The following is a 144179-nucleotide window of genomic DNA, read 5'->3' as shown; positions in this document are numbered from 1 at the left end:
GCACCTCCTCTGTGTCTCAGTGTGCTTTTCTCTTTCCTTCTAGTTGTAGAATTTCCACTCAGCCAGCCTTCCTGTGGTTCTGGATGATGTCCGTTTTGTCTTTTAGTTGTATTTTTGAAGTGGTTGTGCGAGGCAGCAATTTCCAGTGTTTACCTATGCCGCCATCTTGGTTTGTCTCTTGTGTTTTCATTTGCCTCAAGGAATCTTTTGATTTTTTTTTCTTTGATCACATTCATTGCTAATCAGTTCATTATTTAGTAACATGTTATTTAGCCTGCATGTGTTTGTGTGTTTTTCAGATTTTTTTGTTTTCTCTTATAATAGATTTCTAGTTTCATACCATTGTGGTCAGAAAAGATGCTTGATAGGCTTTCAATCTTCTTAAAATGATCCATGTTCCCTTGAAGAGAATGTATATTCTGCTACTTTAGGGTGAAATGTTCTGAAAATTTCAGGTAAGTCCTTCAGGAGTGGTGTGTTATTTAAGACCACTGTTTCCTTAATGATTCTCTGTTTGGAAGATCTATACGTTGTTGTCAATGGGGTGTTAAAATCCCCTACTCTGACGGTATTCTTATTGATCTCTGCCTTTATTTTCACCAATATTCCCTTTCTATATTTAGGTACTCCTATGTTGGGTGCATAAATGTTTACAAGTGTTTCCAGCGGTCTTCTGTCTCACCTGGTGAAAAGGAATTCCTATTGACTTTCAGATAGATGTAATGTGGGCTCCTCTTCCCAACACTGGTGCTCTGAGCTGGAGATGCAGGAGTTGGGCTGAGACCCCTTGCTTCTCAGGGTACCCTCTACAGCTGAGATATTCCTTTGGATCCTCAACCCCCACATGTGGGTGCAGGGCCAGCTCATTTTTCATATCCACCCCTCCTACCAGTCTCGACGTGGCTTCTGTATATCCTTAGTTATAGAACTTCTCCTCAGCCAGACTTTAGATGGTTATATAGGTTGATTGTTCTATAATTTAGTTATAATTTTGATGTGGCCATGGAAGAAGATGAGTGCAGTTTCTACCTACTCTTACATTTTGTGGAATCACTTGCTTCCTAATTTGTTGCATTTATTTTCAGTAATCATAATTGGTAGTGATAGTAATAGGCTAAAGTATTGTACGCAGATTCAGTAAAGTAAAGTAAAAAAATCTATGGTCCTGGATCTGAATTGGCTGATTCCAGATATGGGACAGGAAATGTACCAGAGAAGCATAGACCATCTTGACATACCAGACAGCAAGGTTACGATCAAAGAGTTCTAGAATTTGTCAGAAGGACTGAAGAATAAATTTGAGGGGTTCCCACTGACAAAGATTAGACAACTTAAGAGAATGGCCGACCTTAGGAAGCTCCCTGCCCATGATCTCTAGGGTCTCCTTCTCCTCAGGCCTTCCCCCTCAGCCCCTCCCTGTATTCCTGATAATGCTATTTTGATGATGGGTATTAGCATAATTTACTTATATTTGATTTGTTTTATCTTGTACCTAGATAACACTTAAGATTAATTTAGAAGGTTTTCAAAATTCCTAAATTTCCTATTCAATTTAGGTTTACATTTGTTCTGCTTCTATTTTTTCCTTCTCCCCCTTTACTTATTTTTAATCTTTATTGTTGAAAATATTACAGATGTCCCTTTCCCCCCCATTGACTCCTTCTAGCCCATACCTGCTCTCTGCCCCTGGCCTTTCTCACCCTATTGTCTATGTCCTTGGGTTATGCATACAAGTTCTTTGGTTGATCTCTTTTCACCCACCCACCTACCCCGGCCTTCCCTCTGAGATTCAACAGTCTGTTCCATGCATCTATGTCTCTGGATCTATTTTTGTTCAGCAGTTTATTTGTTCTTTAGATTTCACATTCCTTTCCTCCCTTAAGTTACATGAACATACTGAGCTCTTTCCTGCCCCAGGACCTTCATACATGCTGTTTTACTTCCTGAAAAGACTCTTCTCCTATCCTGGTTTCTTCTAATTTTTCAGCTCTCAGTTCAAATGTAATACCTTCCTTGAGAACCCTGTCAAAGCAGGTTATCCCCTAACCCCATGGTCGGCAAGCTGCGGCTTGCGAGCCACATGTGGCTCTTTGGCCCCTTGAGTGTGGTTCTTCCTAAGCCTTAGGAGTACCCTAATTAAGTTAATAACAATGTACCTACCTATATAGTTTAAGTTTAAAAAATTTGGCTCTCAAAAGAAATTTCAATCATTGTACTATTGATATTTGGCTCTGTTGACTAATGAGTTTGCCGACCACTGCCCTAACCCATCGCTATTAATCTGTATCATATTATACTTACATTTCTGCATGGCATGTAATCACATGTAATATATATTCTAAAATGTTTATAAGTATAAAATTAGACTTACATGTATGTGTTCTATATATCTGTATTTATAAATAATTCTACTGAAATATTTTGTATTTATGTAAGTACTGGAGACCAGGTGCACGAAATTCATGCATGGGTGGGGTCCCTATGCCTGGCGGGCAATCAGGGCTGATCAGGTTCCCCGCCTCCCCACCTCCCTCTGTCCCCCTTCCCTCCCATCCGCTGCCACCCACACCCAGTTCTCCATCCCAGCCCAGGCCCAGCCTTAATTGGGCAATTGGGACCTGCCAGCCAAGGGGAGAGACCAGGATGGAAATGAATACACACTTTGTACATCAGGGCCCATCCTCTCGGCCAGGGATGAGCCCTACTCCTCTGGATACCAGCTGATTCCCCCAAACTCAGCAACCTTCCCTGGAAGATGGCTAGTCTTGCAGTCCTTCCAACTCTGCTAAGGTTCCAGGGTGCCATGTATAGAGCACCTGTTTTTAAGGCTTTTATTTAGCATCTACAAAGGCTATGACTTATTGCTATGATATACTTCTTACAAATTGGAGAATATTTATGAGTATGTTCAGGATTGGATTCCCTCACCTTCTCCCTTCAGTAGGCCTCTGAGAGGTGAGGGCAGGGTTAGGGGACTGCCTCAGACTCAAAGCTTCTCCATCCTTTCTTCTGTACCATGTGTTGAAGGTTATACTTTCTTCCTTGCTATTAATGAATCCCTTCCCCCTCTATTTTTCATTTGCTAAGAAGCAGAAATCAAGTTAGGTATATATTTCTTCCCTGCAATTCTAAACATAAATATATAGAGTAATATATCCATTTTTTTGAGGACAAAAGAATTGCTGAAGAATTTTATATCCAACCAGGTGTTGAGTGGGGAGAATCATCCTCTCCCTTTCCCACATGAAGGAGTGTTTGCTTGAAGACCATCCCTGACACCTCCCCATCTCCTCACTCTGAGTGGGAAGAAACATCTTACTAGTGAGTCTGGAAAGAGATCTGGCCCTGTATGGCAAATCCACTCCTAAAGTCTCTCTTTTTTTTTTTAATATATTTTATTGATTTTTTACAGAGAGGAAGGGAGAGAGATAGAGAGTTAGAAACATCGATGAGAGAGAAACATCGATCAGCTGCCTCCTGCACACTCCCTACTGGGGATGTGCCCGCAACCGAGGTATATGCCCTTCTCCAGAATCGAACCCAGGACCTTTCAGTCCACAGGCCAACACTCTATCCACTGAGCAAAACCGGTTTCAGCTAAAGTCTCTTTCTGATCTGGCCAGATGTGCAGTATGGCCCTTGGGTGTGCTTTCTGTGATGAGCCTAGGGGCTCTGCTCCAGCAAGGCACAGGCCTAAGATATGGAACCATTTGATTTAGAGGGGACATATTAGGACACTAGTGTGGCTGAAAATTCAAATCACATCCCTCAGCTTATCATAAAGCTAAATTAAAAACAAAACAGAAGTCTGTCCAAAAAACTCCTGTGTCTTATTTCTCAATTGTTTCAGAACTTGGCCTTCTGAAATTCCTGGTTTCTTAAACATATTTCTGGAAATCTCAAATAAATAGGCAAGGACTAATAGACACTATGGAGTTTGATATTTTGTACTTTGAGACGGTATTAGTGCATATAATTAGAAATGCTGTTTTCCTAGTGAAAGAACCATTTATTGGTTATATTATTTTTCTCTACTAATCCTTTTGTGCCTTACAGTCTATTTTGTGTGGTACTAATCTATACTAATAATAGCCTAGGTGGTGTCACATCCTCACATCATCACAAGATGGCTGTCACAAGATGGCCGGCCACGCGCACAGCGGAGGCAGGGCCCAGTGACCACTCTGCACAGTGAGGCCTGGGGGGTCCCATGGCACTGCGCAGAGTGGAGAAGGCTGGTCCCGGCGTCTCCACCGCCTCGTGTGGAGGAAGCAGGTCCTGGCGGAGGAGGCGGGTCATGGCAGGGGAGGCCAGTTGAGGGCAATCAGGCCAGTAGGGGAGCGGTTAGGGGCAATCAGGCAGGCAGGCAGCTGAGCGGTTAGGAGCCAGCGGTCCTGGATTGTGAGAGGAATCCCTGCAGGATCCAGCCTAAACTGGCAGTCGGACATCCCTGGAGAGGTCCCAGATTGGAAAGGGTGCAGGCTGAGCTGGGGAACAACCTCCCTCCCATGAACAAATTTCATGTACTGGGCCTCTAGTCTATATATACAAAAAGCCAGCGACCGAAATGCCATAACGACTGGAATGACCAGTAGCTATGATGACCACTGTGGCCAGCAAACCAGCCTGATTGTGGGTTGTGGCCGGCTGGCCAATCTCCCGTGACCCCCTCCCCCAAGTCGGCTCCACCCCTGATCGGCCTCTGCCACCCCGATCGGGAGGTGGGGCTGGCAGCCAACCTCCTGAAGCCCCTCCCCCTGGCAAGCCCTGCCCCTGATCGGACTCTCCCACCCTGATCGAGGGTGGGGTGGTCAGCCAACCTCCCCCCACGGCCCCTCTCCCTACCTGGCCCCACCCCAGATCGGCCCCACCACCTCGATCAGGGGCAGAGCCGGCTGGCCAATCTCCTGTGGCCCCTCCCCCCGCCGGCCCCACCTCTGATGGGCCCCCACCACCCAGATCAGCCTGCAGCCCCTCCCCACAGCCAGCTCCACCCCAGATTGGCCCCCCCCACTCCAATCAGGGCCAGGGCCAGCTGCCCAACCACTGATGGCTCCTCCCACAGGCCACTGGCCCCCGATCAGACCCCCCAACCCCATTCTGGGGCAGGGCTGGCCAGCCCACCACCCACAGCAACTCCCTATGGCTGACCCCACCCCTGATCAGCCCCCATCACCCTGATTGGCCCACGGTCCCTCCCCCCAACTAGCTCCTCCCCCAATTGCCCCCCCCACCCCAATAGGGAGTGGGGCCCGCTGGCCAATCGCTCGCAGCTCCTCCCCTCAGCCAGCCCAGCCCTGATCAGGCCCCAATCGGGGTGGGTGGCCAACCTCCCACCATCTCCTTTTCCTGACAAGCCCGGCACCAATCTGCCCCAATTGGGTCCAGACAGCTGCACCCCACATGTGCATGAATTTGTGCACTGGGCCTCTAGTATCAAATAAAAAACAGTTTCTCTTAGGCATTTGCCTGATCATTTTTGACATTTAAAAAAAATATAATCATTGTTTGTCTTAACAATTCTGGGAAAATTCTTAGCCATTATCTCTTCAAATTATCTCCTCTTTCCAGTTCTTTATTATCACTTTCGGAAACTCCTATCAAACATTTGTTAGTCTGTCACACTGTAGCCTCTATGTCTCTTTACCTCTTCCACATTTTCTATCCTTTGTCTCTGAATTCTGGAAAATTATTTTGAATCTATCATCAATCTTTCTTGAACTATATCTCATCTATTCTTATCACATCAAATTTAGGTTTTTCATTTTCAATTATTATATTTTTCTTTCTATAATTTTTTTTTACTTTTTAAAGTATACTTGGTTGTTTTTATAGTTTTATATACATATAAAACTATAAATGTATATATAGAATACTAGAGGCCTGTTGCATGAAAAGATTTGTGCAATAGTCCTTCCCTTCCCCTGGCTGCCGGCACCGATTTTCCTCCGGCACCCAGGACCCAGGCCTTTGCTCTGGCCGGAGCCGCCTTCAGTCTTCGCTCCTCCGCTTCGCACCTATATATGCAAATTAGCTGCCATCTTTGTTGGTGGTTAATTTGCATATCTTGCTGATTAGCCAATGGGAGGTGTAGCGAAGGTATGGTCAATTACCATCTTTGTCTATTATTAGATAGGATGGATATGAATATATATATATATATATATATTTGTATATACATATATATTCATCTCTCCTTTTTATTTCTTAAAACATGTTAAACATATGTATTTTATATTACTTGGTATTCTAATATCTGATTCCTTATGGTTCTAATTCTGCTATGTATTGCTTCTGCTGGCTCTTCTTCATGATAATATGTTCTCTTGTGTTTTATGATTTTAATTTTGAATTCATAAGTAGAAATTCTTTGAACCCAGGCTAAATTTGTGTTCCTTCAGAAAGGATTTGTGCTAGCTTCTGCAGGTTACTGGGAGGATTACCTTCCCAGGATCACTTTGTTTTTATTTCAAAGTAATATTTATATATTTGAAACAATATCAAACTTACAGAAAAGTTCCAAGGATTGTACAAAGTACTTTTTCATAGCTATTTGAGAGTAAGTTGTCAAGATGATGATTCATCACTTTCATTTACTCTAGTATTGTCACACACGAGGACATTCTCATAAGTTGAATAAACACAACCATGAAAATCATGAAGTTAACATTAATATATTATCTAATCCTCAGACCCCGTTCAAAGTTTTAGCAGTTGTCCCAATATTGTCTTTTATTAAAAAAGGAGCTAGTATAGAATCAGGTGTTACATTTAGCTATCATACTAATTCTTTAGACTTCTTCAAGCTAGAAGAGTTCCTCAGTTTTTCTAGACTCTTTTGATCTTGACACTTTTAAACATTACTAATTATATAATGCCCCTCAATTTGGGTTTGCCTGATATTTCCCCATGATTCAACTGAGAGGGGGAAAACCCCACAACAAATCAGGAAAGATGCTGGGACTGAGAATGGAACGTGAGCTCAAGAATTCAGGTAGAGAGGCAAACCCTAGATCAAAAGAGTGGTTTTCTTCAGAAATAATAAATATCAATGACAATATTTTAAAAAGCAAATGTTGAGGCTGAGTAGGAGGAAGTTGAAAAAACTCATGCCCTGGGCCTCACCCTTCGCTGTCAAACTTCTTAATAGCAACTCTGCCTCTGCTTCCTCCTCGCCCACTCACTTCTGCCCCCACCATGTCAGAGAAGAAATTCCCTTTTTGAAGGTCACTAATGAATTTTTAATCATCAAATTCCATAGCCTTTTCTCAGTATTCAATCTCTGACCTTCTTGCCAAAACTGATACTATAGACCACTCCCTTCATCATTTTTTCTTAAGCAACTAGATTAAGATGTAATTCACATACTATACAATTCATTCAGATAAAGTATATAATCTAATGGTTTTTAATATATTCACAGAGTTGTGCAATGATCATTACTATTCATTTTAGAATACTTCACTACCCCAACTCCCCCACCTATCCCTCAGCCCTAGTCAACCACTAATCTACTTTCCACCTCTATGAATTTGTCTATTTTGGACATTTTATATAAATGGAATTATATATGTAGTCCTTTGTAACTGGCTTCTTTCACTTAGCATATTTTCAAGGTTCATCCATGCTATAATATGTATCAGTCCTTTATTCCTTTTTATGGTCAAATAATATTCCACTGTATGGACATGCCACATTTGTTTATCCATTCACTAATTAGTTTATCCATTCACTAATATTTAGGTTATTTTCACTCTTGGCTATTGTGAATAATGCCTCTTTCCTTCATCTTAAAACACTTCTTTTGACACCACTGTAAGTCATCTTACTTTAATGGTTTTCTGTTACATTCTGAAAGAAAGAGAAAGAAAGAAAGAAAGAAAGAAAGAAAGAAAGAAAGAAAGAAAGAAAGAAAGAAAGAAAGAAAGAAAGAAAGACCCTAACAGGTTTGACTTAGTGGATAGAGCATCAGCCTGTGGACTGAAAGGTCCCAGGTTTGATTCTGGTCAAGGGCATGTACCTTGGTTGTGGGCACATCCCCAGTAGGAGGTGTGCAGGAGGCAGCTGATCAATGTTTCTCTCTCATCGATATTTCTAACTCTCCATCTCTCTCCCTTCTTCTCTGTAAAACATCAATAAAATATATCTTTTAAAAAAGGAAGGAAGGAAGGAAGAAAGGAAGGAAGAAAGGAAGGAAGGAAGGAAGGAACAAGGAAGGAAGGAAGGAAGGAAGGAAGGAAGGAAGGAAGGAAGGAAGGAAGGAAAGGAGATCAGGCTGATCCTATATAATAAAGAGAAAATATGCTAATTAGACTGGATGGCAGAACAACCTTCCAGAACAACTTTCCTGAATGACCAGTGGGTGGGGGGCGGGGCCACGAGGCAGCCAGGGCTGCGAAGGCCTACTCTTGCATGAATTTCGTGCATCTGGCCTCTAGTATTTAATAATACTCATGATATTGATCTGCTTTTCAGTTTCTATCTCCTATTTCATCCACTAACTAGAGGCAAACCATATCTGGTGATTTCAGCCTTTGGATTTTTAGATGCTTTCTCCTTGATTAATTCCTCTTAAAGTCACTCTTCCCCATCTCTCAAGGACCAAAAAATCCTACTAAACCTTTAAGGTTTATTTCAAATGCCTCTGAAAACTTCCATAATCTCCCTAGACTAAACATTTATGTGCTTTGTTGCTGTCACTTGTATGTCACATAGGTATTTTATATTATAACTATTTATGTTTTCACTATCTTACCAAGTTTAATCTGGAGGGCAGGAACTACATCTTACTTTTGTATATATGTAGCACCTCATAAATCTATTCAAAGTAGGGGTTCAATAAATACTTCTTCCTGAAATTACTAGAGGAGAGCATGTGAATTGACTCAATATTTTGAAAGAATATCTGGATAGTTGGAGGAAAGCTATTTGGGGGTTCTGAATTATCCAGATCTAAGATCACAGTAATCTTTAATTTAAGGCATGACCACAAAGAAGATGATTATTGTCCTTTGAATAATTCCTATTATATTGTATGTGGAGCAATGACTCATTGTTTAAAATATATTGTGACTCAACACTAATTCTAAGGAAATATCTATGTACATGGAACAAATGATGAATGACTTTTAAAAATAGTTGATTCACTAGACTTAGAGGCATCATAGTGTCCCTAACAGTACTAGATTATATAAACAAACCAACATAAACAGAATTATATAACACACTAGAGACCTGATGCATGAAATTCGTGCAGGGGGGCGTGGGGAGGTTGTCCCTCAGCCCAGCCTGCACCCTCTCCAATTGGGGACATTTCTCTCACAATCTGGGACTGATGGCTCTTAACTGCTCACCTGTCTGCCTGCCTGATTGCCTCTAACTGTCTCTGCCTACCAGCCTGAGGCCTCAGGAGAACCAAACCTGCCAACACCTTGATGTTCAACTTCTAGCCCCCAGAACTGTGACAAAATAAGTTTCTGTTGTATGAGCCACCCAGGCTGTGATATTTTTCCATGGCAGCCCTGGCAAACAAATAGAAGTCATTACTTATTTTGTCTAGTTACCATGATGATTAAAGAGAGACAGATTTACTAAGTACCAAACAATGAGAACCCTTCAATCTCGGTTGGAAAATTAGACTGTGAAAGAAAAAAAAATCCAGTTATAAACATATCCACATACATGCACCCACAAGTGTATGCTATTAAACTGACATACCAATTTCATAATTACTTATTGACTACCTATAACAACAATAATAATAAATGTCCAATACTTAAATGGCATTTAGCATTTTGCGGGCAATGTTCTAAGCAGTTTATCTACAATAACTAATTTAATTCTAACAACAAACTCACAACAGAGGAGCTATCATTATCCACATCTCGAAGGTGAAGGGACTAAAGCACAGAGGATAAACAAGTTCTTGAGGTCACAGAAATAATAAAGGGCAGAGTTACAGTCTGAATCCAAATAATTGGCTTCAGAATCTGGGTTGGCATTCGTAGCTGCCCTCCAAGTTCTCACTATAATAGGGAATGACTGAGATGCTGGGGTTCATGCTCACACAGGGCTAGTGAAAACCTCCACATTAAGAATCTTAGCAACTAAGATCTGAACATCCACCCAACCATTTGAGTATAGTCTGTCAGTTTGTCCTTGTATGGATAAAAACAAGTTAAATGATTATAACAGACAAATGCAGTCTGCCTTCAATTACTGCTATGGTGAAGGTACAGCTTAAGTCCACCACACTTTCTGTGAAAAGAATTCTGAATTTGAAAATCAAAATGCCAAGCCTCAAAGCCTGCTTTGCCACTGGGAGTCATTTATCTTTGAGCATGTCACAACCTAAATTCACTAAGTTTTTTCCTAATTATAAAATACAGATAAAATACCACTCTGTGGATTTTATTTTAAGGCTGAGTAAGATAAGGAATGTAAAAGAGCCTGGCAGAGAGAAGTTGCTCAATAAAGTAAGTCTAGAAAAGTTGAATTCAGAATCTTACTAAGATGAATAAAAATGCATAACAGTGCACATAAGAATTTATTGCTAACTACTCTTAGATACATTTAGAGATGAGTCAACTATTTAGCAGGAAGAATAAAGCATAAATGACATGAAGGCAAAATTTTAATTCATCATATATATATGATGAATATATACTAGAGGCCCAGTGCACAAATTCATGCACAGGGACAGAGGGAGTGGGGGGGGGGGTGCCATGGGAGGTTGGCCACCAGCCCCAAGGAGGGAGCTGACCCTTGGCCCCCTTGGGGAAGGGGCCACATCTACCGCCACCCACCCCCGGTTCCCCGTCCCAGCCCAGGGCATGAAGGCCCCGGGGGGGTCAGAAGAGAAGGCAATGGTGGCTGGACTGGGCGCAGAAAAAATGAATGCCAATGCTGACATCGGCGCCCCACCACCATGCAGTTCCCCACCTCCCCCTCTCCTCCTTCCCTTGCCACTGCACCACAACCTCAGTGGCCCCCCCGGGAAGGGAGAGGATGGGAGTGAGACAAACCCTTATGTAGAGGGCTGACTTTCAATAGATCACAGTGAGGGAGCTGCTCTGCTACTTACAAAATCCGACCCAGAAGCAGTTCGTCTACAAATGGTTAAGCATCAGGGCCGATGGGGCTGGCCAGGGGGAGGGGCCGTAGGAGGTTGGCTGTGGGAGCTCACTAACCACCAGGGGACAGCTCCTGCATTGAGTATCTGCCCCCTATGGTCAGTGTGCGTCATAGTGACTGGTCGACCAGTCATTCCAGTTGTTTCAGTCATCTGGTCATAATGGTCGCTTAGGCTTTAATATATATATACATATCCTATATAATAAAAGCCTAATATGCTAAGTGTCTGGTCGTCCTTCGGCCATTCAACCAATCAAAGTGTAATATGCTAATGATATGCTAAGGCCACTCAACCACTCACTATGACGTGCACTGACTACCAGAGGGCAGACGTTCGAACCGATAGGTTAGCTTGCTGCTGGGGTCTGGATGATTAGGACTGAGCAAGATGGGCCAGACACTCCCTGGAGCCCTCCCACAGTCCCTTCTTGGCTGGACAACCTTGCGCATCCCTCCCCGGCCCTGATAGTGCATCGGTGGGGTCCCTTGACCTGGCATGCGCCCTCTCACAATCCAGAACCCCTTGGGGGATGTCGAAGAGCTGGTATGGCCCTGACAGCAGAACAACCGGTCACTATGACATGCACTGACCACCAGGGGGCAGACACTCAATGCAGGAGCTGCCCCCTCATGGTCAGTGCGCTCCCACAGGGGGAGTGTCACTCGGCCAGAAGCCAGACTCATTGCTGGCGAGCACAGCAGGGGTGGTGGGAGCCTCTCCTGCCTCCGCGGGAGTGCTAAGGATGTCCGACTGCAGAGAGCGGCCCTAAGCCAGCAGTTGGACATCCCTTGAGGGCTCCCAGACTGTGAGAAGGTACAGGCCGGGCTGAGGGACGCCCCCCCAAGTGCATGAATCTTGTGCACTGGGTTTCTAATGTGTGCGTGTGTGTGTGTGTATATCCTATCTAATAAAAGAGAAACATGGTAATTAGCCATACCTCCGCTACCCTTCCCATTGGCTAATCAGCAAGATATGCAAATTAACTGCCAGCCAAGATGGCGGTCGGCAGCGAGGCAGCTTGAAGCGAATATGAGGCTTGCTTGCTTCAATGACGGAGGACTCCAACGTTCCCTGCCTGCTGCTGCCAGCCTCTGAGCTTGCAGTTTGAAACATTGTTACAAATATAGAAGCTGAACAAAACCCCAGAAACCTGCTTTCAGCCAGCCGGGATCTCAGAGCTGGAGTTGAAACAGTGTTTCGATTATAGAACCCAAACAAACCAGATACCTGCTTTCAGCAGCGGAGGCCTAAGAGCTGGAGCCAAGCTTCAGAGCTAAAGCTGGCCCAGAATAAAAAAAAGAAAAAGAAAAAAAAGGAGTGGTTGGGAGCTTCAGTCACCCGCCAGCCTGAAAACAGCCCTCGGCCCCTCACCCAGGCTGGCCAGGCACCCCAGTGTGGACACCCACTCTGAAGGGGGTGTGACCAGATGCAAACAGCCATCATCCCCTCACCCAGGCTGGCCAGGCACCCCAGTGGGGACCCCTACCCTGATCCAGGACACCCTTCAGGACAAACCAGCCAGCCCCCACCCGTGCACCAGGCCTCTATCCTATATAGTAAAAGGGTAATATGCCTCCCAGCACCAGGATCAGCGGAGCCGCGAGGCCTCCCGGCACCGGGATCAGCATGACAGGGGGCAGCGCCCAAACCCCCTGATCGCCCTGCGGCTCTGTGTGTGACAGGGGGCAGGGCCACAACCTCCCTATCTGCCCTGCTCTGTTCGTGACAGGGGAAGGCACCCCAACCCCCTGATCAGCCCTGCTCTGTGCCTGATAGGGGGGAGCTCCACAACCCCCTGATTGCCCTGCGGCTCTGTGTGTGACAGGGTGCGGCGCCCCAACCCCCTGATCGGCCCTGCTCTGTGTGTGACGGGGTAGAGCCATAACCTCCCCATCGCTCCTGCCCTGAGTATAAGAGTGGCAGGGCCCCAACCCCCTGATCGGCCCTGCTCTGTGGGTGATAGAGGGTGGTGCCCCAACCCCCCCCCCCCCCACCACGGGCCCTGCTCTGTGTGTGACGGGGTAGAGCCATAACCTCCCGATTGGCCCTGCCCTGAGTGTAACAGGGTACATCGCCCCAACCCCCTGATCCGCCTTGCTCTGTGTGTGACAGTGGGCGGTGCCCCAACTCCCCTATCGGCCCTACTCTGTGAGTGACAGGGGTGAGCTCCTCAACCCCCTGATCTGCCCTGCTCTGTGCGTGACAGGGGGTGGCGCCGCAACCTCCCCATTGACCCTGCCTTGAGTGTGACAGGGGGCGGTGCCCTGGCAATTAACAGAGTTCATTAAGGGAAATTTACATATGAGGCACATCTCGGCCCAACCCCCCAATCGGCCCTACCCTGAGCATGACTGAGGGTGGCATCGCAACGTCCCAATCCGCCCTGCTCTGTGCATGACAGGGGGCGGCTCCCCAACTCCCCAATCAGCCCTGCTCTGAGCCTGACCAGGGGCTGCACCTAGGGATTGGGCCTGCCCTCTGCCACCCGGGAGCAGGCCTAAGCCAGCAGGTCATTATCTCCCGAGGGGTCCCAGACTGCGAGAGGGCACAGGCTGGGCTGAGGGACCCTCCCTCTCCCCCGAGTGCACAAATTTTTGTGCACCGGGCCTCTAGTGTATATATATATATATATATATATATATATATATATATATATATATATATATATATTGGCTGCATTGCTTTCCTAAATAACTTAGACTTTTATCTTCTACCATATATACTGTTCATACACTCAGACCCAGTGAAAAGGCCCAAAACTGAAAATCTACTTATATACATGCAGGGAAGGGAAAGGCTAAAGAAAGAGGCTGGGCACTCCAGTCTGGCAATTAACAGAGTTCATTAAGGGAAATTTACATATGAGGCACATCTCGGGCAGCGGTAAGACAAAATAGATATCCTCTTCACTGGGTGGCAGGTACCGAAGACTATAAAGAACAGGGGAAGGATGGATAGGAGGACTAGTACGTGAGTCGTCCCAGGTAAGGGAAAATGCCTTACATGTTTGTCCAGGGCAGGACAAGGGCCGCTTTAGGAACCAGCATGATATGGGATAAAGGAAAGAGGCAATGGCATATGTCAGATGAAAAGCAGATTATGATCAGTCTCTGAGGGAATTTATGAGGCACAATCTCTGTTCTGGCCTGGGTCCACCTCACGGGTCTGTCAGCATCACATCATGGGACAGTCTCTCCTCCACATTTACTAGGCAACTGGCAAGAGTTAACAAGTCTTGCTCTAAACGGTGAGTGGCATTATAGAGTGAAAGCTATACACCAAATCATTTGTATTGATGAACACATTGTTACTCTAGTATTTACAATCATCTTTGGTGTAGCATAAATAACCTAAGTCTCATTGATTCTGGGAGACTCATAGTGGGGCCAGGGGAAGCCTCAACCCAGTGACAGTATCCAGGTTCTTATCACCGCACAAGAAAGGATTTGAGAGTGAGACAGAGATTCAGCAAAGCACAGCAGATTTATTAAAGTGACAATACATACTCAAGAAGGAGGGGAGTGCAGGCAAACTCAGGAAGTGAGTCACCCTGAGGGGGTCTGGATGGAGGTTTTTATGAAACTATTGGAAAGGGGAGGGAATGAGGGTGGCTCATGGTCTCTGATGTTGGGGTGGGAGGTTGTTGGTGCAGCTCATCTCAGTCCCTTCTCTCTGGGTGGTGGGTTTCTCTTAGAGGGCATAGCAGGCTCAAAATCATGATGTCGGTCAACATGGCTGTCAACTCTGGCTGAGACCAATTTTTTGTTTGTCTCAACTATTTCTTATGCCAGGACATTAGGAGGGGGCAGCAAGGGGACAGGTGTCTAGTCACAAGTTGCATCTGCAGTGCTCTGATCCAGTAGGTGAGCAGTGGGAAGCAGATGTCTGACCACTTCCACAGTGTCCTAACCTAGGAAGGGAGGGAAGGTGTAGAGACCAGGGCCTCTATTCCATAAGCTAACTTTTCTGCATTCTCATGATTATCATTACTATACTCATCTATGTTTAAAAGGCCATAGTCTACCTTCTTAACAGTTGAGATCCTCTTTCCCTCAAACATATCCTTTCATGCCCCCTAAAAAGCCCCAGGACTAAGGTTTCCACTGAATCCTGATATTGATGAGCAAGAGGCAACAGAAACTCTGGGTTATGAGACTGGCACCATGACCTTCATACTTGGAGAGAGGCATGAAGAACACACAGACTTGGAGGGGTGTGCTATTACCATCTAGACGTCATTAGGTGGGGATGGAAGGACCAATGAAATAGATTCTGAAAGCTTAGAATCTGGATTTAAAGGAGTAGAGGAAAGGTCGGGGTAGGAGAGAGTAGGAAAGAATCAGCTCAAGTGTTCTGCTGTTCTTACTGACTCTCACCTCTTGGGTACATAGAAGTAAGAACATTTCTAAACTAAACTAAAATCATACAAGCTTTCTTAAAAAAATGGAAAGGCTTTCTGTCCTACCATTCCTGCTGGCTTGGATAACCTTCATCGCCTCCTATTTTCCTAAGCCACCCTTCCCCCATTATCCTATTTCCATTTTGATGATGATGATGATGAAGAAGAAGAAGAAGAAGAAAAAATTGATTTAAAAATATGAATAATAAAATAACAATAATACATATCTATCAACATTTGAATCTAAAAAAACAAATAAATGAACAAGCAGAATTTATAGATACTGAGAACATTTTGACAGTTCCCAGATGGAAAGGAGGTTGGAGAGGAATGAAAAAGGTGAAGAGATTAAGAAGTACAAATTAGTAGTAACAGAATAGTAATGGGGATGTAGAATATAGCATAGAGAATATAGTCAATACTATTCTAATAACTAAATATGTTGTCAGATGGGTACAAGATATATTGGGATGATCACTTAGTAAATTATGTAATGTCTAATCACTAGGGTGTATACCTGAAACAAATATAATATTTTTTGTCAACAATAATTGAAAAATAAAAATAATTTTAAAATGAAAAAAAAAAAGAAGTTTGGGTTTCACCTAGTGGGCAATGAGATGCTACTACAGAGAAGAGTAGCATGGTTGCCGGAGGTCTTAATCCAGCATCTAGAAGGGTTCAGGAACCTCGAGAAGGTGCTGTGCGTAAATTAAATAAGAGTCCAGAGACAAAACACAATTTTGGAAGGCATTATGGGGAGTCAGATAAGACTTAGCTAAAGGAACTAAGTTCTCCTTGTCTCAGGACCCCTTGCTATTTATTAACACAATTTGTCCTAAGGCAAGGTAGATATACATCAAAGGCCAGGGTTTGTATACAGAAACATTGTCAGATTGGAGAATTACCCACGGCTGTTCAGGCGTTTGGCCAGTGGGAGGCAATAATATGTAGATTGAAATGCCCTGAGCTGTCTGGCAGCAAGCAATAATTTAATGCATCCTTTTCAGGTTTGGGGGAATGCCCTCAGCCATTTCCAGATGATTCAACCCTGCTGACATGCTGGAATTGGCTTCCGGCACATAGTCATATGTAAGATGTTGAAAGAGCATTCCATTGGCAGCATAAAGAATGGTACAAGATCACAAACGGACAAAATTATCACAATAGTCCCGATATGTTAAATTTTTTAAAAAATCAAAAAGGGTGAGATGCCAGAAGCCAATTCCAGCATGCCCGGCCCGCAGACTGGATCCCCAGTTGGGGGTGTGCAGGAGGCAGCCAATTGATGATTCTCATCATTGATGTTTCTCTCTCTCTCCCTCTTCCTCTCTGAAATCAATAAAGAAATATATTTTTAAAAAATCAATGAAATATATTTTTAAAAATAAAATAATAAGATATATGTATATAAGTAAAATATATTTATTAATTTTTATTTGCTAAGGCTTTCCATGTGACTTCAAGTATATTAAATCAGCTAAATTTAAAATATTTCCTTTAAGAAAAGAGAACAAATTCTTTGAATCACTCTGGGCCCTTGGAGTTTTCCAAAAATCATTCATCGGTTATAGCATTGAAATTTAACTTGGAAAGACTATCAAATATATATGATTTAAAGTTTATATACCTTTTATAATTATTTTAAAAGCTATTAATTAAATTTAAATTGGTTTTTGTATTAAAAATTTCGGTTGGGATCATAGAATTAATTCTCTTTTTTAATTAGACTAATAAGCAACATATTTTGAATTCCTAATTTTTTCAGAGAAAACACAAGATTTTATTTTCTTAAAAATAAATTTCTATACTTTAGGCATTTAGTTACCACAACTATATAATTTCTCCCAATTTAATTTGAGCCTTAAACTTTTAGAGCTGGCAAGTCAAATATTTAGCATTTCTCAGATTAATAACACCTTTATATTTTTTTAAGAATAAATTTCAAAAAATATAAAAGATATAATCAATTAACAGCTTTAATTCTGTCCTCTAGATTTCATACGAGGCATACTTAGATTAATATTTTAGCATTTTGTCATTTCAAAATATTTAGATATAAGTTTTTATCATTTGATTTAGAAATCTTCAAAGTTTTAAGTTTCCAGCAGCTCTGGAAAACCAGGTTTGAGGCTGGCAAAACAGGTCTGGCCTAACTTGGTCTATTTTTATGTAAGTTGGCCACATTCTTTTCTTAGAGATTGCTGCCAGCAGGAAACATTGGCTTACCTACTTGACTTCAAAATGACCAACTTTTTTTTATTTAACAGGTCACTGCCCGGGCACCTAGCTGCTTGACTTTAAAACGACCATTTTTTTTTTTCTGCTGGGGGAAGGGAGACTAGCCCCTTCCTCCATTAGAGAGGCACAGCTAGCTTTCCACCTGGGCTATTGGACCTTTATAATTAATATATTATTTATTTATGTTTCAACAATTTTTTGAGATTTAAATCTAATTATAATTATCTTAAGGCATTTTCTTTGGCAACTTTTTGTAACAGAGACAATTTACTGATTTTCTTGGAGGCTTTAATGTTACTTTTTGAATGTAGTCCATGATTATTATTTAAATAAACTACCATTTGCAACAGCATGGATGGAACTGGAGAGCATTATGCTAAGTGAAATAAGCCAGTCAATGAAGGAAAAATACCACATGATCTCACTCATTTCTGGATAATAAAGACCATTATAAACTGATGAACAAAAATAGATACAGAGGCAGAGCTGCCTCAAACAGACTGTCAAACTACAGCAGGAAGGCCGGGGAGGGTGGGAGGGCAGGAGGGGGGTGGGTATGAGATCAACCGAAGGACTTGTATGCATGCATATAAGCATAACCAATGGACATAAGACACTGGGGGGGTAGGGGAGGCCAGGGGATTGTCAAGGGTGGGGGGGAAAAAAGGAGACATATGTAATACTCGTTGTAATACTTTAAGCAATAATAAATAAATAAATAAATAAACAAACAAACAAACAAACTACCTTTTATTATGGAAATACCAATCTTGTTGCTAGAACCAGCTTGTATTTTTCTTTTTGGTTCCTTTCCACCATCTTTTTGAGGAAAAAACAGTCTTTCAAAAGGATCATTTAATGCATCCTTTTCAAGTTTGAGGAAATGCCCTCTACATCATCTGTAAAGAGAGTTAAGTTTAGCTCAAAACATTTTTAAAATCCGAAATCAGACTGTGCGTGCATTTTGTCTTAAGCCAGCTTTCTCTCTCTATGAGTACAGAAATTCCAGATGCACTTCTAAATTTTGTAAAACTTTTAAATTACCAACATGGCAAAGATGAGACTTTTTAAAATAGTATACTTGGGGAGGGGGCGTCCATACAGGATTGCCACATGTTTCCCTTCCCGTACCTCCTGCTTGCTTTGGGAGAAATTCAACAACTGACCTGGCCGTGTTTCTTTTCCCAATTAAAGGCATGCTTAATAGAAAAAGACAGATTTTAAATTTTTTCCTATTTCGCTTTCCAAAGTAATGACTAGCACTTAAGCCGATTTTCGCCAAAATTGGTTTATCCAATGCGTTCTCTGGTAATTTTTAAACAAAGCAGTAAGTACTCTTTCTGCAGGAGAGCTGATAGCTCCGCCCTCTCCAGCCGCTTTTGAATCTCTCCGCACCAGAGGCAGATTCAGTGGCAGGGCTTTATTTTTTATTACAGATTTTTGATTCTCAAAACAAATTAGGTATTTTATGATTTGAACAAGAAACCACATTAAAGATGAATTTTGCCTTTTAACCGAATTCTTCCCCATTATAATCTGACTTAAAAAAAAGTATCACCCATGCACTTATGGACCTGCAGGCTTCCGAAGCTGAGGTGGGCTTTACGCACAGTTAATCTTTCCACCATTAATGGTGCTGTTTTATCCACTCAAGCGAATTCATCTTCTCCAAATTTCCATCCTTGTCTCAAGCGCCATTTAACGCTGGTGGTCTTAATCCAGCATCTTGAAGGGTTCAGGAATCTGGAGAAGGTGCTGTGAATAGATTAAATAAGAGCCCAGAGATGAAACATAATTTTGGAAGGCATTATGGGGAGTCAGATAAGACTTAGCTAAGGGAACTAAGTTCTCCTTGTCTCATGACCCCTTGCTATTTATTAACACAATTTGTCCTAAGGCAAGGTAGATATACATTAAAGGCCAGGGTTTGTATACAGAAGCATTGTCAGATTGGAGAATTACCCATGGCTGTTCAGGTGTTTGGCCAGTAGGAGGCAATAACATGTAGATTGAAATGCCTTGAGCTATCTGGCAGCAAGCAATCATTTAATGCATCCTTTTCAGGTTTGGGAAAATGCGCTCAGCCATTTCCAGATGATTCAGCTCTGCTGACATGCTGGAATTGGCTTCCGGCACATGGTCATATGTAAGATGTTGAAAGAGCATTCCATTGGCAGCATAAAGAATGGTACAAGATCACAAACGGACAAAATTATCACCATAGTCCAGATACCCTCTTCTCCCATCAGTGGCTGAGAGCATTTCTGCTTCCCACATTTCACAGGAACTGATCTGGTATCATTTAACTTTAAGTGAAATTCATTCTCATTCATATAGAACTTGATAGAGGTATGTATACTATTCAAGAGATGCAGAGGACCAGAAGCAAAGCAGTAGAATTGAAGTTGAAAGAAGAGGCAGGATAGGTGGAATGACGGTGAGATAGAAGATACAAAACTTGGTGAAGAAAGGTTTAATACAAAGACCAGTCTGTACCTTACAGGGTATTGTAGCTCCATCAGTGAGAGTGACTTCCTACATCTTTCTTAGCAGCACCTTTGAGCATCTCACAGCCCTTTCCTTTTTATCACTTTGCCTCCTCCTCCTATGGCCCAGAAATTCCTCTCCCATCTTGGAATCCTTTGATTCATGTATAGACTTTCTGAACCTTTTTCTGCTTTGTCTGGTTATTTATAACACTGAATGGCAATAAATTACACATCACACTTGTGTAGGACTTGCTACCATCTAACACACATAATATCCCAGTGTAATAAGGAGGGAGAATAGAAGATAGGATAGAGGTAGAGGTAGAAAGAGGGAGAGAGGAGAGGGAGAGAGAGAGAGAGAGAGAGAGAGAGAGAGAGAGAGAGAGAGAGAGAGAGAGAGAGAGGAGAGAACAGATTTACTTGAGCTCCCCATTCTACTAAATCAATTTCTTCATTTATCATCTAGGTTATTTCCTAGGCACTCCTCTACAGTTATGTGACACTTTGTTTTCTTCTCAAAAATTTGCTCCAGTCTTCCTGCACCATGCTAATCTTGCCTATGTGCCCTCCTGTAATGTAGGCACAGTTCAAATGCTGTCCTGAGTCTCATATTGACATAACCACTTTCTCTTCTGGTCTCCATAGCACTGCACACCTGTTAGAGCATGATGTCACCACTCTGCTCCCTGCTGGCCTGAATGAACATAGAGCTCCTTGATGGGAGATGATGGTTTATACATCTTAATAGTCCTCAGTTTCTGAGTTTCAGTGTTTTGGTTGAATTATGAACATAATTTTGAGAATAGCTTTATAACATCGATAAAGAGTTGGAATTGTTTTCTTTTTGTAGTTAAAAATTATGCAGATATTCTAATATAAAATTTGGCATGTTCTGCTCAAAGTCACTAATCATCCGAGAGATGCAAATCAAAACAACAATGAGGTACCATCTCACACCTGTCAGACTGGCTATCATCAACAAATCAACAAACAACAAGTGCTGGAGAGGATATGGAGAAAAAGGAACACTTGTGCACTGCTGGTGGGAATGCAGACTGGTGCAGCCACTATGGAAGACAGTATGGAGTTTCCTCAAAAAACTAAAAATGGAACTCCCATTTAACCCTGTGATCCCACTTCTAGGAATATATCCCAAGAAACCAGAAACACCAATCAGAAAGGATATATGCACCCATATGTTCATAGCAGCACAATTCACCATAGCTAAGATCTGGAAACAGCCTAAGTGCCCATCAGTAGATGAATGGATTAGAAAACTGTGGTACATCTACACGATGGAATACTATGCTGCTCTAAAAAGGAAGGAACTCTTACCATTTGCAATGGCATGGATGGAACTGGAGAGCATTATGCAGTTATGCCTCCTGCTGGCCAAGTGAAATAAGCCAGTCAATGAAGGAAAATTACCACATGCTCTCATTCATTCATGGATAATAAAGACCATTATAAACTTATTAACAATAATAGATACAGAGGCAGAGCTGCCTCAAACTGATTGTCAAACTGAAGCGGGAAGGCCAGCAGGAGGGAGGGGGGTAAGAGATCAACCGAAGGTCTTGTATGCATGCATATAAGCATAACCAATGGACATAAGACACTGGGGGGTAGGGGAGGCCAGGGGATTGTCAAGGGCGGGGGAAAAAAGAAAGGACACATATGTAATACCCTTTGTAATACTTTAAGCAATAAAACAATTAAAAAAGTAAAATAAAATAAAACCAGTTAAAATATAAAAAAAAAAATTTGGCATGTTCAAATGAAGACATACTCATATTAGCATGAACATTTTCTATTAGGGGAAGTAGAAGCCATTTTCTGTGGCTCAACATAGTCATTATGGGAATAGTCAGGAGTAGATTTGGGTTTCCTGACCTGATCTGGTGCCCTTTCCATATTGAAATAAGGTAAATTAACAAAAAAAATTTTAAGGGATAGGAAAACCCCCCAAAACTCTCACTTAACCTATTAACAATACATGAAAACCACCTAAAAATGAAGCACCAATTAGTATACTGAGTTCCAATTCAAACAATGTTTCTCGAAATACTAGATATGCTTTTTAGAAAAAAACTTAAAAATATGTAGGAGGATTATCACAGTACAATAAACAAAAGTAAGCAGCACACACTGGTCAAGTGTGTCTGAGAAGTCACGTGAAATCAGGATACAAAGAAATATCAAACTTTTTATCTTTAACTTGGCACAACTAATCATTTTAGTTCTTAAAATGACAGCTTGTTTTGTTCATATTCCATTGAACTCTCTTTTTAAAAGATATCTTTTTGTTGGTTTCAGAGAGGAAGGGAGAGGGTGAAAGAGATAGAAACATCAATGATGAAAGAGAATGATTGATCGGCTGCCTCCTGCACGGCCTCTAATGGGGATTGAGCCCACAGTCAGGCATGTGTGGGCATGTGCCCTGAAAAGGAATTGAACCAGCAACCTTTCAGTGCATGAGATGATGCACTAGTTCATAGGCCGATGCTCAACCACTGAGCATCACTGGCCGGGTAAAGCAACACTCTTTTTAAAAATATATTTTTTTTATTGATTTCAGAGAGGAAGGGAGAGGGAGAGAGAGATAGAAACATCAATGATGAGAAAGAATCATTGATCAGTTGCCTCCTACATGCCCCACACTAGGGATCAAGCCCGCAATCTGGCCATGTGCCTTGACCAGGAATTGAACCATGACCTCGTGGTTCATAGGTTGACACTCAACCACTGAGCCACGCAGGCTGGGCTAAAACATCAAATTCTTGAGACCATAGAAAAATGCAACTTTTTGTACCTGGGCCCACCCCCTAACATTTGTGAGATCCAAATGAAGAAGATAAATTGAAGCCCAAATAGCATACATTTGAATATCTTACAGTTTTAAACTAAACTATAAGTTATTAAGTATCATGTTCTATTCTATTCTAAATTAACAAGTAGACTTTCATGATGTCAAAATTTTTAAATATGTAAAGCTACAGTTTTTATTTGACTAAAGGAAAAATATTAAGACTACTGAATTTCATTTATTGTTATGTATATCTTATGTATACATAATAATATAATTACACCTTAACAATGTTCTGTTGATGTGCCAGCAATATTTGAGTAATAAATAAAATAAAGATATGCATTATTCATAAATTATATATTTACTGGACAAAACAGCTTTTGCTTTGATTTTATCATTCTTATGACCAAGATTATAATATAATTTATTGATATTCAGAGTAATGATTTAAAGGTTCTTAAAACTTATATCTAAAGTGTATAAATTTGAATATATTTCATCAGAAATGTGAATTAAGTGAAAATTGAAACTTTAAAGTATTTCTCATAGATATTTTCAAGTTATTTTGTAAAATATTTTATATTATCTATTAAAACCAAAAGGTAAAATAGAAATTAAATTGTGCATCAAAATTATAAATAAAATTATTCCATTTTTAAAAATATAATTACTTTATTAAAAATATTTTTATTGATTTTTAGAGAAAGAGAGAGAAGAGAGAGAAGAGGAAGAGAGAGAGAGAAACATCTATGTGACAGTGAAACATTGATCAGCTGACTCTCACATGCCCCCCCTACCAGGGATGTGCCCCAACAGGGAATCAAAACAGAAACCTTTCACTGCATGGGGTAATGCCCAACCAACTGAGTCACACTGGCCAGGGCTAAAAATATAATTACATCTTAACAAATATTTTTTAATTGTATTTTCTTTTTACAGTTTATGTTCAATATTATTTTGTATTAGTTTCAGGTGTACAATGTAGTGGTTAGACAATATAATTTAAAAAGTGTTCCCCCCAATATTCCCAGTCCCATCTAGCACCATATAGTTGTTACATAGATGCAAATGCTACAATGCTATTAACTATACTAGAGGCCCGGTGCACAGGTTTGTGCACCAGTGGGGTCCCTTGGCCTGGCCTGCAGGGATCGGGCTGAAAGTGGCTCTCCAACATCTCCCATGGGGTCCTGGATTGCAAGAGGGTATAGGCCAGGCCGAGGGACTCCACCAGTGCACAAATCCGTGCACCAGGCCTCTAGTATGCATATAAAATCTTTGGTTAATCTCTTCCTGCCCTTGCCCCTCCCTCCATCCCTCTGAGACTCATCAATCTGTTCTATGTTTCCATGCCTGTGCATTGAGCGTCTGCTTCCTGGTGGTCAGTGTGCATCATAGCTACTGGTCGAATGGTCAAACAGTTGCTTAGGCACTTATGTATATAGACTAGAGGCCTGGTGCACAAAATTCATGCATGGGTAAGGTCCCTAGGCCTGGACAGAGATCAGGGCCAATTGGGGCATTCTGGCTGCCAGCCAGAGCCTCCCTTCAGGCTGCCGGATAGGGCCTTGCTTCCCTGGCTGCTGGCTTCCAGTGGGGGCCTTCCTTTGTTCCGCACCACCCCCTGGTGGTTAGTGCACATCATAGCTCACATGAGGACAATTTGCATATTAGGCTTTTATGTATATAGATTTCCTATGCTGTACTTAACATCACTGTGACTATTTTGAAACTAACAATTTATACTTAATCTTTTGAACTTTTTCACCCAGTCCACCAATAGCCCTCACCTCTGGAAACCATCAGTGTTCTCTGTATCTTTGAATCTTTTTCAATTTTTGTTTGTTTTGTTCTTTAGTTTCCACATTTAAGTGAAATCATATGGTATTTGTCTTTCTCTGCCTGACTTATTTCAGTTAACACTAGAGGCCCAGTGCACAAAATTCATGCACTCGGGGCGGGGGCGGTCCCTCAGCCTGGCCTGTGCCTTCTCGCAGTCCAGGAACCCTCTGGAGATGTCCGACTGAAGGCTTAGGCCCACTCTCCACAGGGAGCATACTTAGCATTGCCTTGGAGGCGGGAGAGGCTCCCGCCATCGCTGCTGCTCTAGCCAGCCGTGAGCCTGGCTTCTGGCTGAGCAGTGCTCCCCCTGTGGGAGTGCACTGACCACTAGGGGGCAGCTCCTGCATTGAGCATCTGCCCACTGGTGGTCAGTGCATGTCATAGTGACCAGTCATTCCGCCATCCCACTGAAACCAGCTCTCTGACATTCCCCTAGGGGTCCCTGGTTGTGAGAGGGTGCAGGCCAGGCTGAGGGACCCCATCGCTGCATGATCGGGACCGGGGAGGGACATGGGAGGTTGGCCAGCTGGGGAGGGATTGCGGCAGCGCTCCAGGGCATGTCTGGCCCGTTTTGCTCAGAGCCAATTGGGTGAACCCCAGCAGCAAGCTAACCTACCGGTCACAGTGTCTGCCCCTTGGTGGTCAGTGCACATCATAGTGGCTGGCTGACCAGTCGACTCTCTGCTACCTGATGGTCAGTGCACATCATAGTGAGCAGTTGAGCGGCCTTAGCATATCATTAGCATGTTATGCTTTGATTGGTTGAATGGCCAACTGGACCACTGGACACTTAGCATATTAGCTTTTATTATATAGGATAACACCCTCTAGGTCTTTATTATGTTGAGGTATGTCTCTTCTATTCCTACTCCTGAAAGTTTTTATCATAAATGGATGCTGGGTTTTATCAAATGCTTTTCCTGCAACTGTTGTTATAATTTTATGGTTTTTATTTTGTTAATGTGGTGTATCATGGTAATTGATTTATGGATATTGTACCAATCTTGCATCCCAAGAATAAATCTCATTGGTCATAATGTATAATTTTTTCTAATGTATTGGTGAATTCAATTTGCTAATATTTTCTTGAGGATTTTTGCATCTATATTCATCAGGAATATTGACTTATAATTTTCTTTTTTGGTAATATCTTTGTATGGTTTTGAAATCAGGAAAATGCTGTCCTCATAAAATAAGCTTGGAACCCTCCCCTTTTTGAATTTTTAAAAATGGTTTGAGAGAATAGGTGTTATTCTGTGAATGTTTGGTAAAATTCACCTGTGAAGCCATCCAGTCAAGGACGTTTGTTTGTTGGGAGTTTTTTAAATTTTTTTTATTGCTGCTTCAATTTTGTTTATTGTAATTGGTCTGTAAAGTTTTTCTATTTCTTCTTGATTCAGTTTTGGAAGATTGTATGTTTCTAAGAATATATTTATTTTTTCCAGATTGTCCAATTTGATGGCATATAATTTTTCATATTTTTTATTATCTTTTGTATGTCTGTGATGTCCTTTGTTACTTCTCTTTCATTTCTAACTTTATTTGGGGTCTCTCTCTCTTTCTTTCTTGGTGATTCTGGTTAACATTTTATCAATCTTCCTTATCTTTACAAAGAATCAGCTCTTGATCTTTTCTAATTTTTTTTACATTATTTCATTTGCCTCTGCTCTGATCTTTACTATTTCCTTTTTTCTCACTTCGGGCTTTGTTTGTTGTTCTTGTTGTATTTCTTTCATTTATTTATTTTAATTTTATTTTTAAATTTAATTTCTTTATTATTTAATGTATTACATAAGTCTTCTTTTCCCTCCATTGACCTCTCCCAAGCTGCCCCCAACCCCCAGAACTTGCCCTCAACCCCCAGCCCTGTCTGTGTCCATTGGTTATGCTCATATGCATGTATACAAGTCCTTTGGTTGATCTCTTACCTCCTCACCTCTCACCTTCTCTCATAGGTTGGACAGTCTAACCAATGCTTCTATGACTCTGGTTCTGTTTTTGTTCATCAGTTTATGTTGTTAGATGTACAGTTAGATAGTTCATTTGAAGTTTTTCTTTTTCTTCTTTAAAATATGTTTTTGTTGATTTCAGAGAGAGGAAGGGAAAGAGAGAGATAGAAACATCAATGAGAGAGAAATACTGATTGGCTGCTTCCTTGAATGCCCCCTACTAGGGATCGAGCCTACAACCTGGGCATGTGCCCTGACCTGGAATTGAACTGGCAACCTTTGGTACACAGGAAGATACCCAACCAGCTGAATCACACCAGCCAGGACAACAGGGCATTTCTTGTTTCTTAAAGTAGGGCTACAATGCTGTGAATTTTCCTTTTAGAACTGCTTTCACTATGCCTCATTGATTTTCAGTTGTGGTTTCATTTTAATTTGTCTCAAGGTATTTTGATTTCTTCCTTGATCTCATTCATTGTTAACCAACTTGTTGTTTAGTAACGTTATTTAGAGTTATAAGTTTGTTTATTTTGTTTGTTTTTTAGTTTTTTTTAAATTAAATCTTTATTGTTCAGATTATTACATTTATTCCTCTTTTTTCCCCCCATAACTCCCCTCTACCCAGTTCCCAACCCACCCTCTGCCCTCACTCCCCACCCACTGTCCTCATCCATAGATACACAATATTTGTCCAGTCTCTACCTGCATCCCCCACACCCCTTCCCCCCCTAAGAATAGTCAGTCCATTCCCTTTCTATGCCCCTGATTCTATTATAATCACCAGTTCATTCTGTTCATCAGATTATTTATTCCGTTGGTTTTTAGATTCGCTTGTTGATAGATGTGTATTTGTTGTTCATAATTTGTATCTTTACCTTTTTCTTCTTCTTCCTCTTCTTAAAGGATACCTTTCAGCATTTCATATAATACTGGTTTGGTGGTGATGAACTCCTTTAGCTTTTTCTTATCTGTGAAGCTCTTTATCTGACCTTTAATTCTGAATGATAGCTTTGCTGGGTAAAGTAATCTTGGCTGTAGGTTCTTGGCATTCATCATTTTGAATATTTCTTGCCACTCCCTTCTGGCCTGCAAAGTTTCTGTTGAGAAATCAGCTGACATTTGTATGGGTACTCCCTTGTAGGTAACTGCCTTTCTTTCTTTTGCTGCCTTTAAGATTCTCTCTTTGTCTTTTGCTCTTGGCATTTAATTATGATGTGTCTTGGTGTGGTCCTCTTTGGGTTCCTTTTGTTTGAGGTTCTCTGCACTTCCTGGACTTGTAAGTCTATTTCTTTGACCAGGTAGGGAAGTTTTCTGTCATTATTTCTTCAAATAGGTTTTCAATATCTTGCTCTCTCTCTTCTTCTGGCACCCCTATAATTCAGATGTTGGTATGCTTGAAGCTGTCCCAGAGGCTCCTTACACTATCTTTATATTTTTGGATTCTTTTTTCATTTTGCTTTTCCAGTTGGGTGTTTTTTGCTTCTTCGTATTTCATATATTCGACTTGATTCTTGCGATCCTCTAGTCTGCTGTTGGGAGTCTGTATAATATCCTCTATTTCAGTCAGTGTATACTTAATTTCCAGTTGGTCCTTTATCATAACCTCGAGGATCTGACAAGATTTCTTGAGGATCTCACTACATTTATCGGTGGACTCACCAGTCTTTTTGAGGGTCTTACTAAATTTATCAGCGGCTTCTAGAAAGTTCTTGAAAAACCTTAATAGTGTGGTTTTGTACTCTATATCCAGAAGTTTGCTTTCCTCCATTTCTGTCATTTGTGTCCTGTTTCTTTGTCTCCATATTTTTTTATGCTTCCCTGTATTGATACAGTGGTTTTCTGTGCTAAGTGTCCTCTAGGGCCCAGTGGTTCAGCCTCCCCAATTACCTGAGGAGGACACTCTTGGTGCACCCCCTTGTGGTCTTTGTGCACAGTCTTGTTGTAGTTAAGCCTTGATTGTTGTAGCTATCACTGGGAGGAATTGACCTCCAGGCCAATTGGCTGTGAGAATCAGCTGTGTCTGCAGTGGGAGAACTTCTGTGCTGGAGACACCCCTCCGGGGCAAGACTTGCTTCAGTGGGGCTTTGGTGCTCACTGAGTCTGCCCCCTGAGTGTGTCCTTTATGGTTCCACAGAGCTGCAAACTGGATGGTCCCACTCTGACCACTGGGCACACTAGCTTCTGGTTCTCTAGGGAGGTGCTAATCTAGCCTTTGCCTGAGGCTACCCATCAAAAGCCTCCATGCAGGGCTTGGGCGGGGTGGGTCCCATGGGATCAACAGGGCGGGGCTAGCAGTTATGGCTGCTCTCAGTCCTGCCCTCAGAGTCTCCGCTTCTCAATGTCCCAGTATCACTGCAAGCACCTCCGAGAGAAAGCTGCCCTCGAGTTCCGACCGATGCCAGGCAGTCCCACTTCTCTCGTATGAGTCTGGGTCCCCAAAGACTCCCCCGGAACTGGAGCTCAGAGCCTGAGACTCCCTCCCAATTGCAAAAGACAACCGCGCCCTCAGCCGCCAGCCCTCTCCACGTGCACCTCTGTACCTTAGTATTTTACTTCTGCACCGCTCCTCCTCTGAGCCTCGGTAAGCTTTTCTCTTTCCTTCTAGTTGTAGAATTTCCACTCAGCCAGCCTTCCTGCAGTTCTGGATGATGTCTGTTTCGTCTTTTAGTTGTATTTTTGAAGTTGTTGTGCGAGGCAGCAAACTCTGGTGTTTACCTATGCCACCACCTTGGTTTCCCCTAGTTTTATTTTTGTAATTAATTTCCAGTTTCATACCATTATGGTCAGAGAAAATGCTTGATATACATTCAATTTTCTTAAATTTGTAGAGACTTGTTTTGTGGCCTAACATGTAGTCTAGTCTATAAAATGATCCATGTGCATTTGAAAACAATGTATATTCTGCTTATTTGGGGGTGAAATGTTCTGCAAATAACAAACAAAAGGAATCCAAAGAGGACCACACCAAGACACATCATAATTAAAATGCCAAGAGCAAAAGACAAAGAGAGAATCTTAAAAGCAGCAAGAGAAAAACAGTTAGTTACCTACAAGGGAGTACCCATACGATTGTCAGCTGATTTCTCAACAGAAACTATGCAGGCCAGAAGGGAGTGGCAAGAAATATTCAAAGTGATGAATAGCAAGAACCTACAATCAAGATTACTTTATCCAGCAAAGCTATCATTCAGAAATGAAGGTCAGATAAAGAGCTTCACAGATAAGAAAAAGCTAAAGGAGTTCATCACCACCAAACCAGGATTATATGAAATGCTGGAGGGTATTCTTTAAGAAGAGGAAGAAGAAGGTAAAGATACAAATTATGAACAACAAATACATATCTATCAACAAGTGAATCTAAAAATCAAGTGAATAAAAAATCTGATGAACAGAATAAACTGGTGAATATAATAGAATCAGGGGCATAGAAAGGGAGTGGACTGACTATTCATGGCGGGGAGGGGGGAGGGGGTTGCAGGGAAGAAACTGGACAAAAATCGTGCACCTATGGATGAGAACAGTGGGGGGGCGGGTAAGGGCAGAGGGTAGGGTGGGAACGGGGTGGAGGGGAGCTATGGGGGGAGAGTGGGAAGAGGAACAACTGTAATAATCTGAACAATAAATATTAAAAAAATAGTAAAAAAATAAAAATAAAAATGTAAGCGTTTAATGTGGCAAAGTATTCCTCAGGTTATACATAGAATTGTTACAAATATTATACTAATTTATAACTACCTGAAAAATATCAATTGGAACACAGAGAACATTAGGAAAATGGACATTTGGCACTCGTGGGTAACAATGCTTCCATTTTTGAGGAATTTATTGTATTCATGATGAGAAGGATTTGATAGGCTAATTCATTTGTCTTCTCTTTCACCCCCATGCTTGCTCTGCTCATATCCTCCCTGCCCTCTAATGATGACAGTCCTTTGACTTCCAGCCTTCAATGTAGCCTTGTCTCTTCAGACACAGAACAAGAGATGAAGAGGAACATTTACTTGAGGCCTGAATAGTGTTAGACATGACAGTAGGGGTACTGTCACTGAGAGTCAAATCCTTCACAGTTCTTGATTCCATTTGCTTTTGGTATAGTTGTAACTGCAGGCCTCTCCAGTTCTCTTCCTTAGGCACCACTTGTATGTTCTCCTTCTAGGCCCTCCGACCACACCAGATGCTGTTTTCTCTCTCTTTTCCTGTGCTCTTTCTACTGAGAGCAGCATGGGTAAGATTTACTCACATTGGCAGTACTTTTGGACACTGAGGAGTGATTTAGGGCGATTTACCCTAGAACCACATGACATTTTGTGGGCCTGGGTATATTTGCTGTCAATTATGAAGATTTTTTCCTTACGAGAATCATGTGAATATTGCAGTGATTCATTTTTAGAGTAGCTGATAAATGTGCACTTGCTACTCTAGCAAAGATATTAGGATGTACACTTGAATAAATGAAAGTAAGAAATGTAGTCTTTTAATAATTCAAGTGTCAGCTTGAATGTAAGGAGTTGTAAAATGGAAAAAGAAAAAGGCTTGCAATATCCAAATAGAGTAGCACAACATGTCCTGAAATATTCTTACTGTCTCGCTGCAGACACAGGTCCAAAGTCACTTGTTCAATTCATGCTATGATGTGGGAGACATCACATGCTCTGGAAGTAATTTCTGATAATTTTCCTTACAGTCTTGCCACCCTAAAAATAGCTTTTCAAGTGAATTCTAGCTCTCACCCACCTTTCCTGAAACTTGTGATTCACAATTACTAAAAATGTCTATTCATTCATAGCCAGAGAACTAGAAAGCCAGAATATTAATAACTGGAAATACTGTGGAAATTCATTTCAGATCTTTGAATTATCTAGATTCCAAATACCACATTCTACTGGACCTTCTAGTTCCCAAAATATTGTCTGGCCATATCTTTAAATCTATAAAATCACATGAGTTTAGAAAGGTCCTAAAGTACATTATAAAGTTTTTGTTTCATTTGTGATATTAATTTTCTTATTGAGTTTATTTTCTTAAGTATTTTTATGAACAACTCAGGTTAGAAAACCTCAATCATTTGAGATGACAAACTAGACTTATATGTTTTTATATTAAAACTTGTCTTCAGAGGTGTATTTCTTTTGCAATTTTGATTCCCATTTTTTCTCTAGAAAGGCAGTATCTCTGAACAATATATTGTTTTTTTTTAAAAAAATATATATATATTTTAAACATATTTTATTGATTTTTTACAGAGAGGAAGGGAGAGGGACAGAGAGCCAGAAACATCAATGAGAGAGAAACATTGATCAGCTGCCTCCCGCACACTCCCTACTGGGGATGTGCCCGCAACCAAGGCACATGCCCAAGACCAGAATCGAACCTGGGACCCTTCAGTCTGCAGGCCGACGCTCCATCCACTGAGCCAAACCGGTTCTGGCTAAAAATATATTTTTATTGATTTCAGAGAGGAAGAGAGCGGGGGGGGGGGGAAGAGAGAGAGAGAGAGAGAGAGAGAGAGAGAGAGAGAGAGAGAGAGAGAGATCTCAATGATGAGAGAGAATCATTGATCAGCTGCTTCCTGCATGTCCCCTACTGGGGATCGAGCCGGCAACCCAGGCATGTGTCCTTGACCAGAATCGAACTTGGAGCCCTTCAGTCTGCAGGCTGACGCTCTATCCACTGAGCCAAACTGGCTAGGGCCATATTGTCTTTCTTATGTTAGCAGGTCCATAAAACTCTTTTAGAGCATCACGGTGTGCAGAAACATTAAAGCTCGAAGTCCAAGCCATTTTAGTTACATAGCAGCATCTTTTCTTCTTCCACAGCAGAAAAGCTTGAGTCCTTCCACTGACAGGCAGGTGTGGCCTAAGTGCCGCCTCCATATTCGTTAGCCCATAATGAATCTATTAATTGAATATGTAAGTTTGGCTAATTAGCTGTAAGACATTTCTTCAGATTTAAAGGGTAATAATAAAAAATTTAAACTGCAACACCAGATCAAGCATTTAAGAACTGATAAATGTGAACTGGAAAGTGCACAATTCCAATATAAATTAGTTAATTGCCTCTGTTAATTTAGGTGAAACACATTAGCAAAAAGGTCAATCCATTTGAGGCTTGATGTGTTTTTCAAATAATAAATTAAAAATAGCAAATCAAAGAGCATTACGAAATGGGAAGCGTGGAATCCACTCTTCCAGTTCAGAGGTTGCAGAGTGGACTCAAGGAAACCCACAGAGTTGTTCTGCTGCGGGGTGACCAGTGGTTCTCAAGTCAAGCGGTGTCTTAGACACCAGGAAGCTTTGTTAAAGATATCAATGCCTTGGGCCCCTTCTTAGATTAACTGAAACCTCTGGGGTGATGGAACCTGGGTTCAAAACCATTGGACTCTTTCATGAATGTCTGAACCTCTAAGTAAGCAGGAGAGTGACAACATCAACTACCAGTCTAGCAGGTATATAAGCATTAGAAACATGACCTAGTATCCTACTTCATGCTCTCTTGTCTTCCTAAGTGGGGAAAAAAATGGCTGCCTGTTCCCTCCTCTATTTTCTCTTCTGGCTAGTTCTGTACCAAAGGGTCTTTACACTTGAGAACATTTAACTCAGATTTGGGAAGTAGGAGGCAATCTCAGCTCCAAGTATTTGTTCTTGGGAATTCCAATTTTACAAAGAGTTCAACTTAACAGATAACATTTGTTATCTTTACACTAGAAAAACGTAAACGGAGTTCTTTGTAGAGACCAGTTTTATAGCACCTAGAAGAGGAGAAGGTCCCTGGCAAGCCCCAATGAAACTTTGAGACCAGGCTGTCTCCTCTGAATCCTCTCTCACTTTTACTCTGCCCTGCATATTCTCACTTCTGCCCTGTCTCATGGCCCCTTGAATGGCTTCACATACACAGCTACTGTCATTAGCAGACTTCTTTTTGCTCTTCACGGACTCTGTGTCAATGCTTGGCTTATAATGCACTGTCAATGAGTTTCAGTATTTGTTCACAGCCATTTGATTGATAGAGGAAAGAAATCCAGGTTTAGCAACAGCAGTCAAGGCATCACAGATGCTTTGAAAGGGGGAAGACGTGCGCCTGAAGCAAGACACCCCTCCTCTGTAGTTTGGGGCTGGAAGTCCAAACTGGATGTCTGTTACTGACATCTCTGAAGGCTTCCCAATTTTGCCTGGTGCCTTTCACAGGTTGAACTGTGAGAAGAAAGAGGCTGGCATTCTCCTGCTGTTGTCGAGACATGTTCCTCATTACCTTTTCAGTGGCTCATTCCAGCATGAAAAAGAGGGACATGGTGACTGTTCCTTTAGTCTCATTTTCTAATGAACATGAATATGGATTCCTACCCTAAATATCACCAAAGCTCTTGTGAGAATTCCTTACAACCAAAGACCCCTTGAGTGAATGACTATATAAAGGCAGAAGAACTTGGGAAAGAAGCTTATGTTTAAGAATGGGAGAGTCCTGCCTGGCCAGTATTGCTCAGTGGTTGAGCATGGACCTATGAACCAGGAGGTCATGGTTCAATTCCCGGTCAGGGTACATGTCCAGGATGCTGGCTTGATCCCCAGTGTAGGGCATGCAGGAGGCAGCCAGTCAATGGCTCTCTCCTCATCACTGATGTTTCTATCTCTAACTCCCTCGCTCTTCTTCTCTGAAATCAATAAAAATACATTTAAAAATAAATTCATTAACTAAAAAAAAGAATGAGGGAGTCCTAAAGTAGTAACAATGAAGAGATGTGCGGATGTAAAGAATTTTAAAAGTAAAAAGAAAAGTGTCAACTAAGGAACATAAAAGAAAAACAAAAGAGCAAACGTAACTTACTTACATGCCAAGCACTTATTAGGGCAAGAAAAAAAACCTAGAGCTTGCCTATTAGCAAATCTTCCTCACCTACATGATAAAAATAGTTGCTTCCGATCTGAGACACATCCCTCTGACCTGCTCTGCGATACTGCATGCTCTGAACTACTGTGTGAGCAGGACTGCAGTGTTCTGAGTGCTTCGCTTTCTGTGGTAAGTCAGGCTCATGAACACTATCATTCCTATCTTAAAAGTCAAAAGGTCTGTTAGCGAAAGTCCCTCTCCTAAAAACTTGTAGTCTAAAATTTGTCTGCGTTCTGAGATTTTTCCTCCAAAGTAATCAAATTATAAATGTCACATCTTCGAAGATTTCTCACCAGTAGCAAATATAATACATTGAATTCAAGCTTTTGCTTTTAAAATAATATTCACTTGCACATACATACCATGAACTGCAGAGGGAGCTAATGCCTTTTTCCTCAGGCCTGTCAGAAAAGGGGGCATAGCTGGTTTTTTATTTTTATTTTTCCCTGTGCCTCGAAAGTGTGACTATTGGTACAGTACTGAGCTCATCTCTGCACCTAGATTGAAGCCTTTAAACATATGTGAGGTAGAACTGGGCTTTACAACAAAGACAAAGCTAGTTCCCACTTTTAAATTAGTCTCTGGAGGTTCCCAAAAGGTGGAGGATATATTTTAAAAGGCAAGAATTGTGTTTTGTATCAAAACAAGATTTTTTGAGTCATAACCAATTAGGAATAAACTCCCTGCAACCATAAATTCCCCTTTTCATAGACTACAGTGACCAGAGGCCACATTGGGCCATGAGGGACTTAATATGTAGAGAATTTTTATGGTTAATAAATGCCACAGTCTCAGCCTCTTTTCTTATAGATGCTGGAAGGAAAGGGATAATTAAATGAGCATCTAGATCCCAAATAAAAAGTTGATATTCACATTAAATAAAAATATAAGCCAACTTATTTAATAGAAGTTTTCATAATGAGTCCAAAATACTTCATTAAACATTTCTGGATTGAAATATATAAAGCTCTGTACAAGCTTGTGTTAATAAATTAAATACCACTTCTCTATAAATATACCATGCATTAACTTTCCTATATAGTTTTCAGGGAAACATTTCACATAAAGTAGCCCAGCATATCCCATCTGAGATGAATGAGATCATTAGGAAACACTTATATCTGAAATAAGCACTCATTCTGCATACAACCCAAGGGCCCTAATTTTTTAAATATTTCAAACAATGTGCCTCTTTCAAATCATTATACTTAGAGACATTTAAGGACCTGATTCAATTAACCCAGAAGAGAGAAATGCTATAATGTGTGATTTATTTTGGCAGATAAATTAAAGTGCAAGTGTATCTGTTAGAAAAGGTAGGCTGTCATTGTGGTTAGTAACAGGAACAGGAAAGCCATTAGGCAGGGCTACCTGAGGCTGAAACAGCTCCTGAATAGGGAAGCTTGAAGTTCAAGATTGGCATTCAGTTACTGTCAAAACCAAAAGCATTCCTTCTTTAGGAGGAGTCTTGATATTCCATTCAGTTGCCCTAATTGATTTCTTTCTTCTTTTTAAAAAAATATGTTTTTTATTGATTTCAGAGAGAGGAAGAGATAGGGAGAGATGGAAACATCAATGAAGAGAGAGAATCATTGATTGGCTGCCTCCTGCATGCCTCCTACTGGGGATCAAGCCTGCAACCTGGGCATGTGCCTTGACCAGGAATCGAACCGTGACCTCCTGGTTCAAAGTTTGATGCCCAACCACTGAGCACACTGGCTGGAACCTCACTGATTTCTAAAGCATGTTTCTCAAATAAGAAACACTTCCCCTCCTTAAGTGAAAACTAAAAAGAAGCCTAAATTGCTATGGTTTCATACCAAAGTCAAACTTCACATGAACTGATGTTTTAAAATTAAAATTTTGCATTCTATTATTTGGGTGAGGATTTATTTTTCTCCTCTACAAGCCCAGGAGATTAGCTCCGCCATGCCTAATAACCTGTTTTCAAAAGGAAATAAATAGAGCATGCTGTAGTTTACATTCTCTTGCACAGAAGGGTTTAAATACTGTCTATCCTAAACAATAAATAATTATAGATGGGGGAGAGTGGAAAAAGCAAGTATTATAAGGGTGGGGAGAACGTTTCTTAACAAAATCAGGGAAAAGACTGGAATTCAAAATGTTAGCAACTTGAAGGTAGTTGTGGGGAAGACTTAAACCGTCTTGGAATCTATAGAAGAAATGAGAAGATAATAAAAGAAAGAAGAGGGAGAAAGAATTAGAATGTGAGAAGAGATGTTAAGGCATCCTTAAATGTAAGTAACAGAATTCTATGAACAAAAACCAAGAAGACATGTACACTGTCTCCTGTTGATTAGAGCTTGGAATATATATATATACTGTAATCATGAACTGATGGGGGAACTTTTTTTTCAGAGGATGATTATATGAAGAAAAATATTAATAATCTATGACCAGAAGGGTTTTCAGTAAAAGATGGGACAAAGCAAAACAAACTCCAAGATTAGGAAAAGAAAATGTTTCTTAATCAGCGAGCGTAGGAAAGTTCATGTCTACGTACACTAGAAGTAGTCAAACGCCCCCATCGGGAATGTGTTTCCTCTTTTGCTCATATACTCAACAAAAATATTCCAGTTTAGCTTTTCCATCACAATTTATTCCCCCATATCCTCTTCCACCCTCACCAATGCCCCTCCCCACTGAAATCACCACACTACTATCTGTGTCCATGAATTTTTTCTTTTTTAGAAAACGTTTTTTATTGATTAAAAAAAATGTTAGAGCAAAAGAGGGAGAGGGAGAGGGAGACAGAGAAACATTGATGTGAGAGTGAAATATCAATCCCCTGCCTCCTGCATGCCCCCCCCCCCGCCCTGACCCAACACTCCTTCCCCCACCAGAGCCGTGTTGCCAACAAATATTTTTATCAAAGAGTTACTGTGTGCTCCATGCTGCTTTAGGAACTGAGGGAAGGAACAAGAGGAATGGAAGCCACCGTTCCCGTGCTGATCACTTGACTATCTAGTTGGAGAGCAAATCTCACACAAAAGTAGCCATCAGGGAACAATTCAAACCAGTGTGCCATCTGTCACCGGACTGGGTCTTTTGGAGATGTCTATGAAAGCCAAGAGATCGTCCCTCCCTGCCTGGAGAAGAAGGGACTCTCTTTATTGGCTCTACCTCACTGTGTAACAAATGCTCATCATTTCATCACACTGTTTCTTCTCTGGGAGAGATTTTTCCAGCCATGATGATAGAACTGGAGTTAGCAAGCAAGAAGTGGGTCACGGACGAACAACCCCATCTTATGCTTTGAGAGAGAGAGAGAAAAAAATCAATGGTTTTTCGTTTGTGATAGTCTTTCCTGACAATATTCATTTATCAGTTTAATTTTTACAGATTTCCCTTTTCTCCTTGGAACCTTTTGATGGTTTCTCAGTGTCTCAAGTCCCTACAACCTTGAATCAACTGTCTTGCCCTCCTCATCTGCTGCTCCTCCAGCCTCACCGATGTTTCCTAAGAAGTATTCTCACATCTCTATGGATTGCTCTCTGGGCCCTTCTGCTTGTCCTCTCCTCCCTGTGGAGGCCTCACCTCTCCTCGAAGGCCTAGTTCAAAGGTTAGCATCCCCAGAGGGCTGATCTCCATGCTGGGGCATCCAGAACGTGTTGCTGATGCTCTTTTGTAACTTTCCCTCACAATCCCTCATAGTCTGTGAGGAAGGGTTTCAAGCTCACTGACAGCAAGGGCTGACACTCTGGTTTGTAACCCAGCCTCCAGCACCTTGCCTTGCATTGGAAAGCGCTCAAAACACGTTTGCAGAATTGTTCTATCGGCACCATTGATTTATTTCCTTTGCTGCTACCTTCTCCCTCTCTCCCCAACTAATTCTAAGACCGTATTCTTGTATTTCTCAGTTGTATCTCCAGCCCTCCAAGGCTTTAATAAAAGTGTATCTCAAGAACATATACTGTTATTAAAGCACAATTTTGGGGTCTCGAGATCCTGCGGGAATTGAGATCTCTCAACTACCTAAGCTAAGTTCCCTAGTTTCTCCATGAAAACAATTCACTCAGGTACCCGTGGGTATACACTTTGAGCTGAAAGTTATTTCTATAGACCTAATACTAAAATGAAATATTTTTGTCTATTTCTATTGTTTAGCAGCCACCCACCGAGCACTGGGCAGTTTTAGGTACTGAAAATATTTAAGGCAAAATCTTTTCTGACTGACATTTAACACCCAAAGAAATGGGGTTCTCAGGGCTCTGAAAATTGCATTTAGGATAAGAATCAGTAGGCCCCGTTAGGATTATAATGGGAGGAGGGAAGTGCCCTATAGAGGTCTTTTCATTTGGACCCAGATTTAGTCCCCTGAGCCCTGAGTCCATTCAGTATGGGGTCTCTGGGTTCTTGACGGATGGACACTTACATGCTGACCTTTAGGTGCCCATAAATGAGAAGAAGGCCTATTGGAACTACGGAAACACTTAAAATAGGGGGTTATAAATATGGAAGCTCAAGCCCAAGGGGGTAGTTAAGTGGGGGGCCCCATGTCCAGCGGGATGATAGCTGTTCGGGTGAAGAACAAAAAAAGCAAAACAAGGGTACGTTTGTGTGTTTTCGGGCGAGGAATATGAGAGCTGGAAGGAGGGACCCCAGAAGAAAGATTAGAGGGCAAATGAAACTTGCAACTCTGAGGAGCTTGTGAGGACCAAGGCCCGCCTCCCCCGGCGCAGCCCGGACAGCCGGGCAGTCCCGGCCGGCAGAGGGCAGCAGCTGGGCGGGAGAAGCCAGCCCAGGGCCCGCGGAGTCGCCCGGTTCCCCGGGACACTCTTGTTGAGTGTGGGACGAGGGACTCCACTCCTCATTGCCCGCCCCGACCCTGCGGCCCAGGAGAACCTGGGGCTCGGTTGCGAGAACGAGGTGTGCGGGGCTCGCTGCGGAGGTCCCCGCGCCCCTGCCCAGGAAGGAGAGCTGAGGGCGCCCGCTCCCTGACCCCCGGGAGGAAAGGAGCGCCGGAGTTTGGAGGGGCCCCGGGCACGCGGGTGGGAGGGGATCTCCGCATCCCTGCAGCTCCGTCCCCGGCTGGGCCCGCCGACCCCGCCCGCCCCGCTCCCACCCGCTTCGGGGGCCACGACCCGCCCCCGCCCTCGGCCAAGGTGCGCCTCCCGCCGACGCCGACCCGGCCAGAGCGAGGCCGCCCCGCTGTCCGAGCCCGCGCAGCCCGGGGCAGGTTCGCGCTCCGCCGTCGAGGAGGGCGGCGTGGGCGTGGGCGTGCGCGTGGGCGGGGGCGCGGACGCCCTTGACCGTGGGCGCGAGCGCCAGGCGGCGGGCTGTATGTAAATCGCTGCGCCCAGAGACCTAGGTAGGATGGACCAGCCCCCGCGCCCCGGCCCTCACGTCCAATAAGAAGCGCCCCCGCTTGACACCTGCCTATAAACAGGCGAGCGCCCGCCGCCCCGCGCACAGCCCGCAGCCCGCACCGCCACGCCGCGGGGCGACACCATGACCTCCAGCAAGATCGAGATGCCCGGCGAGGTGAAGGCCGACCCCGCCGCGCTCATGGCGTCCCTGCACCTCCTGCCGTCGCCCACGCCCAACCTGGAGATCAAGTACACCAAGGTAAGCGGCAGCGGCCGGCCGGCCACGCACACCCTCTCGAGCCGCCTTCCCCGCCCTGCGTGAGCTGCTAGGGGGCGGGGGCCAGCCTGTAACCCCCGCGCAGCAGAGGTTCGGGGTGGGGGCTGCCGAAGTCCCGCGGGGTCCGGGGACACCTCGGGGACTGGCCACCCGGGAAACGCGGCGCGGAGGGCTCGCCGTCAGCGGCTTTTCCCCAAACCGCATCCGCCGCTGCCTTTCATCCGACTCGGGGTCGTGACCGCTTCGGGGACGGCGCCCGCACCGCGTCGGCTCCTCCAATGGGGAAGAAGGGCGTCCCGCCAGGTTGGCCCCGCAGCCTGGCCGTGGCTTCTGGGTCCCCCGCCGTCGAGGGCCGCTCGGTCGCCCGCCCCGCAGGTCCTCGGGGTCCCGACGGCGGGAGCGCGGGCGCTGGCTGCCCGCACAGGTTTCGTGGGAACCTGGCTGCTGAGCGCAGTAGACCCAGCGTCAGCGTCGCGTTCGAATTCTGTCGGCAGTGGCAGTTTCCCTGGAAAACTTGGGAAGTCTTTTCATTTGTAGAAATTAACAGGCTCGCTTTGGAACTGGGGAAAAAAAAATTACTCTTTATAACGAACTCTGACATCTTGGGTTTGCCAAGCACGAATGTTTTTTGTTGCACCACATGAAAAAAGAATATGTGTTCGCTACCTAGTATAAATTGAATTTACTTTCTTTAAAAAAAAAAAAAACTCGACATAGAAGATAATGATTAATTACGCACATAGGGGAATTATAGTGTCATAGCACCGGGAGGGAGAGATGGGATTTAAAGTCATGTTTCTTGGAGTTCATTTTACAGTTCTCTTGTTTGATTTTTCTATTTCTTTCCGTTGTATTCTACCCTAAACTCCCGATTAACTTAAACACACACTGAGAACACACAATATGGTTATAGTTGTTTTCCATCATGCTTATTGCACGATAAACTAAGTTTTGTCGAGAAGTAAATTGTTTGGTTCTGACTTAATGGTTGAAAGAAATACAAAAAAACCAACATCGGAATATTAAAATTTTCCTTGCGTTGAGTTTTAGGTTACAAATCAGGGTGGTTCCTGCTTTGAGTGCCAATTTAGATGAATTTGATGTACCTGTTAGTTATTTTTTAGGTGGTGTGACAAATTTTTGAAAGCCGTTTTAATGAGAGGTCGTTAATGGTTACAGCCACTTAGGCATCATTTGCATCCCAATGGTGCCAGTGTTTGGCACATCTCTGGGTCCAGGAACAAGCGGGGGGAAGCCTGCAGCACCAAGCTTTGTTTTAGGAGCGTCTCTAACCTCTCCAGCCTCACTTTAAAATGATTAAGATGCAAGATCTCCTTCTGAGAGAGGACCTGATCCTCAGATTTAGCCTCACTCTTGAACAGATTCTCCTCACCGCCCTGAAAGGAGTTTTAGGTCTGCAGTGGGTATCTCCGAATTTAATTTGGAAACTCTTGCAGCTCTCTTTCCCTCTAACTACCCCCGCTCTCTTTTCTTCTCTTGTTCTCCCTCAGTAGGAAAGACAACTGATTTATAGCTAATTGAAGTCTTTAATGTGGAGTCATTTCACTCAGGGGAGACTTTTATCCAGTATCCGCTTTCCCACTTATTACAAAGAAAAACAATCAGAAATGAAATAATGGATTGTAACTTGATTCTTTAATTTGTGGGGAGGAGGCATCTTATTTTTGGCTTGACAAACACCCCTCATAAACACTGAGTAGCCCTAATCGAAAGGCGAGCTCTTTTCACAAAACCTTGTAAAATCAGGTCTCTCTGAACATTCCCAGCCTTCCTCCTTAGCTCTTTGGTGAGACTTTAAAATTTTCCGAGACAAGCGTGGTGGGCATGCAGCCTTTTTAACGCGGGGCAGAAAGCTGCTCTTTGGTAGCCGAGGGCAATGGCGAAGGCTGTTTTACTTAAAAGGAAAAAATAAGATGAATGGGGAGTTTTTAAAAAATTCTCTTATGGTCACAAGTGAGGGGAATTATGCTAGCATTTTTAAGCAAAAGAATGAATAAGGTAGAATGGACAGTTAGTCCTTTAGAATAGTGATACCACATTCATTAGGAATTTCTAAAAAGGTAATTAGTAGTTAAAAATTCTTATGCTAGACGGCTTGTTACATAACACATAGGAAGCAACAATGTTTGTGTCAGAAAATGGTACAAGACAAACATAGGTGGATCCTCAATCTTTTTTGTCTTGTTAAACAAATACATCTTTAGTGAAGGCTATTGCGGTAGGATTTTTAAAAAAAATGATTTTGGAACCAACATAAAGTCGCTACTGAGAATTTCAAGTAGCATACATCTAGGAAACTTTGCACTGGGATCTTGTATTATTGTATTTATTCACCATTCTCTTTCTCCTAAACTATTTTACTCTTTTTTTAAAAAAAATAAAAAAGGAATTCAGGAGATAATTAGGGGGAAAAGTTACTGCCTTTGTTTGTTAAAGGTCCAGTGAAAGTGCTCCAAAATTAAAGTTCAGTCTCCAAGGATGCTGAAAGGGCTAACCTCCTGGTTTGTACGTATTGACTTTCAGGCAATTACACGTAGTTTTGAAAATAAGCCTGCAGGTCCACTACCCATTTTAGACTAATGATCAATGGCAATACTATCTTTGGAATATGTCTATTTTTATTTTCCTAATAAAGCAAGCTAGACCTCAAGCTTTAAAAGTGATTTCTTATTAAAGAATATGTTAAACAAACAAATAAGACTGCATTCGTCAAGGAAGTGTGATAACAGCACCAACACAAAGGAGTGAGTGGACTACTTTGTGGCAGAGAGAAGGGATGCTTCCTTGCTTGCGTGCTAAGAAGAATGCTTAACAGCTAGCATAAGAGTTTGATTGCTTTTAGTTATGCTTTTATGAATTAAAATTTTTCTGAATTGTTTGTTTTATCAGTCTAGTTTTTAGAAGTTTTGTATAGCTGAATATATCATAAGTGCACACACATTGTAAAATCAAGCCTGGTACTTTACTGACTGCCCAGAACTGCAGAAAAGATCTTTTCCAGATCCCCAGGTCTTTGGAAACTTGAAAACCACCCTACCTTCTCCATTGTCTGCATCATCTCTCCTGGCTTTACTAGTCCGTCTGTCCCAGCCTCCCCCTCCCCACTACACTGCACTAAACTACACACACACACACACACACACACACACACACACACACACATGGGTTGCACTCTTTCCCTGTTGATTACTTTTTCAGTGAGAGTTTATGCCCATAACTAACAGTAATATAAAGTGTTGGGTTTACTCCAGCATCTGATACTGTGGGGAGCTAGAACAGAAGGAGGAAGGGGAACATTTATGGGATATTGACCTACTAAATTAGAAGAGGAAAAATAAAAGGTAATCAACTGATAATCAGAGCTGATGTGCATGGAGTAACTACTATTTATTCTTTTATTTATTCAGTTAACAACCTTTTATTGAACATCTGTTTTCTGAAGTCAATTTCAGTTTCAAATATGAATGGCCATGTTTCTAACAAGTGTGCTTTCCATTATGCTAGCTGGGATGTGGAAGCATTGAGTGCCAAAAATTAGTTGTCAACCTGGTGGTAGTTCAGTTGATTAATGTAAAAATAACAATAATGACAATAATACATATAATGCTACTTACATTGTTTATAGTGTTTCTATGGTTTGTATGTCTGGGACAAGATTGTTGCCTATCCTAGGGATCATTTCTTATAAGATGGTGTGGGTCTAATTGCCTCTAATTGAGATTGTCTGTCTTGATCATAAATTATTAATCGAACTGTACATTTAGTGGGGAACTTGCATTAAAAAAACTTTTTGCAATTGCACAGCTTTTTGACGTTTGTATCATCTCCATTTAACATAGGGGAGCTGACCAACTTCATTGTGAGACTTGAATTAGGTTCTTCACCGGGGCTCCTGCCTGCCCCGATGCCTTCTGTATGGGCCTATGTTACCATATAGAATCATCAAGTCCTTTTTATCTATAAAATGAGGAATCGGTGTTTCCATTTCAGGGTAGAAGATTCTCTGAGGAGCCTATTCTGTGAGGTCTCATTTCCTTGTATTCAGGCTTAAGAGAAGCCAGGCTTGCATAATTAGTTCTCTGTTGTATTAGACAAGCATCCCAAATACCAACATGCACAGTCCTCTCTCAAGTTGGGTGGTGGAATGCAAATACTGATGAATATTTTTGCCGTTTTAGTTATTTTAGTGACAACTTGCAGGGGTCAGCAAACTACAGACTGTCTACCTAATTTTGTAAATAAAGTTTTATTGGAACACAGCCACACTCATTCAGTTACATATTGTCTGTGGCTGCATTTGGATTACAATGGCTGAGTCAAGTATTTGCAATAGAGACCATTTGGCCCGCACTTTAGAAAAATTTTATAAAGCCTTGACTTAGGAAAAGAAAGGCTCTGAATTAAAATAGGCCTTTGTTCAAATCTTGATCAGATATGTACTTAGTTAGCTATGTGAGCAGTTATGGATGGTGTCTCTTCTTAGGGGGTTTCTTCACTGGGTATCAATTTCTAGTTGTTAGTGTGAGAAAGTAAATGGCATATAATGATAATCAACCAAGGACTAATCCCATTTCATTTTTTTAAAGTGGTCATTACATTTGTAGTTCCAAATTAATGGAGGCCCATTAAGAAAGATCAGAGTTATATGGACAATAAAGTTTTACAAACAGGCCAATGCTTAGTATTCTGCTTATTTATTTAATGTTTAGTAGTTTAATAAGTCATAAGAGTAATATTCTGCATAGCTTGTATGTTTACACTGAATTTTCATCAAATGGGATCCCTTGGAGGTTTCCCTACCAAGGTATTATCTTTACCAAGAAAGTAACCAAATCAGTTCCCAGCCAAAACAGTCATGCACCACATAACGGTGGTTAGGCCAACAAGAGACTGCATTTACTACAGCGATCCCATAAGATTAAAATGGACTTGAGAAATTCCTATCCCCTGTGATGTCATAGCCATCATACTGTTGTAGCCCAAGGCATTGCTGTTTTGGGCCATCTCAGCCCATCCATAGTCCTGCTGTCAGCTAGAAGTGGCTGGGGTGCTCCTCTGGCTCACATGCCCCACGGCACAGTAAGGTCCTGAGTAGAGAGGGCATGAGCTAGCTTTCACACTGCCTTACTCTTTATTGGTGAATTCAAAACATAAGAGGGGGAACTTAAAGTATTGCAAGATAAAAACAAAACAAAACAAATAGCCTAAAATAGCTATCCAGATCAACCAAGATCTCTAAAACAAAGGAGCCTAAATGGGAGGAGGTGGACTGACTCTTTGTCCAGTCCTGTGACTGGGATTGTGTGCATTCCAGATAGCCTTCTTAGAAGTATTGCATCTTTAAGGTGGATGCCTCAGCAATCAAAGCTTAAATCAGGCACTTGTATTAACAAAAGGAAAGCCAACAGTCAGGGCTTAAACTGTAACTACTCATGTGTTTGTGATGATGTTGGTGTAAGCAAACCTACTGCCCTACCAGCTGTATAAAAGTAAAGTACAGCATAGGGAATATAGTCAATAATAATATAATAAACTAGAGGCCTGGTGCATGAAATTCATGTACTCAGGGGTGGGGGGTGTCCCTCAGCCTGGCCTGCACCCTCTTGTAGTCCAGGAGCCCATGGGGGATGTCTGATTGCTGTGGAGGCAGCGGGAGAGGCTTCTGCCACTGCCGCTACGCTTGCCAGCCATGAGCCCAGCTCAGGCTTCTGGCTGAGTGGTGCTCCCCCTGTGAGAGTGCACTGACCACCAGGGGGCAGCTCCTGCATTGAGCATCTGCCCCCTGGTGGTCAGTGCACATCATAGTGTTTGGTCAATTTGTATATTAGCCTTTTATTATATAGGATGTACGCTGCCAGATGGGTACTAGACTTATCAGGGTGATCATTTCATAAGGGATGTAAATGTCTAATCACTATGCTGTATACCTGAAACTAATATAATATTGAAGGTCAACTGTAATAAAAAATGAAATTTTAAAAATATAGGCATGGATTACAGTAATAGCCTATACCATCTCAGTTTGTGTAAATTCATTCTACTGTATTCACACAAGATCAAAATTGCCTCACAATGCATTTCTCAGAACATATCTCCATTGTTAAGCAGTGCATGACTATATTTTAATAGTTAAATTAGGTATCTGACACTTGTGTGCCAAAATTCAGCATTACTATGCCTCAGTTTACCCAACTGACTGGGCCTAAATGTCAGACTGCAGAGAGTCATTTCTGGTGTTTTAAGTTGTTTGGACCAAGATGTTGCCAAGTCATTGGTGCTTAGATCTAGGAAATATGACAGCCTGTGAGGACATTCTCTGAAGGAAGATACTATTTAGAAATGGGAAGGTATATTAAGTTATATAATTTAAAACTGACTAGACTTTCACTGGTCCTGACTGCCCAGTTTTGGGGCACTTCACCTGGAAAAGCACCATGCAGTGACTATTTTGAAAGTCCTTCTAGCATTTCTTTAATTTTTTCATATTTGCTGTGACAGTCATTTCAAAGCCACTCATTTCTCTTCAAATACTGAGTCTAATGCATATAAAAGTGATAGCCAAAATGTCACTTTGATTAATTTTAATTGCCTTTTCAGACATATCTTTGAGCTCTATTCCATTTTACTGTTCAGATATATAAGATTCTTCAAATTGGGAATTTCTTATCTCTGGCATATCTCTATTGCTTGTTTTTTGGCCCGAATTATGTTCAAGTTGTCTCTCTTCATAATCTTAACTCTTAGTGAGTTTATTTACAGCAAGTCTCTTTTGTGTCACATAATTTGGAAACACTTCCAGACTTTGAAAATTCCAGTTGAAATAATAATTGGCCTCTCAGCAAAACTTTGCAGGGGCTAACACAGAGGTTTATTGACCTCCGTAGATTGTGATTGAAAATTAGACTGTCATGGGTGAACATTCTAATTTTTGTTATAGAAGGAAGCTTTCCGTTTCCTCCAGTGCTGCTCTGTTACTACCAGAAGTAGTTATCTGCTATGTTGCCTTCCCTCACTACAGTTTGACCTTTGGAGAACAAAGTAGCAGTTTCTTTATTCCTACATCTCTGGAGCGATAAGACATATTGTCCAGTTGAACTTGGAAACACCTGTCTCGTATTTAGAAGAATTTAGGATATCATCAGTGGTACCAAAACACTCTCCAATCTATATGTATAAAAGGCTAAAATGCTAAGTGTCCTAGAAAATGTCCAATTGGTTGCTGTGACGTGCACTGACCACCAGGAGACAGATGCTCAATGCAGGAGCTGCTGTGACACGCACTGGCCGCTTACAAAGAAACAGCACCACGGACCTGGCTCTGACAAACCAACACTCGGCTTCTCCCAAGTGGGACACAGGCCCCGCCACCATCCCTAAGCGATACCCCACCAAATTGTAGCCAACACTGCCAAGACCCCATGGTGCAAAAATGTGGCCCACAGGCCAGCCCAGCCCAGAAATGGTCGCTGTGGGCTCCAGGTAATGATGTCACATAGCAACACCCAGCTTCTTCTCCCTAGAGACTAGCCTCCTTGGAGTTTCTTCAGCCCAGGAACATGACTTGCTTTATAGCCAGGTGGAAACACTTTACACTGTAACCAAATATCTGTGAAGTGTTTTCCCATGCCTCATCTCATTTGATCCTCACAGAAGTCTTGGAATAGGTAGATAGGAGACTTGGTAGAATCCTATTTTCATTAGCCAGAAAACAGATATTTAGAAAGTTTAGAAACTTGACCCAACTGAAAAGAAGTAAGAAATGGTGGACCTTGAAAATGACTTCAGGTTTTCTCACTGTGCAGAATATAGTCAAACACTGCTGCAGTTAAATATTTTACCCTTTGTTCTCCCTGTGTGATCTACAATAATAATAATCTGCTTCGTGTTGATATTTACTGCTGTGTTGCTGACAATTACCTGAAAGAGAAGTTGAGGTGTTTCACTGGACTGGAAAAAGTTTAGCTAAATCAGAAAGCAGGTCTAATTAAACAAGTTTATTCTATATATATAAAAGACTATGTTGACTTGCGCATGTGCAATACATATAAAGCTCTCGCGGGCGCCAATTGCATGCTTGTCATTTTGACCTGTCATTGTCGATCGTGAATTTGATTGACACTTCTATTATAGAGAAAGGGCGAATAGTGATATTAAAATATTTCTTCTAATTAATTTCCTTTCAACATTCATGAATCCATGCACTGGGCCTCTAGTCTTGATTATAAAATATAAGGAAATTTTTTCAAAATAATTAAAATATTATATTTTTATATATTTTTCTGATACATAATTTTGATTTGTCTAGCTTAAGTCTTCTGATTTCAAATCTAGTGACTCTTAAGGGTTTTTGCCCCAGGTCATTTCTAGGGGTTTCTTAAAGATTAAACTGAGTCCAAAAAATGGTATAAGTTGTATGGCTCTTCCCACAGGTAGGATGGAACCTACCTCCCCTCCCCATAAGTGGATCTGGCAAAATATGTTGGATTTAGTAAACCTACTAACAGCCAAAAATAAACTATTTTCTTCCCCCCTATCCCCAGCATCAAAACACACACCAGATCTGTGGGCTGAGGTATGAGTAGTGATGGGGAGTTAGGGTGGGAAGTAAGAGGGGAAATGACACCTTGCCTGGGAAGATAAAAATTATGAAGTGTCTAAGCATCTACAGAGGATAACTTAAAATCTTATTTCCCTACATGTGAAAAATGGACTTCCTCACCGAATCCTTTTTTGGGAGGAGGTCAGGAACCAGTATGAGGCTGGTTAAATTCTCTAGCAAGCCTGAAACCAGTGAATTCCACCTCATTTATATTTTAGAATCTGATACTCAGTGTACCAGTGTAACTTGATTTTCACAGGGAAGGTTATATCTAATTGTATTATCTTGGGGTCATTTTTATTTTTAACTGCAGCCAGAGCTACCCTTTTGCTTCCCTGAATTTATTCATTTGACATTTATTAGGGGCTCTTGTGTACAAAGCACTGTTAGTCACTATCTGGCACGAAGATACATAGATGTGGACTTTGTCCTAAAGGGGGCTGGAGCGGAGTCCCACTTGGGGACGGGGGGAGGACATGTACACAGTAACTATGGTGCATGATAGAAGATGCTAAATGCCTGAGACAAGTGCACTTTAAGCACCTTGAAGATTCAGTAGGTAGAGAGATATTTGCTGCTCAGCAGCATAATGTATTGTTAGACATGACAGGAAATGAAATGTTTCAAACATACAGAAGACTATAGACAATAATGTAACAAACATGTACCTATACCCAGATTTGTTAGTTCTTAACATTTTGCAATGTTTGCTTCAATTTGTTTTTAAAAGAAATACACTGAAACTCCCCTGCGAACTCCACTTTTCTTCTCTACCTCTCCCTTCCTTCCTCAGAGCCACTTATCTTTCCCATAGGTGTGTGTATATGTATTCACAAACAATACATGCGGCTGTTTTGCATGTTCAATCTTTTTATATAAATGGTAGCATGGTGTATACATCCTTCTGCAATTTGATTTGTTTGCTTAATATATTCAAGATTCGCCCATGTTGTTGCATGTACCTGCAATTGATTCGTTGTCATTGTTGCACAGTATTCCATTCCTTGAATATATCACAACATTTAATTCTTCTACTATTGACATTTAAGATACTCCTAGCATTTTACTATTGCAATATGCTGCATTAAACATTCCTGAACACATCTCCTTGTACACCTGTGTGAAAGGCCTTCTGGATATACACTTAGAAGTGATATTGCTGACTCATAGGGTATATGTATCTACAGCTTAATTACAGATGGCCAGGTTTCTGTCCAACACAGGTATACTAGTTTCCACTGCCACCAGCAGTCTATCAAAGTTCCCATTACTCTACATCCTCACCTGTGCTTAGACTTCTCATACTTACTAAATTTTGCCAACCTGATGAGTGTAAAGTTATCTCATTGCAATTTTAATCTGCATTTCACTGATTTCTTGTGAGGTTGAGCATCTTTTCATATATTTATTGGCCATTTGACTTTCTTCCTTTGTGAATTGGTCAGTATAGAATTTGCTCATTTCTGTTTGTGTAGGTGTGTGCTTTTCCTGACTTGTGGTAATTTTTATATGTTCAGGTTATAAATCTTTAACAGTTATATACTGTGTGAACATTTCCTTCCCCCTGTGCTTTTTCTTTCTTCTTCTTTTCTAGTGTAATTGTCATATAGCTTTAAATGTAAATGGAGAATTTTTCTATCTTTAAAAAAAGTTTAGTGCTTGTGATGTCTTGTTTAGGAAATTCATTCTTATTCCAAGTTTTTAAAGATATTCTTCTACATAGTCTTCTCAAAGTTTATTTTTATTAAAATTTTTACCTTTTGCATTTGTGTCTTTATCCACTTGTAATTGGTATTTGTTTATGTACAAGAATACAGATAAATCTTAAAGACAAATGATGTAACATATACTAAAGTCAAACGATATTAATGTGTCAGAAATTTTCAAAATTGTATTTTATGAAATTTTGGAATAAGATGAGGGAATCCAGAATGTGTGTTTCTTTTCTGGGCTTAGTCTTCTTCACTAGGGGAAAATATCAGAAACTAGTCCTGCGTTGGTGGATGATTTGAATATATGTTGGTTTTCCTAAACTATGAGCAGAAATGCATTCCATAAATCTACCTTAAGGTGTCATTGTAGAAAACTCTGGGATACATGATCATCACAACTTCTCATGTCAAGACTAATTTCCCTACTTTTCTTACATTACCTAGAGCAGAATATGTGCTCAAATGTAGGTACTATTGTGTTTTTTTCTCTCTCTCTCACTATCACTCACACACACACACACACACACACCACACAATTTTGAAGGGCTATTACTTGGTAAGTAGATGAATTGTTCACTGTGTGCTATTTGTTTTGGGGACTGGAGAAAAAGTAGAGAGATGACAATGAATATAATGTGAAAAAGAATTTCTAATGGAAAGACCCTTTTTCTTGAGCAACTGATTCAATACTGTGCTTTATCCTGCTAGTTTAGAGAATTTAAATTATTCCTTAGCATCAGGCTTGAAAATAACATTACTTTGTATTTTGTTAATGTTTTAACTTACTGTGTTTTGAATCAAAGCAGATGTTGTACATTCATTCACCTAGGTGCTTGTATTTTGTAAGTTATTTGATCTGCTCATGTGTGCATCTAATTCTGAAGAAGCTATTGAAGAAGAATGAAATTTTCCAACCTTAAAAGGGAATCTAGTCCTTCTGTGCATGCAGTACTTATGTAATAACTAACAGGGTTGGCCCCATACTTTTTAAAGAAGGCTGAACCTATATTCTCTGAATGCCATATTACTTGTTTGTACTCCTCCTAAATGGTACAGATTTTGCCTTGTATTATATTTTTCTGTGGAACTCCCTACTCCTAAACTGTACTAGATTATAAACTCCTATTCATCGTGGTATTTCTGAGCATCTAGCTCAGTGTCTCATAGAATAAATGCTTAGGAAATGTTTGTTGAATGAATACTCATTATACTCTACTCTACAGCTTTTATTATTAATACATTTCCAAAGGGCTTTTCACATGCGACTACATTTAATAATTGTGGCAGTCCTAAAATATAAATATTATGTTGACATCTCCATTTTATAAGTGAGAAAATCAGACATATTAAAGTTAAATAACTTTTCCAGGCTCACTAGCTAGTAGGTGACAATTTCAGAACGCAAATAATCCTTTTCTTTTCCTGCTCATGACAATAAGAACAAGCACAAGAACCACAACTAAGGCAATAAAATTTGAACTCTTAGCTTAAAGCTCTGCTGAGTGTTTTGCTGGATAATCCCAAACTCAATTCTCTGAATATAAATTCCAAATTTAATTATAGTTGACATTATCATAGCTACCATTAGCAACAATTTCAACCTGACATAAAGATGAGAATGCGCATACAAACCAAAGAGAGAAAACTATTGATAAAATCCACACTTTAGGTATGAATCACCTGGGCAGGTGTGATTCTTTCGGCTGTGATAAAGCACTGTGCTTTTAGGCTCTCACTGATTGGGCAGTCAGTCACTCATGGCCCTTACTAACACCTGCTTGTTTGTGTTTTCATTCAAAACGCGCTTTTCTTTGTTATGGTTATTAGATTCCATTGGGAGTGAGGACGTGTGAGACTGTGGAAAGCGAATATATTTCACATTCTTTTTAACGATTCTTCTCCTGCCATAAACCATCATTTGTGGGGAAGACACTTGTCCGAGAGATGGGTGGATATCTTCCATGTTGTCTTTTAGGAGCAATCCTTTCTCACTAAGTCTTTACTGTTAGATCTGTCTGTTACATGTAACCTTAGGGGAGGATGCAGAATAGAGAAATAGAGAGGGCCCCAGAAATTCATGCAATATCCAAACTTGAATAGAGTTTCAGTGACAGAGGGTGGTGGTGGTTGGGATGCACAATTAATGTTTTGTAGTCAATGGCTCAAAAACCCTATCGAAGGAAACTGCTGCCAACTTGTCTTCTAAAGCCAGACCTTCGTCTCTAGATTTCTCTGCCTTCACTTCTAGAGAGAAAACGTTTCTCTTTCTCCTCTACTTCCTACTTCTTCTCATCTTTTTCATCTCGGTTTCTATTTTTTACGCACTTGCGCTTCGCTTGCTTCTCTAAGTATTTCTCTCGGGACAGGCTCTTAATGACTCTCCTTCCTTCTTAGACTCATTACCTGTTTTCACAAAAATGGTTAGATATGGCTGGGAACCTTTGTAGGCAGCTCTTCCAGCTGTTGGCCTAAGTGGTCCTCAGGGAGACCAGAAGCAATGAACCTGGAATAACCACATTTGACTTCTGTGAGCCCTCTTGAGAATTTAGTAATTACTTAATGGATTGAATCAGTGACATATACTATTCCAGATAACACCCTGGGTTGCATTAAATTAACCTTCACAAATGGATATTTATTGGTGTACTCTTAAAAGACTACATGTGTTGGCTGTAATTGCTCTTCCATGCTTCTCCACGCTGATAGGTATTTGCATTGAGTGAAAAATTTCTCAGATTAGAGCCTGGGTGGTAGTTCTAGCCATTTAGTGATGTGTGTGATTGTGTTCAGCACATTGAGCATAAATCCTGTCTTGTAAACAGCAGGGAGACTAATGAGGTTTGCCCACATTCTGGTGTCATTACCAGGAATTCCAGCAGAAAAAGAGAGGGCTTAGCAAAGCAGTACACTAATCAGAGGTTTTTGGAAATCTTGATGAGCTGAATTAAGGAGAGAGATTATTGTTCAACATTTAGTACAGACGCCTACGTACAAATATGGGTACAGAAATGACATTTAGCTAAAAAAAATAAAGCAAACATTTTGCTTTTAATGAAGTTGCCAAGCCGCTGACTCAGTCCCACAGAGAGCTGATGAGAGGCTTATTTATGAGTGTCTCTAATTATGAGTGGTAGAAAGAGGATGGTTGTTGAAATAATGAAGTTGTTAAAATGATAGCACACTTTTTTCTTTCTTTGAACTCTTCGTTATTTCAGCCAACTAAAATTCACACCAGTCTTAATCTTACAATTTTTGGAGTGATTCTGCAGGGTTGTTTTTTTTTTTATAGTGACAAATTACATCTGAACACAACAACTTTTTTTGCAAGAAGCCTCCCAAATGTGTTTGTTTTAGGTTTACTTCAGCTCTTTATTTTTATTATTATTGTTAAATAACTTGTACATTTTATAATGTCACATCAAGGGATCCCAAGGAGAGTAGTGCACAGAAACCTCTGTTACTGATTCTCCTTATACAAGTGAGGGATTGAGCAGTGCCATGAAGATCCACTGGAAATCAAAATATTTGTTTTTGCGAAAGACTTATAAGACCAGAAAGTAGAGCGGTGACTCCCAAGAGAATTCTTCCTTTAAATCTTAGGAAAAATTGATTTTAATACTTGGCAATAGTGGTAGGAAGAAGAGGCTTGTTGGCACTTTTCTTCCAAAGCACATCAGCAGCTTTTCAGTGAGCCTGGGTCCCGCAAAGTCAGGGGAGAGGGAACTTGTCAGAAACTTACAGCTCTTCACTTGAGTCTAATAGAGACTTAGCACTTTGCAGGTCAGTGCCACTGCTATTTGTCTCTGACCTAAGCGATCTGGAGTTCTTCACATCAAAACCACATCTTGCTGAGCAGAGATCAAACGTAGGAAGGTAAGGGTCCTGCCAGTGATTTATCATGCCAGGGAGAGTGATCAGGCCATATGGGCCACTGCGAATGAAGCTGACATTCCGGCAGTTTCTCATACAGGTCTCACATGTAGTGATGGTGAGTTTTTCTTGTAAAGGAATTCCGGGTCAAGTGGCAGCTTTCAGTGGCGTTTCTTCGCAAGACTTACCTCCAAACATGAGGTTTGTTTCAAAATCAAGTCCTTGCAAGACTTTTTAAATATTTTATTTACATGGCAAATAGGCATTTCTTGATCAAATATTTGAAGCTTAATTTGAGCCCTTTTCTTCTTCTTTTTTTTTTTATTTTCTGGGAAGGTGCCTATAAAAAAATAAATAAATAAAAATTAAGGTCTTTTGAGGTCAATAAAACAAAAGAGCTTTTCCCCCCCTAAATATTAGATATGACTTTAAGGTAATGAAATTGACTCTATAAGTTATGTACAATTAGGCTTTTTAGTTCAGCATCACATTTTATTAACTCAGGGGCTTTTGGAGTGAATAATTACAAATATTACAATATAATTCTGGGGTAAGGGAAGGCAACACAGAGACCTTTCTGCGTATTTGTAATGACCAAGAGCAAAGAGGAAGAATTTAATCATTTAATTACAAAATAGATATAAGTATGTTTGAAAATATTTGCTAAGATTTGAGTCAAGGGCAAAATTTTAATTTTAATTGAAAAACAATTTAACACTGCCTCTCCTCATTTAACTGTATCAACAAATACATGGAAATCATAGTGCTACATGAAATCCAGCCTGCTTTTTGTTACTGTGACAAACAAATGTTTAGTCTCCTGTGGAGAAATCACTTATTTATTGGTTCAAAGGCCTCTTCAACCCTAGGATGTGCACTGGGGTGTTCCAGCCCTCTTTGCACAGGATGTTTGCTTTGTAACATAAATGAAAGACGGTATTGGCCTTTAAACGTAGTAGTTCATGACATTAACTTCTAATTTAACTGAAGAGACCAGTTGTCCCTTTTGTGTTTTACTTTTTCTTTTCTTAATGAGATGGCCGTAAATGGGATTAATTACCATAAATGGAATGGGCTTTGGTAGTCAGAACTAGATCTCATCCTGTAGTCAAAATTCACTTGATATCCTGAGGTATCTATTAGTTGATCTGTTTATAAATTGGGGATTATTTTGACTGATGAACTACTTCAGCTCTGCAGGGAGCAAGTTTAAGTATAATAATGAAATGGAATTTCTCCCAGTTTTCACCTGGCATCCTTGGAACATATAAACATCCATGAAAACCTGGTAGGGTTGCAGAAAAAATGTGCAGCTACAGCATCTAGTTAAATTAGAATTTTAGGAAAATACCTGATTTGCCAGTGATTTTGGACATACTTATACTGAAATTTAATTCATTGCTTTTCTGAAGTTCTTATTTAACTGCACACCCTGTATTTTTATTTGCTAAAACTGGTAACCCTAAACTGTTATACACATGGTTTGTGACTTTTATTTGTGCCAAGAAAATAAACATAATTTTAATGTAAAATTAATTGGCAATAAATATAAAAGACCAAAGGAATCCTTTAAAATTGTTGCACTTGAATAAAGAAGAGTGTAGTAGACTTTTTTTTAACCCTAGCAATATTAGTGAATAAATAGGTCAACTAGGCCCATTGTAAAGACAGCTTAATCTCCTAAATGAATTGCTCCAACCTTTTAATTCAAAATCATACAAACAAAAACATGAGATAAGCTGGGTGCTTTTTCAAATGGGGACCCCTGTGGCTTTGAAAACAAACACTTCAGCCTCCACCCCCTCACCCCCCAACACCCACACCCACACTCACTAGCCTTTCTGATGTCTTCCATTTGCAAATGAACAGCTGAATCTGAGAAAGACAGAAGACTAATTAAACCCAGGGAAGATAGGCAAAGGAACATTTGTTTCCAAGCCCAAGACAAAAAGAAATCATGTTACTTGAGGTTTTCTTAAGACTGACAGGAGGGAGCCAAAGCCCTTTCCCGATTCCTCTTCTCAAAGCACGTTTCCCACACCCTGCTCAGCCCCTCTCAGAGCAGGCCACTCTGCTGTGTTTGAACCAGCCCTCTTCAGCCTGTCTTCATGGCCAGCAGCAAAGGGTAGCAATCAGAAATTCCAGGAGACCAGTTAAGGGCTTGGATGGCCTTCACAGTCCTTACCTTCTCTCCCCATCCTTTTGCCCCATGTGTCTCTGATGGTTTGGCAGACAGGTCTTAGTTACTAGCCATAGAGAGAAGAATAAATGAATGAATAAGCAAACACAGGACAAGGAGTGAGTAGCTTTAACAGCACTATTAAATTGCCTGAATTGATTGCTTGCATTCAGAATTAGAATCAGTTAAAAGTTTGAGTGCACACTATGCCAAGTTTTTTAGTACTCAGGTACCTTATTTAATCCTCATGACCACTGGATGACATGGTTTTATTATTCTACAGATGACAAAATTGAGCCACAGGAAGTTTAAATGACACACCTAGGTCACACCATCTAGTCATCTTTATACACGTAGGAATTTGACCCATTAAGGAATCATATGAAAGCAATGAGGAGGCAGAGCTTGACTTGAGGGCACCTTTGTTCATCTTTGTGGTTGAAGAAGACCCAAAAGACCTTCGTGAGATTCAATCTAGGTGCTAGTCAAACCCGGGCGATGGGAAAATCGGGCAGTTTAAGTCTATGATAGAGACATCCTACCACAAGGCTTGGAATCCTGAATCAAAGGGAACACTAGGTCTGCCCTAATTTGTACCACTAGCCCCGAGAATTACCCCAGAGCTCTCTATTTGGAAGATCCAAGAAGCCTCATTCTGGGAAGCAGGCCAGCCCCCTTCTCCACCCCCCACCACCTTACATCACCTCCCCGGTTATTTGTCCCCCCCCGCCCCCACCCCAGAAGGCTGGCCAAACTGAACTGTCCTCTGGGGAACATGACTAATGACCTTTTGTCTTTGTACTCTCATCAGTGTCCTTTCACCTTCAGAACAGACCTTGAGGTTAGACGTATGTGACAGAAGCTGAGTGGATCTTCGCCACCTACCTAACTGCTCATGTCCTAACTTATTTCTGTTTCCAACTCCACACAATCTATGTCATCATTGCACGTTAGCATAATATGTTGGGCATACAACATTTATTTTAAAAGACTCTATCTGGCACAGAGTCTTTAGATTAATATTTAAAGCTCTTTTAAAATGTTGCCTCTAGTTTCTTACTTCTTTTGACCTTGTGCTGTCTACATACTTTGAAAGTCTAGTTGGCAGTTTTTTCTAGGGACAGCTTCCTTTTTCCTGCCTTCCAGCCTAGGACTCAGGATAGGAGGGGTTCAGGGCATACAATATTGGGTCCAGTATTTAAAATTGTTCATTGATTTAAAAATTAGAACTAATAAATTAGTCTTTGTCAAAACAAGCTTTGTAGAATCATGTGTTTTTTGTTGTGTTTTTTTTTTACCAGTAAAAGATTACACCTATTGAACAAAGGCCATGTCTCTATAATATCAAAACATTGACTTTAAAGTAAAAAAATGCAATCAATCATCTAGGTGTTTTCCTATACAATGCCATTTGGGTGGTTTTTCACTTTTTAGCCAGATGTTTTGGCGTGAAGCAGAGTGAAGAATGGAAGTCAACAGAACCACTTTTGCTCTAACTACCTATATATTTCAATAGGAAGAACCTCCCTCCATAACTGGTCTGATCATTTGCTTCATCATTTTACTTCATACAGATAACCTGTTAATTAGAAGTAAAATAAGGTGAAGATTTCTCCATTCAGGTTAAAAATACCTTTATTACCTTTGATTATAATATTTAATTATGTGTTACTTTGCAGAGTAGCATTGAAGTGATCATCAAAACGACTATTTTTATAACAAAAGACATTTAATTTCATATAGTTAAATGATAGTGCTGCCTATTCTTCGTTGTCCATAAATCTCTAAAGTACATCAGTAGAAGCAATGGATCAATCATGTCAAAGGAGATAACCAACATATGACAAATCCTCAAACTACTACTTTGTACTGCTTACTTAAAACATATTGAGCTTTTTTCTATAAACAGATCAGTGTGGTTATTGATTTGCTATCTGGTACTTTCCTTTGATGAACCAAAAGCAGTTTAGTGACAAGGTGAGTAAAATTCAACTCTCCAAGGCACAATTTACTGCAGGGTTTAATACAAATCATTTGAAGCGTTTACTATTAAAATAACAAAACATTTTATTACTGAAATAAAACATGGCAGCTTTATGCCAAAGATTCATTGAGGATAGGAAATTATCTACACCTAACTGCCATTAATGCCTGCTGCTTTGAGAACTCCTCAGGGGTTTAGATTCCCCAGTTAGAAAATTCATCGCAGCCTCTCTCTGTAGTCACGACCACTTTGCTGTGGGCCAAGGAAAAGTGTGGTAAGCCTGACTTTCCTGGATTACCTTCCGGCTGCAACAGTGGCCAAGTGGTGTGGCTTGGCCTGCATGGCGAAGCTTCACGGTCTTGAATCTTTATCCAAGTAATTGCTGAGATTTATAAAACAACTTAAAGCAACTTTTAGATGAATTGGATTCCTGTTAACAGTCAATCTGAGTTCCTTATCCCATCTTCACTTCTTTCCCCAGTACTACCACTTATTTATTTATTTATTGATTGATTGATTGATTGATTGAACACCGATTACATGTTAGAATGTGGGGGAAATCACATGAAGCCAGGAGATCTTTCTTCAAGGAACTTAGGAAAGGGAGAAACTTCCACTTCAGCCAGCGAAGCCTTAGGCACATTCACATATTATCTCCTTAACTGTGTATCCGCCTGGCAAGGTGGATAGGTCTTCCCCCGCCCCACACCCCTCCCTCCCCCTTTTTACAAAGCTGAGAGGTGGAGAGTCTAAGATCCTTCAGGATTACATAAGTGGTAAAAGCAGACTAGTGTTTAAATGGACGTCTTTCAGCTCTAGTATCTCCATCTAGTTTGTTCTATAAGGAATACATGCAAAATTAATCACCTCACTCCTCAGTGAGTTTCCTTATTTCCATACTTTGTTTTACATGCATGCACATAACCCTGGTAACACTGCCCTTTCATGATTGACTAAATTAAGCACCTTCAGTCTCTACACTTGTCTTGGGGAGAATAGACTTGCATGTTACTTTGTTATCCTGATAGTCTCCTTTGGAAAAAAAGAAAGTATAAACCAGCCCAGTCACCTTGAATTGGTCAAAAAGCCCACCTTTATGATCTTTGTTGTTTTAATCAAGGGATACACCCATGTACTCATTCATATCTCAGACCTCCTCTCTTGGACACTATGAAATAGCCATAATGCCTTTCAGGTTTGGGAAGGGACACTTTTGTTCGACAGAAAGCCTTTGTTGCAGTAGAGTATTGTGCTTGTTAGAGTTCTTAAAAGCATTCCACCAGAAAGGGAATACAATTTCTCAGATGGAGAAATATATGACATTTCCTGCCCAGGTGCCCAGAATCTAGGATGCTATGAAATATTTATAGAAGGAAATTGTATTCCCAGTTGTTTTTTTTTTTTTTTCAAATGCCTATATGGAGTGTCCTAATAAAGTGCCATTATGAATTTTTGTTTTAATTCCCTTAGCTGGGAGAAGCAACTGAGCCAAACATCTGTGACCATTTTATAAAGACTTTGGCATTGGATGCCCTTTTCTTATTCAGCTTTGGATATCTGGATTCTACAGAGAAAGGCACATAGGAAAAAGGAATCACTTTGCTGCAACTGTGATCAGCTCCCAAATCAGCCAAGGTTGGCCATTCCCTTTTTTCTCTGCTCATCCAAAACCAACCCTCCTGGGAAAAGTCATTAGGACAGGTTTTGAAGACCCTTTCCCAGACCCTCAGCTATAGCCCTGTGGCTGTAAGAGCACAGAACTGATCTTTACAGCACCCAGGAAAATGATTTCCTACCTTAGGGTCACAATAGTCTGGCTTCTGTGTGTCGTCTGGCAGAAGTCCTGCCTCTGCACCTGGGAGATTGCAGCCTGTCCCAGGACTGCACCTCCAAGCAGAACCGCATCAGGAATGTAAATCACCACGTCGTCCCTAACACACTTTGCTTTCAAGAAAGGAAGTGAAAAATTATTTTGCAGTCACCTCTGTTGACTGTGCTGAAAGCAAAAGGGAATGAAGCAAAATTCCTTGTGTTGAATAATTTTTAGGGGACACTGTGAAAGAGATGCGGTGGGGATTGCTCATAGTCCCTGGCCAACCATCAAACCTGCTTTCTAAGGAAACTTCAGCAAAAATTAAATTTAGAAAAGTCGCTGGGATGTAAATCTGGATGTGGGGGTTTCAATCCCTGTCCTGCCACTAGTGGGGTGTGTGACCTCGTGCCAGTCACTGGGTTTTTGACAAGTTTATATAACACCTTCCATTTGCATAGGTTATATCGAAGGCCCCTTCCAGCTCTGTGAATAAACTGACCTCCACTATATTTAGAACAAGAAAAAGGAATTCATTTTAAGATAGTGCGTTAGCCCTAGTCGGTTTTGAACAGTGGTTAGAATGTAGGCCGGTGGACTGAAGGTCTCTGGTTTGGTTCCAGTTAAAGGCACCTACCTACCTTTCTTTGTCCCTCCCCTCCCTTCCATTCTCTTTAAAAAAATCAATGGAAGAAATGTCCTCAGGTGAGGCTTAACAAAATAAGTAAAAATAAAATAAAATAAAATAGTGCTTTAATAAGCCTTGGCTTTCAAATATAAATCTTGGCATACTCTGTAGTTTCAAAACAAGAAACTAAAACCAGGTTTTTTTGGGGGGAGGGGGTGGTGGTGGGAGGTTTCCAGTTGCTCTTGGTGATTACTTTGCATACATTTTTAAATGCTTGTTTTCCAGTGAAATTTCTCTTTTCAAATGGTATCTTCCTAGTATATAAGTTGTGTGATCAAGTACTAGAGAGAATTAAAGAGGAGGCAGTCAGTTTTGAACCGGGAGGACGGACTCTGCGGTGGGCATGGAGATATGTTATTCACGTGGTTAGAGAAGGAGCAAGACAAACATAGTGTCACAGAGCTTAGGGTGAACTTTATTATGAAGCGCCCACTGGTGGCCACATGTGTTCTATGGGCAGTACCTTATTAGATATTAGAACTAGCAAGTCTTCAGGTAGGGCGTCTTCCCCAGCTGGTAGTAGCTTTCTAAAGTGCCAAGGTGAAAGCATTCAGGAGTTCAACTGAGAAGTGTCAGGATCCATTATCCATGTCTGCCCAGGGGCTGGACAGAAGATTTGTGCCTGCCTTTGGTTACCAAGTCCAGTTCTCTCATAGACAGAGAAGCAGGCCTTCCTAGGGGAAGCTGGAAGGTTTAGTGAGAAACCTGCAGGGCATCTCGTGAGAAACCAAGACTAGAACACAGCACTTCGCCTCCTCCTCCCATCAGGCAGGTGTAGTTCTTTGGTTAGATTTCTCTGAGGTACACAGATTCCCTGGCTAGTCTGCACTAATAAAAGACAAAGATGCTAATTGACCATACGTTCGCTATGCCCAAGCCACGCCCACCAGTCAATCAGAGCGACTATATGCAAATTAACCCAACCAAGATGGTGGCTGGCAGCCACGGAGCTGGAGCAAGCAGGAGGCTTGGTTGCCCCGGTGATGGAGGAAGCTAAGCTTCCCGCCTGCCCTGGCCCACTGTGGCCTCCATAAAAGGCAACAAAGTTCCAATTATAGAAGCTAAATAAATCCCAGATACCTGCTTTCAGCCAGCCTCCACTGGGAGCTTGGGTGGCTGGGGGCTGTAGCCAGCCTGCGAACAGCCATCAGCCACTCCCCCAGGCTGGCCACACCCTCATGGAGTGAGGGTCCCCACTGGGGGGCTTAGACAGCCTGAAAACAACCCTCAGCCCCTCACCCAGACTGGCAAGGCACCCCAGGGGTAACCCCCCCCCCCCCCGAAGGGTCTGTGGCCAGCCTGCTAATAGCCATCAGCCCCTCACCAAGGCTGGCCAGGCACCCCAGGGTGACCACCCCCTGAAGAGGCTGTAGCCAGCCTGCAAACAGCCATCAGCCCCTCACCCAGGCTGGCCAGGCACCCCAGCGGGGATCCCAACCCTGAAGGGGCTGTGGCCAGCCTGAAAACAGCCATCAGGCCCTCACCCAGGCTGGCCAGGCACCCCAGCAGGGACCCCCACCCTGATCCAGGACACCCTTCAGGACAAACAAGCCAGCCCCCACCCATGCACCAGGCCTCTATCCTATATAATAAAAGGGTAATATGCAAATTGACCCTAACAGCAGAGCGATTGGGAATCACTGGTCACTATGACACACACTGATGACCAGGGGGCAGACGCTCAATGCAGGAGCTGCCCCCTGGTGGTCAGTGTGCTCCCACAGGGGAAGCTCTGCTCAGCCACAAGCCAGGCTGACGGCTGCCAGTACAGCAGTGGTGGTGGGAGCCTTTCCCACCTCCTCAGCAGTGCTAAGGATGTTTGACTGCAGCTAGGCCTGCTCCCCACTGGCAAGTGGACATCCCCCGAGGGCTCCCGGCCTGCCAGAAGGATGTCTGACTGCCAGCTTAGGCCTAATCCCCTGTGGAGCGGGCCTAAGCCAGCAGGTGGTCATCCCCCGAGGGGTCCCAGACTGCGAGAGGGCACAGGCTGGGCTGAGGGACCCTCCCAAGTGCACAAATTTTTGTGCACCGGGCCTCTAGTGTTTTAGAAAATTAGAATATAGAATAGGTGATCTTTGGAGCATATTCATAGTTGGTTTCCATAAATACTTTTGAACATTGTGACCACATCATATTATTGGAGCTGTTACTGTGTTGACCCTACAGTGCTGAACATTTATTTCAGGGACAGGGGCTGATTCTTATTTATTTCTGTGTCCTTTAGTGCCTAGCATAGTGTCTAACATATAGTAGGTGCATAAGAAATGGTTGTGAATAAAGGAAGAATTAATGACTTCTAGGGAGATAGAATAAAGATGCCAACTGCCTTCCCTTTCACATGTAATTTGTCCCCCCTTCTTCTTTTCCTGCTCTCTTTTCAGCTCTTCCCTTTCCCCCAATAGTCAGTACTCTGAGTACTTGCTAGCTTTAATACACCTTTCTAGAAGATAATATTTCTTTCATTTCCTCTCTTCACAAAAATGAAAGGTGACATGTCTTCATTATAAAGAAATGGCCTCAGCAACTTCTGGAAAAACTCTGGTGGTTAATCAGTTACTTTTAATATAAATATATATGCTTAATGCTGAATTACATTGTAAAACTCCCGGGCTGATTTATGGTCTCAGTCCGCCTTAATTAACATCGATTCTAGGGGAATAGTAATGGGAATGGCCCTCACAATTGAGGTTGAACAATGAACTCTCTGGGTGTTGTCCAATTTGTAACATGATTTACATGCAGTGAGCCCTTCCCTTCCCGGGTTATCCCTTTTTTCATCTGGTGTTTAGGACGGGCTATATATAACCCCTAGATAGGAACATTTGCTGTCAAATACTTTTGCTGATTTAGGGCTAGGCCACAAAATGGTCACTATTAATAAAGGAGGAGAAAAAACCCTAATCTGAGGCTTTGCAGGGATTCCAGCTTCTTGCCATGTGTCATCGCTTGTCCAGTCTGTGGCGTTTTTACGAAGTGGCCATAATGAAAGTCAGATTAAATGCATGGGATATATACATTTAATCAACAGCCATTGGAGTCTGTGGTGCTGGAAGAATTATAAGAGCCCTGTGAATGCAAATTTATTGCAAAAGAATCCAAGGAGTGGGGGAATGAATGTCTGCCGACTGGTACTACCTGACACGGGACACCCAAAAACTCTCCAGAGTGAGTGATTTAAGTGTAAGGTTTGGCTTGTAAAGCTGCCAGCTGCTTGGTTTCAAAACTTGAAACATTTCCAAAACATTGGATGAGGCACTTTATATGTGCACTAGAGTAAATACTCTGGTTTTACTGCCAATTTAAATGTGCTCAGTTTACAGTAATGAGCTTGTATAGGCATTACCTTGTTTATAGAAAGTGGAACAGGAAGAAATGAACATTAACCATTACCAGTAGCAACTCCCATTGCCTTCTGCCACAACACTGATGGCATGTATGGTTTCTTCCAGTGTGGGAATATGTCACAACTGACAATGGTGTATACTTGGCTTCAATGCCATGTTGCTTCAACAGAGCAACAATTACTGTAATTCAGCATGACTTGGTCAAGGCAGCTCAGGCTAGTTGGCTGTTTCTTACTACTTTTCCTAAAGCAGATATCAACAGCTTTCTCAGGCATGGGCGTCATGGGACAGTAAGTAGGTTGGTACCCTGATTACACATAATTGAGTTTGTTTCAGCTAGCTCTGGTTTCTACAAGTGAATCAGTCATGGGAACTATGTTTTTTCTCTTACAAAATTATTTGGGGGTGTTTTGATGCTCTACATGGAAGCAAGGGCCTTTTTCTTTTGGGATAACTGGCACAGGAACCCCTTTAGCCCTCTTGTACTCCTGGGATCATATACTGGAGACAGGCAGATATATTTAGCCCAAAAGACATATTTTGCTCAGCCTGGAAAAGAAAGCACATGTACAAATCTAAGGAGACACTAGCAAGTACAATGCCTAGGAGAGAGCAGATACTCAGTAAAAACTGTAGAAAGAGATAAGAAAGGAAGGGAAGAAGGGAAGGGAGGGTGTTAATAGGAAGAGACCATGGAAACCCATATCTTAAGAGAGACATATGCTCATGAGCTCAGCTTTGTTTAGACTAGACTTTATCAAACAAAAAGTCCCTACTGATTGCCAGGGACTCCTTGTCTTTATTTCTGCATTTCTTTGCATGGCTTCTGAGAACCATTTGGCCCAAGTATATACTTATGAATATCAGGATTGTGCTACCCGAGGGACACCACGCTTCCCCTACATAAAATTCCTTCTCCTTTGTGTGGGGATACTAGCAAAATGTAGAAATAGACTAAAACCAGCAGCATGATACATTTCTCTAAATAGTGAGATTCTGATAGTCGGTGGCTATCAAATTGTTCTCATTTAGAAGCTATGTATGTTTTCTGGTTGGTCTTGCTTTAATGCTTTTTCTAACAGTATTACAGTATTTTCATGGTGATGAAAAGAAAAGAAAGCTAGTTATTTAGCATTGAATAGTTGAAAATATTGAATATCTGAACTTTCCTGGGAAATGAGTTCTACCTCTTTCTGTGTTTGTTTTTTTTGTTTTTTGTTTTCTTCTGTCATACCCTCTCCCTGTCCCTCTACCCTCCCTTCATCCTTGGTTCCCTTCTCAATTCATTGTTTCTCAATATGAAGTAATAAGGCCTATTTTTCTCAGACTCTTGTATTTTAACAGAACTATATATTTTTAAAATAAGTATTTGTTTTCTAACACTATTTTAAAATATTCATTGTTCTTGTCTTTTAAAGGTCTCCTCTTTCTGTTTCCTGTATGGCATGTTTCATTCCCTTTAATCATTGCTCATTCTGAATGTGGTTAATTTATAACATATTTAACATTTTTCTTTTTCCTGTCTCTTTCTTTCTGTTGGACAAGCTTTATGAGTTTTTGACTTATATACAGACTCTGGATTTCCATGATTCCTGGGTCCTGCTTGCCTGAAGCCACCCTGCTTACTCATAGGCCAATGCTGTGGCCAAGGCTAGTGCCCAGAGTATAGGGGCCACTCAGCCCCTGAGACTGCTGGTGGGTCGGGACTTTGAGGAGGGAAGGAGAGAAGCTAAATTTCAATTATCTCCTTTCTCTGTCACACTCCTTAAACCAGGCTATCAGATCATCGTCAGAGAGGAGCTAAAGTTAAGGAAGCAGGGCTGATCAGGCCAGCTGAATCATTTTATTAGGGATAGAGTTTCTTTCTTCTACCTTATCTATTCCCTACCCCAGGTCATACTCCCTCCTTACTTCTTGTTTCCCTGAAGTGTTCTAACATGTCATCCCACACCGGTATTTTCCTTCTCAGAAGAGTACTCCCTGCAGTGCTTATCTCCACCAATCATCTTGGCACTAAATCATACAGTGCCTTGCATTATTTAACTTTCCTGAAAGTAATCTTGTCTGTGAAACATGATTATCAGCTTGGGGACATCAGAGTACAGGTCTTCTGTGGATTTTCAGTAGGCCCTACAAACAGCTCTGTGTTGACAATAGACCTTTAGTAAACATTTTGCAGGTTTTTCTGTGAAATCAGATTTTTGCTCAGCTATTCCTCCCCCTCTTGGTTGCAGCTCACGCTGTTTTTGTTCTATGAACCTGTTTCAGAAAGAGGATGTGGGAAGGAGTGCTGCAGTGCCCTGAGTTTTATGAAATGGTTGCGTTGCAGCTCAGAGCTGTGACTATTCTTTAGACTCTCTTTGAGATCATTATTTTAAATTCGCCTAATTTAAAAAGTTAATAAATAGGTGCTGACTGCCAAAAATTGCTTCTCAGGATTTCCACATCTAGCATTGTAGTAAACTATATACTCTAAAGCAGGGGTGGGGAGCGTCCAGGCTGCAGGCTGTATAAGGCCAGTGAAATCTTTTGGTCTGGCCCTGCCAAGACATGAGAGGTGAGTTAATTAAATGTTTGGCCAAATATAGCAGGCTAATTTTTAAGTTGATAATTTGCATGGCCCATGAATAATGTTATAAATATCCAAATGGCCCTTGGCAGAAAAAAGGTTCCCCACCCTTGCTCTAAAGGCTCCTTTTGTCACATGCAACTAGATCTTGGATGAATTAATGTGTGTGTGTGTATAAATATGTATATTTAAATGTCATTTTTTATGACATTTGTTAATAGTATAATGGTCTTGTATCCTGGAACTTTGTTAAATTTATATTTCTATGATATATATTTTTAGATTTTTAAGGAATTTTTACACAATCATGTCATCTGAAAATAAAGACCATATTACTTATTTTACTTTCAATCATTTGGCCTTTTATTTCTTTTTCTTGCTTTATTACATGGTATAATATCAAATATTATTACCATATTAAATAGGAATAGTGAGAACATCTGTCCTTACATACATTAATGTATTGATTAGTTAAAAGAACAGTGATCTGAAAATGAATCAAGGAGCTGAATGAAAATGCAAAAACTGGGTTTTCTCTAGAAACAAATGCCCATACCCGTTCTAAGAGTGGTAAAGTAAACCTTCATTCAACAACAACAACAGAATACACATTCTCTCAAGTTCACATGGAGCAGTTAGCAAGATAGAGCACATTCTGGGCCATAAACACACTTTAACACATTTTAAAAAGTACAAGTTTTATAAAAAATGTACTCTCAGACCATAATGGAATTGAATTAGAATTTAATAACAGAAAGATAGCTGGAAAATCCTCAAATATTTGGAGATTAGCAGCACATTTCTAAGTCTCAAGAGAAATTAAAAATATTTTACTAAATGAAAGTACAACTTATCAAAATTTCGGGGATACAGTGAAAACAGTATTTTAAGGGATAGGTATAGCTTTGAATACATCTAATCTAATAAAAGACAAATAGGGTAATTAACCGTACCTCTGACACGCTTCCCATTGGCTAATCAGGGCGATATGCAAATTAACTGCCAACCAAGATGGCGGCCGGCAGCCAGGCAGCTGAAGCAAGCATGAGGCTTGGTTGCCCCAGCGATGGAGGAAGCCAAGGTTCCCTGCCTGCTGCGGCCCCACTCTGAGCTGCACTCTAAGAAACAATGTTGCAATTATAGAAGCTAAACAAACCACAGATACCTGCTTTCAGCAGCAGAGGCCTCAGAGCTGGAGCTGCAACAGTGTTTCAATTATAGAAGCTAAACAAACCCCAGATACCTGCTTTCAGCAGCCGAGGTCTCAAGCTGGAGCCGGCCTCAGAGCTAAAGCTGGCTCTCAGTTCCAGTGACAGCCATAGAAGGTAAATAAATCCCAGAATTAAAAAAAAGGAGAGGTTGGGAGCTTCAGTTGCCTGCCAGCCTGAAAACGGCCCTCAGCCCCTCACCCAGACTGGCCAGGCACCCCAGTGGGGACCCCCACCCTGAAGGGGGTGTGATCAGCTGCAAACAGCCATCAGCCCGTCATCCAGGCTGGCCAGGCACCCCAGTGGGGACCCCCCTCCCCCCGATCCGGGACACCCTTCAGTGCAAACCAGCCGGCCCTCAACCATGCACCAGGCCTCTATCCTATATAGTAAAAGGGTAATATGCAAACTGACCCTAACAGCAGAAAGACTGGGAATGACTGGCCACTATGACACACACTGACGACCAGGGGGCAGACGCTCAATGCAGGAGCTGCCCCTGGGGGTCAGGTCGCTCTCACATGGGAGGAGCTCTGCTCAGCCACAAGCCAGGCTGACAGCTGCCAGTACAGCAGTGGTGGTGGAAGCCTCTCCTGCCTCCTCAGCAGTGCTAAGGATGTCTGACTGCAGCTTAGGCCTGCTCCCCGCTGGCAAGTGGACATCCCCTGAGGGCTGCCGGGCTGCCAGAGGGATATCTGATTGCCATCTTAGGCCCAATCTCCTGGGAAGCAGGCCTAAGCCAGCAAGTGGCCATCCCCTGAGGGGTCCCAGACTGCGAGAGGGCACAGGCCGGGCTGAGGGACCCCTCCCCCCAAGTGCACAAATTTTTGTGCACTGGGCCTCTAGTATATTATAAAATAAGAAATAGTCTAAGCTCTATCTTAGGGGAAAAAAAATGAAGAGCAAGCCTGGCCAGGGTGTAGCTTAGTGGTTGAGTGTTGACCGTTGAACCAGGAGATTATGGTTGGATTCCTGGTCAGGGCATGTGTTCAGGTTGTGGGCTCCATCCCCAGTAGGGAGCATTCAGGAGGCAGCTGATTGATTATTCTCTCATCATTGATGTTTCTATCCCTCTCTTCCTCTCCCTTCCTCTATCTGAAATTAAAAAAGTATATATTTTTTAAAAAGAAGAGCAATATAAAACTAAAGCAAGCAGAAATCAATGAAATTGAAAACAGGAAAAGAATAGAGAAAATCAGTGAAACCATAGATGGTTCTTTGAAAAGATCGATAAAATTGCTAAACATTTAGGCTGGCTAACAAAGAGAAAAAGAGAGAAGACATAAATTATAATATCAGAATTAAAAGAGGGGCCATCACTACTGCTTCTATAAACATTAAAAGGACAATAGAAGGATATGAACAACTCAATGCCCACAAATTTGATAAGTTTATTGAAAGACTTCAATTCATTACAAGATGCCAAAACTCACACAAGGAGAACTAGATAACTTGAATAGCCTTATATTTACTAAAGTAATTGAATCTGAAGCTAAAAAAAGTTCTCACAAAGTAAAATCAAGGCCCAGATGCCTTTAGATGCCTTTAGAGAATTCTATCAAATATTTAAGGGGGAACATGCCACTTCTACATAAACCCTTCCAAAAAATTGAAGAGGTGAGAGTAATTACCAACTCATTCTTTGAGACCGGCATTACGCTTATACCAAAACCTAAAGGCATTACCAGAAAAATGTCCTTAAAATCCCAACACCTATCAAAGTGGCACCCATTCTTGAGCTATTCATCACCTATTGCCTGCCTCTCCACAGTTCTTTTGAAAAGAAGTTCTCCTGATCCAGAACTTGGCCCTTAAATCGCCTCAAATGGTACTATTTCCTGGTTCTAGATGTTTGGACCCAAGGACAGCCATTTAATTTACAGCTGTTGACTGATTTGAAAAGATGCCCTTCTTAGGAGGTTAACCTTAGAGACCCAAAGAAAAAGAATAGTTGGTGGGAGCTGAGAGTAGATACCCATATTGACTAAATCAAGATAAGTCTATGTGTTTAAGAAACTGAATCAGTAATTAATAATCTTCCCCCAAAAGAAAGCACCAAGTCCAGATGGTTTCGCTGGTAACACTTAACAAACATATCAATTCTCTACATTCTCTTTCAGAAAGAAAGAAAGCAGAAGGGACACTACCTAAAGCATTCTATGAAGCCAGCATTACTCTAATATAAAAACCAGGAAAGGAAAAACTACAAACCAATGCCTCTCATTAACATAATGCAAAAATACTAAAACATATTAGCAAATAAAATCCAACAATGTATAAACATATTATATACCACAACAGTCTTGAGAAAGAAGAGCAAAGTTGGAGGAATCACATTACCTGATATCAAACTATACTATAAGGCATAATAATCAAAACAGCATGGTATTGGCATAAAAACAGACATATGGATCAATGGAGCAGAATAGAGAGCCCAGAAATAAACCCACACGTTTATAGTCAATTAATATTTCACAAAGGAGGCAAGAATAAACATTGGGGTAAAGACAATATATGGTGTTGGGAAAACTGGGCAGACACATGCAAAAAAATGAAACTAGAACACCTTCTTGCACCATATACAAGAATAAACTCAAAATGGATTAAAGACTTAAATGTAAGACTCAAAACCATAGTAATCCTAGAAGAAAACATAGGCAGTAAAATCTCAGACATTTCTCATAGCAATATTTTTTTCTGATATATTGGACAATATAAAGAGAAACAAAAGAAAAAAATAAGCAAACGGGACTATCTCAAACTAAAAAGTTTTTTTGAACAGCAAAGGAAACCATCAACAAAATGAAAAGGCAACCACTGAATGGGAGAACATATTAGCCAATGACACATTGATAAGTGGTTAATATCCAAAATTTATAAAGAACGTATTCAACTCAACACCAAAAAACAAACAGTCCAATGAAGAAATGGGCAAAGGCTCTGAATAGACACATCTCCAAAGAGGACATACTGATGACCAATAGACATATGAAAAGATGCTCAATGTTACACTAATCATCAGAGCAATGCAGATTAAAACCATGATGAGCTATCACCTTACACCTGTCAGAATGACTGTTGTTAATAAATCAACAAACAAGTATTGGTGAGGATGTGGAGAAAAGGAAACGTTTGTGCATGGGTAGTGGGAATGCAGATTGGTGCAGCCACTGTGGGAAATAGTATAGAGTTTCCTCAAAAAATTAAAAATGGGACTGTGTTATGACCCAGCAATTCTACTTCTGGGAATATATTCAGAGACACCCAGAACACTAATTGGAAAGAATATATGCACCCATATGTACATTGCAGCATTATTTACAATAGCCAAGATTTGGAAGCAGCCCAAGTGCCCATCAGTAGATGAGTGGATAAAAAAATCTGTGGTACATTTACACAATGGAATACTACTGGGCTATAAAGAAGGAGGAAATCTTATATTTTGCAACAGCACGGATAGACCTGGAGCGTATTCTACTAAGTGAAATAAGCCAGTGAGAGACACTAAAATATCATATGATTTCACTTATATGTGGAATCTGATGAACAAAATTTACAAAATAGAAACAGACTCATAGATAAAGAAAACAGACTGACAGCCTTCAGAGGCGACTGGGGTTGGGGAGATGAGCAAAAAAGGTGAAAGGACTAGGAAAAAACAACAACTTTATAGACAACAGTATGGTAAACTACCAGAGGGGAAAGGAGTGGAGGGAGGTAGAAGAGGGTAGAGGGGGCATAAATGGTGATGGAAAGAGATTTGACTTTGGATAGTGAATACACAATATAATGTACAGATGGTGTATTATAGAATTGTACACTTGAAATGCCGGGGCTGACAGGCAAGACCCTGAGCGACGGATGAATGATTACTCTGACACAGGTTCACTGTGAAAGAGAGGGCTAAGGGACTACCTGTCTAAAGGAACCAGACAGCCTTGATCACATGCCTCTTCAGGCTTTTATTGTAACAGCAGTTTGAGATAAAGTTTATCTTTTAGATACAATCTTGGGGTAAGTAATTTTGGGAGGAGACATGTGTCTGCAGTGTCCTTTAAGCAAGGACACCTAAAAAGTAAACATAAAGAATCCAGAAAACACCTGAGGGTCCTCACGTACACAGACTTGTTTGGAAAGGTCAAGGAACAATTAGGGGTAGCCGCCTTCTGCCAAACTCTCCTAAGTCAGAATTCTGATAAACAGGGCGGGCCACTTTCAGCCCACTTCCCTTTTCAGAATTCCCTCCTTATAGACTTTCCAACCAAGTCTCCTGTCCTCCCCACATAGTAACCAATGTCACCCCAATAAATTCAATAAAAAATTTTTTTAAAAAGAAAAAAACTGATTTAGCCATTTAAATATCTTATATAATAAAAGGCTAATATGCAAATTGATCAAATGGTTGAATGACCGGTCACTATGATGTACACTGACCACCAGGGGGCAGATGCTCAATGCAGGAGCTGCCCCCGATGGTCAGTGTGCTCCCACGGAGGAGCTCCGCTCAGCCAGAAGCCAGGCTCATGGTTGGTGAGTGCGGTGGCAGGAGCCTCTCCTGCCTCTGTGGCAGTGCTAAGGATGTCCAACTTAGGCCCGCTCCCCGCAGGTCCCGGACTGCAAGAGGGCACAGGCCAGGCTGAGGAACACACACCCCCCCCCCCGGAGTGCATGAATTTCGTGCACCAGGCCCCTAGTAAATTTGAATAAGAGTCAGAGGCATCTGCCAAGGTGCTAGATCAGAATTTCTTGACCTTATTAAATGCTGTTTCACAAGCTATTGCTTGTTACACATCGACTCCTACATGCAGAAGTGACCTTAGAGCCCAAACCTAAAATAAGGTCATACAACCATGTAATCCTTCCACAAGGGTTTTCAATGAGGTAAACATGGGCTCTTAATCTTGAGGGGAAAAATATTGTATTAAAGACGACAATAGTCCTGAACACATACTTTACATGATGAATGATGTAACACAAAGAATGCTGACATTTTAAGACAGAATAATTTATTATTTATTGTTTTCTCTCTGATTCCATGAAGATCTTCAAAGTTTACCAGAGCTAACAATATTGATAAAGCTCGAGTTTTTACTTTATCCATAAACATTATATATTTGCCAACCTTTAAAACTTCAGTTTTACGTGTATCTTGAAACCATATTACTAGGAAAAAATAACATTTGGATGTGTATATATTTCATGAGAAACACCATCAGCATTTTTTAAGTTGAAAATTACACTGTGTATTTGTACGTAGTAGAAGCATGAATAGCCACTTTCATTAAGAATTGGACAAAAGATAAATACTCAATGATTACAAACTGTACAAGAAAACCTGCAAAAAAAATAATAAAAGGGCAAATCATCGACAAGGATGATAATCAGAGACTTACAGCAGACTTCTTATAAACACCATTGCAGGATAGAAAATATTGGAATAATATTCTCAAAGTAGTGTGAGAAAGTAATTGTCTTCTGGGGATATCCTTTGAGAATGAGGGTGCAATATATATATTTTCAGGCTTGAGACTTTATCCCCGATAGATTTTTACTGAATGAAATTCTAAAGAATCATAAGAATAAAGTAAAAACTTCTTAAATATATAATTTTCTGTGTAAAATAATTTTATAACAAACTCTTGAAGAAAGCAATTATATTTAGTGTTCTAAGGTCCTTAAAATTGGGAGGAATGTTAAGATATATATACATTTTACACTTCAAATTAAATATACATGATAAAATATCGTAAAAAAATCATGAATAACCAGTGAAAGAATAGAAATATAGTGTGAAAATACCAAACCAATAAAAGGGAAAATTGAATTGTAAAACAAACAATGGCAAATATTAATCAACTTGAGAGAAGAATCAAGAAAGGGGAAAACAGGAAGTAAAATAAAGCAAAAAAAATGTATCTAAGAATAAAAAAGTTAAAATTTAGGATACCGGGTCAAGCAGGAGGATGGGACCCCGAAGAAACACACAAATAAGTTCAGTGATATTAATAACATTCTAGTGCTTGAATAGTGTGTTCATGATGTGCTTTAATATAGTGCATGTGAACTCACATTTATGTTACATATATTCTTTTGCATGTATCAAATATAGTATAATAAAAGAAAACTTTACTGCCCAAATATGTTCTTCATACTTCAGTGTGTTTCAGATTTTATTTTGGTGGGAGAGACATTATATTTCTAATCATATCAGGAAAGGTACTAGACAGTGATTCATGTCGTCTCCCAGCAGGCATTCCATTCCAATTAACATTAATTAAGTGCCCACCACATTCATTATGTCTTTTAATACCAACAGCAGCCCATAAAATGCCAAGGGACAGTTCTTCACAGCCATAGGAAGAAAGTTAGGTTGATGAGCTAATCCATCCTATCCTCTTAGAAACCTGCAGCAGACTGGGAGCTTCTTAATGGGTCATATGCTTCTTTTGCCTGTGATTTGAGCATCACAGAATTATATAATGTTATGTATTATGTCAATATTTGTATATTTTACAGATGAAGACACTGAGAAAACTCAAATAACTTAGCTAGAGTCAGACATCTTTACTTGCACAGAGGTCTAGAGTAGAAAAGGCTACATCTTCCTGATACTTATTCTGAAATTCAGTAACATGCAAGGCAGAATTTCCTAGTTTCTCATACAACTATTAACAAGTATTTTAGCTGAAATAATTTGTAAATTTAAAAGAATAATTTTGGCAACATTGGGCCATATTTTAAGGCAGAGCTTGAATTATTTTTTCCCCACAAACTCACATTTAAGAATGAACTTTTGTGAAAAGAAAGATGTTGCTCTTCATTATTTCATGTAACGTATTTGTTTTGCTCACTTATAGTATGAAAGGTAGGCACCAAAGGGCAACTCTAACCTCTACCTTTTTTTTCACTTTTCATTTTGAAATAATTTCCAATTTATTTTTAAAAGTTTCAAAAATAGCGCAAAGAATTCCTATGTACCTTTCACCCAGATTCCCCAGGAAATTAACATGGACACACGATCTAATCCTAAAACCTTACTCAAATTCCACCAGTTGTCCCAATAATACATTTTTTTCTGGTCCAGGAGCCAGGTCACAGTTACATGACTCATTTATTTTTACATATCATTGGTGTCCTTTATTTTAGAATGGTGTTTTAGTCTTTCTTTGTCTTTCATGACCTTGGCTCTTTAAAAAGGTGAAAAAGTAAGGCCACTTATTTTGTAGGATGTGCTTTAATTTGGATTTGTCTGGTAATCTCCTCATGGTTAAATTCAGGTTATGCCTTTTGAGTAAGAATACTGCAGAAGGATCTATGTCCTCAGTTTATCATATAAGGAGCACATGATATCAATTTGTCCCATCACTGGTGACGTTAACTTTGATCAGTTGATTAAGGTGCTGTCTGCCAAGTTTCTTCAATGTAAAGTGGCTATTTTTCCCTTTGTAATTAAGAAGTATCTTGAGGGAGACTACATAAACACCCAATTTTTCATCATGTGTTTGCCCACTAAGTTCATCATCTGTTGATGATTTTTGCCTGAAGCAGTTATTACTGTGGTGTGTGACAAATGATGATGATCTAATTCCTTCATTCCTTCAGTGCTGTTAGTTGGAATTCTACTTGAAGAAGAGCTTTTCCTTATCCCTCATTTATTTACTTACTCATTTAAAATCTTTATATCAGTGTGGACTCTTGGATGCTTTGTTCATTCTATGAATAAGAATTCATTAATATTATTACTTATTTTGTTGTTTAAATGATCCCAGTATTGGCGTTGGGGAGCCCCTTCATGTTGGCTCCATCCTTTCGGTATGTCCCATCAGTTTTTGAACATGTACTTGATTTCTGGTATCACACTAGCCCAGGATCATTTTGTGCTTCCCTGTTATAGCCCTGAAATGAACTATTTCTCCAAGGAGCCCAGTCAGAGAAGAACACTTTAGACAGCATTTAAAATGTTTGAAATGGCCCAGAGAAGCTAAAAACCTTCAAGTATTATGGAGGTATTTGCTATCATGTATACCAACAAAGTTGTCAGTATAAGTTTTTAAATTGTCATACTGTATGGCTGGGTCTACAAAAATAGTAATGCAGTAGAAATATAAAATATTTTAACCTTTTTCATACCAGGAGAAATAGTCATCACATTTACCATTTGGGCCCAAAGGACTCTTTTTAAAAATTTAAAAAAAAAATTTTTTTTTATTGATTTCAGAGAGGAAGGGAGAGGGAGAGAGAGAGATAGAAACACCAATGATGGCCCTAACCGGATTGGCTCAGTGGATAGAGCGTCAGCCTGCAGACTGAAGGGTCCCAGGTTAGATTCCCATCAGGGGCATGTACCTGGGTTGCGGGCACATCCTCAGTGGGGAGTGTGCAGGAGGCAGCTGGTCGATGTTTCTCTCTCATCGATGTTTCTAGCTCTCTGTCCCTCTCCCTTCCTCTCCTTGAAAATCAATAAAATATATATATATATTTTTTAAAAAAACATCAATGATGAGAGAGAATCATTGATCGGCTGCCTCCTGCATGCCCCCTACTGGAGATAGATCCCACAACCCAGGCATGTGCCCTTGGCTGGAATCAAACCTGGAACCCTTCAGTTCGCAAGCTGACGCTCTATCCACTGACCAAAAGCAGCTAGGGCTGGACTCTCTATATTTTTAAAATTTTAAATTATTTTATGAAAATATAGTAAATAAACAGATAGCTAAACCAACGAAATAATTGAAACATAGCAAACCAAAGTTTTTTCTGTAATTTTTCTGGTTTTGAAGGTATATATACCTGACATAGGCAATGGCCTTTGAGTGCACTGATGTGTTTATCAGTTTTCATGTGTGAAATGGGAAATATTCATGTCATAAATACTGATTCCAGATTTATTTTATTTATTTATTTATTTATTTATTTATTTATTTATTTATTTATGACAGCCCTAGCCACTTTGGCTCAGTGGATATGATTCCAGATTTTATTTTTTTTTTATTTTTTTTTTATTTTTATATTTTATTGAGTTTTTACAGAGAGGAAAGGAGAGAGATAGAGAGTTAGAAACATTGATGAGAGAGAAACATCGACCAGCTGCCTCCTGCACACTCCCCACTGGGGATGTGCCCGCAACCAAGGTACATGCCCTTGACCGGAATCGAACCTGGGACCCTTCAGTCCGCAGGCCGACGCTCTATCCACTGAGCCAAACCGGTCTCGGCTGATTCCAGATTTTAAATACATTTCTGGTGGGTTATAGCATATCATTTCTGGGTTTTTTTGTTGTTTGTTTTTTTTGTTTGTTTTTTGTTTTTGCATGTGCAAACAGTGTAATACTATTGAAAAGTTTGAAGGCTCATAATTTTGGAAAAAAGAGGATGGCCATCTTTTTGTCCCATAATTACGAAAACATTTTTATTTTTAACACCATAAATTTGATTAATCCAATGAACTTTTTAAATTTTTACATCATATCTGCCCTTTCAATCACCTTTGTGTATATACCTACCTTCAGTATTTGTCCATTTATGAATCATAGCAAGTAAATTTTTATATAAGCATATCATAAAAGATAAAACAGTTGTTACATGTCCTTTTATCAAAACAAGATGGTTCAAGTTCTTGTTGCAAAATAATAAGTGATTAAGTCCCTCCTGATGAATGACTGGTTAAAATGTCATATTCCTCTTTGTGTTTATAAATTGTTCACTCTTTGATTTTTCAATTTGAGAAAATTCATTTATTTATCCTAAAGACTCATAGTCCAAGATTTTTCTCATTCAGTCAATTTCACCCCCATTAGTAAAGTCTCTAGTGTTTCTGTCTCTCTACCTTCATCTTCTGACTCATCTAACAATTGTGAAATGCCCTTGTTAATTTCCCTCTCTTTCCCATTATGGACAGAAATGAAACAATTTGAATTCTTAACTATGTTCAGTGAAAGCTAAAAAGAATGTGACAAAGGTGGTGCCTCCCAATTTTTGTATACCCTTTTGAAAAATAGTGCATTACTTTGGACAACACAAAAAGGAAAGGGAAGGATGATGAAATAGTGGTGACGTGTTTATTTATTATCTAGGGGCCTGGTGCACAGATTCATGCACATTGAAAGGAAGTTAATTAGAAGAAATATTTTATCGCTATTCACCCTTTCTCTATAATAGAAGTGTCAACCAAGTTCACAGTCAACGATGACAGATCAAAACACACACGTGTGATTGGTGCCAGTGAGAGCTTTGTATGTATCACACATATACGAGTCAACATTTATTTTTAAATTGCCAGTACGTGTCACATGTACCAGCCAGCCGTTCAGTTCGATGGTTGGACGGTCGGTCACTTAGCCTTATAGAGAGAGATTTCTAAGCAGTTCTGTAATGTTTTTGTTTCCTTATTTTTTAGGAGCTTTTTTTTTAGCATAGTTGAAAATAATGAGTGATGATGAAATAGCTTTTAGGATGATGAAATAGTAAAATGTTTCAAGGTTTAGGAAAAATCACTAAGATTCCATATCATATCTTGGGTTTATAAAAAGATCAATGGACCTAAATGACAATAGTAAGAGAATGAGTTTCATTCCATTAAAAACAAATAATTTTTCTCTTAGATTGAGTTAGAAGACCTCTATGAAACAATAGAAGTCATGAAATATCCATCCTTACAAATAGAACTGCTCAGCAAAGAAACTTAAAAACTAACATTGGATCATGATGATTTTCCAAAGATTGAGAAGTAGATAAATAGTGGATAAAAGGAATAAATATTGGCAAGACTCCTTGTTCCTTAAATCTGATAATAATACAGTACTTGTGAATCCTTAATAAAATTAACCTCTTTTTTTTTTGTTACCGTAGAAATCACATAGTGTTTCAAAGGAACATGCAGATATGATCAGCTGTGAACTGTTAGGAAATTTGTTAAATGGAGTGAAAAGAGAACTAGACCAGGAGTCTAAAAACTGTAGCTCTAATTCAGGCTTAGACATCAGTTAACTAGTTGTGTTTCTTTGGACTGAGCAATCCTGGCAACCATGGTGTAGTGTAAAGAGCAATAGACTGAATCAGAGGCACCATGAGAACCTGCTTCTTAGGACTCTTAACTTCCCGGCCTCTCTGTTGTCTCATTTTCTGTAGAGAGAATAAAGCCCTGCTGTTAGGGGTGTTGTAAATATTTAATGAATTACTAGAGACTATGGAAGATGCTGACTGGAAGGCTGGAACTCTTAGGCATCTTTGCTGCTCCAGTGGCGAGAAGTAGCTAAGTATTTATTGAATAAATGAATACATTATACTAAGTATGTTTATAAATTGCATATTAAAATGTATGAAATTACAAGGTCATTGTGCTTGTGCTTAATACATTTGTATTAGGTGCTATACAGACAGAAGATATTTTTTCCCCTTTATCTTAAAAAGCCTTCAGGAAAAGATAACTTCTTCAACACAGACTCATTGTTTTATCAAAGCCAGGAAAAAGTGAAGCTTTGGAATAATATAGAACTTAATATTTAAAATTGTAACTCTGTAATCATTTCGCCTCATCTGTGATTGTTAAAATGGCAGGCAATAGTAAACTAGCTTACCACTGACTGACTCACAAGTTCAGAAACTTTCATTGTCATACCATTAATGTTACAGAAAATGTCTCTGTGCATTCTTTGACTTTTAATAGTCCAAACTATTCATTTGGGTTTCTTTCTTAATGCTATAAAATTTTTGAATTTTCTTTGCCTATATTTCCCCTTCTTTTTTTTTTAACTCACGTCTTATAAATCTTCTGAGAAATTGACTCAAATAATTTCTTAAACCATTAGTCTCTTTGCCATTTTAATAAAATCTTCATTTTTTATATAAGGAACCAAAGCTCTTAAGAAAGCCTAGAGAGACCAATTTGAAAGTTATAGACCTTTTCCCTCTGCAGAGCCATGTAACCTACCAAGCAAAGAGAGAGAAATCTCATTTGGGTTCAACTTGTAACTTGTTTGATTCACTAGTTAGTTTGGTCAGAGTGATTGCTCGATTCAGGATCTGACTGTAAATTAAGTAAATGCTTATACACTGAGAGGCCAGATTACTATGAACACCTGACGTTTGTAGGCAAATTAGCTATAATTTCGCGCTGAAGTTGCTAGAAGGCCAGATCATTATAAATAGGGAAGCAGGTTGTTTACCACAACAGTAGAAGTGATTTTTTTCTGAAGATATGGGTAAACAACGTGATTTAACAGCCTTTGAGCGTGGGATTTATTTGAACGTGAGTGGCCAGATTATGACCACCTGACATTTGTAGGAAAATTAACCATACACTGCATCGTATGGGATATGGAAGCCGAAGGCCTGTTCGAACACCTTTGCTGTCTGCAGTTACCAAGATAAAACGTCTCCAATTCGCACAGAAATACAAGGATTGGATAGTTGAGCATTGGAAAAAAGTCATGTGGTCCGATGAATCACGTTTCCAGTTGCATCATGCAGATGGCAGAGTGAAAATTTGGTGGAAACAGCATGAAAGCGTGCATCCCACATGCATGAGTACAACCCTTCAAGCTGGTGGGGGCAGTGTTATGGTTTGGGGCATGTTTTCCTGGCATGATTTGGGCCCTTTAATTCGTGTGGAACAACGTCTGAATAGCACAACATACCTAAATATCGTTGCTGATCAAGTTCATCCTATCATGTTCATGGCGTATCCCAATGGAGATGGCTTCTTCCAACAAGACAATGTGCAATGCTACGGTGCTCGTATTGTGCAGGAGTGGTTTCAAGAACATGAGGGAGACTTTACCTTGCTTAGGTGGCCCCCACAATCACCAGATCTCAATCCAATGGAGCATTTGTGGGACGAAGTTAAAAGAGCCATCAGGCAGCTGGTTCCACAACCATCAAATCTCACAGAACTGGACAGTGCTATTCATCAGGCATGGTGTCAGATTCCTCACATCACCTTTCAACATCTCATGGAGTCAATGCCAAGAAGAATTGCCGCAGTATTGAAGGCAAAAGGTGGTCCAACGAAGTGCTGATGGGGTGGTCATAATTATCTGGCCACTCATGTTCAAATATATCCCACGTTCAAAGGCTGTTAAATCGCGTTGTTTATCCATATCTTCAGAAAAAAAATCACTTCTGTCATGGTAAACAACTTGCTTCCCTATTTATAATGGTCTGGCCTCTAGCAACTTCAGCGCGAAATTATAGCTAATTTGCCTAGAAACGTCAGGTGTTCATAATAATGTGGCCACTCAGTGTATATTTCAGCACCTTCAAGTTTCCCTGTGAAGACGCTTATGCCTCTGACAGAGAAACTAGGATCTAAGGTTTGACCACTGTCAGTTTAATCCACAATTTATTCCTTTGTGTATTGGCCAGAGCTTGGATGATGGATCAATAAATATTTTCTCAGCCCCAGTGTATGTTTTCTATGTTTATGAGACTCTATCCTTTCATTTCTTTTTGACTCTCTCACTGGCTGACAGGTTCACTGTATTTAATCTTTGGATGACATTGAGGTTAAAAAAAAATGTCATAGAGGAAATTTCTGAATTAGGGGCAGGGGGAAGCTGGACTGCATACTGTTTAAGGGTCTCTTACAACTCTTCATATTCTGTACGTTACCTGCATAGCAGCAAGCATATAGAGTAAGTATGATTACTGTGATATTTCCATAACAGTTTGCCTCTGGCTGGCTTCCTGTCACCTGTCTCATCAATCCCATTCTGCTGTTTACTCTTTTAGATTTTTATTAACAACGAGTGGCAGAACTCAGAGAGCGGGAGAGTGTTCCCTGTCTATAATCCAGCCACAGGAGAACAGGTGTGCGAAGTTCAAGAAGCAGACAAGGTACGTCCTTCTTAGAAAAAAGACTCCCTGTGAAGTTACTTTCCAGACACCACCACTGACATTTGAGAGCGGTTGGTCCTTCCTTTACCTGGAGTGTCGTCTCGCTTCAGCTGTGCCTCGTTCTCTCTACAGGCGGATATAGACAAAGCAGTGCAGGCAGCCCGCCTGGCGTTCTCCCTCGGCTCAGTGTGGAGAAGGATGGATGCTTCTGAAAGAGGACGCCTGTTGGATAAGCTCGCAGACTTGGTGGAACGAGACAGGGCAGTTCTTGCAGTGAGTAGCCTAAGCAAACATTGTCTTTACCCCAAACTTACCTTTCCACTGAAATTCAGATTCCTCACTCTTTATGGAAGTCTGATGTGAAGCAGACCGGGGGAACAAGCTACGGAGTATGTAACACAAGAAAAACGAGAGATGTTTGGCTTTTGCATCAGGTGGGGGAGGTAAGTGGAGGGCCAGCTGAGTGTCTCTTCTTACTTCATTTTGAAGAACAAAACCTTAGCTTCCCATGACTGGTACGGGCCTTCCTGCCTCCCTCCTGCCCTCAACAAACCAAACAAGACTCTTAAGCAGCAGGAGAGTCACCGTGCCGCTTGCAGAAAACCAATTCCAAATGATTTATTGAAGAACCAAAAGGACAGTTTCTGACTCCCCAGAGTTAACCCCTCTTGACTAAGGAGACTCCTTCAGGAGCACGAGGCGTGATGGGGACTCCTGGTGCACTCCTGCTGCCTTTGTTCTGTCCCTTTCAGCTACTTCCTTTCACTAAAACGGTCTTTTTCCTACCTAAGGAACGTTCCTCTCTTAATGTGTTTGTTGTTGTTACTGCCAGTTTTTAAAGTAAAATCATTTTGTTAGAGAAAAGACTTTTTGGAAGCTGGAACCATTGGGGAATGCCCGTTCGGTACGCAAGGGATCTCCACGTGGATGACGTACAACTGATCAATTAATATTTAGGGCATCGTTGCTCAGTCAGGGCATTCAAACCACAAATACTAGGTCCTGCTGTCTAGTTGGGCAAACAGGTCCCCGTGGGGCTTGCTTTGGGAGAGGCAGGCATCCGTACCCTTCCTCAGTTCACACCTCCCAGGGCCCCTCCCTCCCACCAGCCCCTCAGGGATCAGTTCAGAGTATGGAAACAAAAATGCATCTTTATGGAGATGGTTTGGAACACTAGCTATATGTAACCTTTATTCATCTATAAAACCATTTCCTAATCTAGTCCTTCAAGGAGGTGCTTATTTATATTGTGAAAAAGGTGTTTCATGGTGAAATGGCTCCTTCTTGGAGATTCGCAAGACACCAAGCATATTAACGACTCTGAAAAGCCCTACCCAATGTTTCTCAAACTTATTTAAGCCTCAACACCATTTTTTTTTTTGGCTAACCTATCAATATCATGCAAAACGGAATTCTCTGGAAAAGCTTAGGGCAGTGGTCGGCAAATTGCGGCTTGCGAGCCACATGCAGCTCTTTGGCCCCTTGAGTGTGGCTCTTTCACAAAATACCACAAGCAAGCGCGCACATAAAGTGCGATTGAAACTTCGTGGCCCATGTGCAGAAGTCAGTATTTTGTGGAAGAGCCACACTCAAGGGGCCAAAGAGCCGCCGCATGTGGCTTGCGAGCCGCAGTTTGCCGACCACTGGCTTAGGGTATTCCAAGGTATATGATTTTTTTGAGAATGAAAATTATATTTTACCTAAAAAAAAAATCCCTAGCACAGTTCCTGGCACATAGTCAGTGGGAGTTACCCTGAGGGTCTGTAACGGTCAGCTTGATTGCGTTAAAGACACAATATTTACAACATCAGATTAACAGTATGTACTAGATGATGATATAGCTCATTTTTGCAGTTATAGCTTCATGTCATAAAATTCAAATGCCATTCTTTTTCTGACATATGTCTCACTGTGACGACACTTGAATGGCCTCTCTTCCTTTAAACCCTACCAAGTCAGGAGAGGCGTGAGTGTTAGTAAGAGGTGGCCTCTGGAAGGTAGGGGAGCTCCTGCCCGAACTGAGGTTAATACTGTATCCGAGTAAACACAGTTGAAAATAAACGTAGTCTGGCAGCTCGCAGGCCAATTTGGCTGGTGTCAGTAGCTCCTAGGGACCATTCAGGTGGCCCAGATTTTCACTATTGACTCTGTTGCACTCTGTGCTGTGTAGATGGCTCTCTGCTAGACGTGGAGAAGGTAATGCTCATCTCATGAACATTTAAATATTATAAAAAGTACTGGGAAGTAATATGATTTCTTTGAAGAAAGGTGAGTCAATGTACAGTGATAAGTAACACAATATTTATTTTTTTGAGGTGACATGGTTAATAGGATCATATAAGTTTCAAGTGTGCATTTCTATGATACATGATCTGTATATTGCATTGTGTGCTCCCAATTCAAAGTCAAATCATCGTCCATCACCATGCGCTAGGCCCCTATATCCTTTCCCACCTTCCCACCCACCTCTCTGTGGTAACCACCACATTGTTGTTTGCATCTATGGGTTTCAGTTTTATATGCCACATATGAATGGCATCATATGGTTCTTGGCTTGAGAATACCATGCTAAGCAAAATAAGTCAGTCAGAAAAAGAAGCTAAGTAACATGATATTTTAAAACGAATTTCATCTTATACACACAGTAAGTGGATAAGTTGCACTGTAAATAATAGTATTTTCATGTTATGGGATGGAGAATATTTCAATTTTAGTTTTCAGTGCTCAGCTTTCATACCACTATGTTTTATAAAGTGCCCTTATAGAAAAGGACATGAGGTTACAAACATGTTTTGTCTCTTTCATTTGTTCACCTTGCAACACTGTTAATATGTCTCAGTCAAAGTACTCTTTTCTCATTTCAGTGTATTCATTTCTAGTTCTTTTTGTTACGGATTTAACCACTTTAGGAACATGTGATTAAAATAATAACATTTATAATCTAAAACTGCCTTATATCTCTATTTTTATTAAATGAACCAGATACTTCACTCTCAATATATAATGGTTGCTAACATAAATATTTACAAAAAAGCAGCCCTCGAGTAGTTAAAGTCTGAGCTTCCCTGGAGGAGACCTTGTTTATTTGGTGGCAATAAATAAACTCACTGTGCGCCGTGGATATTCCATTCCTCAGCAGGGGTCTTGGCAGCTGTGGAAAACGTTTTATATTCTCATCAGTTGCATAAAAGCCCATGTCCCTGCTCCTCTTTGTGGACTCAGATTACTGGTGTGGACTCTGACCCCTTCCCTCCCCAGCTCTGATCACTAATATAAGAGAAGGTGGTTTGACCAGAGAGTATTTGCTTATCACCAGTTGAAGAAATCTCGTGTGTATGCACTTGGATAGTGATTACTGGGAGCATGCAAACCCAAGAACATGCACAGATATCGTCGTTGTGATTGTTACTGGAAACTAAACTAAACTGGCAGTACTGAAATCTTTGTATTTGAGAAATCGGAGTTGACCAGGTATGCATCACTGTCCATAGTCATCTGTGCTCTCTCGCTTTCTTTTTTCTTCTGCTCCAGAAATTATATAGCGTATCACTGGAAAGTTCTCTCTGTTTCTTTTTCCGCAGACCATGGAGTCCCTCAATGGTGGCAAACCGTTCCTGCAAGCTTTTTATGTGGATTTGCAGGGGGTCATCAAAACCCTTCGGTATTATGCAGGCTGGGCTGATAAAATTCACGGGATGACCATTCCTGTAGGTATGTGAAATCTGAGTACATTGAAAAAGGAAACATGAGACCCCACCGGAAACACACTTTTCACCACCAAACACAAAGGGCAGTCACATAGAATGCAGATATGAGCACACTTATCGCAGACTGAACCGAACAAAGAGCCAGATTACATCACTCGGATAATGACCCTATTTCTACACATAGACAGTTCACATATAAGTGCAGGGTCAAGCCACTTACATCAATACATCAGTCAGCCAAGGAACAGGTATGTGTTTGTCAGCTGCTGAGTCCTCAGCACTGGGCTAGGTTAGGTTCAGAGCCAGGGAGAGGCCTCGGGTGTGGGGAAGTCTGGGGAAATTCTAAGCAGATTAAGACATAGTTCTTTCCCTCCTGAAACATAAGATCTATTTGTTTAGAAGGAAATACTCTAAAATGTTAACAGTTGTTTTCTCTTGGTGGTGAGATTATGGATGACGTATTTCTTTTTAAAAAATACTCTTCCATATTGACCATGAATTACTTTCACAATCTATAAAAACAACAACCATCCTGATACCTTTCTTTTTTTCTTTTTCTTTTAAGTCATGTGGCTCGGCCTATCAGTGCTGTATTCCTTTAAAGGAGAGGGAAAGTATCCAGACTGAGTTAGTTGGTGGAAAGTTCCTGACCAGAGCATGACTATTAGGGGTAGCGAATACCACATGGAGTGCTTGCCCAGCACCCCAAAAGGAAGGCACTATTATTAACCTCCTCACTGACAGAGGAGGAAACTGAGGCCTAGGGAAGTTAAATAGTTTTTCTAACTAACCCAGCTAGAGTTGTAGAGCTGAAATTTTAACAGTAGAGCCTGGTGACTCGGCTCACTAGAGGATCCGTTTTACCTACTGGGAGGAAGAGTTATGGCAGGAAAGGGACTGACTGCAAGAGCTATGTGGATGGGAGTGTGAATAGATATAAGGAAAGAAAATACATGTTTATTCAGTGGCTCCTGGAGGTTGCATGTCCCGTGCCAGGTACTCTACCGGTGTTCTCCGGAACACAGCCTGTTCTCCCTGTGCGTACTAGGAAAAGTGTGAAGTAATGCTGGGATCCTGGAAGTGCCCTGTGAGGCCTTCCTAGACTGAAGAGTATCTATATATATAAAAAGCCAGCGATCGGAATCCTGGAATGACCAGAATGACTAGTCGCTATGACGCCCACTGCAGCTGGCCAGTGAGCCTGATTTGGGGCAGGGACAGCTGGCCAACTGCCCACAGCCCCTCCTCCTAGCTGGCCCTGTCCCCAATCAGCCCCCATTGGGGCAGGCTGACAGGACCCCAGCCATGCTCGAATTTGTGCACTGGGCCTCTAGTTGGTTTATAAAAAGGGAATGGTTGGCTGATAGTGCAGATGGCTTAGATCAGTTCTTCTCAACCTTATTGTGCCTGTGTACCACTAAATAGGACTGGGGTGGGGCCTGAGATTCTTTATTCCTAACCAGCTTCCAGGTGATGCCTGGGCTGTGGGGCCTCTGCCTTGAGTAGCAAGGAGAGGATAGAGACCAACACGGAGCAGGCACCTGCTCTCTCAGGTCCTATGTTAAGCATTGGGGACTACAAAGGTGAGTAAGTAAGATGCTCATAAAATAGGAAGGAAAAACACTAAGTAGACAAGCAAATGCAGTGCAGTGTGGTTTGTTCAGATGTGGAAGCATGAAGTTCAATGGGAATCCATAGGAGAGGCCATCTTCGCCGGTATTAAGGTTTCCTTGAGAAGGAGTTGAGACGAACAAGATGATACCCGAAGGGTAGGTATGTAAAGATGGAGATAGGGCCATCACAGATGGTGGCAATGCCTGTGCAAAGCATGGGGGGAGGAGAGTACAGAGTGGTAGTGGATCTGAAAGTATAGCCAGATATAGAAGACAGTGGGGCTCTGGGGCTGGGGAAACTATGGTACATGTTTTATTCCAATGGTGAGTCACTGAATTATTTTAAATACATGAGTGCCATGATCAAAATTGCACTTTGATTACATGATGGACAATCAGTTGGGGAGAGCAAGTATCTGCTTCCTCCCCCATCCCCTCGTAGGGTGGCCTCCCTAATATTTGGGAGGAGGAGAAAGGGTTATGGCATGACCATTCTGAGCCATCCACTGGACAGCTGCTTCTTCTGACTTGAGAGCCTCTCCCATTCCTCTCCATTGCATCCCACTCAAGGCCCACAGTGGATGTTATCCCAGAATCATGCAGTATCTGTCATTTCCTGCCATGATGCTCAGTGGAGCTGTTGTCTCTGACCATAAATCCTATGCTCTGACCCTGCTATGATGGCACTTCTAATTATGTTGATAAATAATAACCATTACTATGATTTAGTGAACACCTTATTTGTGCTCATTATATTATCTCTAATCTCATAGAAACCCAGCAGGCAAAGTATTATTTTCCCCATTTTGATCATTTAAAACCTATATTCTCTCATGTCCACAAACTCTTTATGATGGAGGATCAAAACTTGTTTGCAATTAATGGAGGGAGAAATGGAGGTTAATAGATTTGCATAAGGTTTTCCTCTGTAACTACCTAGTGTTGATTTTATTGATTTTGTGTTATGTAAGTAGAGAAAATATAGTTCATGCTTTAAGCTGAATTCCTACAGAATGGCTTTCTATTAGCCTACAGAAAAGGTTAAAAACCTACTCAGGTCATATGTCATTATTTATCCACTTCCATCCCTTTTCAGTTTTATGCGTTAAACGAAACAATCGGTAAAAAGTGCTCAGACATTGACTCAGAGCCTAAGGCTTTGCCTTCAACAGCTACGTCTAGTTTGGTGCCATTAACGAAGGGCACATACGGTGAAATCTTATAGTTCCCTGAGAGGGGGAGCTATTTGTTCTGCCCACCTAAGAAGAATCAGGGCAGTTAGTGGGACCTGAATTGGTGGTGACAGGAGGTCATGAAGTCTGTTTCACATGTAACCTCTTTGAGAGGTTTAAGGCTGCAAAGACCTCAAGGATTCCTAAGGCCAATCTCCTCATTTTTCAGACAAAGAAACTGAGGTTCAGAGAAGTAATGTAAAGTCTCAGTGTTTGTATAGGTGTTTATAGTTTATCATTATAGCCGTAAACTGTTCTGCGAGGTCTGTTCAGTATCTGTTTAGTGTCAGAATACATAGGAATCTGCCAGGGGACATGATGGGATGGTTCAGTGTAGCTGGTCTAATTGTTTTAACACTGGAGAGGGGGAGATGATCTCCCATTCACTGAATTCTGCACAGATTTTTATGCTGTCAAATAAACTAATTTTTAGTGTGACCAGGTATATCAAACTAACTGCAGTTCTTCAAATACTCTTAGTATTGTAATGTAACTGAGAGCTAGTTCTTGCAGCCCATTTTGGATAAACTTCTCAATTTCTGGCACATTTTAGATTTTTCTGATTTTATTGACTGTACATATTGCCCAATTATACTGTCTAGTTTTTGTATAGATTGTGTCAATGTCAGATATGCTTATGAGAATTCTGTAAAAAATTTTTTTCAAGTAACTATAAAATTTGCTTTAAGAAATAATGTTTACTCTGAAGGAATAATCCAAATAATTAAATTGTTATAATTAACTGAATAATTGCTCTCTCTCCTGTGTAATTTTTTCTTTTTAATCCTCACCCAAGGATACTTGCCCATTGATTTTTAGGAGATTGGAAGAGAAAGGGAAAGACAGAGAGAAATATCAATATGAGAGAAACATATCGATTGGTTGCCTTCTGCACATGCCCTGACCAGGGCGCAGGCTGGGGAGGAGCCTGCAACCAAGGCACATGCCCTTGACTGGAATCAAACCCAGGACCCTTTGGTTCACAGGCCGACACTCTATCCACTGAGCCAAACCAGCCAAGGCTCTCCTATGTAATCTGTTGAGTTCCCCTCAAAAAACATAGAACAGTAGCTTAAGTGCATTTCACAAATACAGAGGAAGTTTATTACTCATTTCTAGGGAAGAAAACAATATAATTCTAGAAATGGCTCAATATACACCCATAAAATTTGATCCAAAATTCAACCAAATTTATCCTATATAATCAAAGGGTAATATGCAAATCGACTGAACTGTGGAAAGATCCGGTTGCTATGACACGCACTGACCACCAGAGGGCAGATGCTCAACATAGGAGCTGCCCCCTGGTGGTCAGTGCACTCCCACAGCGGGAGCGCCGCTCAGCCAGAAGCTGGCCTCTGCAGCACTAAGGATGTCTGACTGACATGGGAGCCGGGCCTAAGTTGTCAGTTGGACATACCCCAAGGGCTCCTGGACTGTGAGAAGGCGCAGGCTGGGCTGAGGGTCCACACCCCCCGGGTGCACGAATCTCGTGCACCAGGCCTCTAGTAGTATGATAATGTCTTTAATTGTAGGAAATTTATATTCCTCATGCTGTGAAAACACTCAGGTATAAAACACATCAGGGAAGTTGTCTCTGGGTGAGTCTTAAACTCCTGTAAGAGCGGTATCTTACTCTATAATTTTACTTTCTTGAGTGAAATGGGAAAGAGGCTGAGAGATAAAAGCCTTACATGTGTGATTTAGTATTTCTGTTTTGGTATCTCATCTTTTCTTTAGTTTTCTCCACCATAGTTATTATGTTCTGACTTGTCAGTTCAGGCTGTGGGATTCAGATCATTTTTTTGGTGTCTTCATCAAATGCAGGCCTTCATGCTGAGTCTGGTTCTCTCTGCTTCATGGTTGGTAAGAAGACCTAAGATCATCGCGGCCCCAAGTAGAGAGTCTGTGTTTGGGTGGAGGTGTTTTCTACATCAAGCCCATGAGAAATGAAGGGAACAACCTTTAAGTCATCTTGCCGTACTTGGGGAGCATCCTCTATAATAAAGTCCTAATATATTAGACTGAACAGCAGAACGACCATCCAAACATCCTTCCAGATGATTGTCCGGATGACCTTCCGGATGAAGTCAGGGCTGCAAGGTCCAGCCAAGGCAGCCCGGGCTGCAAGGGCCGAGCCCCTTGCACGATTTTCATGCATCAGGCCTCTAGTTATTAACATAAATCATGGGAAAACGGGTGGTAATTTTTCTTCTAGCAGATGAGAGTACTCATTATGTATCACCTTAGGTGTAGAAGGGAGAGAGAGAGGTTATTACTGTTGCTCCTGGAGTTTCTGTGAGTTCTCTGTGTCCACATTCCTGATCCTCAAAGAGTCATCCTCACCTTTTACAAAAGAGTTGTCATTTTACCCCATTTGAACTTGTTGACATAACACGGGTCCTATGATTTGTGATATCCACCTAAATCCAACACCTTATTCACAAAAGAGTCTTTAATATGTTTCTAAGGGTAATGAACTTGAAACCTGATGACCTAGTTTCAAGTCCAGGAGCCACAATTTAACCAGTTATATGACTCTGAGCTTAACCTACCTGTGCCATATTTTCTCTATTTATAAAATGCTGATAATAACAGTTGCTGTGTTTTTTATCTCATCAAATTATTTTGAACATGAAATAAGAATGTGAAAATATTTTGTAAGGCTCCATAGAAATATATATGCTTTGTTCATATTTTGCTATTTTAAAAGTATTAAAAAACATTGATCAGATTCCCCTACACTTCAGACTCCTTTCAGGCAAATTAGTCGAGTTACCAGAGAGGCAAAAATAAATAAACAGAAATGAAGTCAGCATGAAGCGGCTGTAGGTCATCACGACGCCTGTCGACTCCCATTTACCCTCTTGGTTCCATTGAACCTCGCTACTCAGAGTGTGATCTGTGGGTCAGAAGTGCCGGCCTCACCTGGGAGCTTGCAGAGTCTCAGGTCCCCCAGACTTCCTGACTCAGAGTCTGCATTGCAACAAGACCTCCAGGGGCTTTGTGTACACTTTTAAACTTGAGAAGTACAATATAGCACACCACCTGGCGCTTGTAGCGTGCAAGGTGACTCTACACAGTAAAGTAGTGAGAACGTTTTTTATTTTAATTATTAGGTTTGAAGAAATCAGAAGAAAAGATTGCTAACTCATGAAACCAGCTGCTTCATAGATTTTCTTTAAGGTGCTGCTAACAAGTAGCCATGTATATATATTTAAAAGAGGAATTGATTTAACAGAATGATTGAGTAAGTAATAGAGTAGTTACACTTGGATATAGCAGAAATGATGAAGATGGCTCTTGAGCGATTGGTGTTTGGGCAACTTTAGTCTGGAAGCTTGGTGGGATTTGGAGCGGGTCATACTACCTGGGAGGACCTTGGGAGTGCCTTTAGCCTTAGGCAAGGATGCACGTAAAAGGCACAGCTACTGTGTTTGCCAGGGCCCCAGATCAGACTAGGGGTGTCCAGAATCACCTTGCGCTGACCAGACTGGAATGCAGACTGAATTCAAGGTCTATGGTCCTTCCTTTATCTCTTTCACTCCGTGCTCCGTTGGGAAAATTCAAGCACCAAGCCTGTATTTCTTTATTGGCCACTTAGAGGAACAGTAGGGACAGAAGATTCTTCAGTTCCTTTCTCTGAGCCAGCCTTTAGCTAATTGTCCAATCTGTGAGCTGTTTATTCAGGGAAGTTTCATTCCCCATACTCAGTTTCTCTTGGGACATAATTACAGAGTTCCTCATGAGGTCAGTTTTTAAGATTTTGCCTACACTTTTTCCCTTCTCTTTCATTTTTCAGTAACTTTCAAAATCATATAAGTAATACCACTAAATTCTTCAGCACTTAGCACGTAGACGGGGAAATGCTTTATGAGTCACCGTGCTGTGCTTACACAAGCGCCTTGTGGATTTCCTCTGAACCGTTACTTTCCCACATGTGCTTCTAAAGCAAGCACCTGTGTTGTTCTTCAGTTCCTCTTCCCATATTTTCCTCAGCCCATTTGTACTCTATCTTTATTTTTATGGTTTGTGATTATCTACCTGAATCCATCACCTTAGCCAAACTGTAGAGTTTACTTGGGAAGGATTTCCTTGGAATTGAAACTCTTTAGCCTATTGATTGGTATTACTGCTCCCCATGGAAAACCTTCCCTGGAAGAAGAGCCTGACATCACAATTATAGCTACTGAAAAAAAAATCTGAAACATAAAAAGGTATTAACATTAAAACCCCACCTTTACAGAGATTTATAAATTGAAGAAGGGTGGTAACTGGCATTATTGTAAAGAATGACATCTATGATAATTACTGAGTCATCTGCACACAAAACTAAGGTATATAAAATGATAGTGTTTACAGCTTTATTATAACTAGAGGCCTGGTGCATGAATTCGTGCACAGGTGGGGTCCGTAGGCCTTGCCAGTTATTGGGGCCAGCCGGCCTGGGGGAGGGACTGCGGGATGTTGGCCGGCCACAGGAGGTTGTCTGTGGGAACGCATTGACCACCAAGGGGCAGCTCCTGCATTGAGCATCTGTCTCCTCATGGTCAGTGCCCATCATAGCAACTGGTTGTTTGGTCATTTGGTTGCTTAGACTTTTATATATGCTAGAGGCCCAGTGCACAAAATTCGTGCATGGGGTGGGTGGGTTCCCTCAGCCTGGCCTGCACCCTCTCGCAATCCATGACATCCCTCTTGCAATCTGGGACGTCCCTCTCACAATCTGGGACTGCTGACTCCTAACCACTGGCCTGCCTGCCTACCTGATCACCCCTAACCACTCTGCCTGCCTGCCTGATCACCCCTAACCACTTGCCTGCCTGCCTGATCACCCCTAACCACTCTGCCTGCCTACCTGATTACCCCTAACCACTTGCCTGCCTGCCTGATCACCCCTAACCACTTGCCTGCCGCCTGATCACCCCTAACCACTTGTCTGCCTGCCTGATTGCCCCTAACCACTTGCCTGCCAGCCTTATTGCCCCTAACTGTTCTCCTGCCTGCCTGATTGCCCCTAACTGCCTCTGTCTCGGCCCCGCCACCACAGCTTCATCCGGAAGGACATCCAGAATGATGTCCGGAAGGTCATTCAGCTGTCTGGTCTAATTAGCATATTACACTTTTATTGTTATAGATAGATAGCCTAAACTGAAGGCAGTCTCGGTGTCCCTCAGGATCGTTTGTAGGTAGCACCATTATTGAGCCAGTGGAATAACATTTAGCAGTTAAATATGTTAGATTTTTGTGAAAAGAAGTGGAAAAAAGATAAAATATAGAAGACTGAATAATATGATGCTATTTGCATTTTAAGAAATGAAAGGTGGGGCAGAATAAAAGGATGCTACCAGTAACAGATAGCTGTTAATTCTGGGAAGAGGTCCAGGAAAAAGAGAGAGAGAGTGATCTTTAATTATTTTAAAATGTATAATTTTGAATTTAAAACAATTCTGTATGATAAATATTAGTGATTCAGAGGTGTTTAGAGATAATGATAAACAGTCACATTATTTTCTCTTCCCCCAGCCCATACCCCCTCCTGTCCCCACCTGCACCCCCTGCCTACCCCCATGATGCTGTTCATGTGGGTTAACCCAATGTCTTCACTTTCCGGGAGGGACGGCTTTTGAGAGAGAAAACATATCAGTCAAGTGGCCAAAAGGTTGGCAATTGAGGGAAAAACAAAGATTTTGCCCAGGACCAGAAAGGGAAGGCCCTATGCTAAAAAATGCGCCGTTCTTTCTTTGGTTATTTCAATTAGCCATTTAACGTAATTCAGATAAACATAATGGCATTTTCCTAAAGGAGAATCTGGTTTGACTTTCCTGGATAATTATTCCAGTTACTTATTGTCCCTATAAGGAAAACAAGGTTATTAAATTGTCCTCGTTTCCATGACTAGTTTGGAGGTGGAAGCTTTGGGTTATTGATGGAGTTTTCTTTGAAGTGGACTTTGGTCTTCTTAAAATTAGGCCTACATATGCCTGCATCCGAGGGCTCAGGAAGTGCATTTGAAAATTTTGAGGTATCTCAGTTTTTAAATCAAATAAGTGTTCTACATATAAGTATTATTTAAGTATTTAATATAAAATTTAGTAGTGGCCGAAACTGGTTTGGCTCAGTGGATAGAGAGCCGGCCTGCGGACTGAAAGGTCCCAGGTTCGATTCTGGTCAAGGGCATGTACCTGGGTTGCGGGCACATCCCCAGTAGGAGATGTGCAGGAGGCAGCTGATCGATGTTTCTCTCTCATCGATGTTTCTAACTCCCTGTCTCTCTCCCTTCCTCTCTGTAAAAAATCAATAAAATATATTTAAAAAAATAAATAAAATAAAATAAAATTTAGTAGTGAATATTTTCCAGTTTCCAGTGCCCCCCACCCCAAAAACTTCCTCCCCCAAGACTGTTTCTAGTGCCATCAACCTGTCCATCATTCTGCCTCTGAGGTTAGTACTCTGGGTGTCTGGGAGCCATAACCGGAGGTACTTTATGCCAAGTAAAGTATCTACCAGTTTTCGTACTCGGTTGAGTGGGATGTGTTCTCAGCTTTATTTCTGGTTTTGCTGCCACCCAAATTCTCCCTCTGCGTTTTTTTCTTCTGATTTGGATTCTCTGGTAGTGACCATACTCATTTCTTTCAGATGGAGACTATTTTACCTTCACAAGACATGAACCCATTGGAGTGTGTGGACAGATCATCCCGGTGAGTGTAGATCCTCATGCTTCGTATTTATTTTCATTTGAACCAGTTCTCTTAAAAGATACATAAAACATGGATCTCAGTGATGTGTGTTTTCCATTACTGGGGGGAAAAAAAACCGAGCTCATGTTGTTGACATATCTTTAACAGCCTCCCTGCAATGCTTATTTGAACAGGTTAATAGGGTTTCAGCTCCGTTACCAGGAGTTGAGTTCTCAAGTCATGGAATTCTCATGATTAAAATAAGCAAAGCCAAGCCCAATGTATTAATAACCTACCCTTGGTTATGGATGTCCATTCAGCTTATGGAAAATTAATGCTTTGTTATATTTGCTTGTTTATTTTTTAAAACTGTGACTCACCATCTTTCCAGGCATATTGTTTTATATGGTCTTTTAATCCCATTCTTTCTCACTGTTTCTTTTCACATGAATCTAGATAGAAGACTGTACAGAAGACACAGCAGTACCATTAACGTCACGGTCATAATTGAAACCATGCCGGGCTGTTGTGTGTCTTGTAAAGGGAAATAGATGTAGTGCTTAGTGTTTGGATTGGAACATTAAACATTGTCTTTTTTTTCTGCCTCTCTCTCATACACAGCCGTGGCACTATACAAAACACCATCCAGTCCTCCAAAAGTGCTAGCTCATCATTCCAGCCAGGATTTCAGAGGAGGCTCAAACTAAACTCTTATATTGTAGACAAGGAGTTTTCTCTTTTCAAAATATAAGAGAATGAGTTAAGATCATCTTTGGGCTTGGGGGGCAAAATTTTTTTAGAGATATCAATATTCTTTTCATGAGTTATTATAGACTCCGGGTTACTGTGAAATTTGTTAGAGAATGAAAACGGAAAATGAGAGGTTTGATTTAAGTTCTTCTGCTCCTAACAGCGCTCCCTCCCCCTCCTAAAGCCCGCCCCCTCCCCGGGAAACCCCACTTGGATCAGAGCAGGGGTGAGGTCTGTTACCTTAATTGCAGGAGCTGAAGCCTGCTCTCCTGGCCCTTCCCAGACTCTCGGGGCAGCAGCTTTCACTGACAGGACAAGAGCTGCCTGTCAGCCACTCCGCTTGGTTACTGCGCTCCAAGATTTATATGCTGTAGATGGAATTGAAACATCACTGTGGACTCCCAAGTTTATAAACAACTAAGGGGAAAAGAAATTGGGTGTTTGGTGAAGGCAAGACACTTGTATATTTTTGCAAGCTTGCCAGGGCCAGTGAGAATCTTTCAGGGGTGGCAGCTGAGATGCTTCAGGCAGAAACACATTGTGGTCCGGCTGAAGCCAGGGGACCAGCATTTCTGTGTTCTTTCTTAATGAAATTATCAGCAATACCTGATAGTCCTGAGGCTCATGCCTGTGCTTAGGACAATGCAAGCTCAATATTCTTTTAAAATCATTTTTTGGCCCCAAATTCAGATACATATATTTTTTAGTCTCCATTAGCTTATTTTGCAGTGGAAAGAAAACAAACTAAATTTTTTGCGTACTCCAAAAGCAAAGATGCACTCTATTTTTATAATCATGTTTTTGTGATAATACATATATATATAAGTAAAAGGCACAGTCTTAAAATACGCATTGACTTAAATATAATTCACAGCTGGAATAGTCTCTTCTAGTTCTTCCACACTATAGAGCTTTCATACCTGTCTGAAATCCCTGGTACAAAAATCACAAATGCAAGAAAAAGTTTTCATACACAGGAACTTACTGGAACCAAAGTCTAGTTTTAAAAACATATAAAATAACAACAATGAAAAAACAAAACAAAGAAAAACAAAGACTCTCTTTTCACTGTGTGATTTCTTTTGCTGGGTAGTTGGAATATAGTAATTTGGATTTTCAAGGCCACTCCTATTTTATTCTTAATGAAGTAATTTAAAAAATCCAAACATCTACACTTTGTGGTGGAACAAGATTTATGTTGAGGAGGAGTCTGAGAAATCTGAGAAGTCACAGCTTGAAAACAAATAGCGGAGGGATATTTTTCCATCTATCAACCGCGGGTTTTTTCCTTTCAGTGGAACTTCCCCCTGCTGATGTTTGCCTGGAAAATTGCTCCAGCTCTGTGCTGTGGCAATACAGTAGTTATTAAACCAGCAGAGCAAACACCACTCAGCGCACTCTACATGGGAGCCCTCATCAAGGAGGTAAGAGAAGCCGCCTTCAGAAGCGGCCCCTGCTCCGTACGGTTGGGGCCTATGGGAGCATATCTGATTTCACCTGCTGCTTCAGCCCTCACAAGCCACCCTTCCTCCAATTCTGTTTTGTTAGGCTGGCTTTCCACCAGGAGTCGTCAATATTTTGCCAGGATATGGGCCAACGGCTGGGGCAGCAATAGCTTCTCACATTGGCATAGACAAGATTGCGTTCACAGGGTCTACTGAGGTAGGTACCTGGGAAACCATGGGTTGAACAGTCCTGCACATGAGTAGAGGGTTTAAAAGAAACAGGAAAATGTTACTCAGAGGCTGGTCACCAAAGGAGCAGTGAGCACCTAAGCCCTCCAAGGACATCATTGGTGTCATAGCTGGGATACTGGCGAATCTCAAAGTAAAGGCACATGTTGACCCGTGAGGCTACAGACCCCTGATCTTTTTCTGTGTGATGCCATCTGTGTAAAACCTGTCTCAGACAAGTAAACAAAACCCTATTATCTTTTGAAACAAAAGGAATACAGAGGCAAAAATAAAACTATTTCAGAAGAGACTTTCCCAATGACTGGGTTTCTGGACACTCTCTTGAGTCAAGAACAATAATGGCAGAAAAAAAGCCAGTTAAAAAGCTGGAAATTAAACTAATCTCTGGTAGAGATTAAAATGGGAAGTGTTCTCTTCTGTTTATTTCAACCAGATCCTGTAGATGCAACTGGCAACTACCAATGCCCATGTGTCATAAGGGATGATATAGAGCAGGGGTCAGCAAGCTTTTTTCTGTAAAAGGCCAGGTGATAAATAGTGTAGACTTTGCAGGCACTACAGTCTCTGATTCAGCTACTCAACTATGCCCTTGTAGCACCAAGTAGCCACAGGCAGTATATAAGCTGAGCATGGCTATAGGCCCATAAAGCTTTATTTAAAGATACTGAAATTTGAATTTCATATAATGTTTATGCCTCACAAAATATGAATCTTTTTAAAATTTGTTTTCCAACCATTTAAATCGCAAAAACTGTTCTTAGCTTGTGATCCATACTGGTTAGCAGGGGTCCTCAAATTTTTTAAACAGGGGGCCAGTTCACTGTCCCTCAGACTGTTGGAGGGCCGGACTATAGTTTTAAAAAACAAACAAACTATGAACAAATTCCTATGCACACTGCACATATCTTATTTTGAAGTAAAAAAACAAAATGGGAACAAATACAATATTTGTATTTGCATGTGGCCCACGGGCCATAGTTTGAGGGCCCCTGCTGGATAGGCAAGGGGCCAAATTTGGCCCCTGAGCCATAGTTTTTTGGCCCCTGGCTGATATGGAGTCACAAGTTTGCTTAGAGGGTTTATAATAAAATGTTACCCCAAAATGTCTTGGGTTGAGATAACAGAGGTGATAAAAGATAATCTGACTCACTTTACCAAGCAGAACTTTACAGATGACATCATCATCGAACAAAGGATGTTTGCAGGTCTAGAGCAGTGCTACCTAATAGAAATATAATGAGAGCAACATTTGTAATTTAAAATGTGCTATTAGCCACAGGAAATATTTTAAGTTAATTAATTTTAGTAATATATATATTGATTTCAGAGAGGAATGGAGAGGAAGAGAGACATAGAAACATCAATAATGAGAGAAAGTCATTGATTGGCTGCCTCTTGCATGCCCCCCCCTGGAGATCGAGCCTGAAACCTGGGCATTTGCCCTGACCGGGAATTGAACTGTGACCTCATGGTTCATAAGTCGATGCTCAACCACTGAGCCACGCCGGCTGGGCAATTTTATTTAATCTGGTATTTCCATATTATCATTTCAATTTATGATCAATATAAAAATCATTATCACAGTGGTTTACATTCTTTTTTCATTATGAAGTCTTCAAAATCTGGTATATAGTTTACATTTACAGCACATCTCAATTCACATTTTGACTTTTCAAGTGCTTTATTATTATTTTTAAAAAGATATTTTTATTTATTTCAGAGAGGGAGAGGGAGATAGAGTTAGAAACACCTATGATGAGAGACAATCATTGATCAGCTGCCGCCTCCACACCCCCCACTGGTGATTGAGCCCCAAACCTGGACATGTGCACTGCCTGGGAATCAGACATGACCTCCTAGTTCATAGGTCGACGCTTAACCACTGAACAATGCCAGCTGGGCTCAAGTGCTTTATATTGGACAGCACAGGTCTAGGGACTTGAGTATATTAGCTGATACAGTTAATGGTACTTGGTTAAACTGACAGATGTGAACATATTTAACAAGAAATTAATTGATTAATAAACCTGACGTTAATTTATAGCTACACATTATTGTTTTATGTTTGTCAACCTTTTATTTTAGTTGTATTCACTATAGTAATTTTGAAATTTCAGTGAAACATAACCCAAAATGTGAGCATGAGAGTTATTATTCCTATTTCAACTAAGTCTAATGTGTTAAAAGATTTGCTAAGGGCTAGATGCTTAGGAAAACTGCTGTCAGTGAAGAGTGGGCAAGGCAATTGCAAAAGATCAGGGTGTGGGGGGGAGTATAAATCTAGATAGAGTGTACACCTGGATTGCTTTGCAAATGTTTTTAAGTCCTCACTGCATTTTAAAGAAACTGAAACCAGAAATCTTAAACAATATTTTAAGGGTATAGTTTACTTAAAAAGGACAGGTGTACCCCTAGTTAAAGAAAAGTCCTTGATCCTATATCCAAAGATTGCAGAATGAGGGTACATATTCTTAAAACTAAAATGAAGTACTTAAAGTATCTTTCCCTATGCTTTCACCTTTTTCTTATTAACCAACCAATGGTCCGGGTTGAGTCAGTTGAGAGTCTTGGCTATATAATAATTTTTAATAAAAATGATTTCATAATATATAAAATGAGATATCAGACTTTATATGTCAGCCTCTATAGATCACTTTCATTCTTTTTTTAATAGCTGCAAGAATACTCTTGAATCAGTGTATCCTAGTTTAATACAGTGTAACCCTCATTCATGTACACTTATATTTTTTTCACTTTTTTTACACAGCCTATTACACATTACACTATTGAAATAAAAATTCTTGGAGCTCTAAGACAAATTACATATATAGATAGATAGATAGATAGATAGAGATAGAGATATTTTCTGTTCTTCTGTTTGATATGTTTTAGAAGTGGAATTGCAAAACAAAAGGATATTTATATGTTAACTTGCTTACCACCAAGAATGCATTAGAGTGATGGTTTTATTTTTGAGATCTTTCTATATATTGTGTTAATCTTCTGTTTCTTGTAGAATTTACAATATTCCCAGTTTGTTCGTTGCTTTCTAATTTTTTTTTAAAAAGAGTTGTCATGCACAAGTTTTAAATTTGTATACAGTCATATCTTTCAGCCTTTCTCTTAATGGCTTCTGGGCTTCCTGTCATCTTTAAAGAACCTCTTCAAGATTATACAAATGGCCCTTAACGTTTTCCTTCAGTACCTTTATGGCTTTGTTTTTGTTTAAATCTTTAATCTGGTTGGAATTTATTTTCATAAATAATGAAAGAGGAGGTCTAAGTTTATTTTTTTTATAAATGAGTGTTCAGTTCCTTCCACACCATTTATTAAACAGTCTATCCCTTTGCAGCTCATTTGAATAAAACATTAACAGTATATGATAAATTTCCATACATTCATGTTTCTGTTTTGAGACTCAAAATTTTATCTGTCTATTCTTTCACTGGTGCCAGATTGCTTTAATTACTAGATTATAAAAGATGTGTTGCAGTGTGGTAGGCAAGACACCCTGTTATATGGTTTCTCAAAATCTTTTGGCTATTCTTGCCCATTCTTTCAGATAAAATTTCAAATCCATTTTCTAGGCACCTTTCCTTCTTCCCCCAAAATCTCTCATTGGAATTTTGACTGGTGTTACATTACCCATTTATATTAAATTGAGGATAAGTACTTTTGCCACAAGATTGACTTCTCATGTAGGAACATGGTGTAAATCTCTTATTTGTCCTGTCATGTTCATCACCAATGTCATCATAAAGGTTTTACACTTTTCTTTTCTTTTTTTTTAAATATATATTTTATTGATTTTTTACAGAGAGGAAGGGAGAGGGATAGAGAGTTAGAAACATCGATGAGAGAGAAACATCGATCAGCTGCCTCCTGCACATCTCCCACTGGGGATGTGCCCGCAACCAAGGTACATGCCTTTGACCGGGAGTTGAACCTGGGACCCTTCAGTCAGCAGGCCAACGCTCTATCCACTGAGCCAAACCGGTCTCGGCTACACTTTTCTTGATCAATTAATTTCTAGGCATTTAACTTTTTCTTCCAAAGATATTTTAATCCAAAAACTGAGCACCTTTTTTTTTTTAAACCACAATATCATGTATTGGAAACTTAGTTGAATGGGTGACTTAATCTTTTTGGCCAGACAAGATGTGGCGTAGTGAATCAGGAAGAACATAATGCTTGCTTCCAGGCTGCTTGGTTCAAATCTGTTTTGACATTTAAGTTTTTTTTAACTTTTATAAATACTTTATTGAATTATCATTTACATCCAACAAAAATGCACCCATATAAGTACCAAATGTACACACTCATGAAACAATCACGCAGATCAAGATATAGAATTTTTCCATACCCTAAAAGATTTCTCATGCCTCCTTGTGACTAACACCCTTGGTTCCAGGCAACTGCTACTTTTTATTCATTTTGCCTAGTCTAGAATTTCATATCAATGGAATAATACAATATGTACTTTTCTGTGTCCATTTTTGGTTTTGGTTAATATGAAATGAATTATTGATATGGTTGCATTTAAATATCCCATCCTGATTTTTGTTTTCTACTTGTCCCATCTGGTGTTTTGTTCCTTTTTCCTCTTTTTCTACCTTCTCTTGGATGAATTGAGTACTCTATTTTACCTTCTATTTTGGATTATTAGTTATGCCTCTTTTTAAAGTGCTTGCTTCAGAATTATAATATGCATCTTAATCAGAGTCTACCATTAGATAGTATTATGTTACTTCATACATCTATATAATAAAAGCCTAAGCGACCTTTACGGTGGAACAACTAGAACGACCGGTGGCTATGATGCACACTGACCACCAGGGGGTAGGTGCTCAATGCAGGGGCTGCCCCCTGGTGGTCAGTGCGCTCCCACGGGGGAGCGCTGCTCAGCCAGAAGCTGGGCTCATGGCTGGTGAGTACAGCGATGGTGGCGGGAGCCTCTCCCGCCTCCGTGGCAGTGCTAAGGAGCAGCGAGCCAAGCAATAAGGGGCAGTGAGTAGGCAGGTGGTAAGGAGCGAGGGGTCCCAGACTGCGAGAGGGATGTCCAACTGCCGGCTTAGGCGGACATCCCCTGAGAGGTCCCGGACTGCGAGAGGGTGCAGGCTGGCTGAGGCATGCCCCCCAACCCCGGCCCTATAAATTTTGTGCACTGGGCCTCTAGTAGTATAATAACTGTACAACAGAATTCTTCCATTTATGTTGTCCTTTATGCTATTTTTGTCCTTTAATTTGCTACTACATATATTATACACCCTACGGAGAACCTTGCTACTCTTTTTGTTCAGTCAGCTTTTTGAAAAATTTTAAAAATGGGAAAACAAAATTATTTTGCATTTACTTGCATACTTTCCATTTCTGTCCCTCTCCTTTTTTTTTTTTAGTGTAGACCCAAGTTTTTTTCTGATATAATTTTCTTCCTGTGTAAAGATCTTTAACATTTCTTATACTTCAGGTCTGTTATTGATGCATTTTCTCAGCTTTTGTTTGTCTGAAAGTGTTTTTATTTTTTATGATGTTTTTCTGAAAATAGAATTCTGATTTGACAGTTTTTATTTTCTTTGATTTTACTTCAACACTTTAAATATGTCATTCTGTGGTTTTTTTTTCTGACTTACATTGCTTCTAATGAAAAATTAGCAGTCATTCTTTGTTTTACTGTACATAATGTTTTTTCTCTGGCTGTTTTAAGATATTATATTTTTACTGTTTTTCAACAATGGAGATTCTGTAGATGTTTTTCCTTAGTTGAGGTTCATTGAAAACTCTTGGATCTATGAGTTTATGGTTTTCATCACATTTGGAAAATACTGACCTTTGTGTTATACTGGTGTGGATATATAAGCGTTCTCATGTCTGTTACTTTTTGAAAGGATGCTGAACACTGTGACCATTACATTATTGAACACTAGGTTTGGTTGTTACTCTCTGAAACAGTGCTGGGCTCTTTTCCCCCTAATAGGTGGTTAAGTACAACTTGACTTTTTTGACACTTAATTTTAAGCTTTGTTAGGACTAGTTTATCTTTTTCTAACATACAAAAATTCACTAAGATTACTAAGTTGAGGTCCTTCTGGGGTTTCTACTGAATGCTCCCAGTGTTCAAGGTCTTTTCCACTCTGGCTGGTCAGAACTCAGATGTCTCCCAGCCCTGTAGGAACTCTGGGTTTATTCAGCAGCAGATGACATGGTCTTAGTTCTTTACCTAGTCTCATGGAGCCTCCCCTATGTATTCCCTGCTTAGCATTCAACCAAGGACCCAAATGGACTGCCATGCACATTTCTGGACCTCATTCTCTCCTTCCGGTACTAAGCTCTTCACATTTCAGCCACCTCAGCCTCTGAAAACTCAATTCAGTGAGACCACCCTGTTCTACTTCAGCCTCCCCAGGCTACAATCTAGAAAGTCTTCTGGCAGAAAGGTCTTTCCTTATTTGTTTCTCTTATCTCTGCAATCAGTCCCTACTGCCTGACGTCCCGTTTGAAGGAAGAAATTCATCTATGTTCTAGTTGTTCACAGTGGAGGGCAAGCCCAGTGCCAGTTACTCCACTATGGCCAGAAGTAGATGCCCCATTGCATTGTTTCACTACTTTTGATGTTGTTCTTTGATTTCTTTCTCTAGGTTTCAGACAGATCACTTGTTCTCATGGTTTATCATTGACTCATATTGGATATATTATAGTCAATGAGGTTACAAATTTATTTACTTCAGTCGAAATAATTAAAGTCTTAAGAATACAACTCTAAAGGCAATTAGATTCAGAAAAGTTCTTGGTTTACTTAGTACAGAATATTTTAAAAGTACCTTAGTCCCGTAAGTAACTCATTTTTAATTTCTTTGAGTGAGTTACTTTGCTTATCAGTTTAGTGCTATTTTTTAGCTTTAGTTTCAGAAGATGAGAGTTTTTGGTTGTATAGGTAAATTTGAGTGGGGGTAGCAGTCTCTTTGGAGTCTATCCTGTAGGCCTTCTCCTCCCTACTTCAAGTAGTACATGGTGTGTAGTCAGCATGCATTATAAATATTTGTTACTACCTGAAGGGGGGAAGACTGAATTTGAGAAGTAAATGCTTAATCTCAAAGCTAGAAGGTTTTATATCAAATGGAGCACTTTCCTTCTTGCCACCAGAAGCTTAGGGTTTAATATCTTTTACTTTATAGCTATGCAATCATGGACCAGCCACTTCATTCTGTACAAAATTGGCTTAATAATAGTAAACACATGTATTTCTCAGGATTATGAGAATTAAATGCAATATGAGTTTTGTAAATTGTAAGCAGTTAAGCAAATGTTAGTTTGTAACATGACATTAGTATCCCCAAAAGGGCAAGGTTTCTGGGGGTTGGATGGCCTGGGAAGGCTTGAAGAGAAAGAGGGATTTAACATAGGCCTTACAGGATATGAATACGTGGGGTGGGTTGGGGAAAGGATCAGTGTCAGTAAACACCTAGCAGCTAGAGAGTATAGAATACAGTGGGCATTGGGAAGGGCTTGCGGAGAAAGGTGGTGAGGCTTAAAAATAAGGTGCTGCAAGTCAAGCCTTTGAAAGCATTCTTGGTAAAAAAAAATTGAGACCAAAGTGTAGAGAACTTCCTAACAAAGATATTATATGAAAACTATACACCAACATTCTTTATAAATTATAGATACAAAATACTAGAAAACAGAGTTCAGTGACATTTAAAAACGATTATACACCGTGACCAAATGGGATTTATCCCAAGAATGCAATGTTGGTTTAACATCCAAAAATCAATCAATGTAATACTCCATATTGATATATTAAAGGACAGAAATCACACAATCATCTCCATACACACAGAAAAAGAACACACCATTTGACAAAATCTTAATACCACACAGAAACTTACAAAAATGTTATTCTTAATTGCCAAAAAGTACAAACAACCTACATATCCATCAAATGATAGTTGGTAAACAGATTGTGGTGTATCTATATTCATTCAATGGGATATTATCTATCTATCTATCTATCTATCTATCTATCTATCTATCTATCATCTATCTATCTATCTAATCTATATATTTATAATAGAGAAATATGGTAATTAACCGGGACACCTTAACAGGTCGACTGGATAGGAGGAGGTTGCAGTGCAGCGTTGGGGGCGGGGCTGGGGCCTTCCGCCCTGCGCTAGGGGAGGACCTGATCAGCAGAGGCTGCGGCTGCTTCAAGGGCCAGAGAGGGAGGCAGGGCCGGCAGTGGCCTTGGCTGCAATTGGGGCCCCAGGAGGGAGGCAGGGCCAGACCAGAAGGTGGGCAGCGCCATGCAATTTCAGATCAAGCACTGGGCTCGCCGTTCAGCCATAAAAAAGGAATGAAGTACTCATACATACTACAACATAGATGAACCTTAAAAACATGATGCTAAATGAAAGCAACCAGTCCTAAAAGACCACATATTGTATGATCCTATTTATATGAAATGTCTAAAATAGGCAAATTTATAGAGAGAAAGTAGAACAGCAGTTACCCGGGAGCTGAAAGGAGGGCAGAATGGCAATGACTGCTGATGGGCATGGAGTGTATTTTTGAAGTGATGAAATGTTCTGGAATTAGATTGCAGCAGTTGTGGCGGTTGCATAGCTCTCTGAATGTACTGAAAAATCATTGAATCATCCACATTAAAAGGTGGTTTTTATGGTATGTGAATTACATCTCAGTAATGCTGTTAGAAATGGATGATTTTTTAAAAAGCATTTAAGGTTGTAATTATGGTTATTCATAGCCAATATTGATTGAGCACCTCCAGTGTGCCAGATACCCTCTAAATACTTTGCATATATCATCTCACTACATCTTCATAGGTGAGCAAAGCGTGGCTAGGGAGAGGTTAAATCACCTGCCCATGGCCACTTGCTAGTCAGTTGTAGCTCTGAGAGTCATAGCGAGACTGTGCTCTGAATCACAGTGCTGCACTGCCTCTCTGGCTGAGGGGCTGTACAGCACCCCATGGGAGGAGGGAGCCATTAAAAACAAGGACTATCTCTCAGTGGAACATGTTTTGTTCAAATCATGGCCAAAAGTTTCTAATTCTGAAAGGTTGATGTTCTAACTCACCCCTCTCCCCCTAAAATTTACTTTAGCATCTCTAAATCTTATTTGATATATTATGTTTCCATCTGACATTCTGGGATATAGGACCTAAACTTTAAACCTAAACTTTCTTAAATCAATTCCACAAAAATTTATTGAGCACTTATTAAATGTCAAGTACTATGCTAGACCTTAGAGAACTTGTATGATTCAGTCTGACCCGGGTGATTGAATGTTAGTTACTGTGAATATGTAACTAATATTGTGGGGTGTGTATGGGAGTGTGGAGGGAGAGAAAACTTGTTCTGCATCACTTTACTTACAAATTTCCTGATTTCGAAGATGTTTTCAAAGATGAAGGATAGAACTAAAATTACCTTGCTCAACATGCCTTTTAAATGTGTCTGTGCATAAAGGAGAAGTATTGCTAGTTGAAGATATTTAAATTTAAATGAAAAGCTACTTCATGCAAAAATAATCTTTAAGACAAAGATAATTCTATATCTTAATTCTACAGTTAATATTCACAACTGGGAAAATGTGGGTTTATTTCCTTTTCTCCTTGGAAAAAATGAAATTGTAGAGGTGTGGGAACCAAAGTACCAAAAGGACTTGGAGGAACCCCAGCCAGGGACCCTTGTGAGTAGTGTGTTGCTTAATATTGGCAGATAATCAACAAATACTGGTACCGTTCAATTCTCAGAACCATTTCCCATGCCTGACATTAAGGACCAGCACTTTGAAAAAGCTCAATACATATTCGGCTGGAATGTAAAATGGGAGATTAGGTTTCACTGTTGCCTTCCAGTAACAAATGCAGTTTTCTTTTTCTTTTCATTTCAGGCAGCTCTACTTTTAGCAGGCATTTGGATTCCAGAGCTGTAGATTTGATACTGATTCAGTGTGTAACCTTAAAAGTTTCCTCTGGAAGTGAAAAGCCTTATAGAGTTTGGAAAATAAAAGCCCTAAGGACCTAAATTATGACAGATGGGACATGTTGAGGCGTTAGTGTGTGTCTGATTTCCTAGTGCCCCAGACACTTGGTGGATTGAGCCAATGCTGGACACCAGATGTTCGGTGATTGCTAAACACATAATCCCAGTGTTCTAGTGAAAGCATTTAATATTTAAGAAACACAGAAGTGTGCAGAAATTAGGTCTGCCTCTATACCTATGTCTCATAAGTCATCTTTCTAATCCTCAAATGATATAACTCTCACCTACATTCAGGCCAAGTTAATTTTCAGCAACAAAACTATCCAGTGGCTTATCATAAGCAAAGGTAATAACTACACTAAATAGTTAATAATTAATCTAATGGTCAACAGACACCTCATAGAATTTAAAATGATTTAGGAAGTTAAGAACTTTAATGTAGTTCAGCTTGAATTAATGTCTTTCAATCATTTATTTAGAGTCTCTTAAAGGAAAACAGAGTACTCCTCATTTTTTTACTAATATGAAAGCTTGAAAGAATGCTTCATCACACCATACTTTTCTTAAAAAAAAGAAAAAAAAAACCCAAACACACAAAAACAAAAAACCGAAAAGAAAAACAACAAAAACTAGAGGAAACTGTCACTTTTTCAATAAGAAATTCCAAACACAGTCTTCAAATCATACAAAAGCAATCAAGATTAAATAAGATGTCATATTCATATCAGAAAACTAGACATAATTTAAACCTCTATAATGATTGTGTGAAGTTGTTCACAGTACATGTTATTTAAAAATTTCCAGCTCTCAGACTGCCATGCACAGATAAGTGGTGATTGTACCTAATTCATGGGTTTTGAGGCTGAAATAAGTTAGAGTACCTAAGGTGTTTAAATAGGGCATGGTTCTTAGGAGAGTGTCAATAAATATTGTCATTGCTTTCTGTTTATTTTTAAATGAAATTTATAGAGCAATTTATGCTTAGGAAAGTGTGAAATAATAATAGAAGGGGGCTGGGTTCAACTGACCTTGGATCAAATCCCACCTCTCCTGCTGGGCGACCTTGACAAATTATTTAATTTTTCTGATCTCTCATTTCTTCATCTATTAAGAGGCACCATGAATAAGTCCTTAAAAGTTTATTTGTGGATTAATGGAGGTAATGTATTTGAAAGTTCCAGTTCTATTGCTTGGCACATTGTAAAAACTCAGTAAATATTAGTTGCATTTGAAACTCCCATTTGTAAAGAATATGCCCATCAAAAACTAATTCCTGCTCGCCTCTGGCAGTTTTACTTTCCTTTTGTTTGTTTTATAGCTTTTATAAATATTTTACAAATATTTTTGTCTTCTAATAAATGTTTGGGCTTTTCTGTTTTTGTATTTGCTCTTCTGTTTCACTCTTTGGAAGATTGCCCAGGTGCTTGCTTGGATAAACTGATTTTGAATCTTTTTTTTTTTTTTTTTAAGTGGTAGAATGTGCTGGATTTAGAGATAGTGCTGAAAGAAGACACTTGGTACCTATTAAGGAATCGCTTATGCTTTTGCTATGGCCTAGTTCAGGGGCCACTCCTTCAACTAAGTTTGCCAGAACTGAATTCTGGTGTAGGGACAGAGCCCTTTGCAGTAAAGTGTAATACAGTTACCATTGTTTTTCAGTTGTCCTTCAAGGACTACCTCACATACAGTGATAAAGAGGGGGTGGAGTCAGGGGAAGGGAGGGACTTATTAAAATGCAGATTCCTGGGCACCACCCAAGACCTTCTCAGAACACTTGGAAATGGGGCCCAGAAATTCTCATTTTAATTAGGTTTCCTCGTGATTGTTATGTTCATTAACATATACAGTTTAAGTAGCTGGGTCATACTCCAGAACATGTTCCCAGGCCCATTTAAAAAAAAAAAAATACAGCTCCAAATTTGTTCATCTGTGCTAAAATAAAACATCGTGTAAACTGACAGGCACCACTCATATTGTCTGCTATGTCTGTAGTTCCCACTCCAGCAGTAAGCTCTCTCCCAAACACCTGAAGGAAAGAAGAAATTAGTTCAAAATCAGTTTAGCAAAGCAAGGACATGGTCCAAAGCAGTCCCTATATCCTTGAATTACTCAACAAAGAAACAACAAAAAATGCCCATATTTTATTAGACATTTACAAATGTTTCCAAAAGTTCATGCATACTATGAAACTACACAGTGCTGGTGATCTGGGAAAACAGCTGACTGAATGCAAGGGAACTTATCTAATTGCCATGTGAGCAGTTCTGCTTCGATTGTATTTCTCGGATAGAGGGTCTGACTCACACAGTGCAGTTGTAAAGTGCTAAGACTTTATACGTGACACCTCGTCAACAAGCAGTATAGCAACTCCGTTGCCTTTTTTCAGTCCGTGTGTAGTTAATTACACTTTCTCTCTTTCCTGCTTCCCGGGTACTGGAGTACCTGGAGAGCCTGGAAGGGCACGAATGGGCTCACTAGCTACAAAAGAGAGATGGCTTTGATTATCTGATAACTAAGATTCCTGTTTCATCCAATTGACGTCCTACTGTGTGCCAGGCACTGGTGAAGATATCCTTATATCATTCCTTACTTTACAAATGAAGCAACTCAGGGCTCCACCCAGCACATGAGCATAAAACTGATTCCTGGTAAATAGAATTGAGTTCTTCATGAATGATTCCTCCCTCTCTTCTCTGTTTCCTTTGTGCTCCAGTCCTGTTCCCCAGAGGGTCCCACAGGTTTAGCATAGATCTAATGCGATCATTGGCACCCGTCTGTACAGAGGCTACAGTGGAGCCCAGGGATTCAGCTGATGAATTGGTAGGAAATTGTATCTTCCAGGCTTAGCTGATTGGATTTCCTTCCCATCAGCAATTTTTGTTCACTTACTCTTATCTGCATAAAAACAGTACTCCTAAAACAAGGTCCAATGTTTACTTCTGCCATAACTATTGGTTTCTGAAAAATGAACCACCATTTCCCTCTCCAACTCTCTTTCTTCCTTATGACCATCAATATAAAAGATTTTTCACCTGTAGTAACCTAATGGATCCATTTGATCTTTTATTTACCAATATGAACGTAATCAAATAAGATGCAGATATTAAATGGGCAGCCACCATCCGAGACTTGCCTGTGCCTTGGGTGGCCCTGGGCGGCTGGGGGGCTGAGGGGACTGGGGGCTTTGGAGGCAGGCGCGGGGAGCGGCTGGGCCTTCCTGGGGGTGGGTCTGGTCTTGCCGCGTGCCTGACGCCCCAGCGGGGCTGAGGGAACTGGGTACCACCATCTTGCAGCTGTGGGTGCTGCCATCTTTGAGGGCGTGGCAGTCAATTAGCATATTCCCTCCTTATTGGCTGTGGGTGCTGCCATCTTTGAGGGTGGGGCAGCCAATTAGCATATTCTCTCCTTATTGGCTGTGGGTGCTGCCATCTTTGAGAGCAGGGCAGTCAATTAGCATACTCCCTCCTTATTGTCTGTGGGCGCCACCATCGTTGCGACGGCATGAGGGTCAATTAGCATATTCCCTCTTTATTAGGTGGAATATAAAAGCCTAAGTGACCATTCAACCATTTGACCATTCAACCGATAGCTATGATATGCACTGACCACCAAGGGGCAGATGCTCAACATACAGGCATAGAAACATGGAACAGACTGATGAATCTTAGAGGGAAGGGGAAAGGAGGAGGGCAGGAGAGATTAGCCAAAGATCTTATATGCATACTAGAGGCCCAGTGCACGGATTCATACACCATTGGGGTCCCTCGGCCTGGTCTACAGGGATCAGGCCAAAACCAGCAGCCCAACATCCTCCAAGGGGTCCTGGACTGCGAGAGGTCACAGGCCAGGCTTAGGGACCTCACCAGTGCACGAATCTGTGCAGGTCTCTAGTATAACATAACATATTAATTTCTTTTTTAAAAATCTATTGTTGAAAGTATTACATAAGTCTCCTTTTTCCCCCTATCTACCCCCTTCAGCCCATCCCACCCCCGCCCCGGCCCTCACCAAGCCACTGTTTGTGTCCGTGGGTTATGCATATATGCATACAAGGTCTTTATTTGATTACCTCCCACTCATCCTCCTTCTTCCACCTTCCCTCTGAGATTCCACACTCTGTTCCATGCTTCCATGTCTGTGGATCCACTCTGTTCACCAGTTTATTTTGTTAATTAGATTGAGATCATGTGATATTTGTCTTTCTCTCACTGACATATTCATAGGATTTTTTTTATCTTCATGGGAAGAACAGTAAGACCTAATTATGCAATTTTCAAAGATGCAGATATTAAATGAGGAAACAGAGAGGAAAGAGAGAGAAGAGAAAATTTGGCAAAGAGAATGCGGTGGAAGGTGACCCTGTGAAGTGTTTTGCTGTTAGGACTCCTCGCGGTGCGATGGCTCTTAGCAGTGTGCATAGAGGAAGTTTCAGCTGCGTTTCCCTGACAGAGTCTATTGATATTTCTCTCTAGGGAGAGGCTTATATTCACTTGGATGGGAACCAGTGCTGTGGCCTCTGGAGAATCTCTTAGTTTCCTCTCTGGGATGATATCATTGACAGACAATAGAGGGCCTGAGGGAGAAGTGTTTGTCTAGATTACAGTGGTCAGCAAACTCATTAGTCAACAGAGCCAAATATCAACAGTACAATGATTGAAATTTCTTTTGAGAGCCAAATTTTTTAAACTTAAACTATATAGGTAGGTACATTGTTATTAACTTAATTAGGGTACTCCTAAGGCTTAGGAAGAGCCACACTCAAGGGGCCAAAGAGCCGCATGTGGCTCGCGAGCCACAGTTTGCCAACCACGGGGCTAGAATATGAAAGCCAACTTATAATTATTCATATTAATGGTGGCAGGCGGAGAATTTTCACAGGCAAGCCAAATGATCACATAATCCTCAAACCCCTTTTCAGCTTATATTATTTACTTTCATATCCACTTGTCCTTTTCCAATTTTATAGGCTACATGGAAAATTGTATAGATGCTCTCAGAGGGCACGTGTCACTTAAATATGGATTTGAATGTGGCTCCTGTTATGGCCATTCCAGGGAGAGGGACCTATTGGTACATCACCAAATGCCTATCAGTCAGCAATAAGACACTCACTTCAGGAGGCTGCTTCCCATTTACTTCAGCAAAGGCCTTTAAAAAGCACACAAAGCCACTCAGATTAAAGATGGAATTAATTTCTATTTATGCAGCTAAATACATAGGCAATACATGTAAATATTTAAGAAGCGAATATGAAAGAGCTCTAACAAACACAGAGTCAATAAACAGCCTCAGTGAAGGATAGGGAAACGGTTTGCATTTTGCTTTGTGTGGTGTTTTCTTTATTCGCTTAGATTAACAAACCATGATTTCATCATAGTCAACACGATAGAAGAGAGACCATCAAAGCGAACTACAGGAGAGTCCAGATTGATTCGTGCCAAGCAAATGTTTGTAGCTAACAGCTGTATTATCACTGATTCCGACTTACGCAGCCGGGGTCCCCCTTTCATTTCCTAAGTGAGATGAATGTCATGTTGCATGATACGGACACCCTCTCTGCTGCCTGAGTAATGGATCGGGTCAGCTCTCCTCTGTGCAGCCTCTGCCTCTTCGCAGGTGGGGAAGCAGTGAGCTCCAGTTTTAGCTATTTTTTAAAAAACAACGAAGGGCCTCTCTCTAAGGTTGTATGAGTCTACTAGTGAATATCCAGAATTTGAATCAAATATACCAGTTTGATGTGTCAAAACCGTTGGATGGACATGTTTTAAATGATTAGCTTTCTCCCTTTTCCCCTTCGATGCTGTAATCTAAGCTTGAGTACTGAAGAGTGAGAAAAGGGATGCCACAGTCTCCGCCTGCTAGCTGATTCTGTCCCTGGATGCAGGATTCTCAGCGCTCAGGCTGAGCAGGAGCAGGGTTCTAAGATGCCTACCCTGTAGTTCGCCTAGTTAGGGGGACTAACAGGAAGTAACCTTGACTTGAGTATATCAGGCTGCTTCCTATCTAAGTGACCAAAAAATCAAAATCTTGATTAAAAAAAATTATCTGACAGAGGAAGGGACAGTCATGTAACAAAAGAATGGCTCAGTGTGCCAGGCAGTCGATCTAGACTAGTCGCTGGCTGTGGGTAGTATGTTTAGCTATGAGAATTCTACTCACGGAAGAGGGGATCTAATCCCAGGAGAACATCTGGAGAAGAGAAGCAGGAACCACAGAGAGCAGCTATCATGGAGCAAAAGGCGTGGTGTGGGCCTTTGGAGTCCACTCCTGGCTCTGCCGCTGCTGGGTGCCTGTCAGCAAGTCACTTCTTGACCTCTCTGAGTTGTGGTTTGTTTGTTTGTTTGTTTGTTTGTTTGTTTGTTTGTTTGTTTGTTTCAGCTGTAAAATGGGGCAATAATTCTTGCCTCACAGGGTTGTCATGAAGATTATATTAAGTAATGTTTGTGAGAACAAGCAGTGCACAATAGGTGCTCAATAATGTTAAAAAATTAGAAACTAGAACCAACAATGAAAGTTAGAGTCAGGAGGAGAGAAATGCCCGTAAAGAGTCTTTAATCTCATGGTTCTGAACCCCAGCAACACATTGAAATGCTCTTGAGAATTAAGACTACCCAACGCACGCCTGTGTGCCCCACTCCGGACCAAGATCGGACTCTCTGGAAGTAGAGCCCAGACATAGAGAAAGCTTTTAAGTGCAGGGACTCCCCTGTGGAGTCAGGACTACAAATACCTGCCCTTCATGGAAGATACAGAAATTTAAGCCAAAGGTAAGTGAGAAGAGGAAAGCTAAATCTCATGCTTCTAGCTGTGGCAAAGCTAAGCCGTGGAAGTAGGTGTCCTGGGTCCCAGTCTCTCACTTCTGTTTATCTAAAGACGTCATGTTCTCTGGTTTTCAGAGACCTCAAGAGCAGCTGTCATGTCGGGTCCTTTGGCTCATCTCATGTTGAAAATTGTGTGTGTGTGTGTGTGTGTGTGTGTGTGTGTGTGTGGTCCCTCTGCCCACACATTCATCCTAGTGGGGAAGACAGCTATTAAATGAAAATGGTGTGAGAGTTATGTGGGACCAGCCAGTGGAGCGTGGACTCCTAACCCCGTGGGGAGGTGGGTGTGGAAAACTAGTGTTTCTGGCGAGGTGACAGGTGGTCGGCCTGAAGAACTTGGTGTAAAGTAAACGGGGGAGGAAAGGATTTCAGATGAAGCCGCTTACACGAAGACAGGCACATTCCGGGAAGGGCAAGTGGCCTCATGTGGCAGCGTGTTGTGGGTGTGGAGCTGGGAATAGTGGTGGGAAAGAGGCTGGAAATGTCGTTAGCGGCTTTATCGGTTTTTGTAATCTGAACTTCACAAAGTTTTGAAATTGCTGTTACCACTGAAATTGATATTTAGATGCCTCAGTCCTGTTACTCTCTGGTAGAAATCGAACAGATTGATTTAGCCGATTATTTCTGAATATTTCAGAGAGACAAGAAATATCCAATAACACACATTTTTGGCATTTCTATTCCCATCCTAGTTAGAACCAGTGAGCACAATAAAATTAAGAAAGGAGAGGAGGTTTAAGAAATGAAAACATACTGCAGAAAGCAGGCATCTTCAACCAGTTTATTGAGCTCTTGACTAGAGAATTTTTTATTTTTAAAAAGGGTGGAATATCTCTGAGAAGGAATTCACCCTAATATGCACAAGTAATTAATCAAGAAAAAGAAATACCTCTGAGAAGAAACCCATCCCGATATAGGTAATTAATAAAAAGAAAAAATTCACCCAACTTTAGGAACTCTGTCCAGGGAGAAGCAGCCTTGAATAAAGGGCAGGGAGCGCCATCGCATTCTCTTTTATCCTGTATAATAAATCGCTTTCCGTGCAAAATGCCAAGTGGCATTTCCTACCCTGTGCATTGCTGTGAACATGATTCTGGCACACTGTGGCTTGTCCAGCGATGCTCCTGATATCAATCTCGAGGACTATTCAAAACCAGGATGGGAGTCAGAGTTGATCTGTGCCAACATTCCTGCTGAGAATTAGCCCAGTTCCCTTATGCGTGGGGGAGCCCCAGTGCCCTGCCCTGGCCTGTTTGGGGTACACGGATACAGCTGAGAGACTCTGCAGGGAGTGGGAAGTTAGGAAAGCGCATGATAGGAACACGGTCACTTTTCCATAATAAGCTCTATGTGAAAAACGAAAAAAAGGTCAGATTTTCCTCCCATTCAGTGCAGCGTTGGTGCTTCCATGAAAAACTATTTCTGCTCCACAAGGCTGGAGGAATGCAGAAGAATTGGGGACAGACTTGGATCGAGTAGGGCTTGAGGAGCCCTCTGGGTCTTTGCTTATCTCTTCAAACAATCTGGAGAGCGAAGGGACAGATTAACTGCTTGGCTTGTGCCTCCATTTGTCAGATGAAGAAACTGAGGCCCAAGGGGCTGAAGTGGCTTTCCCAAATTGAAGGTGAGTTAGGGGCCAAGCCAGAGTTTGCAGTACGTAGGTCTTCCAACTGCTATGGGCCAAACTGTAGTCCACAAACCTGAGCATGGTTATAATTAGCCAGGTCATCAGAGATAGGGCAGGAGGTATAAGAAGAGTAGATTGTGAAATCTTTGCTGATTGGGGAAAAAGATAATGATGGACTCAAATTTTGGTCTCTGCCTTTATCCTGTTTAATCTATCTTCCCATACTGTATGTTTCCCAAACTATATGTTTATCTGTTTCACCGCATAGATGACCTGTTTGATCAGAATGGGGCTTGGTTTTCTGGTCCATCCCTATTGACTTAACCACTCAGAAGACCCGAGCGCCCTTGCAGCCTCGTCTATCCCACCACGTCCTTCCACCTTCTGATCACGCATGAAAGGGTTCATATGGCCAGTGGAGCACCTATCCCCAAGGAAGCCTCCTTATTACTTTTCCATCTAAGGTGGCCTGGTGAATCCAAGGCCTTGATTGGATGTCTATATTTCATTTGTTCTTAGACTTCCTAACCCCCTAGACTTTAATTTGGGAAACCCTTGCATGGTATTTGTGTAAGTAATGGTTTAGGCTGGTTTGCATAAGACCTATCATGTTTTGTAAGCAGACACAGTCAGTTCTCACTTGAACTTAATGTTTTTAAACATTACTCTTCCCTGTTAAGAAGCCCCTGCTTTGAGTTGCATCTGTTCTCCTTCCATGGCCTCTTCCCCCTCATGGAAATGACAATGAGGCGTGCCTCCTGTTTGGGGTCACTTAACCTCTCTCGCTCCACTGGCAGGGAGGATTCATGAGTAGCAATATATTCTCCAAAGAGTTTGACCTGGAAACTGAGCATGTCATGGGAAGGCACATGATACTTGATTCCGTAATTAATGAAGGTTATTGCATCCTGGCCATTCTATGGGTAAGGGCCAGAGAGGTCTGAATCTGGCTTACAGCGAAGAGCTGCAGAACCATATTTCATCTGTTCAGATCTAATATTAAGTCATACTCAGATTTTCCTTTAAGTGGACTGCAAAACTGCACTTACTGAGCACCTGCTAGGTTTACATGGGCGTTCTCTTAGCTGGGAGTTCCTTGTTGCTAGGGACTGTGCCCAACACACAGTAGGAGAGCCAGAAATATGTGTCTGAATGAAGGAGATTGGTATCCTGTCCTGAGGCCACTCCAGATGGAAGTGGTTCTCCTCTCGCCTAACACACCCAGTTCTTTCTTGAGGCTGGGCTACAACCTGACCTTCTTCCAAAGATAAAAAGGAACGACATTCATTATTCATCTGAGATTTGCCTTGCAGTGTTTAGCACGAATTTGGTTTCTAAGGAAAGGCTGGCAAAGCATTGACACAGGAAAAATTATGCTTAGGTATTCTTCTCTGATGACCATAGACTGAGCAAGATTTTTTGTGTAGTTACTGTAGCCATGAAAATAATCATGGGACAACATTCATAGTGGCAAATATATATATCAACCCACAGAGGGTTTGAGGAAGGTCAGGGATAGGGCTAACAGGACATAATGCCCGCCGGGCCAGCACTCTCTTCACCAACTCCAAACACTTATTTAATGTCTTACGCTGTATAAAATCCATGGTTTATGGCTTTTGCTTATTTTAAAAAATGTCAATCTGAAGGCAGAATATTTAAGATCATCATTTGTGTCTACAAAAGGTGAAATTTCTACTCACTTTGAAATTAGTTTGGAGTTTGAGGATGAGATTTTGGGGAGGAGGAGATACACATTAGGTGCTCAGTATGCACAGACAGGCAGGCAGCCAGGGTAGTGTGTTGGGGGAAGAGAGGGAAGGAGAAGGCGAGAGCCACACTTGTGTTCTGGATTCAACCTTCATAGAGTTCAACAGGGTCTGCCCGGAACCAGCTGGGTAACATCCCTTGACGTCTAACTCTTGAGTTTTCTCACCTTTAAAATGATTTAGTACCTACTTTTTAGGGGCTTTGAGAGTCTTAAATGAGTGAATGCATGTAAATGTCTTACATTAACTCAATACATGTTAGTTGTGGTTTTTTTTGTCATGAGATAACAGAGCTTACTCTTTATTGATTCACTCCTAAAATAAGCTACAGGCAAGATTGGCTCCATGCTGCACTCCACAACCTATGCTATGTTTCGCTTTTGAATTTCTTTTTTTTATTTTTATTTTTTTAATTAAATCTTTATTGTTCAGATTATTACATTTGTTCCTCTTTTTCCCCCCCATAACTCCCCTCCTCCCAGTTCCCGCCCCACCCTCCGCCCTCACTCCCCACCCACTGTCCTCATCCATAGGTGTACGATTTTTGTCCAGTCTCTTCCCGCATCTCCCACACCCCTTTCCCCCCCAAGAATAGTCAGTCCATTCCCTTTCTATGTCCCTGATTCTATTATAATCACCAGTTCATTCTGTTCATCAGATTATTTATTCACTTGATTCTTAGATTCACTTGTTGATAGATGCATATTTGTTGTTCATAATTTGTATCTTTACCTTTTTCTTCTTCTTCCTCTTCTTAAAGGATACCTTTCAGCATTTCATATAATACTGGTTTGGTGGTGATGAGCTCCTTTAGCTTTTCCTTATCTGTGAAGCTCTTTATCTGACCTTCAATTCTGAATGATAGCTTTGCTGGATAAAGTAATCTTGGTTGAGGGTTCTTGCTATTCATCACTTTGAATATTTCTTGCCACTCCCTTCTGGCCTGCAAAGTTTCTGTTGAGAAATCCGTTGACAGTTGTATGAGTATTCCCTTGTAGGTAACCGAGTTTCTTTCTCTTGCTGCTTTTAAGATTCTCTCTTTGTCTTTTGCTCTTGGCATTTTAATTATGATGTGTCTTGGTGTGGTCCTCTTTGGATTCCTTTTGTTTGGGGTTCTCTATGCTTCCTGGACTTGTAAGTCTATTTCTTTCACCAGGTAGGGGAAGTTTTCTGTCATTATTTCTTCAAATAGGTTTTCAATATCTTGCGCTCTCTCTTCTTCTGGCACCCCTATAATTCTGATGTTGGTACGCTTGAAGCTGTCCCAGAGGCTCCTGACACTATCTTCGTATTTTTGGATTCTTTTTTCATTTTGCTTTTCCAGTTGGGTGTTTTTTGCTTCTTTGCATTTCAAATCTTTGACTTGATTCTTGCGCTCCTCTGGTCTGCTGTTGGGAGTCTGTATAGTATTCTTTATTTCAGTTAGTGTATGCTTAATTTCTAGTTGGTTCTTTATCATAACATCAAGGGTCTCATTAGATTTCTTGTAGATCTCATTAAGTTTATCGGCGGCTTCTAGACAGTTCTTGAGAGACCTTAAAAGTGTGGTTCTGAACTCTCTATCCTACATTGACAATTTTGTCCTGTTTCTTTGTCTCCGAGGTTTTTTTTATGCTTTCTTGGTGCACCCCCTAGTGGTCTTTGTGCGAAGTCTTGTTGTAGTTAAGCCTTGATTGTTGTAGTTAATACTGGGGGGATTTGACCTCCAGGTCAACTGGCTGTGAGAGTCAGCTGTGTCTGCAGTGGGAAAACTTCTGTCCTCTGGGGAGGTGCTAATCTAGCCTTTGCCTGAGGCTATCCGGCAAATGGCTCTGCGCAGGGCTTGGGTGGGGCGGGTTACACCAGATCAAACAGGGCAGGCGGAGGGAGCAGTTATGGCTGCTCTCAGTCCCGTCCCCAGAGGCTCTGCCTCTCAGAGTCCCAGCAACCGCTGCAAACCTCGGAGAGAAAGCTGCCCTCGCGTTCTGACCGATGCCAGACAGTCCTGCTTCTCACGTCTGAGTCCGGGTCCCTAGAGACTCACCCAGAACTGGAGCTCAGGGCCTGATCCTCCCTCCCGATTGAAAACGACAACCGTGCCCTCCGCCACCAGCCCGCTCCGTGCAACCTCCGCACCTTTGTATTTTCCACACTGCACCTCCTCTGTGTCTCGGTATGCTGTTCTCTTTGCTTCTAGTTGAAGAATTTCCCCTCAGCCAGCGTTCCTGTGGTTCTGGGTGATGTCCGTTCCGTCTTTTAGTTGTATTTTTGAAGTGGTTGTGCAAGGCAGCATTCTCCGGTGTTTACCTATGCCACCATCTTGGTTCTCCTCCATGTTAGTTTTTTAGTACAATGAGTCATGATGTTCATGACTGCAGTGATTATTTCCTCTGAGAAAGCACTTGTCTATCTTTCTGGACTTTTCAATGAGTCCCCATCAATTAATATGGTTTCCTCAGGGCCAAGAGAGCCACACACACTGAAATGCCTCAGAACAGGCAGCTGTAGACACAGCCTCCTGGGGATGCCCCTGATGCTGCTGCCAGGCTGCCTGTTGGTGCTGCTTCCCTCTCCTGCGAGGCCTTAGCCCTCCGTCATGATTCCCATCCACCGACAGTCCCTGGAACAGGGGGCTGACCCTCCTTTCCATAGTGTACTCATATTTTCTTCTAGAAAGAGGGAAAGCATGTCTGCCTGAGAACAGGGCCTTTGTTATCCCGTCCTCATAGGGAGTTTATCTATTGATCCCTTCTAGCCCAGCCCCACCTCCCAACCTGACCTTCACCACCCTATTGTCTGTGTCCATGAGTTATGCATGCATGCATACAAGTTCTTCGGTTGATCTCTTCCAGCCCACCCACCAGATACTATTTTTAGCTTCATTTACAGAGGAGGGAACCCGGGGCTCAGAGAAGGTAAACAAATTTCCCAAGGTCAAACAGTAAGTGATAGAATCAGTAAAAGAAACTCAGGCAGAGAGCCTCTGCTCTTAGCCGTGTCTCGACACTGCTCGAGGAATTACTAGTCCTGCTTGAGGATCTGTGGCTGGAGGAATCCAAGGTAAATTCAGCATTTCTCTTCTCCAGGCTTTCAAAATACTTAATTTTTGGTGGATCCAGGCACAGGTAGCATTTCTCATCTCAACTAGAGCAAACTGCCTACATGGTGGCTCAGCGCTTTCCATAAAGTGACCGCTGCCCTCCAGGAGAGCGGCGCCGTTACTGGTCAGGTTCTCCAGAGGACCCTGAGGTGGGGTTTGATGTGTAGGCTGTTTATCAGGTTTCCCCACTGATTGGGGGTGGACACAGGGGAAGCCGAGCTGCAGTGCAGGCCTGACGGCCTCAGCCAACCATAGGTGGCCTGGCTGAGCGTATATGGTCTTGCGGAGTTGGCCTGCGGTGGGCTGAGAGGGTAGGCCTTTATACCCCTGCCCCCATCAGTGAGTGGTGTGGGATGCCCAAGGGAAGGTATCCCAGTGGGCAAGAGAGCTCTTTCTAGCTGAGGCAGATTCTGAAGGAGCTGACAGCTTCCTAGTCGCCGAGGCACTAACTTATATCTTGTCCACACAAGTTGACCACAGGAGCTGTTCCTGTGTCAGCAGTGGGTGGGTTTGCTTTGCAGGGTCCATTCCTGCTGCCTGCCGCTGTTGCCCGGAGCTGGCTCAGGCCACTGACCATCTCAATGCACAGTGTGCGAAACCTCTCTCCATTTCCTTTCAGGTTGGAAAGCTTATCCAAGAAGCAGCTGGAAGAAGTAATTTAAAGCGAGTAACTCTGGAACTTGGAGGGAAAAGTCCCAATATTATTTTTGCAGATGCTGATTGTAAGTCAACCACAGGCCTCATACGTGTTCCAGCACATGCCCTTCGGTGCTCTCTCCTATCTCCCTTAAAACAAACAAACAAACTAACAAACAAAAAAACTTTAGTGCTGAGAGTGTTACAAATGTCCCCCTTTTTTCCCTCCATTGCCCCCCGCCGCCTGGTTCCTGCCCTGCCCCAGGCCTTCACCACCACTCTATTACCAGTGTTCATAGGTAATGCATATATGCATATAAGTTCCCCATTGATCTCACTTCCCTCCCCCACCCTCATCCCCCCTTCCCTCTGAGATTCGTCAGTTTGTTCCATGTGTTCATGTCTCTGTTTCTATTTTATTCATCAGTTTATTTTGTTCATTTATTTTGACTTTTGGATTTGATTGTTGATAGGTGTGTATTTATTGCCATTTTATTGTTCATAATCTTGATAATTTTTCCCTTCTTTTTTTTTTCTTCTTTTTCTTAAATAATACCCTTCAACATTTCATGTAATACTGGTTTGGTGGTGATGAACTCCTTTAGCTTTTGAGAAAAAGATCTTTGAAACTAAGGGGCACTCAAGAAGAATCTGGACTCTTCCTTCTAAGGGGAAAATAGTTTAATATAGGAAAAGAGCACTTATCAATGTGGAACTGAAAAGGATTTGTTTTCTAGACACTAATAAGCCATTTTGACCTTGTGATGTGTAGAATAGGGTGGAAGGGGTGAAGGCTTGGTCAGCGCTATATAGTAGAAAGACCAATGGGCTACACATCTGAACATCTGAAATATAACCTCCCTGCCTAGTTTCAAGAAGCCTGAACTCCCTGCCTGGTGGCTTTGTAGGTCATTTAGAAAATTCTTCACTAGCCAACATGTTTCCGAACCCACAGTCTCTCCTCTGGTCATCCCAACCCCTTTCTTTTTTAAAAAAATATATATTTTATTGATTTTTTTACAGAGAGGAAGGGAGAGGGATAGAGAGTTGGAAACATCGGATGAGAGAGAAACATCGATCAGCTGCCTCCTGCACACTCCCTACTGGGGATGTGCCTGCAACCAAAGTACATGCCCCTGACCAGAATCGAACCTGGGACCTTTGAGTCCGCAGGCTGATGCTCTATCCACTGAGCCAAACCAGCCAGGGCCATCCCAACCCCTTTCTGTTGCTCTGTGGCACTCAGTCAGGATGACAACACACGGTGGTCAGCTCTGTGTGAATAGACCCAAATTGGAGGTGATTCTGCCTTGGCAGTGGGGCATTAGGGAGGCTTGAAGCAGTAGCCTAGGGAGCCCCATGTCTCCAGGCAGGATACTGAATGGTTCGCTCTGCACAGGTGTGGTCTCTCTGTTTTGAAAAACTGTCCAGGAAATGATATTCCCAGTCTCTTTCAGCCATTGTTTTCCTTCCCCACATCCTGCCCAGCAGAGCTGCTTCCCCAGGTTCATCGCTGGGGAGAACAGGGAGCAGTTTGCCTGCCTTCCAGCCCCAGCTGGGAATGTGCAAGGAGTTCAGCTTCAGTTTTATACTAGATGCCAGGGGATCAGAATTCTTACAGCCAAATCCTCCCGAGGAGTAGGCACTTCATTGACGTGACGTTGATGGATTGATTCAGTCATTTAGCAGCTAGCACACACCAGATTTAATTCTATCTTGAAATATAAGAGATGAAAATGAAAGCGTTATCACAGGCTATTATACAAATCCCTGTAAAAATAGAGGAAATGTGATGTCTTCAAAGAAAAGCCATTGCTATTACAGTTAAATCCACCAAAATACTAATTAAACATAACAGCCACAAGGCCCTATAGATTAGGGGTTGCACATTGGCCAAATGCCGGTCTAACTATGTTTAGAATCTGGGTATTACACAGTGCTTAAAAAAACAAAAACTGTGCTTTATAAGTATTGATTTCTGTTTTTCCTTAAAATTGGAAATCTGGCAACCATGGGCTTATATCCATGCAGAGCAACAGCCAAATGCAGTGGCTTTCCTTCCCAGTGTCCCTCACATTGTTTTACTACCTGGCAGATTCATACCATTACGTTATCTGCCAACCCCTTTGGGTTTGGGACTCAAAGAAGTGGAGATGCCCAAGTTAACACAGCCAGTAACGTCAGGGTCTATTAGAACAACAGCGAGGTTGCGTTCTCAGTCCAGTGCTCTCACAGTTACTCACCTTGTGCCCTGTGTGCAGCCTGACACTACCTGGGCTGTGTGTGTGTGTGTTGCGGGGGGCGTAGAGGGGGGGCGGGGGGCGGCTTCCGGACAGCCCCACTCAGGTGAGGCAGTGCTGGGAACCTGCCTTTCCTCTTGCAGTGGATCACGCCGTGGAGCAGGCTCACCAGGGTGTGTTCTTCAACCAAGGCCAGTGCTGCACTGCGGGCTCGCGCATCTTCGTGGAGGAATCCATCTATGAGGAGTTTGTGAGGAGAAGCGTGGAGCGGGCCAAGAGGCGCATAGTGGGGAGTCCCTTTGACCCCACCACTGAGCAGGGACCCCAGGTAGAGAAATCATGAACCATCCCTTTCTTTACATTTTAAAAAAATACTGATTTTAGAGAGGGAGAGATAAAAACATCAATGATGAGAGAGAAGCATTGATTGGCTGCCTCCTGCACATCTCCCCCCCCCCCCCCCCCCCCGGATCAAGCCCACAATCCAGGCATATACCCTGACCAGGAATTGAACCGTGAACTCCTGGTTCATGGCCGATGTTCAACCACTGAGCCACACCGGCCGGGCCCTTTCTTTACTTTATCCCTGGTGAGCACAGACACTGGTCACTTGGTGGGACCCAGCAAAGCACCACCTTCCGTTATCCCGCCGCCTTCACAGCTGGAAGTGTGGCCAGTGAGCATTGCTTATGTCTAGATTCTCTTTCCATTTCTAAATTTTGTTTCTGGGAAACGAAAGGATTAGAGTTGCCTTAAGGATACTCTCAACTTCGGGGGTAAGTTGGAGTTGCTCAGCCCTAAAGGAAGACCTAGTTGTGACAAGGTGGATCTTGCCGTGAGAACCCAGTCCCAGCCCTGACCACGGACTTCCTTGCAGAGGCCGCAGTCAAGGAGGCGGGGCCTCTCTCGTTCTCAGAAACTATTTATCCTTTTCCCAGCTGTAAAGGGCTCTCTCTACCACCCTGATGTGCTTGGGGAGACCATTTGTAGATTGTGAATGTTTGGACATGAAGACCGTACGGATGTCTCTCACTCTTGGGTGCCTCGTGCACTGTGGTGGGTGGGGAGGCCATGAGAGTCCCGCAGCCTGCTCTCCTTAGGGCTCAGGCTTTCCACAGTCATCACGGCGTATTTCCAGATGGAGCTCTGGTTTTAAACCGTAGACAGAGGCTGTGAATTTGTAAAGAATGCATGGACCAGATCTCATCTGGGCCACTCGAGCCTGGGTTTTTCTAATAAGAATTAACACCTTCTCAGTTTTGGGGCCATTTGAGAACAGATTGACGTTCTAGCTGAGCATTTGAAACTCAGGTGAATGTCAGTTTTTATATTATTTACCATAATAATTGCATGATAAGCCTATACCTTTTGGAAAGCAAGACTGACCTTATTTTACGGCGTAGGAAGCTAGCCCTCACTCTTTAAACTTAATCGTTTTCTCTAAAGGTGGAACATTCCATTAAAAATATCCCCCAATAGGATTTGAGGTAAAGAGGTTGTATTAGCTCATCTCTTGTTTTCATCTTTTTAGTATCAGTACAACTTGCTAAACTCTTCATTTTGGCTATAGAAGCTCATTTTCCTTCCCACAGTGAATAATCAAATCACCAGTGTCTCCATCACTTAGAAAGTTGTTTAAACATTAACCTGGTATATCTGATTCAGTGGTATCACCTGATTCAGTGGTATCAGAGCCATTCATTTATTGGAATTCTTGATATATTTGTTTGAACCAAATTGCCATTTTCCATGGATAAAAAATGTTTAAATAATAGTATCCCATATGATTTGACTAGATATGATGAAGCTTTTTTAAAAAGACAAATGATTCCTGAGAACATGCTTCTTTCCATTTTCATGGAAGATTTTACTTGGAGTCACTCGGCAATTTTGTCCGTAGATTGACAAGAAGCAGTACAACAGGATCCTGGAGCTCATCCAGAGCGGTGTGGCCGAGGGCGCCAAGCTGGAGTGCGGAGGCAAGGGGCTGGGCCGGAAGGGGTTTTTCATCGAGCCCACGGTGTTTTCCAACGTGACCGATGACATGCGCATTGCCAAGGAGGAGGTACCAAATACAGGATTCTAACATTTTGGCATGTTTTCCAGAGCATTTCTAGTACAATGATATTCACGTTTTCTATTTCTGTATGTATTGTCCTAGAACTAGAGCAATAAATATGGCTATGAAAATCTCTGTTTCAAGAAAAAAGTTAAAAAGGCAGGGAAAGTAGGTGACGTATTGCATGATTGCAGTTATTAGCCAACGGAATAATCAGGAGAGCCAGTTGTGGGGTCACCAGGCTGTTACGCAGGAAAGGAAAGGCGGCCAGGCGTCCTCACAGTAATGCAGCAGAGGGACCACGCAGGTCAGCCAGCAGCCCGAGCAGTGCCTCCTCGGCTCTGCCCGGGCTCAGAGCACAGCTGAAGTTCACACAGTGGAACCAAGTGACATCAGGGAGGGTGGGGCGTGGGGCATCAAACACACTCTAAGGATAGGCTCCTGTGTAATCTATTTCTGCAGAGTTTGGGATATTTTCCAGTTTTGTGTTGCTAAACGTAAACATTATTTAAGTAACAAAGGCAGAGAACCCTTTCTTTGAAATGTGGAGAGCAGGTGAAGGAACGGCATAGCAACGATGTTGAGTCAAACTATCTTGTTGCAGATCTTTGGCCCCGTTCAGGAAATTCTGAGGTTTAAGACGATGGATGAAGTTATCGAAAGAGCCAATAACTCCGACTTTGGACTCGTAGCTGCTGTCTTTACCAATGACATCAACAAGGCCCTGACAGTGTCTTCTGCAATGCAAGCTGGGACTGTTTGGTAAGATCCGGCTGTGCCATCATTCTGGCCGTAACACATTCCAGGGGTGGTAGGGGGCCTTGCCATTCTCCAGAGCCTGGGTGAAGTACACGTGTATCCTCTGGAAGGATGGGGAAGGCCCCAGCAGCAGACGTCACCCTGAGAGGAGATGCAGTCTTTACTGGCTAGATCAGGAAATCAAAATGAATTATAAATTTTCCATCTGGAACAAAGGAAATAAAAATAAAACTTACAAAAGAGGTAGCATGCCTGTGGGATTATTTCTGTGTGAGCAGAATTCACACTAACAGTAGCACTGTTTTCTTCTTTCAGGATCAATTGCTACAATGCCTTAAACGCCCAGAGCCCCTTTGGGGGATTCAAGATGTCTGGAAATGGGAGAGAAATGTAAGTGTCCAAAGTTGCTGGTTCTTAGTGTAGAAGAGGATTCTCATTCCCTTACTCATTAAACAAGCATTTGGTCGAACATACCCCACTGTAAGCTACTAGTAAGCCCCGTACTGCACGCTACAAAGATGAACAAACACAATTCTCTCATCTGCGGTGGGAATGGGGAAAAGTTAGTGTACCAGCAATACCATATTAGAAGGGCCATTAGAGAAGTATGTCAAACATCTTGTAATTATAGAGGCAGAACCGATTAATTTCACCTGGTGGGGTCAGAGAGTTTTTTTAGGAGCAGGCATTCCAGGCAGGGAGAATAGCAAGAACAAAGGCGTGAAGGTACAACAAATGCAGAATAGCCAGCGACCAAACCAAGTTTGTAGTGTTTAAAACAAAGGTCACCAACTGCCAGCCCAGGGACACAGGTGGCTGGCAATGTTTTGTTTTGCCTCACGTTTAAATATCTTTACCGTCCAGCCAGCAATGAGGAGGCTCTAAATCAGTGGTTCTCAAGCTTGGCTGCACATTAGAATCACCTGGGAATCTTGTTAAAATCCTGATTTCTGGGCCTCATCCTCCGGAAATTCTGTTTCTTTGTTACTAATGTGGTGGCCTCACCCCATAACAAAGAAACAGAATTTCCAGAGGATGAGGCCCAGAAATCAGGATTTTAACAAGATTCCCAGGTGATTCTAATGTGCAGCCAAGCTTGAGAACCACTGCTCTAAATAGACCTAGATTCCTCACTTATTTCCTTCTCCTTATAGAACTGCTTCAGCTGTGAGCTCTGCAGTTCACCATTTCCCCATCCCTCCTGTTCCTCGTGGGACCTGAGTATTGGTTGTCATTCATTTTACACTCACCTGATTCACTCACCTGCTCAGCCCCTGTAGGTTCTTTCAGATTGGAAATGCAGCGTTAGTGCATAGCATGAATGAGTGTTTAATCCCAATCTCCAAGGGCTTCACAGAGCATTCTGTGGGAGCTGAGGAGATCCCAGAGTGTTTAAGGCCAAGATTCCTGGCACAAGAGGATGCTTGGGCAGAGGTTATAAGAAGATGACCTGCTAGAAGGAATTTTCAGTAACAATAATGATACCATGAGTTAAATGCCTTATCTGTGTTTGGCTTTATGCTAATTTGTATCCTAACATCTGATTCAATTTTCACAATGATCCTTTAGGATAAATACTTGTCTTTATATTACAGATGGTTTAGAGGGGGAACTAAGGGTTAGAGGAGTTATGTAGCTTGCACAAGTCATACAGCCAATAAATGGCAGATCTGAGATTTGAACTTGGGATTCAGTGGCTCCAAATGCACTAGATTCCATAAGATCAGCCAAGGAGGCATGGAGTGGGGGTGGGGGGGACAGGCATAAGGACTTCACAGGCACAGGATCAGGACAGAGTCCTGAGATGCTAAGAACCTGAATAATGGAACTGCAGCAGAGGAAATCTAGACTCAAGAGGGATTTTATTTGCAGGATTCATATATAAATGGACTTTTTGGGTAGCATTTGGAGAAATAATGATAGCCAGGGTCTTCCTGAGGTGACATCTACCCTCCCAAGCAAAAAAAAAAAAAAATTTCCTTTGTTTTGAAAAGAGCTGGACCCATGTTTTCTAAATCCTGTGACTCACAAGAGGAAACATCTCCCATACCCTGCCCTCTGCCATTACTGAATGCATCTTTATTATTATTATTACAAGAGGCCCGGTGCATGAAAATTCATGTACTGGAGTGGGGTTCCCTCAGCCCAGCCTGCCCCCTCTCACAGTCCGGGAGCCCTCAGGGGCGGGAGGTGACCTGGTGATCAGGGGAAGGCAACACCCCATCACCCTCTGCTGCTGCCACTGCCGGCAGCGCAAGCCTTGGCTGGCCCTGGTTACCTGAGCCTCGGGCGGCCCCGGGTGGCTGGGGGGCTGAGGGGACTGGGCGCCACCATCTTTGAGGGCATGGAGTCATTTAGCATATTCCCTCCTTATTGGCTGTGGGTGCTGCCATCTTTGCGATGGCATGAGAGTCACTTAGCATATTCCCTCTTTATTAGAGAGGATTATTTTGAGCAAATGCTCAGTTCACAATCAGTCTTCTAACAAATATTGAGCAAAGCACGATGCATGGTCTGTGGGGGAAGATGCAGCTCATTAAGGTACTTAAGATCGTGTTGGGTAAATGAAATATACAACATAGTGAGCTGAAGTCTGGAAGCCTTCAGTTGTGATCTAGTGTAGCAATCAGCATTGGCCTTTCAAGGAGAGGAACATTTGGATGGATGGAGGGAGGGAAGTATTTATTCAGGGTTGGTGCAGAATGGGAGGAGGAAGTAAAGACACTTCGGGAGAAACAAGTATGATTTGGGGGAAAGTGCAGTGCACCCGTAAGACTAACACTGGCTCCATGCTTCACACATTGAGGAGACAGATCACAAGAATTCTCGCTTCATATTACACAGTGTTTTACAACGTATCATACTTTAAAAAGATATTAGCTTGTAAGAACATGTAATAAATAACTTCAAAATGCAATGGGTATTTAATTTTAAAGCATGCCTTTAACATTTATGTAAACCTTTTTTGTACTCATTCAATAGAAACTTATCTGGCCGCTGGGCAAAGCTAGCAATAAAACGACTGGTCTGCAATGTGTTAGATACTTTAACTGGCCATTTCCAGCCCCTAGCCATTAAACCATAAAGTAGGTGTAACTTTGAGGCAAAGAGGAGACTTTGTAGAATCACACTGCTCAGATGTGTATCCTGACTGTAGCACTTAATACCTGTGCAACCTTGGGCAAGTTACTTAATCTTACTAAGCCTCAGTTTCCTCATCTATAAAATGGGTATAATTATAGTACCTGCCCCAAAGGGTTGTGGTGAGGATTAAATGTTAGGATTAAGTATGCCAAATATTCAACAGAGTGTCTGGCCAACCTTCAGAAAATGTTAGCTGCTCTCATCGTTATTCATCAGGTACTGTAGATGAGTGCTATGCAGGTGATCCTCCTTTTTCTTAATAAATACCTTACTTTGGAAGGGTGGCAGAATTTTTTCTAAGTTCCAGGTAGTATCCCCAACTTCTGTGCTGTCTCTGTGATGCCAGGGAGGGACCCCTCCTGCTTGAACTTTTGCTTCTGGCTTCAGCACCTCTCACTTGGTTTACAGCCAGAACCCAGAGCCAGTCTGGATGCTCTTTGCTCAGCCATTGGTGCTCCTCAGCTTTTACTAGTATACAGTCCTCACATACTCCAGGTGTCTCTCCTTAGCCTGCACATGGCCTTGCTTTCTGCTTCCACTTGTCATTTCGCTTCCCGCCCTGGGTTTGGGCTCCCCAGGCTCTGAAAGGTTGGAACAGTCACTGGCTCTGGGAATGCTGCTCACATCGACTTTCCTGTTACAGATCATCAACAGGGTGAATCATGGGCATGAACTATACCTGTAATAAGTAAGCGCTAGCTGATGGCTGTAATCCCAGGCTCGCCCTGGACCCTGGTCATGGTCACACATCCTCCCGGATTCAGGCTGTGATGTCCAGGTCCAGTCTGCTCCTGTCAGAAACATTCCCCCTGCTAGAAAGATGGTCCAGGAGAAGGTCTGGCTCTGTCAGAACCACCCAGAACAGCGGGCCAAGATACTGAAGAACAGCGCTCAACTCATCTCGTAGGCGCTATAGTGAATTGGCCTTCCCAGGCAGCTAAACAGTAATTAGGAAGCAGAGCCCTTTGATGAGACTCACTTCATCTTTCTCAGTTATATGCTTCTTTGTCCCCGCTTGCCCCTCAAACATGCTTTCTCTTCCTTAACTAACCCAGAGTGGTAGGAAACGCTTCATTTAAAGAACCTGCCTTGTCCAGCCTCACTCTTCCTTCTCATGTAATACAGTCCTAGGAACCCCACCTAACCCTGCGTGTGGGAGAACTGTCTGCCTCGCAGCCTGCAAACTCCTTGCAGCTTCGGTCCCTGACGTCTCCCTGCCACCTGGCACCTCAGAGGAGCAGAGACAGAGGGAGCACCTTCTGAAACAAGCTGCACGGAGGGCTGGGGAGCCTCTGCGTGCTCCCCCAGGGAGAGCTGTGGAGAGGGCTCCCTCTGCAGGTTACCTGATGGGCTGGCCTCTGACTCCGGGTCGGAGGAGGCTGAGTTTCTCTCAGTCCCGCCTGCTCAGCTAACTCCATCTGTTTCACTCGCCCCGTCCTTCTCCTTCCTCATTCAGGCTGCCCTGAGACACAAGAGCCCGAGCTATAAAATATGTGTCACAGTTAAGGGAAAGGAAAGAAAGCCGCGAACCTCAGCATTTTACAAACGAAGGACACAAGCGTTGAAGATGAGAAGCATTAGGATGCTCTGCATAAGGGCTTCTCGGGTTCACGGTGCGCACACACGCATTGTGCATGTATGTCCGTGCACAGCACGCACCTGCACAGGAAGTGCCTGCAGTCTGGGGAGGGGCGGGCTGAGCGGGCCTACCTGGGGACCCCTCAGGGATTCTGACTTAGTAGATGTGTGCTGGGGCCCAGGCTCTGCATTTTTAACAGGCTTCTGGAGGGGGTCTGATGCAGGTGGTCCAGGGGCCCTGCTCCGAGAAACGCTGCTGTGAGCCAAAGAACAAGGCAGGGAACTATACACCTGAAGCATAAATCCCTGTTTGTGTAATGAGTGAGTCTAACTGATTTTCTTAGAGGGCGGGATGAGAGACACCGAAATCTAACATCTTACGTTATGTGTAGGTATGCCAAACTTGGTTCCTTTTAGGGAATATAACCTGGTCTGGCTGAGAAACAGGAATAAGACTTCTAAGTGCACCTGTGCCCTGACACATGGTCCAGCTGTGAAGGCAACCACACACAGAGTGGGACACCGTAATCACAGGTCTGCCTTTATGCCGGAGTAGGGTTCGGTGGAGACAGGAAGCCAGTACTGTGGGCTCTACACTAGGTTAGTGGGGAGGAAGCCGATGCTGTGGGCTGTACACTAGGTTGGTGGGGCAGGAAGTGGTGCTGTGGGCTGTGCACTAGGTTGGTGGGGAGGAAGCCAGTGCTGTGGGCTGTACACTAGGTTGGTGGGGAGGAAGCCAGTGCTGTGGGCTGTACACTAGGTTGGTGGGGAGGAAGTCAGTGCTGTGGGCTGTACACTAGGTTGGTGGGCAGGAAGCCAGTGCTGTGGGCTGTACACTAGGTTGGTGGGCAGGAAGCCAGTGCTGTGGGCTGTGCACTAGGTTGGTGGGGAGGAAACCAGTGCTGTGGGCTGTACACTAGGTTGGTGGGGAGGAAGCCAGTGCTGTGGGCTGTGCACTAGGTTGGTGGGGCAGGAAGTGGTGCTGTGGGCTGTGCACTAGGTTGGTGGGGAGGAAGTGGTGCTGTGCTGTGGGCTGTGCACTAGGTTGGTGGGGAGGAAGCCAGTGCTGTGGGCTGTGCACTAGGTTGGTGGGGAGGAAGCCAGTGCTGTGGGCTGTACACTAGGTTGGTGGGGAGGAAGTGGTGCTGTGGGCTGTGCACTAGGTTGGTGGGGAGGAAGCCAGTGCTGTGGGCTGTGCACTAGGTTGGTGGGGAGGAAGCCAGTGCTGTGGGCTGTGCACTAGGTTGGTGGGGCAGGAAGTCCGGTCAGTGAGATACAAGCCCGTGGGGGACAGATGCTCAGGCAGCCCTCCTGGTGACAGGCTGTGCTAGAGGTGGGTCCAGGGCTTTGTAAACACAGAACGAGGGCAGCTGCTTCTCTTAGCGTCAGGAAAAGCTTCATGGAGTTGAATTTACAGAGAATAGAAGGAGAAGAATTCAAGCATTTTAAAGAAAAAAACAGAACATGCTTGGTTTTACAGTGAAATCAAGAAAAGAAAAACAGACAATTAAAAAGCAGTAAGAATGGGAGGGGCTAGAGAAGAAAAGTGAAGACAAATTGCATGGTAGCCACAAGGCTTCACTCCACCCCAGCAGCCTGAGAGCAGTGGAGTGTCCAGAGGGCTGGGGAGGGCGGCCATCGCCCACCCTCCTCTCAGCCCAGCCACTGCACGCTTCTCAGAAGCTGGAGCCGTTATTTAGTTTCTCCTTCACCCAACTCAGTGCAGTGCTGCCCATAGTCATAGCTCAGTTACGTTTGCTCCCCAGATGAATGACAATCCTTGATCTATAACCAAGATCCCAGAGGTCCCTGTGAGCCAGGAAGGAAAGTGGCTGACGGAGAGTCTGGGGCCTGGGTGGAGGGGGGCGGGGGAGAAATGACAGCTTACTGCCACTTCCCATCTTTTCAAACATTTTTCATAAGAGTTTATTTGACAATATATGCCAAGGAGCAAGATCTCCAATGCTCCCAAGTCGTTTTCAGTCAGTTATTTTGATGGCTGTGAGGGCTGCGGACATTGTTTATCCAGGATGAAGTTTTTAAGGCATTTCAGTGATTTGTGCTCTGCCGTGATAGGCCTTGGGGGTCATTTCCATGTATTAGATCTAAGAGCCAATGAGGAGGGATTTAGAATCCCAAACCCAGAGGCCCTTAGCCTGGGGATCTCCTGGTCTCCTCCCAGTTAGAGTGGACCCGCCCTCTGGGAGAGCGATCGGAACACAGACACATCCTGGGCCCAGTGGCAGGAGCGGGATTTGAAGAGAAAAGCTCACCATGGTCCTGAGGAGCCGGTGCCCCTGAGGTAGGAACAGCCCAGGCATTAGACACGAGGGCCTGCCGCTGACCGTGGTGCCCAGCCAGGCGCACAGCCAGGGCCTCTGATGACTGCTGGCCACGGCGCACCTCTGGCCTGTTTCTCTGAGTCGTTGGGACGTGTGGCCTTTGTGTGTAATACTGTGAAGACAGATCATCCTTTACCTGTAAGAAACGGTGACTGCTCATAGGTGATGGCTTCCCCAGCCCGCACATGGGCTGGGCGTCATTAGGAATTCCTCCAGGAACCCCAGGGCCTGCTGGTAGCAGGTGACAAGCTGCACCTCCCCAGGACTCTGGCATCTCCAGTGGGGCAGCCGGGCCTGGAGTCTGACACTGCCCCTTTCTGTTTCCAGGGGAGAATTCGGCCTGCGCGAGTACTCCGAAGTGAAGACTGTGACAGTCAAGATCCCCCAGAAGAATTCCTAAGGAGGCCCAGAGGAAGGTGAAGGCTGCCTGCACGACCCCCCTCTCTGCTTTCCCTGAGGGGCTCAGCTCTCAGGAATCCAAAGCTGATACTCGGTCCTTATTTAAAGATGAAAATGATCACACACAGGCCAGGCCGGTCACTGCGTCACTGAAGCAAGCCAGCTGGGCAGTTTCTTGGCACTCTGTAGGGGATCACCGAACGATACCAAATATTGGGGAGGGCGGGATGAAGGACAGAGGGGTGACTATCGGCACACCCAGGGTCTCTCTGAGGTGGGGCTGAATAGGGAGCTGTGTTATTGGATGCCTTCTGTCACAAAACCCTTCCTCCTACGGAAAGGCAGCCTTCCTGCCATCTTCCTTTTCCCGGTCCAGGCACTCCCTGCTCCTCCCCTGCCCCTGCTTCTCTGAGGAGAGCTCAGCTGAGCTCATTTGGGACAGATGTTTGGGCCGGGAACAATTTTCCAAGGTTTTGCAGCCAAATTACCGTTTCATGTTATCCATCTCTTCAAAGCAAAATATTGAAATGGCTTTAGTGAGAGCCAGGCCAGACTGACAATGCCAGAAGCTGGTACACTGCAGATACGCTAGGCAGGAGGGAGGAAGTGGGGATTTTCCAGACCCAGCCTGGATTTCTCACGTCCACGGGTACCACGAGGGAAGGACCAGGATGTGGGGAGGCAGAGACCGTGTGTAGTTCCCAGCTTCTGAGTGTGGGCATGTTTGGGGGACAGGTGCGCACCTGCATTTGATTCCTTGGTTATTCTAGAATAAGGCAGGGAGTGGGTTGTTCTCATAGATTAATAAGATCTTTTCCAAAGTTTATCTTTAAAGTCAACCAAAGCAGTCTGAGTAGGCTCGAGCGTTTGGAGAAAGGTAATGCTGGGTGCCTGGCAGAAATGGTTTTGTTTCCAACACCGCTTGACAACTCTTAACGAAGTGGGTTACCTCTGCAGTTGGATCAATAGCTTCTCCTGCACCCCAGCCCCCACTGCACCACCAGCGGCTCCCCGCAGTGCTATGGGTGTTATTTTGGCCTCTCATGCCTTAAAATGCCCCCATCCCACTGGCAGGAGCCTTGGAAAATCTGGCCAAGCCTGGCGGTTTTCCTTCCCATTGGCACGGTTCCAGTGTGCCCCCGTCGCCACACTGCACCAGAGCTCCTCTGCCACACGCAGCGGCCCCTCCACGGACCGTTCCTGCCTCCCGGCCTCCCGAGGCGGGTGAGAAGCAGGCTGGCCCCCTTCCTCCCAGCCACGCACTCCTCTCCCGAGAGCCCACCAGTGCGATGTGAGCAGTGTCAGCTTCCTTCCCTGCTTCCCTCCTTCCAGCTGCCAAATCCAACCCCAGCTCTAACCTAGAGGAGGGTCATGTATTTAAAAGTACCAGACATAACCTGGAGTATATGGAATGTGGGCAACACATAGATAGCCTTCTGTATTTAACTGCTCCTGCTTTCCGACCACGCCGGGTCCCCTTTCTAACCCTGTCTGCTCCTGTTTTCAAGAAATCCCTACTTGCTGTTACCTATGACAGTGCATTCCGTGCCCCGATGCCTTGAGGGATGCCACGTGTCTGATCCTCCGTGTGAATGTCATGCTCTCCCCTTATAGCGTGTGTCCAAGTGAACGTACCCATTAACCAGCTAGTTACCTTCGAACTGCAATATAGAATGTGAAAATGAAGATTTATTTCTTTTAATTTACTTAAGAAGAAACCTCTGTGCTAGCAATAAAGCATTTATATTGTGTACTCCTCAGGGCTCTGGCTGTGTTTATAAGCCTGCGTCCCACAAAGCCCTTGCGCATCCTCCTCCCAGCGCTGGGCGCCCAGCTGTGCCGCTCTCTGGGGATGGAGCAGAAGTCGGGGGTGGGAGGGCTTCTTACAGGACGAGGCAGGGCAGACAGCACCCTAGTTTTCTGACACGGTTTAGAATCTGTGTGTGCATACGGTTTTAGGTGGCAAACACGTATAACCGTCTATGAAACACGTGAAATAACAATTTTCATTCAAAATAGCCTCTGTGAAAGCTAAATGCGGAGGAGTTTGGGGGGCCCTGTTCTCACAATCGTGGCTACGTGGTGAGAGCGCACGTTGCTGATGGCACTTAGCGTGGCTGCATTTGTATTTACCGACGCCAGATGAAGTCGAGGCTGACTGCCTGGTGCAACGTTCTGCAGCTGTAAAGAGGAAGCTGTCAGATGACTGTACCACCACCTACAGCTTGTTTGCTCTGTCTGTGCTCTCAGAGTTGAGCTTTTGGGGGGTGGCGTCCACCCTTTTAGACCTGCACATCCCCTCCTTCCAAGCTCTACCCACATCCAGGTGTAGTGAGACAAACACAGAAAGTGGTGACCTGGCCGGAGGAAAGCGACTGTGGCTGGGACTCGGGGCTCTCTCTCTGCTGTGTCTCGTCCCTCAGAGGAGTGGGTGGTGGTTGCGAGAGCGCAGTCCTGGTGCCAGGCTGAACTGGATATAAGAGGCAGGCTTCCTGCTAGGCTCCCTCATGCTCAGGAAGAAAACGAGAAGGCATTGGGCATAGACTAAGCATTGAAGTCCTCTGGGCAGGTGCCTGTGTAGTGCTTTTTTGCAGCAGGAATTAGAAGACAGACATACTTTGTTCTTCAAAGCATAGCATTCCTCACACTTCCTCCCTTCATGATGCTGACATAAAGGCGAATGCGGGCGGCATCACAGATGTCATTAACAAAACAGACACTCATCAGTCACTTGTCATCAGCACCACATAGTTATGGCCTTTCCCCCCTTATTGTTAACACCTGCGATTTCCATTGTACCTTTTCCTCCAAAACACCCTCAGTGCATTCATATCGACAGTTTCATTCTTTTTCATGACACTTGAGTTAATAAAGGACAAACATATTATACTGTAGGGACTAAAAAACAGAAAGAAACAGAAGCCACTGGACTGCGTGGGAGAACAGGAAGGCACCCAAGAAAAGAGGACAGTCAACGAGAAGTTGGTAGAAGAGGTGGGTTTTGAACTGGCAGGACATAATCCCAATAGGCCAGGAAGCAAGAGGAAGGAATTTCTGGTCAAAGAAAGCGGCAAAGCTGCAGAGGCGAGTCCAAGGTACCCTTGTGTGCCCATGAGCAGCAACGGGCCAGAGCAGGCCTGGAGCGCTGGCAGTGGTCGGCTTGCGGAGGACCTGGGGCAGCCACTGCCCGAGGTCACGTCCCAGAGAGCAGGCATCTCCAGCTGCTTTGGAGCGGGAAGTGACGGAGCAGTGGGCAGAGCAGGCAGTGGTGGAGCAGAGCGGCGGGGTGGAGACACAGACTGAGTATGAATGAGCTTGGTGTGACGCTCGCTTGGTCATGGGGACGGAGCGGAAGGAAACAAACCAGGGTATCACTCACCAGAGCCTGGGGAATGAATATGAAAGATGAAAAGAAGACGAGGAACTTTCAAGCCCAGCCGAGTAAGGAAATGGCAGCACCCCTGCCCCAGAGGTTGAAATGTGGAACAAAGTTTTGGGAGGAGAGTCTTGCCGTCAGGCCTTGGACATGGAAATTGGGGATGATAAAGAGGTGTCCAGGCATGAGCCCCCAGCAGGCATTTAGGAACAGGGGGTCAGAGCCTGGCTCAGGTGATCTGCCTGCCGCACTAATATAAAAGTGATGGCTCTGAGTGCAGGGATAAAAACAAAACCAGGCACTGGCTGGTGGTTCAGTGGTTAGAGTGCTAGCTTATACACTGAAGGGTTAAGGGTTAAATTCCCAGTCAAGGGCAGGTTCCTGTGTTGTAGATTCATTTCCTGGTCCCATCGGGGCACATGTGGGAGGCAACCAATCCATGGTCTCACATCAATGCTTCTCTCTCTCTCTCTCTCTCTCTCTCTCTCTCTCTCTCTCTCTCTCTCTCCCTTTCTCCCTCCTTCCCTCCCTCTCTTCCACTCTCTCTCTACCTAAAAAATCAATGGGGAAAATATCCTCAGGTGAGGATTAACAAAAAACAAGAAAACAATAGCAACAACAAAAACCAGGGCCAGCGAGAAGCTGAGCAAAACAAAGGGAGGCTGCAGTGAGAGAAGCAGGAGGAGATTGCACCAGGTGTGCTCCCAGAAACCCGGAGAGAGCTCAAGAAGACAGGCTGCAAAGAGGGTAGCGGATGAGGGTGATGTGAGGAGACCTCACACTAGGAGACCTTGACTCTCTCTCTTTCTTTATGAAGTAGAGACTGCAGAGTCTGTGGGCTGAGGAGGCTTAAGCAACCCCTGCCCTGTGTGTGCTTTATGCTGTGAGCGAGGGTCCTTTCACAGGCCTGTGCTCAGCAACAGCCTTGCAGCCACCAGGCCTCCCCAAGCCGTAGGGCAGACTCTACCAATAAGCCAGTCCCCCCTCAGACCCCATGGAAAGAGGACGTGAACCCACAATTAGTACATGTCACATCGCGTTAGAAGAAACTGGAGCTGGACTATCTTAGCTGGCGGAGGTCAGGCAGGAGGAAACTGGCCTTGGAAGTGTCAACGTGTGAGTAGAATTGCGAAAGGTGTAAAGAGGAGAGAGCACGAGACTGCTGGGGAAAGTCTCCACGCAGACTTTCTTCCTGCCCCATGGGCTGCCTCTTTAGCCGGAGCTGATGAGTGACAAGGCAGGTGAAGAGCATGCTGCATCAGAGGCTGGACAAGTGATCAGAAGCCCTCCCTTGAGGCCCGGAATTGGCCATTACAAGCAGGTGTCTTTGGGTGAGTGGCTTCACTTCCGTGGGCCTCCCCTGCCTCCGTGGGATCATGATGATCGCTCCTGCCCTGCCTGCCTCCCAGAGCTGAGTGAGGATCCATCCACGTCATGGCTGATGCATCTCTGAGACACACAACTTTAGACAACCACAGAGAGTAAAAACAAAGTGATTCCGTTGCTTTGCCGATAAGTCAGCAGGTCATGAGAATTCATCATTTCTCCCCCAGCTTCAAGGCCCTTGGGTAGACCCTGACCCTCCAGGGTAGGTTTCCTGTGGGCTTCTAGGCAGGTGGACTCCAGGGGAATTCCTCCAGCCAGCTAGGGGCAAGGGAGATACATGCAGCTCCGATGTCCCCCAGGCTTCGGTCCTGTGGATTAATACACTGCTCAGCCACTCTGTAGGGTGCTTACAAGACCCAAAGGCTCTGAATGTGGGTGCCACCCTGCGTGTCTTACACAGCGAGTGCTCGCCCGTGGAGACCAGCTGGGAATGGGCATGGGAGAGTCCACTCTGGAACAGCCTGAAGCCCTTTCCCTAAACACGTACATGTCTGATTCTCACTTGGTTATTGGCCAGATTAAAAGGAAGATCGGCTTGCCATTTAGCCTTTGATGTGAAACTGCTTGGATAATGTTTCCGTTGGCCATTTATCTATGTAGCGAGGAGGAACCTGAAACCACGGTGGCCTGGGCCCCATTGCCTCTTAATGGTTTCAAGGTCTTTGGGCCCTGCCTTTTCTGTTTCTTTCTCAAAAGCAGATCTCTGTCCCTCTTTTCTTTCTTATGAAATAGATGTTATTTATCAAGTGGGCTTGGGTTGCCTAATTGCTTGTATAACTGTTTCTGCAGTCTGTTTGCAGAGATGGGCGGCTGGCTTCATATTTTCTATTCTGAGCAGGATAAAAAGCACTCCATCCCAAGCCATCCTGAGCTGCACAGAATAGCTCTCCTTCCAACCTGACCCCATCTGGAGCCAAACACAGCGACCCCAGGACCCTGGCAGGACCCCTCTTTCCAATCCCACGCAGCTATGTCCAATTTGTGGAAGGACAATGTAGAACCTTTCCCAGTCCCTCCTGTCTGGTGACCTAGGGTAGGAACCCTCAAGCCTCCCTGGGGGGAGCTGAGCAGCAATGGACAAGACCCACGGCGCTGCTCTAGCCAGAGCTGGCAGGGTCTGTTTGTTAAACAGCTGAGATCCCAGGTTCATTAATAAACAACACAGGATTCATGTAAAATTGAATAAATTCCAGATGTCACTTGTTAATACAATTAGTTCATGCTCCCTAGTAGCCCCGAGGGAGGTGTAATGGCCACAAACACTCTAAGCTCGCAGCGACGTTCCCTCCCACCCCTACCATCCCTAATTGTGTGTGCTAAAAAGTGCTTTGCCCTGCCAAAGGGAGGTGGGGGCAGGAGCTTGTCAGGTAAAGGCTGGAGACTGTGTGTGTGTGTCTGTGTAGGGTTGTCCATCCATCACATGTTGAGTCTTTCAAGTTCACATCTGACACACACTAATTCCAGAAAGGGCAATCTGTTGGTTACATAAAGACCTTCCCCAATGGGCAAAGGAGCAAAGTTTTAAAGTATTTCACTATTCACTAGCTGTGTGCCCTTGGAAAATTAGCCATTCAAACCCTCAGTTTTCCTCACCTGTAAAATGGGGCAATAAAATGACCTACCTCACACAGCTGTCATAAGAGTGGAACAGAAACTGTATGTAAAGTGCTTAATAGTGGCCATTGTAAGTTCACAATAAAATGGTAGCAATTAATAAAAGTGAATAAATAAATCAGTATTCACTAGAGCTGTAGTCCTGAAGAGGTTGCAAATCTCACATTTCCTTGTGGTTGGACTAACACATTTGTGGCTTTGCGTTCCCATGTAGAAGACAGGCAGGGGGACACCTACATGAAGGTGGCCTTACATTTGCAATAACGTGGATGGACCTAAAGAGTACTATGCTAAGTGAAATAAGTCAGACAAAGATAAATACCATATAATTTCATTTATATGTGGAACCTATAAAATAATGTAAATAAAACAGAAGCAGATTCATAGAATCAGAGAGCAGACTAGACTGATGGTTGACAGAGGGGAGGGAGATTAGGGTGAAAAAGGTGAAGGAATTAAGAACTATAAACTGGTAGTCACACAATAGTCACAGTGATGTAAAGTACAGCATGGAGAATATAGTCAATAATATTGCAATGACTACGTTATGATGCTGGAGGGTGCTAGACTTCTCAGGGTGATCACTTCAGAAGGGATATAATTTCTTAACACTGAAGATGTTGTCCTGGCTCTCATATGTTTAAAAAAACAAGTAACACTTTGGCCAGTGTCGCTAAATGGTTAGAGCATTGGCCCTTACTCCAAAGGTCCGAGGGTTTGATTCCCGGCCAAGGGTACGTACCTGGGTTGCAAGTTCAATCCTCTGCCCTGGTCAGGGAAAGTGCAGGAGGCAACCAACCAATGTGTCTCTCTCACATCCATGTTTCTCTCTCTCTCTCTCTCTCTCTCTCTCTCTCTCTCTCCCTCCTATTTCCCCCTCCCTCCCTTTTCACTCTCTCTAAAATTCAGTGGAAAAAATATCCTTGGATGAGGATTGAAAAATAATTTAAAAAGTAACTGCCATTCTTACAAATTAGTTACAAGGCTTGCCCACAAGAAGACTCAATAACCTTAAAAAACCTGGGGAAAATAAAACCACTCTGTGAACTCAATCCCGAGGGCTTGGCTTGGGGCATGATGACCCAGGATTCTGATTTGGCTTTTTTTCCCCTTTTCCCTCTCAAAGATAACAAATAATTTAATGCACAAAGCCACGCACATATTGGAAACACTTGTCTTTTTTTTTCCACTTACCCTCAGTGATATCAAGGGCTCTGTAATAAATAGCTTGTCAGGAATTCTTTTCAGGAAACGAAACCACAGTTTTAGTCTTGTCTCTTCAACACATTGTTCAGAAATGTTTTGGTAACCTTTAAAACCCTACTCTAGGAGAGAGGTTCCCATACCCTCCAATTAAATTCTTTCCTATTTTGAAGGTCATTGAGATTTTGGGAGATGTGCTCTCGTATGTGAGTTTGAGTCACATATCCATGTCCTCAGCCTAGGAGGCAGGAAGGTCCATGCTTGTGAGAAAACGTTCCACAGAGCCACCAAATGTGCTGGGCCAGGCCCTCCCAACTCAGAAAGGAAAGCCTGGGGGTGTCCAACACAGCTGCTGCCCACTAAGGAGGACTCACCAGACGGTGGGGAGGCTGGGGAGGCCAGAGGACTCACTGCATGGGAAGGCTGTGAAAAAAACTCTGAAATATGGAGTCAGCCTGCAATGCTTCAACCTGCCAGGTATGGCCTGCCCATCCCTATCCAAACCCAGTCATAGAAGGGACTGGCACAGATATTTACACACCCATGTTCACAGAGGTGTTATTCACAGTAAAGGTGGAAGCAATGCAGGTGTCCATCAGTGGATGAAGGCATCAACTGAATGCAGTATAGACACATCCCTTTTTATTCAACCTTAAAAATGGATTTTTGACACATGACAGCACATGGTTGAACCTGTGATGCCATTATGTTAAGTGAAATAAGCCAGACATGAAAGGAATATCTTGTACCATTCCACTTACCCGTGGTGCTTAGAATAGTCAAATCCACAGAGACAAGAAGTAGGATGGTGGTGGCCAAAGGTGGGGAGAGGGGAACGAGGGAGCTTCAGTTGGGGAGATAAGAAGTTATAGGGACAGTGGTGGTGATGGTTGCACAATAAGGAATGCACGTAATGCCACAAAACTTGTCACTTAAAAATGGTGAAAATGGCACATTATATGTTACTAGAGGCCTGGTGCACAAAATTTGTGCACTGAGGGAGGGTTGTCCCTCAGCTCAGCCTGCACCCTCTCCAATATGGGACCCCTCGGGGGATGTCCGACTGCTGAACCGGCAGTCGGACATCCCTCTCACAATTCAGGACTGCTGTTCCCAACTGCTCGCCTGCCTGCCTAATTGCCCCTAACTGCTTCTGCTTGCCAGCCTGATCACCCCCTAACTGCTCCCCTGCTGGCCCGATCACCCCCAACTGCCCTCCCCTGCTGGCCCGGTCACCCCCAACTGCCCTCCCCTGCCAGCCGGGTTGCCCCCCACTACCCTCCCCTGCTGGCCTGGTCACCCCTAACTACCCTCCCCTGCTGGTCTGATCACCCACAACTGCCTTCCCTTGCTGGCCATCTTGTGGCTGTGGGCGCCTCCATCTTTGAGGGCGGGGAAGTCAATTAGCATATTCCCTCTTTATTAGATAGGACGTATATTTTATCACAATAATAATAATAAAGAAACACCTGTTCATGAAAAGATCTGATAAGTTTGTAGACATTCGGGGTGTGTGGCTGATAAGACAGAGCATTGCCTTCCTCAGGAGCACTGACTTACCTTTTAGTGGGAGGAACGCCTTAGGTTAAGGCTCTGCATACCAGCTGGTCCAGGTGTCCTGCCAGGGGATGAAAAATAGGGCATCTCTTCTGGACCATCCCTTTCTCAGATGCACCCGCCTGCGGCAGGAGCGGAAACCATGGCGAGCAGGCATGTCTGCACGCACATGCGTCTCCTGGGCAGGGCCTTCTTCAGTTCTCACGGCTCACTTCCATCTTTAACTTGCGTTTGGCTTCAGTGTCTTGTAGTGAATCCCAAGCTCTTCTTCCTTCTTGTGATCAAGACTGACGTTTGCACAGAGTGGTTCCTTGGACCGCCCGCCTGATCCTGAAATGGCTACAACCCTGCTGCTGGGGCTCTGAGCTCAAAAACACCCATGTTGCCGGAAACTCTTTTCCAAAAGGACTATTGAATCTTCCAGGGCCTGTCATTGGAAACATAGATTTAAACAGAAAGGAAAGATTCCGACAGGGGTTATGGAATAGACTTTTAAGAGTTAAATGGTTCGCCAAAACCGGTTTGGCTCAATGGATAGAGCGTCAGCCTGCGGACTAAAAGGTCCCAGGTTCGATTCCGGTCAAGGGCATGTACCTGGGTTGCGGGCACATCCCCAGTAGGGAGTGCAGGAGGCAGCTGATCGATGTTTCTCTCTCATCGATGTTTCTAACTCTGTTTCTCTCTCCCTTCCTCTCTGTAAAAAATCAATAAAATATATTAAAAAAAAATAAGAGTTAAAT

General features: G+C 42.3%; 1 protein-coding gene across 1 annotated transcript; it reads left to right on the top strand.

Annotated features, from left to right (window-relative positions):
* Window positions 1–39961: 39961 nt before the first annotated feature.
* Window positions 39962–136059, top strand: ALDH1A2 (aldehyde dehydrogenase 1 family member A2). The gene is made up of 13 exons (XM_036302843.1): window positions 39962–40336; window positions 82066–82170; window positions 82303–82443; window positions 85752–85881; window positions 95362–95423; window positions 97448–97576; window positions 97701–97814; window positions 121766–121868; window positions 124166–124350; window positions 125923–126087; window positions 126686–126843; window positions 127156–127230; window positions 134232–136059. Exons 1-13 carry the CDS (start codon window positions 40220–40222, stop codon window positions 134302–134304), a joined length of 1557 nt encoding a protein of 518 aa, XP_036158736.1. The 5' UTR covers window positions 39962–40219; the 3' UTR covers window positions 134305–136059.
* Window positions 136060–144179: the final 8120 nt, after the last annotated feature.

This window comes from Myotis myotis, unplaced genomic scaffold (genome assembly GCF_014108235.1).
Source record: "Myotis myotis isolate mMyoMyo1 unplaced genomic scaffold, mMyoMyo1.p scaffold_m19_p_1, whole genome shotgun sequence".
NCBI classification, from domain to species: domain Eukaryota; kingdom Metazoa; phylum Chordata; class Mammalia; order Chiroptera; family Vespertilionidae; genus Myotis; species Myotis myotis.
This window is presented reverse-complemented; position numbering and strand designations above follow the sequence as displayed.

What these genes read in the sequence shown, in the direction of transcription:
- ALDH1A2 (XM_036302843.1), top strand. Translation starts at nt 40,220, where the DNA reads ATGACCTCCAGCAAGATCGAGATGCCCGGCGAGGTGAAGGCCGACCCC. An exon ending in GAGACAGGGCAGTTCTTGCA is followed by an intron (nt 82,444 to 85,751) that starts GTGAGTAGCCTA and finishes CTTTTTCCGCAG; the next exon opens with ACCATGGAGTCCCTCAATGG. An exon ending in TCTGGAAATGGGAGAGAAAT is followed by an intron (nt 127,231 to 134,231) that starts GTAAGTGTCCAA and finishes TTCTGTTTCCAG; the next exon opens with GGGAGAATTCGGCCTGCGCG.